At 53.0% G+C, this 139,597-nt stretch overlaps 2 protein-coding genes and 2 long non-coding RNA genes across 4 annotated transcripts; 2 read left to right on the top strand and 2 right to left on the bottom strand.

Annotated features, from left to right (window-relative positions):
* Positions 1 to 18,095: 18,095 nt before the first annotated feature.
* KIRREL1 (kirre like nephrin family adhesion molecule 1) lies at positions 18,096 to 93,333 on the bottom strand. Its single transcript, XM_063146325.1, has 15 exons — positions 93,183 to 93,333; positions 32,957 to 33,106; positions 30,701 to 30,850; positions 27,156 to 27,313; positions 26,368 to 26,518; positions 25,753 to 25,858; positions 25,440 to 25,588; positions 24,839 to 24,966; positions 24,354 to 24,480; positions 22,888 to 22,988; positions 22,448 to 22,646; positions 21,557 to 21,664; positions 20,630 to 20,769; positions 19,607 to 19,684; positions 18,096 to 19,388 (listed from the first exon to the last, which is right to left on the bottom strand). The coding sequence occupies exons 1-15, from the start codon at positions 93,238 to 93,240 to the stop codon at positions 18,921 to 18,923; spliced, it is 2,271 nt and encodes a 756-aa protein (XP_063002395.1). The 5' UTR covers positions 93,241 to 93,333; the 3' UTR covers positions 18,096 to 18,920.
* A 24,336-nt stretch (positions 93,334 to 117,669) lies between these two features.
* Positions 117,670 to 122,310, bottom strand: LOC134412093 (uncharacterized). The gene is made up of 4 exons (XM_063145871.1): positions 122,244 to 122,310; positions 120,333 to 120,650; positions 119,746 to 120,015; positions 117,670 to 118,326 (listed from the first exon to the last, which is right to left on the bottom strand). Exons 1-4 carry the CDS (start codon positions 122,299 to 122,301, stop codon positions 118,238 to 118,240), a joined length of 735 nt encoding a protein of 244 aa, XP_063001941.1. The 5' UTR covers positions 122,302 to 122,310; the 3' UTR covers positions 117,670 to 118,237.
* A 3,406-nt stretch (positions 122,311 to 125,716) lies between these two features.
* On the top strand, positions 125,717 to 126,799 carry LOC134412182 (uncharacterized). Its single transcript, XR_010026393.1, has 3 exons — positions 125,717 to 125,759; positions 126,156 to 126,201; positions 126,716 to 126,799. It is a non-coding gene; the product is annotated as an uncharacterized LOC134412182 (long non-coding RNA).
* A 9,298-nt stretch (positions 126,800 to 136,097) lies between these two features.
* Positions 136,098 to 137,278, top strand: LOC134412140 (uncharacterized). Its single transcript, XR_010026389.1, has 2 exons — positions 136,098 to 136,159; positions 136,876 to 137,278. It is a non-coding gene; the product is annotated as an uncharacterized LOC134412140 (long non-coding RNA).
* Positions 137,279 to 139,597: the final 2,319 nt, after the last annotated feature.

The following is a 139,597-nucleotide window of genomic DNA, read 5'->3' on the forward strand; positions in this document are numbered from 1 at the left end:
CTGGCTCCTTGGACATCCCTTGCCGTTTAGCACACAAACCCTTGCGTTTGATTTCTAAAGGCATTACTAGGCTGCCTTGCAGGACAATGAGGCCCATGGTGGCAAACCGCTCAGAACCAGTGCCATGGTTTGTAATAACTCTGAGCCTATAACAAGGCGGGACAGTTTACGCATCCTGGATCCACAGGCAAGGTAACCACCCTGACAGTGTTTTGCTGCATAGACCAGTAAAGGTGTGTTCTCTTTCTGACATCTAAGTCACCCTTCCTCAACCTTGAGCCCTCCAGATGTGTGGGACAGTGGACTACTGCCACTACCACCATCCCCAGTACTCCAACACATCTGGAGGACACCAGGCGGACCAAGACTGATGTAAGCACGGCTTTTTCCTGGAGCAGAACAAGTTGCTTGCAAGAGGGGGAAAGGATGGGACATGGATTGAATGAATGATAAAAACAAAACAAATCTGTCCTTTGTCTTGGGTTCGCCTTTTCCACCCACCCACCCACCACCCAAACAAATGCATTGTCTGTGGCATCGACCTGTAGTTAAGAAGGAGAAAGTGCTGTTCAAAACTGTGAAGGCATCTTCTATTTTTGTGTTAGGAGGAGTCAGAAAAAGTGATTAAGGCTCGGTTAAAAACAGAGGGGCGAGGAATAGAGAGAACATAATGGCTTGTTTGGTTTGAACAAGGGATAGCATCCCCGAGCAGGGAGTGTCAGTGCAGCTGCTGGGTGCGTTTCGCCCCGGAGAGCGAAGGAAGGTGATTCACGAAGGATAATAGCAATGTGACATTTTCCCCTTTGCGAAGATATGTTTTTAGGCAGGGTGATGCACCGAATAAAAGGCTACCTCAAAACACGAATGCTCTTTGACACTGCAGGACAAACGCATGAGCAAAACCATCCTGTCCCTGCCTGCTTCTCTGAGAAGATTCAGTGCCCCACTGAAATCGGAGCCACCGACCTCCGCTGGCAGGGGACACGATCCAGCACTTATTTAAGCCCACAGAGGCCTACGGAGAGATATATGGGAAGGGAGAAGAGAGAGAAGGAAAGGGGGGGGGGGGAGTCGAACAACAGAAGAATGTGGGCACTTGTTTTATATCAGAGAGGGTATTAACACAACTGCAGCTCAAAATCACATTCAGGCAGGATCTACACTACTGCTTATAAGGGTTTATAATGGTTATAACAACTGTTCAGGCCCAGGACACATTACATATAACATTTTCATACTGTTTTTAAAGTGTTATGTCCTGCTTGGTGTAGATTGGGCCTCGGTTAAACCGCAGGGATGGGTTAGGGTGAGGCAGCACATCCCCATCAGCCTTCTGCTCCAGGGATTTATCCAACCCCCTTTTAAAGCTACGGGAATTAATGGCCATTGTGACATCTTGTGGTAACAAATGCCACGCTCCGGCTCCGTGCTGTGTGCAGGAGCCCTTCCTTTTGTCTGTCCTGAATCTCCACCAATGAGCTTCATGGGATATGGCCCCCGTTATGGGAGAGGGAGAAAAATGTCTCCCTTTCCAGTTTCTCCACGCCAGGCATAATTTTGAACACCTTTTGTAAACTCCTTTTCGTATACTGTTTTGTGAACATAGCCCTACAAACCACTTGTTAAATACAGCATTTTTAAAAAAGTATTCTTCGTGTTACTTGGTTCTACTTGTCTTATAGCTTCCTTCATTCGAAAACATTTAAAACTTACAAAAGAACCAAATAACAGAACTGCGAATTTCTCTGTGTCTCTCCTCCCCCGGCCTGAACATTATGTGAAATTCTGTTTCCTCCTTCATGACAAGTCATTTTTTTCAATGTGTTCAATGTTTGTTTTTTTAGCACGTTTTGGAGGACATACTAAGAACACAACAGATGAATGCTCCCAGGAGCAGGCGTTTGCTGGTGCGGTTCACAACCATTTCTGCCTTTCCACATGGAGACTCTCTTCTAAGCAAGTGCAAAACTTTGAGCACTACTTCATGCAGTGGAGGTATTTGGAGCTCCGTTAAATAAAAGCGGCTGTTCTCAGGACACAAATCAGTGTGTGTTGGTGAGAGCAGGAAACGGGAAGACATCAAGACTGCCTTTTTCTAGTGCCATCGAGAACGTTCGAAGTTCAGTGGGTGGGACATGAACAGGAATTGTGCAAGAGCCACAGCAGAGATGATTTATGGCCAATAAAAACTCAGCGAGAATTCAGATCAGGAATGGCCACTTATAAGAATCTTGAAGCTACGAAGTGATACCTGAGTTCTCTTTTTCATCCTCCCTCCCAATCCTTTTTTCCTTTTGTGTCATGTCTTTTAGATTATAAGCCTGACGGAAGGGACATTATGAATCTTTGTAAGCTGCTCTAAGAGCCTTTTGAGGGTTTTAGATGAAGTGGACTAAAAATATTGTGCAAAAAACCCACACACAACCCACTGCAAAGGGAAAGGACTGGTTCATGAGTTAGTTTCTGCTAGTTTAGGGGGGAGGGGTAGTTGATATCAGTACCCAGAGGCTACGTAAGGTTCTTTTTAACACACAGTCTGCCTTCCCCTCCTCTTTGATCTTTGCCTTGATCCCCACATTTTAAAAACACTTTCCCAAAGAGTTTCTCGGGGCTGTCCAGATCCTCCCAAGTGGATTGATGGCTCCCAGATCCGGGAATTGGGGCATCTGCCTGTCCTGGATGGGGTTGCACTCCCTCTGAAGGAGCAGGGTCATTCTGAGAAGCTCTCCAATTTAAAGGGCACTGCATCAAGGGCTGGAAAATTAAAATGGCAGCTCCCATTTTAAGGGGACGGGGAGGAAGCAGTGTGGGAGCTGCCATTTGGATTTCCCATCATGTCCCCGACAACATTGTAGCAGAGCATTGTGGGGAATTTAAAGGGCTTCTGGGACCAGGAGGCCCCACTGCCATGGATCAAGGCAGGAGCCCGGGGGGGGGAAGTATTTTGCACTTCAATTCCCATCAGCCTCAGGTCAGGAATGCTGGGAGTTATAGTCCAAACCATCTGGAGGTCTTCAGGTTGGAGAAAGCTGGTCTAATCCTTATACACACAGCCCCAGTCCAGAGCTCAACCACAAACATACACACACCACTATTAGCCATGGAGGAAAAAATGTATTTATTTATTAAGAATATTTTTATATTGCTCCTCATCCAAAAAGCCTCACAGAGCATTGGTGCTTGGTAGGTACACCAGGGGAAATCAGTAGAAGAAGATAGTCCCTTTCTGCAGACTTACAATCTAAAAAGTCACAACAGTGGAGGAAAAACAGATGAGGAGGGATGAGGAAAAAATAACAGGGGGGAAATTAGGTCTTTTGGTAGGGCTGGTGGGATGGCCCACTTTCCCCTCACATCTCCCTTGGAACAGCCTGGTGATGAAACTTGTGGATGAGGAGATTTAAATGAATTTCTCAAACAACCTGGTAGACAATCCACCATCGTTACGGCACAGCAACTGGCCAACTGATGGGAATTGTAGGTCAGGCATCCCCATTGACTGGTATGGGAGAACTTTCTACGTTCTCAAGGACCCCGTGGCTTTCAGTAATATCAAGGGACATGGCATGCAGGGGTATCTGGATTTCCTGCCTCCCATCACCCAACAAGACCAATTTATACTTATTTTACTACTTCCAACATTTCTAGATAACGGATTTCTGGGACTGGGTCCTGAGGATAACCAGGTGGCTGTGCTGTGCTATTCATGTACCCAGTCTTGGGATCTCTCAAATCCTCCTAACAGCTGTTGAAACTGAGTCGTTGCTCAGAGGACCAAAATCACCCTCCAAGATGCATCCGTGTACCAAATCTGAAAGAAAAACTACAAAAGCCTGCAAATCATTCGTAGAGTGTCCCAAATCTTAGAGATAATAAAATAGCTTATTTGAAGAACACACTTCCCATGAAATTCCACCCTCCCTCGGAGGAGACCGCACCAGCATGAATTCACTCTTCCAATCCTATTTTCAATTTTCATTGTATCACATCTTATAATTGCATTGCCAAAGTTTATGTGGCTATATTGCATAACTGCAGTCTACAAAGTATTGTGTAAAGTTTCAGCTTCAATAAAACGGCTGGAAATATCTATATAGTGAAAGATGCAACGCACCATTTCATTGAAGCTGAAACTTCATGCAGTACATTGTAGACTATATTATAGAATCATAGAATAGCAGAGCTGGAAGGGACCTACAAGGCCATCGAGTCCAACTCCCTGCTCACTGCAGGAATCCACCCTAAAGCATCCCTGACAGAGGGTTGTCCAGCTGCCCCTTGAATGCCTCTGGTGTGGGAGAGCCCACAACCTCCCTAGGTAACTGGTTCCACTGTCATACTACTCTAGCAGTCAGGAAGTTTTGCCTGATGTCCAGCTGGAATCCGGCTTCCTTTAACTTGAGCCCGTTATTCCGTGTCCTGCACTCTGGGAGGATTGAGAAGAGATCCTGGCCCTCCTCTGTGTGACAACCTTTTAAGTATTTGAAGAGTGCTCTCATGTCTCCCCTCAAACTTCTCTTCTCCAGGCTAAACATGCCCAGTTCTTTCAGTCTCTCCTCATAGGGCTTTGTTTCCAGACCTCTGATCATCCTGGTTGCCCTCCTCTGAACACACTCCAGCTTGTCTGCGTCCCTCTTGAATTGTGGAGCCCAGAACTGGATGCAATACTCTTAATGAGGCCTAACCAGGGCCGTATAGAGAGGAACCAGTATTGGAGTACTTTGTTTTAATGCTTTTATAAATATTTTCTACAAACATTTTTGTATTTGTTATGATGCATTTTAGGGGATTTTAATCTACTTAGAGATATTTTGTAAATACCGTAAGTGAAATATACATCTATTAAATCATCTTCATCCAGGATCAATTCTTACTTACGTTGCACTGGGGATTTTTCCCCCTCTTCGCACTTATCCAAGTTTTCCCAATAAATTGTAAAATAAATAGCTGAATTTTGGACAAAATCTGGTGCACCCCAGTAATAATGAGGGACGCTTGACTGGCACCGATGCTGTATTCTTTTTAGGGGACAGGTTAAAATTGTTTATATTTATCCAGGCAATTTAAACGTGACTGTAGTGCCATTTTACGTTTCTAGGTTGCCCTAGAATCCTGTTTGGTGGGCAAAAGAGCAACACAGAAAGTGTTATAAAATAAATAAATAAATTCTCCACAGCTTCAATTTGGGAAGCATCCGCTGTAGGAGGGGATTTGGGAGCAATTGGCATATTTCTCAAGATAGATGTGGCAATTCATGTTATCTATTTTGTCGGTCCGAATGTCATTTTCGTCCACTAGGTGGCAGGCCAGGACTAGACATTAGTCTGCAATCCTAGACACTTCCCTGGGAGTAAATCCCACTGAATTAAAATAAAATAAATGACAAAATAATAACGAATCTAACATAAAACAAAAATAAATTCTGAACCACTGAGTTTCTGGACACTTTTTCATATGTTTACAATTCTCTTATAATGAAATAGTAACTTTTCCCCTTGGCTTCAATGCCTCTGTAATATGTGGAACCCTTTCTCACATCCCAACTCTCATCTCACGCTTATTTGCATGTTTAGCAACCAACACATCAAGGGAACGGGCAGGGTATGCCCTCTCAGGCCAAGAAACAAAAGGGAAAGACAGAATATGATGAGCAGCAAACAGCACATCCATTCCAAATACATTTGCCTGCCTTTTCGTAGAAACGGGGGGAGGAAACAGTTGGGTTCGATTCCTTGGCAAACTCACCTTATCTTCATCTTCCAGACTAATGTTCAGATCAGAGTCCATTTTTCTGAGGAATCTGCACTGCAATGAATCGTATGAGTGGTCCGCCTTTTAAACATGTCTGTCTTCTGGAAGACAGAAACAAACTTCAAAGTGATCTTGATAGGCTGGAGTGCTGGGCTGAAAACAACAGAATGAAATGTAATACGGATAAATGCCAAGTTCTACATCTAGGAAATAGAAACCAAATGCACAGTTATAAGTTAAAGGAAGCCAGATTCCAGCTGGACATCAGGAAAAACTTCCTGACTGTTAGAGCAGTGCGACGGTGGAATCAGTGACCTAGGGAGGTTGTGGGCTCTCCCACACTGGAGGCCTTCAAGAGGCAGCTGGACAACCATCCGTCAGGGATGCTTTAGGGTGGATTCCTGCACTGAGCAGGGGGTTGGACTCGATGGCCTTGTAGGCCCCTTCTAACTCTGTTATTCTATGATTCTGATTCTTTTTTAGAACAGGTAAGAGTTTCTGGGAGCAGATAGTGAGCACAGCTCCTGCCTAGGGTGGCCGGGTGGCCCAACTTTACAGAGGACAGTCCTCTATTGGAGGGTGTCCTTTATTTGAAAGGCAAAGCACCCTAATGAGTGAGAGCAGCTATGTCCCAGGGATTAATTCCTGTTTTTAGGCAGGGGGGAGAATTTAGTGCACATTTCTCTTTTAAAAGAATCTGCACCTTGCTGCCGAAATGGGACGGGACAAACTAGCACAAACGGGATTAAATTTAACCATCGACCTCACTAGCTGATTGCGCTAAAGTTTGGTGTTTTAGGTATGAAGGGTGCGTTGGGCTTTTCTACACAAACTGTTTGTATCTCTGAGCTGCGGCTCCATTCATTCTTGCACAGACTCAGCAGGGCTGTGACTGGCAACCTCTCCCTTGGCTCCCAAGGAGCCGAGCGGGAGGCCAGCATGCGTGACCCGTGAATGGGGCCCGGCTCCTAGCTCTGTTGTGGAGGAACACGATCAGCTAGCCCTCCGAGACCTGCACGGGGGCCGGCCGTCCGTCGGTCATCCTGACGGCTGACGTTTTTGCTGTTTCAGAGCAATTTTAGGCCCCTGCAGGCATGGTGATATTGAACAAACAATTCATGCCCGTGCTCTGCAAAATGCCAGCACAAGGGAGGAAAGTTGGAAACCCAGGCCTTGAGGGGGTCAAGCACACAGAGAGGGGTTCTTGCTCTCCGGGGCACCAGGACCCCCCAAACGTCTCTCCATCTGGAGGAATGCTGAAGCCGGTTGGAATTATGCTCCAGAAATCCACTCTGTTCCCCTGGGCCATCCTGCCTGAGAGTAAGATCAATCCCCGAGGGTCTCCTCTCGGCCCCGGTCCCTTCAGACCTTGCATGGGTGGGAGCCAGGGAATGGGCCTTTTCTGTGGTGGTGCAAAAACCGTACAATTTCCCCCCACCCCCGGCAAAGTCCATCACACACCCTTCATTCTTCCAGCATTCAGAGGGGCTGTTTACTTCCAGTGATTTGCCATTTTAGTTAAGTTGCTTTGATGCAATTCTCCCTGTCGTTTCACCGTTTGTAGATTTAAAAGGGTGTCTTTGATACATTTTTAAATTGTTTTACTGGTGATTGCCTGACATTTGTGTTTCATACTCTTTAACGGGCTTTGGGCATCGCTATGAGTAGTAAGCAGGACGTAAAATGACCTGGGTCTTATTTCCCTCGGTTCTCGCTTTCCAAAATTCACAAATTTCTTCTAAAGCAGGACGGAAAGAATTTGAGGTTTTACCATTCTGAATGCAGGAGAAAGCGGAACAGAAAGATCCATCCGGGCAGGCCCAGAGCTTTGAGGACTTAGCAGCATCTGGGTCCAATCCCAGCATGCTCCACCATGTTTGTGGTACTGAGCGAGGGTGCTCAGCTCTTCTTTTTTTCTAACAGGCTCCTCACGTTTAACAGCGATACAGCAGCCGGATACAACACGGTCCTCTCTGTGCTGGCAATAGCCACACTGCCTGAACTTGGCCAGTGCAGAGGAGCGAGAATTAAGTTGGGCTCATTTTTTCTAAGAACTTAAAAGCATCTGCAATTTTCAAGGGAAAAATTTAAAAACGTTTTGGCTGGGCGGGTGCCCAGCTGAAGCCAAGCCAGGGATGCTGGGGGAGGGGCGGTCAGACAGCTCCACGTTCTGACGTCTGGCGCGCGACGCTGGGGTGGGGGGCGGAAGGGCGGCTTCGGAACGACACGCCCGGAAGCTGCCCTCGTTCAGCATGGGAGGGCGGCTTCTGGGTGTGGCGTTCAGCGCCCCTTTTAGCTTGGCACTCTAGGCAGCTGCCTGACTAGCCTCTTTGGCAGCGCTGTCCGTGCAACAATCCCGGGCTAGATGGACCAGAGGCAGCTTCCTACATTCCTATGAATGGGCTCTCCCACCCTAGAGGCCTTCAAGAGGCAGCTGGACAGCCATCTGTCAGGGATGCTTTAGGGTGGATTCCTGCATTGAGCAGGGGGTTGGACTCGATGGCCTTAGAGGCCCCTTCCAACTCTGCTATTCTATGACCTGCAAGGCTTGACTGTGGGGCATCAAGTCAGACACTCATCCTCAGCTGCAAAGCAACCTCTCCATGATCACATCATGGCCATGAAGTGTTGAGTGCTACATACTCTGGAAGCTGCAGAAACAAGAATCTGCACTTAGTACATTCTTCACAACGAGGAGGGGAAAGGCCACGGCCACGCTAGCCAGGAACATACCTCAAGGGCAACCGATTGGGGAAGGCTGGGATGTTACTTGTACCGCTGATGGAACACTGCCGCCTCGCGCTCCGAAGAAGGAGACTTTGAGGTTTGTGCGGAGAACGGATTCTCGCCCTGTGCTTTTCGCTGTCGTCACTGGCCTGATCAGTGAAAGCGACACTCAGCCAATAAAGCTCAAGAGAGCAAAGATACGAAGTGATAATAGAGAAAGAACGAGCATCCATCTCTCAGCGGCTTCCTGGGGGTTGGGGGAGACGAACTTCTAGAAGGCAAAGGGCTTCTGCAGGTGGAGACTTCCTTTGCAAGGAGAAAACAGCACCGAGCATGGAAGAAACCTTCCTGCTGACGCAATTCATTTCCTACATCTAGAGGGGAATTTTTGTTGTTGGCATGGGGGATCATTCCAAAATGGGATTTCCCTTTCCCAAAACATAAACAGTTGCTACCTGAAGGGATACAGTCCACGAAGACCTGTAATTTTGCTGGAGTCCAGGAGGGACTATACCACGTGGACAACGTCTAGCCCAGTTCTATTGACTTTAGGCCATGGTGCAAAGGTGTACAACTCTGCCCAGGCGAAGGGGAAGGAATCTCCCACCACACTGCAGCCAGATTGATGGGAGATGCATATTTATGCAAATGTCATTTGATTTGCCTAATGCCTTCTGATCATATGATTTGTTTTCTCTCTCTCTCTCTCTCTCTCTCTCTCTTTTCAAAAGCGCAAGACACACACCCCTGAGCAAATTCTGCAAATCCAGGCTCCTCACCGTCCATTTTCCTTTTCTGAAATCCCGGATGAGTAGCCCTCTCGAGGTAATTACAGGCACTCTCCTCTCCCATATCCCTGAAATGCATAATTACGCCAGGGATTAAATAAAATAAAATCAAACGTCCTAGCCAGACGGCGGGGAGAGAAAGGGGGAGAAATGGTGCGCGGCGAAGGCTTCGTCAGCCCCGTTCACTCAGAGCATTGCGCTCGGCCCATAAAAGGGATGTGCTGTTGAAGAGCCCAAGGTGTTTATGGCCCAGATCATATCGGCATAAAATGCAATATTGCCAGTTTCCTTCCCTCTGCAAAAGGCGACAGCGATGGCACGATGTGTGAAGGAGATTCAGAATTCGGCAGGAGGGGAAATTCATTCTCAGAATCTGCCGCCGTTCCCCTTCGGCCTTCGCCGCTGCCGGCCCCCAGGAGTTCCATCGCAATAACGACAACCATTTTGCACTATATGAAATAAATGAAACGTTTTACAGACAATTCGTTTTAAGATCATCCCGTTGAGCTGGAATGCGCCGGCAAATTTAATTGGGTTTTTCGAATAAGGATTTCTAGGCACGTGCGTGCAGTGGTCTGCTGTGTGTGTGTGTGGGGGGGGTCTTGCTGTTGCCACCCACACCACACCACACCGCACCCCACAAACTGCTTTACCAATCCTGTCACCCTGGTTCTGATCTCTTGGGACTTCTGGGTAGCTCTGTAGGCAGCAATTTGCCAAGATTGCTAAATCTAACTTCCATACTTCAAGGCAGTCCAGCTTGCAGTACCACGTGCTGGAGACATATAACAGGGCTGAGCCTTTACCTACCTGCAGAAGTGGACCCTCCTCTTTCCAAACTTGTCCTCCTTTGATGGACAGAGGCCTTCTGGGGAAAGGGGGAGGAGACCCGGAGAGGGAAAGGCCCTCCTCTGGCTTTGGATTGGTTCTCTCTTCTGTAGGGCGGGCTTTAAGCAGCATTCCTTGACTGCATTGGAGCAGGGAGGAACAACTGAACTGAGTTATTGGCTAATCTGACTTTGAACAGGTGTCAATAAGGACAGGTAAGCCCAGGTAATGCTCCTGGGGTTTGAAGAAGCACGCCTGCCTTCCTTACTGGTGTAGGGACAGTCTATCCCAATGGTCAGGGTGCTAGAGCGAATGGAGAAGGGTGAGAACAGCTGGCCATGCAGCCAGGCTGGTCTGCTAGACCACAAGTGAGCACCCTGTGGCTCTCCAGATGTTGTCAGGCTGCAAATCCAATCCTCCTCCTCCACCACCACTGACTGTGTTGGCTGGGACTGGTGGGATTTGCAGGATTGTTGCGTTATTTTTTGCCTCACAACAACCCTGCAAGGTAGGTCGGGCTGAGAGTCAGGACTGGCCCAAAGCCACCCAGTGGATTCCAAATGGGGGGACTCGGACCCTGGTCTCCTCTCTCCCAGTCCCACACTCTAACCACTACACCACACCGGCTCTCTGACTGTGCAATCTAACTGGATATGAATTAATGTGAGATGTTTAGTCTATTTGTAGGACTATCTGGTTACGATTAGAAATTGTGAGTGAACCTTTTCGGAAAACGGTGCTGCATTTCATTACATCATCATCATCATCATCATCATCATCATCATCATCATCATCATTATTCTGACGTTGCCACAAGCTGCTTTGACAGGGTCTTACCTTGGGAAAACGGTGAGGATGATGACGCACCAACACCTGGAGGCCCACAAGTCGCCAGTCCCAGGGCTGGGCCAGACTGGCAGATGCGTCTGCCTCCCCCCAACCCCCACTGAACTTGGAGGCAGCAGGATAACTTAGGGCGTGCAGAGTTCGCTCTCTCCTTGAAAGCTTCACACCCTGGCTCATGGTAGGCCAGTCCTGAACAGTCCCTGTGTGATCAAGAGGTGTGAATCCCAATGAAAGGGTTTCAGTTCCCCATGGCCAAAGGCGCCTTCGGCAGAGTTGGGACACTGGACTCTCACTTGAGCCTGACCCACTGCCTCCTTCTGGGTCAGCTGCAAAGATTGCCTGTATCTCTGCAGTGGGGGTGTGTGTGTGTGTGTGACTTCCCAGCGTTGTCACCGCTTAACCAGACCTCACAGCTCTTCCCTTTTCCCCTCCTGTGCTCTCCCCGGGCTGCCTGTCGAATCAAGGCAGGACAAAAATACATTGAAATTGAAGCTTTTTTAAAGAAACGGGGGATCAAAAGCGAACACCCTCCCTGCTTTCTTTTTTAATGGCTGTAGCCTTGTTGAAGTCTGCAGGGGAACATCAGAGAACCAAAGCAGGCGGCAGAGCTGTAACGCAGCGAGCGATTCCCGAACAGCCACGAGGAAGCTTTCTTCTTCTTCTTCCACCCACCCCCTTTCCGTTTCATCCTGGCATAAATTAGAATATATCTCCCAGAATATGTTAACCACCTGGCGTGGAAAACAGAGATTCCCTGCCTATGGAAGCCAGCCTCTCTCATCTGTGGGGCGGGTCAGCGCTTAAAAAGGGGTGCTCTGGGCCGGAGAGTTGGATTCAAAGAGGATGCTGATTTGATTTGATTTATTACATTTATATACCGCCCCATAGCCGAAGCTCTCTGGGCGGTTTACACAGCTGCCTGGGTCATTGCCGCCAGCCTTGCAAGGTTAGCTGATGGGGAAAGCGGCCAAGCGGCCAGGACTTCGCAGCACCTCAGGGTGGGAAAAGACACCTTCCATTCCCATTGCTTCCTTTCCTCTTTAGCAGGACTGCTGGCATCACCCAGTGAAAGAGAGATGTGCTAATAGATGGATCCATTTGTTGATTAAATCTGAGTAAGGAGGAGGAAAAGTGTTTCTTTGGTTTTAGCACCTGCTGCTCCTGAGTTATGCAAGGATTAAACGTGGAATGGGATAAAAGACTGAAAGAACTGGGCATGTTTAGCCTGGAGAAGAGAAGATTGAGGGGAGACATGACAGCACTCTTCAAGTACTAAAAAGGTTGTCACACAGAGGAGGGCCAGGATCTCTTCTGGATCCTCCCAGAGTGCAGGACACGGAATAACGGGCTCAAGATAAAGGAAGCCAGATTCTGGCTGGACATCAGGAAAAACTTCCTGACTGTTAGAGCAGTACGACACTGGAACCAGTTACCTAGGGAAGTGGTGGGCTCTTCCACCCTAGAGGCAGCTGGGCAACCCTCTGTCAGGGATGCTTTAGGGTGGATTCCTGCATTGAGCAGGGGGTTGGACTCAATGGCCTTCTAGGCCCCTTCCAACTCTACTATTCTGATTCTATCTCTAATCCTGCCATCCCAAACTGGTGTCAGTTGGAAAGGTAACAAGGCCCAACATTCACAGCAGCATGGGGAAGGCTGTCAGTCCACAAAAGGCCATGATCCCAGCTGTCTCTGCACCTCTATACGCAGCCTGCCATTGCCACTAGGGCCTCTGGGGTTACCTCCACAATGCTGACTGCCCCCCACCCCCACCCCCACCCCGCCGAGCCCAGAAACTCTAAGCGTGACTTGAAAAGTTCCACAGGCCTGGTAAGCAGGCAAAATGAATATTCTGCCAGGCCCGTTAGAAGCGTTCTGCCTCGGTGGCTTCTTCCAGCAAAAATCTCCACCTGTGTCCCTACTTTGTCATAACCCTCTCCATCTTTGCACTATTAATTCCCTCTCTTCCTTCTTTTTTGTAAAAGGGGGTGCGGGGAGAGCTGTGTGGTCCATTTGTCTTCAGTTCTGATATTAATCCAATATTCTGCCTGCCGCCTTCCATCCAGCCAGCCTGCTGCGTACCCATCCATCATCTCTTTGCTCCCCAATACGCTTTTTCCCTCTGCTTTCTCTCTCCATCCTTTGCCTGCAGCCCTCATTTTTGCTCCTCACCCTCCTCCTCCTCCGCTGCGTTAAGGGTCCCTCTCCATCCATCTCTCCCCGTTTCCGAGATTCTCTCAACCTGCTCATCATCATCACACACAGCTATTTATCTCCTCCTCCGTATTCTCCCTCCCTCCCGTCTCTCCATTCACCTTTCTGCCTCTCCTTCTCTCTCCATCGCTCCCGCCCGTCAACAAAGGCCATTAAAGATTGACAAAACTCCTTTTTTGTTTTCCTGAAGGGTCCCGAGAGCAGCAAGCAAATTACTTGGCTCATGCATAATAAACCAGGCATGCAAACACACAGCGTAATGTGCTACATTTGTAAAGAGACCAAATCATTAAGCCGGCAGCTTGCCTGAGCACAGACGCCTCGGAGCCCAGCGGTTCACAAAAGCTCTTGTGTACGCGAGTGTGCCTGTGTGTTGGTGTTTGTGTGTGTGTCTCGGTCTCCCCACTGGCATCAGCAAATTGCTAAAAGCTTTCATGAACTAGGTCAGTGGAGCGAGGCCGGTGTGTTGGCACACAACGGGACGGAAGATTAGCCTACTACACAACGGTTACGTTGGCTGGGGCGTTGAGGTCCTGGCACGGCTCAATTAAAAGTTTGGTGTTCCAGGAGGCTGCGAAGGCCCCAGAGAAGATCAGGGGTGGATTTGGGGCAGGCAATAGGCACAAAGTCTAGACCAGCCTTCTATAGTTCGGCACCACATATCCCATCATCCCCAGGTTAGGGAAGGCTGGTTTAGAGCTTTTCTCCTGTTCAGGAGCAGGTGAGTGGGTTTCTCTCCCCGCCCCCCATTCCTGGCTTATTGTTATGCAGGAATGCAGAATCCTTGGTTTAAAATAAACTCTAGTCCACGTGTAGGCCAAAACATCTGGAGGGCCACAAATCCCATTGTCCCTAAACCAGCATAGCCAATGGTGATGGATCATGGGAGTTGTAGGCGAAAACTTCTGATCTAGTCAGTTGTTAAACAAGCTAACAACAAATCCCAGCTTGTTTTGCGGACTTGTTTCACCAACTATAGTGTTTGTCTTAAACCATGATTCCTGGACCACACGTAACAAGAAGCCAGGAATCAGAAAATGAAACCAAATCACAGTCTGTTTCTCCTCCAGGCCCTGTGGGGAGGGAACAGGGGCAAGCATAGGGTTATATCCTGGCTTCATGTTACACACCAACATGACCAGTGGCTTGCCATTCCTGGGCCTGTTGAGAGCCCCTGCGATCCCCCACCAGTGCCCTGCCCAGGACTCAGCAGCATGAAGACCAGGCTGGGACACAGATTGCGTGAGATTGGTGGTTGACAGACCCACAGAGGGCCTGGCTGGACTGCAGGAGCCTTTCCCAAGTGGGGCTGGTGGAATGTTTGGTCGGAAAGGAGGGGCTCCAGCCATCCCTCCTGGCTGGACTGCAGGAGCCTTTCCCAAGTGGGGCTGGTGGAATGTTTGGTCGGAAGGAAGGGGCTCCAGCCATCCCTCCTCCTCTGCCCCCCTGCACTGGGATCTCCCAGCCACCTGCTCCCCCCACCCCATAGCTTCACCTCCACAAAAAATAAAGACAAGAGACTCTTCCTCTCTCGTTTTTTTTACATTTAACTTTATATATATAAAAAATTAAATATATATAATATATCGTGTTTAAGACTAAAAATATAGTACATAATATTTTTTTAAAAAGAATGAGAGAGAGAAAAAACTCAAATAAAAAAAAGGAAGGTGGGGGAGTGAGGGACAATTCACAGATATATGTCTCCAAGGGCAAGGGAGGGGGGGTGAAAAACGCAGGGGGTAGGAGGGAGGGAGAAATCACCTGGGCGGAGAGAAGTTGTAAACCCTCCCACATTCTCGCCCTGCGGACTCACGGAGCTGGAAGGGTCCCGATGCGACGGCTCTGACCCATATTTATTGCTCAAGCTCTGGGTTTATGGCAACGCCAACCAGGGAGCTGGCGTGGTTGTGAAGCAGCAGACGTGGCGCCGTTCCTGCCCCCCTCCCGCCCCGGATTCCGTGTGCTATGGAACTCCCGGCAGCAGGGCGCTTTTGCTCCACCGGATGTGCTGAGCTTCTCCAGAGCTCCGAACTGGTGGCCCAAAGGGCAGCGTGACTGTTGCGGATGGCACTGGGAGCCGCGAGGACGGCCCAGCGGAGGAGGGCGATCCCACGCAGGGCAGCCGAGAACGGAACGACGCCAGCTCTGGAAACCTTTCACAACGGCCTGCTGCATACCCCAGCCTTCCCAAACCTGGTGCATCTAGGACTGCAACTCCCATCTTTCCCAGGCTGGGAAGAATGGGAGTTGCAGTCCCAACCCATCCAGGGGGCAGCAGGTTGGGCAACGCCGACATATTCCCACCTTGTAGGTAGAGGGACTCTTCTCCGGACTCATCCCAGGAACAAGGAGTGTGTGGGCCTCCGGATGTCGGTGGACTGCAACTCCTACCATCCCGTGGTGTCTGGGGCCAATAGGAGTGGTAGTTCAGCCACATCTGGGAGCTCCCATTTCTCTTGCCAAGGTTTATCCCTTCGCTTTGCCACGCAATCCTTATCTGTCTTGACTCAGAAGTAATCCCATTGAGCTAAATGGGGCTTACTCACAGGGAAATGGGTAGAGGACAGCAGCCCTCGCGTTTGACCCAGACGCTCAGGGCGGAGAAGGTGGCCGCTGTTTTTGCACCGTATTTTCCCCGTCTTATTTTGTGCTTGTGTTTAAGAGAACGGTGGCAGAATGGAGGACTCGGTGGTGGAGATTCGGGGTTGGAGTAGGCGAGGGAACACGTCAACCCCAAATCTGGACACACACACCCCAGCTTCCTCCAGCCAGGAGGACACGCGGATTGTGCTCATGTATTCAAGGACGGGGCAGTGCTGTGACCGTGCCCTTCCCCAACCCTGGATGTGTTGAGACTACAACCCCTAGCATTCTCCAGCCAACAGCGCTTACTGGGGATACTGGAAGTTGTAGTCCAACAGACTGGAGGGTACCAGACACGGCTAGGCCACTAACGCTTTTGCAGAAAATGGTTAGTGAGCAGGTTTAAACCGTGGTTTCGTAACCACTATGGTAAGGAATGGTTTACACGACGCACTCAGCCATCCTGCTTAGCTCAAAATGCTGAACCGCCCTGGCTCTTAGCATGTCGTCTGAACAGGGCCTGTGACGTCTCCAACGCTCTCTTCCCTCCCAAGGAAGCTGGCCCTGTGTGAGCCCTCTTTTGGGGACTTCCTGCTACTTGGAGAAGGGGGAGTGAAGGGGGCGTAAAATAACAGAGAGACCCCCCCCCATGTTATCTGGAGCTCACAGTCATCACTTGCCAAAATAAAGGTTTTAGAGCAAGGCACGCCCCACCCACCCCAACCCCACACTGCCCCTGTGCGCGTGAGCAGCTCCAAAGGCCATTGCTGCCCCCCTCCCCTCTGAAACGTCAAGGTTTGGCGACCGTACCGGAAACGTGGCAAAAGAGAGGAGGTACCCTTAAAGGCAGGGATGGGGAAAGGTTTCCCCTGGGGATTTCTGGACTACAACTCCCATCCACTCTCATCATTGGCTACGTTGGCTGGGAGTGGAGGTCCATTAGCACCTGGACAGGCCTCCCATCTCCCACGCTTGCAGAGACAGACAGACCGAGAGAGACCGAGAGAGACTGAGAGAGAGAGAGAGAGAGGAAGGGTTTTTTTCGCGTCAGTCCCTAACTTGTGCCTCCTACGCAGCCCACTGTTCCCCTGAGATATGAACTGTGCCAAGAGGGGGTGGCATTGGGGAGGGGAGGGACGGGTGGCCCCCCTCTCCCCTCCCTCCCAAACCACCAGGCGGAGGCGCCCTGTTGCTTCCACGGCGCTCTGCCTATCATCGGACCACGGGCGGCAGCTGCGCTCGGTGGTCTCCGTGGTCACGTCAAGCCGAGAGTTTTAAGGCACAGGAAGAGGGAGAGACCAAGGGCAGGGAAATCGATATAGAGATATACATACACACACTTCGGGGGGTGGGGGGGGAGAATAGCTTTAACCCAACCCTATGCATCCAAACGTGCAAAAGATTGGCGGTCCTGGGGGGTTCTGGGGAGGGAAGACACGCATGAACCGGCTGATCTTTCGGACGGAGAGGAAGTGGACAGAGCGGGCAGGAGCCCTTGACCAGCCCCGTCCTTGCTCTCAGCGCCACGACGTGGGGATGGCCAAGTTCTCCACGGACGCAGGGGGAAAGGGTGCTGCTAGTTTTAGGGAAGTGGCCGAGGAGGAGGAGGAGGAGGAGGAGGAGGAGGAGGAGGAGGAGGAGGAGAGGGGGCGTCTCTGGTTTCTAGCACAAACATTCAAGGCGTCACTCTCCAGCATGACCCTCCCATTAAAAAAGAACCACCTCCAAGGCCCCCAAGCCGTGGCATTCATTCGCCCCCGAACAAAGTTCTTGTTTTCAAGGCCGCCTCCACGAGCAGCATCTCAGCCCCTGGTGCAAGAGGGAAGTGGCGTGGTTGTGGGGTGAGGAATGCCAAATGGGACCGGCTTCCTCCAGGGGTGGGGAGGGAGGGGGGAGGCTGAGTTTGGGTGACCAGCAATGCAGACCCTGCAGCATCCCAAGAGTCTTGGCTTTTGTTGTATTCTTTAAAAGATCCTTAAAGTTTCTAGTCCTCATGGCGAGGGACAAAAAGAGATGCTTGCAGGCTGGCATGGAGGCCTCAGTAGGGCCTTCGGAGAGCCAGCAATGTGAGACCTCTCAGAGCCCCTCCCTGCCCCACTCTGTCTCCCCCCACCAAGCCCCATTCTTCCGCCCTTCCCCTCCCCCTGCTCAACAACAACTCTCTTCTCAGGAGCAGATCAGATGCCGTACAACAAGGCAGCTCACTGCCTTCTCTTTCTCTCTCTCTAGAACCAATCGTGGGCCTCTGGATTTGGGGGAAGGCTGGGGCAGGCCAGTGGCGGGGTGGGTGGGGGGGTGAGAGAGCCTGGAGTTGGTTTCTCTCAGGCCTCGTGCTGCACAGCTGCCCCCCGAGGTGGCCAGAACCTGGACCGGGAGGGCATTCAGGCGCTGTGGGGTGCGGAAACATCCGTGCCCATCCTGGCGCCATGATATGGGCTTGCGTCAAAGGCAGGGAGGCCTGGCTAAGCTGGACCGTGGGGGCTTCTCCAGCAGACCCCCTTGGAGGCCTCAGCCTAACTGGAGACTACAAGGGCAGGTCTTTGTGAGCACGATGGAAGAAGAGTCCCCAAAAGGGGCCCTGTCCATGGTATTTCCCTGCAGGTGGGACAGAAAAACTACTGGGTGGTGGATTCAAGTTCCTAGTCCACAAGATACAGGGTTCCACCTCTCTCTCTCTCTCCTGTGATTGTCCCTCTTTCCTTGGGATCTTCTTGGGGGATTAAACTCTCCAGCACGATTGATCTCTCTCAACCTGATACGTTACCCGGGGCTAAGATGCCCCCGCCCCGCACACACACACATCCGGAAGAGGAGTTGCCCGGGCAAGATCTAGGCAGGGGGGAGAAGAGGTCCAGCCCCACAGAGCCCCTGCTCCGTAATGTCCAATCCTCACCCCCAAACCTGCCTTGCCTCGGGTTAGAGGGAAGGAGGACACACTTCGTACAAGCATGTCGGAAGGAAGAAATCAGGAAGCGGCAGAAAAACGCTCAGAAAAGGAGCAGACAAAGCGGATCAGGGCCGCGTGTACATCGCCTTGGGGGCGAGGGGGCATTTGGTGCCACGGAGCACCCCTGGTGTGTCCGTCCTCCAGCTGGGCAAGGGGGGAGGTTGGAAAAAAGCCCCTGAATATCAGGGGGCAGTCATGAGGTACCTGCACCCCCACCCCAGCGCCCAGGCCGCGGTTCAGACGTGGGTCTGCATCCTCTGCTGGAAACGCTGCCCGTAGTCCGAGGAGGTGTAGGAGAAGCGAGTGGCTGTGGTGTATTTGCCCAGCGGGTCGTAGGTGTCGTAGGTGGCTCTGTCCAGGGCCGGCGGCGGGGGCTGGGTGTAGCCCAGGCGGTAGGTGGCGTAGCCGGCGCTGGCCGAGAAGGGCGTGTGGCCGGCGAAGTTCTCGTAGGAGAGCTGGCTGGCCGTCTCGGCGGTGGCAACGGCGCCCGGGGCGGGTCCGGGGACCGGGTCGCCGCTGTACTCTGAGGCGGGGGCCCGGCCGTAGGTGCTGAGCTGGGCGTAGCCACTGGAGTGGGAGAGGCGGGAGGAGGGCCGGGCGTCGTAGCGGGCTGGGCCAGGGTTGCGGTAGTCGGCGTAGAGCACCGTGCGGGAAGAGGGCCGGTCCTCGTGGGCACGGACGTTGTAGTAGCCGTTGGTCGGGTCCTGGAAGGGAGAAGGAACCCACAGGTCGAGGAACCGCGGAGAGGCAGTGTGGTGCAGTGGTGAGAGTGTTGGACTGGGAACTGTCTTATGACCGTGGTGGCCAACCCACAGCCCAGAACCCACCAAGAAGGGGTGTTTCGGTGAACATGAGCATGCATGCACAACTCTCTGGGCCATGCTCACTCTCCCCCCACCCCACAGACACACACTCATCTTACCTTCAGCTCATACTCTTCCCGCGTGTCAATAGTGTCACAGCGGAGGTCCTGTTTCAGATCCACGTCATCCTTGAATGACTGATGAGGGGTACAAATGATTGGAGCTCAGGTATGTGAGGGTTTGGGGGCTATCATTCGGTGGGGGTTCTTTCGACCAGAAGAGCCCCCACCCCACCCCACCCACACCTATCATTCTTATTGGAACGTTGTGCAGAAGTGGTTCAAGTTTGCGTTTGTACCCAGAAGGACAGTGAGGCTAAGAGTTTGAATTCCTCCTGGTCCCCGTCCTGTGTTCCTGATCCTGCAACGCCCTTCCTAGGGTCTGGTGACTCCTGCCCCTTTCCTCCCTGTATCCTGCAAACCAAGACCCACAGCTAAGCTACATGCCCACACAGGGGCGGATCCGAGGGGACTGGCTCCTTTTCCAATCGACGTGGCTCAGGTGATGGGGTTCCGTCGCCCTCTCAGCTAGTCCAGGCGTCCCGGTAAGCTGAGGGTGTTGAACCTCTTTCCAGCCGAAGGGACCAATTCAGTCCCAGAGAAGCTCCATCTCCAGAGATGGGCATGGCCAAAGGGGGAGAGGCCAAAAACATGAGCTCAAAGTTCTTTCCTTGAGTAACTGAGCCTTAGGAGAGGGGGGCATTTCACACCTTTTAGAGAGGGGCCGGGGGGGGGGGGGTTACTGCACATGTGTGAAATGATTGGTGGTCAGGGGGAAAGGGGCGGGACCGAGGGAAAGAGGCGTGGCCACCTGCCGAAGCCTAGAGGGCAATAAATGCAAAGCAAGGCGATGGTCTGACATCCAGGCTGGTCAAGAGCCCTCAGCAACCCTCAGCCAACGGCCAGGTCAAATACGGAGGGGCCTGACCAATCCTTGGCTCCTGGCAGAGGAAGGATATGAGGCAGCCTTCCTGTCCCCTGTGCTAGAGGAGGCGATGGCCAGCCATGGTCCCTCCTCCTCCATCTCGTGGTCTTCCCAGAGGACACCCAGGTGGGAAAGGGAAGACTCGGGCGGCAGCTCACCGAGTAGATGGCCTTCATGACGCGCGTCGCGGTGGAGACGCTGGCGGTGTCCTCCTCGCGGTCCGTGTGCAGCGTCAGCGGCTCCCGGTTCACCGTCTCCACCTTGATGTCCAGCTTCCGCAACGTCACGTCTTTACGGCCTGGAAAGAGAAGAGCCGAACGGCCGCTGTCATTTTCATCAAGGGGAGGGGTGGTTCCCTGGGTCAAGCGCGGAGTGGAAGTTTGCATTGTTTTTAATTGTGTTTAACGCAGTTGTTTTATTAATGAATAAAATCCAGTTTTATTAGTGATTCTAAGCCGTTTTGGGGGTAGAAAGGCTGGGCACAGGTCAAAAAAATACATAAATAAACCGTGGGGAATTCTTCTTAAAGGCCTGTAGTGTTTCAGCACAATCCCAAATGTTGTTGGTGACCTCTAAAGCCACTGGTGGGTTGGGACCTAAAGGTGCCTCCTGCACGTCCCTGCTTGGTCCCTTAGGTCATCTTCGGAGGCCATCCTCCAATGCCCCTGCCAAAGAAAGCTAGCTGGGAGGCTACAAGAAAGCAGGCCTTCTCGGTGGTGGTTCACCTGGCACTGACGTGGGCACCAAGCAAAGAGCTTTCTTTTCTCCCAGGCATTTCAGAGACCTAATTAGAATCCTAGGATCCTAGAATAGTAGAGTTGGAGGGGGCCTCTAAGGCCATCTAGTCCAACCCCCTGCTCAATGGTTGTGGGCTCTCCCACCCTAGAGGCCTTCAAGAGGCAGCTGGACAACCATACATCAGGGAAGCTTTAGGGTGGATTCCTGCATTGAGCAGGGGGTTGGACTCGATGGCCTTGTAGGCCCCTTCCAACTCTACTACTCTAAGATTCTATGATCTTCCTATGACTCCAAGCAGTCCTGGGTCCCCAGCTCTCCACCCACCCACCCACCCACCCACCACTCACTTCCTTTGCGACGTCGGTACAGGAAGCAGGCCAGCGCGATGAAGCAGAAGATGACCAAAATTCCAGCTCCAATGGTAGCACCAGCGATAATCCCCACCGGCACAACCTCTGCAAAAGGATTGGGGAGGGCGGAGAATGAAGAGACAGAGTGATATTTCGCCAAGTCTTCCACCTTAATTTCTGAGAACTGCCCAGAGAGCTTCAGCTATTGCGGTATAGAAATGCAATAAATAAAACAATCAATAATCAAATAATTTCAGTTATCTTTCTCTTATTTGTTTACTGGGTGGCCAAGGGGTATTGTTAAACTTCCATTTTCAACTCTTAATTTTATTCTTGAGCGCTAAAACACAAGGAAATGGGAGACCAAGGGAAATGCGATACTACTGCTCCAAGAAAAGTGAGCTTTGAAACATCTAGCAAATCTGATGATGAGTCTATTTTATCAATGCTCCTGTAAAAAGTTTGTTGATCATGTCTTGTTTCCTACCGCAAATGAATGCTTAAGTAGAACATCCGTTTCTAAGAGGAGCGGAGACTGTAGGTGAGATAAATTATGTTACGTTTGGAGCCACCTTCAGCCTGACCTTGGGATGTAGAAAGAGAAGCGGATTTTGAGACAACCTGGTACTCCGTAGTTTGGAGTCTGAAATACCGTTCTCCAGTGTGCACACTCACTGATGGTTTGATGGAAGTGTGTGCATCGTGTGCGCGTTTCACTCTTTGTTATGCGTCAAGCAATTCTATTGCGTGTGTACAGTGGGTCTTTGTCCTGCACCCCAGACCTAAATGCACCTTGAGGAACAAACGGAAGAAAACACGGCCCCGTGCCATTTCAGCGCGGTTGCCGTGGCTCACAGGAGCAGTGTAGGAGCTGGGACCTCCCCGTACCTTTCTCTTCCAGCTGGATGATGGCCGTCCGAGGCCCGAAGCTGTTCCAGGCCGTGCAGTTGAAGCGGGTCTGGAAGTCCACCTCCATCACGCTGCTGATGCTCAAGGTAGAAAGCACTCCGTTGCCGGTGTTGCTGCGCTCCACCGTGTACCGTTCCAGAGTTCCCTTCTCCAAAACATTCTCTTTCCAGCCCCAAGCCTTGGAGCGTTGAAGGAGGAGAGCAGAAGCCGGGTGGGAGAAGAAAAAGCTGCTCTTAGAGAGTGGAGAACTAAGGAGCAACAAACCCAAGGGCCAAGCTAAGAGTCCCCATTTGGGATGCGAGGCGTGCAACAGGCCGCAGTCCTCATTTCTCCTTGCGTTCCTAACCCAAAGGGATATTTCCCAACACATCGGACAGCCCGTGTTTACACGCTTCCACAGGCACAAAGGAGAGACTCACGATTTTGTCCGGCAGGGGCGTGCTGCCGATGAAACACTCCACTTTCCCCGGGTTGCCACGCACCGCGTATTGGACGGACTCGCTAGAAATGATGGGGGGCCCTGGTGAAAAGGAGGGAGTTTCAGGAGAGAGAAGGCGACGTTTTATGTCAAAACTCTCCCTGCAGAAACGCTCTGGTATCCCACTGCTGTAGAATTAAGATTTTGGAACATGTGGAGCTTTCATAGCGTTTTGAGATGTTACATTTGAGTATTAGCGATATTAATGACTTGAACCTTTGAATATTTAGGCCATCTAAGACAGAGGTGGGCAACTCTGCAGGCCTCTACGTCCAATTCCCTTTTGCTGGGGAAGTGGTGGGCCATTGTGAGAATCAGGAGGCCGGACTAAACGGTCTAATCCTGCAAGCCGCTTCTTATGTTCTTTCAGCTTCAAGGCCACCTAATAAGCCTTTGAGAAGAGGTAAGATTCAAACTCAGAACCTCCCAATTCACGCTTCAGCCTGTCCAGCCCCGACCCACCTGCCCATCTCGTTGGGGGTCTCAGTTTCCTGGTAACAGACCACGCCCCTACCTGTCTTGTCAAGGTGAGCAGCCGATGACAAGCGATCAGGCACCTGATACGTTCTAAAAAACCGGCTCTGCTAATGAGGAGGATTAGGGAATTGAGCTCTGCTCCGTCAGGAAGAGCTTACAATTCGAAATCCGTAGATCGGCTCCCGCTGCTAACGCACCCTGCAGGGGACCTGGCTTCTTCTTATTCATCACCGTCTTAGTGCTTTTAGCTGTTTAACTGGGTTCCCTCCCCGCCCCCCACTCCACTGCCTCGATCCTCCTTCGACAAACACAAACCTCTCTTTGCATGCAGAGGGGGGAAATGCCAAGCCTCCCTTTGAAGGATGGGTGATTTCAGAGCCCAATGGATACGCAAGACCCGCTAATTGGGCGTCTCGCGCTTCCTGCCCGTAACCACGCCTTAGGAGAAACGGTTCCGCATTTTAGAATGGGGGAAAGGTGGGGAACCAGCCAACGATTGGGGAAAAGAGATGTGGTCATCTGGGAAAACCCAAAAAAAGCTGACGGGGACCCCAACGCACGCCAGATTTGGTGTGAGGTTCAATCCCACCTGGGGTAGACAATACTGAGCCCTTGATTCGGAACCATGAGGACTGGAATCCTGCTTTATGTTTAGGGGGCGGCCCAATGCTTCAGAGCAGAGCCTTGCTTGGCAGGCAATGGTCCCAAGATAAATCCCCGGCAGGCAGCATCTCCAGGCAGGGAGAGGAAAGAATGCTGCTAGTCAGTGTCAGAAATACTGGACTAGACAGATCCTGATGCGCAGGACGGTGGCTGTAGCCCTGCTCTTCTCCTTCTCATCCACGGAGGCACCAGGAGCACATCCCTCACAGCCCCAGAGGACTCTGGGAGAGCCATCGGCCTTCTGCACACCCCAGCCGCCTCACTCACCGTTGACAAAGAGGGTGACTTCTCGCTCTCCCACCCCAATCCGCGGCACGATGGCCTTGCAGACGTACTGCCCTGCGTCTGCCTGCGTGACGGACTTGAGATACAGCTGGTTGCTGTTGCTCAGCACCTGGGGACACAAGCAGAGGGCGATGTGAGGGAGGGAGAGAGAGAAGGGGGGAGGGAGGGCCCCCCCGAAGGCCACGGGAAGCCGGGGAGCGTCTCACTCGGTTCCCGTAGGGAGCCACACACCCCCATGAAAACCCCCTTTCCCCATCAGGCCTTTGGCTTAAGCCCCCCCCCTCTCCCTTAAGCAGCTGTAGAGCCTGGGGAAGGGTCGGGGATCCAGCCTTGGAGAGCCGCCTTCCCCAGGCCAGGAGCTGGCGTGGAGCTCTCCGTGGTGCTGCAAGGGCCAGCAGGCTTCGTCCTGGTCGTGGACAAGGGCAACGCCCCACAATCCACAAAGGAAGGAAGAGAGCCAGACTGACCATGTTGGATTCCTTCTTGGTCCAGGTGAGGGTGAGGGGAGGGTTCCCGGCCCACACGCAGGTCAGCGTCACGTCCGAGCCGATGTCGGTGGTCGTGGGCCTGGGGTCCACCACGATGCGAGGAGCAACTGACAGAGGGGGAGAGCGGGAAGAGAGGGCTGCTGAGAGACGGTGCGGACAGCTAACCGCTCTCTCTCCCCCCACACACATCCTGCCCGAGGGAAACCTGAGCTCCTGACTCAGTGCCTAAAACGGGGGATGGGGGTAAAAATCTGGGATGGGGCGAAGGTGGCTCAGAAGGACAGACCAGCTCTCCAGTGGATCTGCACCACTCCTGCACAAAGTCACACACCAGTGGCAGCGGGGAGGGGGAAATGGCTGTGGGGGCCACCAGGAAGGAGGCATTGCTAACCTGTCCTCAGCCTTCCCTCTACCTGGTGCCCTCCAGATGTGTTGGACTACCACTCTCATGTTATGCTGGCTGGGGCTGATGGGAGTTGAAGTCCAAAACCTGGGGGAGGCTGTTGTCGATTCTTGGCAGAGAGGCACGCCAGAGCGCCAGGGAAGCCCTCCGGCCCCACCACCACCACCAGCCACTCACAATGCACGTCCACCAGGGTGCTGACGTTGGTGCTGCCCACATCGTTGTGCACCTCGCACGAGACGGGCTCCGTGAAGAAGGTGTAATCCACCTGCGTCTCGTATTTGCTCTCCTGGGCATCCTCGATGACCATGCCGCCTTTAGCCCACCTGGGGGGGGGGGTGCCGAGGGGAAGGAAGCGGCGTCAGACCCGTGTCGGGAGGGAAGACGACAGAGGAACAGGGGTGGCAAAAGAGCACCACTGGCCTGGGGCTTCCCTCCCTCCCTCCCGCGCAGATGCCCCTCCCCCACCCCGCCCCTGCACCCAACTCACCTGTAGCCTTTGATCTCCGGGTTGGCGGTGGCCACGCAGGTGAAGGTGACCCGCTCCCCTTCCTGCACGGTCTGCGGCTGGATGGACAGCGTCACCGTGGGAGGGTCTGGCACGTGGGAAGGAAAAAGGGCGGTCACTGGGAGGGAGCCACGGGAGCACAAAGAAGAAGCCGCCACCCCACCTTCCTCATCCCTGGGCCAGGTTCGCCCCAGGGGCGGAGAGGTGACTCAGCCGTGGAGCAGGTAACCCAGCGCCCTCCAGGAGTTTTGGACTACAGCTCACACTGGCTTCAGCCACGGCGGCTGATAGTTGGGGATAATGGGAGTTGTAGTCCAAAACATTGGGAGGGTGCTGCGTTGCCTACACTTTTGAGAAGAAAAATATCCCTACCTTGGGTTGGACAAGTAGGGCGTCTGTGTGTAAAAAAAAACCCTCCCCCCACGTGCACCGCCCCCCTCCTCTTTCTCTGATGGCTCAGGAACAGCCTTCAAAATGGCGCCAGCCCAAGTCCCCTAGGGTGGCGCCATCTTGAACAAGAGCCCCCTTGCAGCGCCTTTGGGCCCCATGCGGAACGGCAAAGCCCGGCAAGAAGAGCGAGGCAAAAGTGCCACTCACGGTGCACGTCCAGCGTGACGGAGGTCTCCTTGCCAGCCGGGACGGCGTCGTTGGTGCAGCGGCAAACGTACACCCGGCCGATGTCCTGGTCGGTGGGATTGATCAGCAGGTGGCTCACGGTGGTCTCCCGCTTCCCATCTGGCAACACTTCCTGGAGGGGCCACAGAAGAGAAGACCCAGCAACGTGAAGACGCGGGACAAGGGACTTTGCCCCCGGTCAGGATGTCTCAGGGCTGCACCAACAGTTTAGATTAAAGGGGTTCAGAATCCTTTAAACGGACTAAAAAGGTGCCCGTTTTTATATTATTAAAGTTTGTGTATTGTTTTTAATACAAGCACTTCCTCCAGTCCTCCCCAATTCGGTGCTGTCCAGATGTGTGGGACTACAAACCTCATTATCCCCAGCCAGCATGGGCAAGGCGGTTCTGGCAGGCAACTCAACGTCACTGTGCGAGCCATCCTTTCCAAATTTGCCTGCTCAGCACCTGACGAGGTCGTCAGAATGAATGCCGCCACCTCATAAACTGCTCAGGAATTGACGAGGGAGGAGCATAAGCGAACGGCGTGAGCAATCAAATGACCAGCGGAAGGGTGCTTCCGCAAAGAGCTTCCGCACTCATCCGAGAGGGCGCCTCGCCGGCCTGAGCCCTGCCTCACGCCAACCATGCCAGGGTGGAGGTCAGAGCCTTCCAAAGAAGGCACAAGGCAGCCCCGGGCCGGCAATAAGGGAAGGTCGGCCAAACCCTCTCCCCACACCCAGGAGCCGAAATGGCTGGACGTGGCCGTACTGTGCTTGTGGCAGCTTCTGACTGCTGCATCCCGTCCCGGAACCAGACAATGGCAGCCGCGGGCTTGGCGTTGCGTGCCCGGCACGTGAGGTTGCGCGGTGTGCCCGCCCGTAGCAGGATCTCAGGGGCTCCATCGATCACGGGGTCTTCGGGGGGAACTGTAAAGAGAGAGGCGGGCCGGGTGAGCGAGGCCTTTGCAGCCCCACTCTTTTGCTGTCCCCCCACCTGCCCAGATGTCTTGGGACTACAACGCCCATCATTCCCAGGACAGACGGGAATAATAGCAGTTGTAGTCCAGCACGCCTGGTGGGGCTTCTTCGCATGCCTCGATCCTTATGTGCGCACCCCAACCATCGCAGAAAACCCAGCTAAGCATCCGCTTTTTATGGGGTCAAAGTAGCGCAAAATGCATAGCAGGGCCTGTTTCAGAGTAGCCCCGATAGGGCAAAACTCCCTCTACTAGCATGCAGGGTTTTGGATGGCAACATATGAGGTTGTTCTTTTTCTTTTCCAGAAACAAAACTAATTATTATTATTATAATTATCATTTATTACATTTATATACCACCTATAGCTGAAGTTAAAAGCTCCCACTCGGTTCCTGGTCGGGTTCTAGTGTTCTTGTTCTTCCATGGCTTGGACTGCCTCAGGACACAAAGGACTCAACATGGCCCAGGTAGTGGGCTCGGAACGGAGGAACCGGCCAGGAGGCTGCCCACCGCTACCCGGTGAAGAGGGCCTGTTCCACAGGCAGCCACGGTCGCTCCAGTCGCTCAGATAAACTGGGCCTCTCCCACCTGCCTGCCTCTCTCGCTCGGGATGAGGACACCTTCGCGCAAGACAGGGAGGGTCCCGGCCTAGAACCCGCGGAGCTGACGGAAGGGAGGGAACCCTGGGCTTCACTTTGTGCTCCTGAGCAGTCTGGTTTATTTTATTTTATTTTTTAAAAAAAGATAAATTGTTCTGCATAACTGAGCAGGGGAAGAGCGAGCCGGGCCCTTCAAACCTTGCACGTCTTTCTAGAAAGGGAGAAAAAAAAATCAAAAAGGAAAAAGAAAACCAGGGCTGTGCAAGTCTGAAATATTGATGATACTTCAATGGAGAGGAAGGCGCTCTGATTAAGATGGCAAGGAAGTGGGAGGGGAGCTTCCCCAAGGTCTGCTTCCCTCTCTCTTTCTCAATATTGTGTGTGTGTGTGTGTGTGTGTCACACACACACACACACTGAGACAGGGTGGACAACTGATTGTCACACGGGAAGATGAAGAGTTTTTTTGAAGGAGTTTTTTTTTGACAAATTCGTCTTTCTTAGACATAGAGAAGGGGGTCATTACTGATTTATTAGCCTTTAATTTAGTAATAATAATAATAATAATAATAATAACAACAACAACAACAACAACAACAACAACAACAACAAGAACAACCAGACTGAGATTTTGTTAGGCGGAGCCACAAAAGCACAGGAAGAAAGGTTGTGGAGCAGCTATGAAGCATCTCACAGGATCCGACCCTTAAATACAAATCCAGAGGTGGCAGCTGGGAGTGGAGGGAAAGAGAGGGGGGCCAGCCTGGCTTAAGGAGGCTCCCCACCCCACCCCGCTCCCTTTGCTATAGACTCAGTTCCCCCAATGTCGTCCCATCCCACGCCAGGAGACAAAAGCTGATGCCAAGCATCTCTTGCATCGCCCGGGCTCCCAGCCCCAGACAGACAGCTGTCCATCATGCTGTGGCAATTCGCCACTCTGAATTCCGGGGGGTGGGATAGCAATGACAGTGACGAGACCCCCACCACCACCTCCTTGCTTCCCTGTTCCCCGTGGCCCTGCCTGCATCAAGCAAAGGGCAGGCAAGAACAGCACAGCTGGGATGGGACGCTGGGATCACGGCTTTTGTGGTGCGCCGTCAAAGGCAGGGGCTGACAGGCCCTGGCCAAAGTGGTGCATTGTGGGGGAGCCGGATAAGGAGAGCCGCTCATGGCAGCAAGGCTTGTGGCAGGCCCACGCAGGATCGGCCAAGGCTGTGGCATGAGAGGTCAACATAAGGAGGCTCCGAGGAGGCCGGGCGACACCATGGCTCTTGGTACGGCCGTGACGAGCCCAGGAGGGCCACACTCGCGCTAGCAAATCTTTCATTCACTCTGAATTTTAAACCTCCGAATCTTGTGGTGCAATTCTCCAGTCCAAACAAAGGTATGCGCAAAGATATTCATGAAAAGGTTCAAGAATGCATTTTCTTAAGACAAAATGGCTTTAGCCAAATTGTGTGCGTTAAACGCTGCAAACTTTGGCGCAGGCTTCTCTTCCTTTCTTTTTTAAAATGCAAATTGATACCGGGGACCAGACGAAATGAGCTCCAGGCCTGGAGAGAAACCTGGATTGAGAGATTCGTCTGTCCCAAGCGGGCAAACGGGAGGTGGTCAGAGCTGTGTGGTGGCGATTTCACCCTACGGCCACACAGTGCCGTTACGGGATCGCTGCTGAATCCACTTGGACAGCGTGATCAGCGGACGGACACTTCTGGAGACAAAAAAAAGTAGTTCTATACGGACAATGCCGTGGGAATAAAAGGAAATGTGTGGGGTGGGTGGGGGCATTGGGGGAGGGGTGGCATCCTTCCTGATCCAGTCAAGCCAGACTGGGCCATCTTTACACCACTCATTCTTGGGGTGGTAGGAATCGGGGCCCATCCGGGCCACATCTCACCCTACAGGAGCAATAATCGCTCAGTGATGGGTTCTCTCTCTTTTTTGCCTATTCATCTTTTATTCATAATTCAGTTGCTGCTGGGGGGAATCTGTGTGGGGGGGGACTGAGCAGAGAACCCCCCTTCTATATAGCATTCTATATAGCAGGCCACATTTCCCTGCAGTTTTTATGAAGCGCTGGAAACTCAGGAAAAGGGGAAATGACGGCCCCGCGGCAGCAGTAACTCAAGCCGGCCGTGAATATATATTAAGGCATTAAAGGGGGGGGGCGCAATCAATAGACCCAATGCTTGGAAAGTGTGGGTGCTGACAGGGAGCAGGGTTGGGAGGCTGCAGAGAGGGGGCCTTCTGCCAGAGTTGCCTGAGCAGCGGTGAGTGGGGAAGCCAACTTTGCGAACTGTACGCGGCGGAGACAGCCATGGCAGGAATCAGGGCCAGCGTGAGCGGTCACAGGCGCCTCCCTGGAAGAAAGATGTTCTTCTGCTCCTCCTGCTCCTCCAAGAGAGGGATCCCAGAGGAGAAAGGGCTCCTGTCCTGGAAATCGTCCTTTTGAACGGAGTCCAGAGCAGGTCATTCGGAGTCAGCCCCGAGCCGTAGCCTGGCCAGCTGCGGAAAATCCTTCTTTTTACAGGCTGGCTGGCTGTAGGGGAAAGTCCCTTCTCGCCGTAATGGCAGAGGCTGAATGGGGAGAGACGTGACCGGCCTCTCCCAGAGAAAAGGGCAAAGCAGGGGAAAGGGAGCACTTTTGACGCCTACGGATTCCTGGGTAAACGGAGCGGACGGTGAAGCAGAGCAGAGGAGGGAAACGGCACAGACCCGCCCCGCCCCGCCCCACTTACTCAGGACAGTCAGCTTGGCGCGCCGCGACCGCAGGGCTGCCTCCGTAGCTTGGCACTCGTACGAGGCGTCGTCGGAGAGCTCAGCCGCACTGATCTCCAAGTTGTACTGTCCGGAGTCGGCGGCCCCAATGATCCTGTACCGCGGCCAGGCTGAGGAAAGAGAGGCGGGGGTCAGGCTGCGGCCAGCAGCAGCACAACAACAAATGCCCCTCATTGGAGCCTGGGCTCAGTGGGCCTTCCCCCCCCCCCCATCTATCTGCATGCTAGGCCTCATCTCTGAGGCTTGTAAAGGGACGGCAGTGAAGACAGAGACTCTGAGCACGCACAGAGTTCCTTCCTCGCCAGAGGAACAGCGCATATGGCCTGACGTACATCCCTTTGCTCGCACTTCACACGGAACCGGCTCTGTGGTGCTGATGTCCACTCGCCACATTTGGCAAAGCCCTTCCTGGACTCTCCCAAATCCACTGGATGTGGAGGGACGTTGGTGAATATCTTGGAGAGCACCAGGAGGCCCACTGCAGATTCCTGCGGGATCCCACGGCCTATCTCTCCCCCCACCCACCGCACATGGGGAGAAGTATCCACAGAACATGGCACTTAGCAACGAATCCAGCATCTTGGGGTGGGGGGTGGGGGGAGAAGGGAAGAGACGCTCAGCTTCCATTTGTAAAAAGCCAACTTTCTAGCCCCTTGGAAGGCTATAAGATAAACTTGGTAATGAATGGGTAATACCTGTGAAATATCTAAAGCCAAGAGGGCAGGGGAGTGTGGGGAAGAGGTTCTGTGGGATTTCCAACAGCCAAGGGGGTGGGTGGGGGGTGGCCCAGCATAGTTTGTAACTCCCCCCCCCTCCGCAGCATCCTATGCTAAAGAATGTAAACCTATGCTAATAAGCCAGGTGTGCAAAATTTACCCTGCTGGCAGAAGGTGGTGTTTCCTGGTGTAAAATTTTGGGTTGCTTCAGTGTGGAGTTAAACTTTTTTAAAACGTCGGGTATAGAATCATAGAATAGCAGAGTTGGAAGGGGCCTCTAAGGCCTTCGAGTCCAACCCCCTGCTCAGTGCAGGAATCCACCCTAAAGCATCCCTGACAGATGCTTGTCCAGCTGCCTCTTGAAGGCCTCCAGTGTGGGAGAGCCCACCACCTCCCTAGGTCACTGGCTCCATTGTCGTACTGCTCTAACAGTCAGGAAGTTTTTCCTGATGTCCAGCCAGAATCTGACGACCTTTTAAGTATTTGAAGAGTGCAATCCTGTCTCCCCTCAATCTTCTCTTCTCCAGGCTAAACATGCCCAGTTGTTTCAGTACCCTCAGCCCTGGGGGTTAGTGAGGGCCCGGAATAGGAAAAGTCCATGCAGAGGCCTGCAGGGTAACAATCCACAGAAAGTCCACCAGGCAGGTCCCAGGAAGGGAGCAGAGGGGTTTGAGGCCTTGTGGGGAAAGGCTCTCCAGCCTCCCCCAGTAGGTGGCACTGTTGGCCCACTAAATGGGGCAGCTGGGTCCGAAAGAGGGGTCATCTGGGGCTCGTGGTCAGGACAGTGGTTCAGGCAACCACCGTGGCTGGGAACCTCGCTGCTCCACCCCCAGAGAGAAGTTGCGTTTCCCCACAGCAGGGCCTCGGTCCCAGGGGCAGGCAGAGAGGGAACCCAATCAGCACCGAGCCTCTTGCACCTGTCTCCGAGTTTCATGCACCCCAGTCTCCTGCCTCCGAGAGCAACGAGCCCTTCCGGGGCAGGAGAAGCCGACCCGAGGGGTGTGAGGGCAGCTGAAGGGCTCTTAAATAAAAGCAGGAGCAGGCAAGTCCACAGTCCCAGAGAGAAGGAATTTAGGTGCAAGGAGATGCTTTCACAGCAGGGGTGCAGAATCCGGAGACCAAATCCAGTCAACGCGAGGCCCTGATCCAGCCCCCCAGGGCTCCCCAGGCAGCCACAGACCGTTCCCTTTTCCTGCTGACCAAAGGCTTCCTAACATTTGTGCAAATCCTTCCCCCCCCCCCCGTCCCCCGGCATTCTAAAGAGATGAAATGCCTCCCCCAAGGTTGAGTTTTATGTGCCACAAGAGCGAGATGCTCGAATAGGCTGATGCCCTACTCCCCTTGGCCCCTCCCACCCCTGGAATGCACACCTCCCCCCTCCCCCCCCCCCCCAGCGCTTCTGTGGAATGGAATCTGGCCCTCGGGCTGCGCAACACCCTTGTTTAGGGGAAGAGTAGAACAGCCTCCCCTCCCCCATCAGCCCCGGAAGGAAGCTGCTACCTTTAAGGCCCTGCCCCATCCCCAGGGCAAGGCCATCCTTGGTCCACTGCACGATCCCGGAGTAGTTCAGCACCACGCAGGAGAGCACGATCCGCTGCCCGGCCACCACCGTCTGGTCCTCGGGCTCTTCGACGAACCGGGTCTGTAGAACTAAGGAGCCAAAAGGGAGGGGGGGAGACGGGTTCAAGGCTCCTTCTTTACTTATCCACCAGATTCACGGGGAGAGAACTGCCGTGTCCAGAGGCAGTCTATCCCAGAGCAGCAGAGGCTGAGAACAAAGAGAAGGGGCTAGCCATCTCCTCAGGACGGGCCCCTGGTCTCCGGCTCCTAAACGGCCTCTGGCCCCACGGCCGAACCCAACAGGCCGGTTCTGATGCAGGCTGGTGCTCCTCTCCTGAGAAATAGGAACACCCTGTCCCTCCACCACTGGCTTCTATGGTGTGCAAATAACTGGAGTTATCTATACAACAATGAAGTGCCCTGAAGTGCATTCTGTAACTGATTTCTGCATCGATCAGCAAGTGGTGCTATTCCTTCAGTGTGCTGGACGGAATCTCCTGGGCAAAGGCATTGCAGCGCTGCCTGCAAAACACCATTAACTCACTTGCCAGCCCTCCAAAGCAGGCATTAAGGGGGGGCCCAACGCACATGAGCTTCTCGCTAACCGTGCCGTGCGCCTCGCAACAGCAACGATCCGTTCTCTGCTCATGCTCCCTGCCCAGAGGATCAGGGGCACAAAGTGCAGCCCTCCCAGGCCTCTCCCTGCTCAGAAGGGGAGATTGGGTCGATCGTCACAGAGCAGCGGCGGCAATCACACGGCACCAAGCCCCTGGGTCATGGGCGGATCGATTGATCGGCCAGCCGCAGCACATGCCAGCAGCTGCTTCCAAATGCCTGGCTCCGTGTGGGGCCAGAAAGAAATTGGGGCGCTCCAGGAAGAGAGACCACCTCCATTTTTCACCCCGTTTTAGCTACTTCATCAAGCAGGAGCCGATAGATTCTCCCAGAGACGTCAAACGTGCCTTCCCCAACCTGGTGCCCTGCAGGTGTGTGTCTGGTTGCAAGTCCCATGATCCCCAGCCATTGGGAGCGGCAGTCTGACACATCTGGAAGGGGGTTAAATGGAGGCCAACGCCATGAATAGGGGCCTCCATCGGTCGGGGGAGAGAGAGAGAGAGAGAGAGACAGAGAGACAGAGAGACAGAGAGAGACGCTGGGCTCGTCCCTTCCGAAATCAATAAGTCAAACTCAGCCCGCAGCCATCCTGCCTCCGTCGTGCGCTGGGATCCTCTCCAACCTTTTGCCAACGGAATTAGGGTCATTCAGGCCCCGCCTCTCATGACACAGCTTCGCCCAGCCACCCTCGACTCAGCTCCGCAAGCCAGGATCCTTTTACACACACACACACACACACACACACACACACACACACACACACACAGCCATGGACGGATTTCAAAGCCACTCCAGTTAAAGAGATATACTGGGGCACCTTCACCCAGTCCCAGTACCCCCTCCCCTGATGCTGCGGACTACAACCCCTGGCACCCCTGACCAGACTGGCTGGAGCTGATGGGAGCTGGAGTTCAAAACATCCCAACTACAGCAGGGGTGCCCAACCACAGGCCAGTGGGCCATATGCACACACACCCTGGAGTCCCCCAGAGTGCTGGGGTTCCCCTTCCACAAGCCCCGCCTCCTCTCCACCCACCCACCATTGCCATCTTTTGCCTTTGGCTCCGCCCACCACTGGAACGCCCCGCCCCTGAGAGCTTCTTGGAAACCGAATCTGCCCGTTGGGCAGAAAGAGGTTGCAGCCCCCCCCCCAAATGAGCAAAAGAGAACCGTCCTACCTAAAATAGGTGATCAGCTGATCAAAAGAAAAATGCAAAAGCTGTTTATGGGTACGTTTATGGAATGATCACTTTGATTTGTGAGTTTTATTTATTTTGATGCCATTATTATATTTATATCCTCTTAAAAGGAACCCAAAGCGGCGTACATAATCCTCCTCCTTCTCTCCATTTTTATCCTCACAACAACAACCCTGTGAGGTGGGTTGGGCTGAGAGTTTGTGACTGGCTACAAGCCACCCAGATCTCCAGGGCCCCAGTCCAACTCTCTAGCCCCTGTGCCACGCCGGCTCCCTGGTTTGTACCTGCCTTTCTGCGAAGAAAAATGGCCCTGAAGACAGCCTTTGTGCAAGAGGGAAGACGCAGCCCACCCCTCTGCCCCCTGTTCGAAGGTGTAACTTCTATGGACCTTGGAAGGGGTTGAATCCCAGCCAGCACGGCCCAGAATGCTAGGAACTGTAGTCCTAGACGGTCCCCTTGGTGCAGGCCAACGTCGCTCTTACAGCCTAAAAGCACAGAGTCAATTCTCTGACTTCGCAGAACGCTAAAAATTAGTAAGATTTGTTTCACCTGATTTTTATCTGTACGTGTTTCTTCTACGCTGGTTGTAACCATTGGTTGAAACGATAAGAACTTTATCTGTCGATCTAGCCCAAAACATCTGGAGGGCACTGCTTTGGGGGAGGCTGGTATAAAGGGAGATCAACACAGCTGGCTGCAGGGAACAGAAACTGGGCACCCAAACAGTAACGGGGAACTGCAGAGAGATTTGGGGGAGCAGCGGGTGTGTGTGCGTGTGAGAGAGCGCAAACGCAGACTAGAAAGGTGAGTACGAGGGCTATCGTCCAATTAAAGAAACCTTAATCAAATGGGGCTTTGTCAATTAATGAACTCGTTAGATCTGCATACATTTGCATAGGGCTTAGACCATTGCTGTGAAGGCAGGTGGGGGGGCGCGTTCCCAGGTTTAAATGGTGCAGGTATCCGTTACAGCACGGATGCCCCTAAAAGCGGTGTCCGCCTTTCTCCTCACATGCTGGCGGAACAGCCTCTTCTAAAGTGCCCTCTGCACTCGCCATCTGCAGGGCTTCTCCTTTAATAAATATCTGCGTTAAAAATAATAATTAACCTTTAAAAAATGCCTGGCTCCATTGAGCAGGGGATGCGCCTTCTGAGTCGATTCAAAAGGGGCTCAAGCCAGGCACGCGTCAGAGGCCATCGATGCATGAACCGGGGCGGGGGGCAGCCCCTACTGACCAGGCGATGACTTATCACAGTGTGAACCCGAGGAAGAAGCCCAGAGGAGCGCATTCTCTATGGAAAGGGTGGGAGAGACTGGGGGGTGGGGAGGGGGAGGAGACAAAGATTCCCCTTTCATGGAGACGTGTCCTTGGTGCGGGAGAACGTTCCTCTGCCTCCCCTCTCTCCTCCTCAAGGCCCAGGGAGAACAACGCCAAGAGCAACAACAAAGATGATTCCTCCGAAACAGGAGGAGGAGGAGGAGGAGGAGGCCCCCTGCCCTGGGAATCTCCCCCCCCCCCCCGGGGCCTGCGGGACCAAAACTGTTCTGCAGGAAGCCAAAAGCGGCTCATGGCCGGGGCTCAAGCTTCAAATCGAGCCATGGCAGGGGCAAGATGCTTGTGGCCCTCCGGGGGTTTGGGCCAACAACTCCCATCGTCCCTCACCACTGGCTGATGGGAGGGCTGTAAGCCAACACATCTGGAGGACACAACTGGCCCACACTTGTGTTAGGTCCATCAGTTGTTGATTGACTAAAATGGCAGCTCTGATTAAAACTCAGCAATGCATTACTATTATTATTATTACCATCATCATCATCATCATCATCATCATCAACCACCGCAACGAATTGTTTTTAACGCGAGCGCTGATAAAGACAGGAGAGCCATTCACCCCCCTGCACGCACACCCGGGGTGGAGAAGGGCCCTTTCCTGGACAGCGCCTGCTTTGATGCCCGACCTAAAAGCACCAAGGTCTGCTTTTCTCCACCCCTTTCAAACAGCATCATCTCTGCAACACTTGCACAGATTTCAGTCAAAGGGAGCAATCGCTTTAAACTCCTTTGATCCATCTCCCAAACTCTATGGCATAGGAGGGGGCAGCCATTTGGGGGTGGGGGGCTCTGGGGGTGGAGACAGGAGTGTGATGCCCAAGGCTGACAGCGCCAGACATGTCGGGGGAGGGGAAATGTGATCGTCCTCCCCCCCCCCCCCATGATGCTGGTTTTGGAGTTCTGCCATCATCTGTGGCCCTCAGTCTTCCCTTCCGCCTTAGCCCAGCCCAGCTCGGAAGTGGGTAGGTGGGCCTGCTTCCAAGGAGACCCTGCCCCATCTCTGCTCCTGAGGGATCCCAGGATGTTGCACACCGCAGCGCCCACGCCCCCACACACACCCTCACCCCGTTAATCTCATCCCAGCTCACCCTAGCAAGAAGAGGCTGGGAGGAATCTTCAAGCCAGGCAGGGAATTCAAGAGGATTTCACACAGCGCTTTGATCTTGGCATGTGCCCCCCCCCCACTCGGACAGCCCTTCAAGGACATATTTTGAAGTGGGGGGAGAGGAAGGGGAAAGGTGTGCAAAGAGAGAGAGAGAGAGAGAGAGAGAGAGAGAGAGAGAGAGAGAGAGAGAGAGAGAGAACGAACGAAAGAACGAAAGAACGAAAGAAAGAAAGAAAGAAAGAAAGAAAGAAAGAAAGACAAGCAGAGAGGAGGGGAACATGAGCAGAAGCAGAGATCAAAGTGTTGAAGCCAAGAGACCAGGTGGGGAGTGTAAAGCAGAGAGAAAAGATCAGAGTGAGGAAAAGGTGGAGGGGGGGATAGACAGTGGGGGGAGGAGTGGCAGATCAGAGAGGAAGCCGATCCCAGAAGGTCTGCTCTTACCAAGGTGGGGGGCAGACCATGCCAGGGAAAGGCATCCCCCCAGTGAAGGCTAGAGAAGACACCTAAAGCCACCACAAGACCCCCCCCCCAAAAAATTGTCCTCCAGTGAGCGGCAAGACACTCGGGTGGAGGTGGAGCATCTGAACACGCCATCCGCCAAGGGACCGTCTGGACCGACAGCTGCCCCGGATGTTTGGAAGGGTGCCAGGGGGGTGACTGAGCCCTTTGCAGCCCAGAAGCAGCCCAGGACAAAGCCCCCAGTATGCTTTATAAGTATGCTTTAGGGTGGATTCCTGCATTGAGCAGGGGGTTGGACACGATGGCCTTAGAGGCCCCTTCCAACTCTACTGTTCTATGATTCTATGATAGGCAGGAATCCAGTTTCCTCTGCTGGATGGAGGCATGGCAGGATCACGCCCTTTCAGCCCAGGTTGGGAAAAGCTGGCCTAGGCCAGGGGCCTACAACTCCCATCAGCTCTAGGCAGTATAGCCAATGATAAAGGATCGTGGGAGTTGTGGGCTAAAATATCCAAAGAGCCCTGCACTGGGCCTACAGAGAGCTCAGTGCCCCAATGTGACACCATCCCCACCTATAAACGCAGCCTCTCTCTCCCCCGGGAAAGCAAAACGCTGTCCGTCCCACTTCTCCCCTCGGATGGCCAATGCTGCACGTTCGGGACACTTTCCGGCAAAAGCCGACGTGCCGTTTGCACAACACAGAACCAAATCGCCACTGTGGGTCACGTGCGCCCTTTGCTATTTGCAGGAAGCGTAATTCTGCGCCATTTTGCATCGTCAGTTCTCAATCGCCCAACCCCAGACCTGGACCACGATCAGCTCAAACCTGCCTCCTCTTCAGGACACTTCTCTGCAACGCCATTGTCTTCTGCACCAAAGACAGAAAAAGTCACGGACATTATTCTCAGCGCCGGCAGAATCCCGCAAGGAATTCCTTAGGCTCGAGCTCTGGGGGAGCATTGCCCCAATGTGGCATTCTCCAATGGTTTCAGACTACTGCTCTCACTAACCCCGACCATTGGCCACGTTGGGAGGGGATGATGGGAGCTGGAGTCCAAAGTATCTGGAAGGCCCCACACTGCTGAGCCAAGCTGACTGGGAGGAGCGGGGAGGAGGGGATGGTGAGGATCCGACAGCCTTTTTTGCCGGCCAAAACTCCCCAGCGCCGCGGAGAGCCGACCAGCATTTCTCCCTCGCCTTGCATGGTGGGAGCACCATTTCGATCCAGGCCCTTTCATGAAATGCTCCGTGTGCGCCCGCGTCGGAAGGCAGAGGAGACATTGTCGGCTCGCCTTAATTACTCCACGTACCGATGACATTTCAAGCAGATTAAAATGATAAACCACACTGTAATCATGGCTAAAGAGCAGGCGGAAAGAAGACGGCAGGCGAGGCAGGGGGAGAAAAGACTCACCGCCGGTGCCTTCCCTCCCTCTCCCAGCCTTAATAATGCATCCACTTTCCACAAAAAAACTGCTAGATGAAAAGATGTACACGCAGCCTCGTCTTGGCAAGGGGAGACAGGGTCCACGCGACGGGAGCGCTCAGCCTCCCGAGGTGTGCACCCAATGAGGGTTCTTCCTTTCTTCTGGTACATTCCCTTCCCACCTTAAAAAGTATGCCTAGCATCTTCTCAAGACCGAACGTCACACGGGACTGCGTCTTTCAGGGCAGAATGCAATGCTCACTGCCGGCGTTCGTCAGAATGCCGGATCAAGGGTCCACCTGGCACCCTGCAGATGTGCTCATCGCATCAGCCCAAGCCAGCGGGCTGGAACTCAGGGGTGATGGGAGTTGGCCGACGGCAGTTTTAGTGGCCAGAGGCACAGGTAGAAGTGAACAGGTAAAGCATGTCCCAGCGAAAGGGCAGTCCTGATGAGGAAAGCTTCACCTGTGGAAATCTGGCTGAGAAAGAGGCAGAACCTGCATCGAAGGACTTTCAGGGTCTTGCAGAATCACAGAAGGAGAGCCGCGTGGGATGGAGATGTTTAGGCCTAGTTAAAAAAAAGAAAACCTGCAGGGGAAAATGGAAATGTAATGGCTGGTGGGAAGAGGGAGGCAGGGACACGTTCCTTTCCAAGAACCGCAACACCCCTGGAAAAAGTGGGGTTTAAAAAATCCTGGGGTTCATTTCTGGGCTTCACAACTCCAGCGCTGGCTCCAAGGTGGGTCCACTTAGATCCGGAGAGGCCATGGGGCACCGGCAGTCACAACTGCAGCCTGAGTTCTCCGTACTGGTGCCTGCCAAGGTGCCTGGGCGGATTTTTAAACGCCAACGTTTCTTCAAAGCAAGGGCCTCCAGCTGCCCCATCTTCTTGCCCATGGATGCAGGAGGGGGGCATATGGGAGGGGCGTCTCCTTCCCTCCCTCCCTCCCTCCCTCCCTCCCTCCCTCCCACACACGCACTGTTCAGGCAACCCACAATCCAGGCCCTCTACAAACCATGCAGGGTGGCAGACATGAGAAGTAGCGCAATGCAGAGGGAGTTCGCGGAGGCAGGTTGTTGCTTCAGACCAGATTAGAGAAAACGCTGCAGCTGTATCGATTATCGAGCCACAGAAGAAATAACGGCGAGGACAGATCGCAAGAAATCACTGACGTTCGGGGAGGGGGGAGGGGGAATAGGGGCTCGGGCGGCAAGAGCCTGCGAGGCACGTGAAAGGAGGAAGGAGCGGGAGAAGCCGCGCTGAAGGCGGGAGAGTCCGCGGCTGGCGGCCTCTGGGCCAAGGTCTGCCCTAAAGCCACAGGAGCAGCTGACCCACCAGCAGGAGGAAGACCCCCTCCTCCAAGCGCCCCTCAAAATACTGCCACCGCCCCCAAACCAAACATCACGCTTCTGTTTCTGGTCAGGGGCCATACTGGCTGGGGTGACGGGAGCTGAAGTCCAAAAGATCCAGAGAGCTGTTTGAATCACGACAGACGCAAGGAATGCTGCAGAAAAACAAACGGGCCATCTGGCCATGATGCAGCCCAAAGGCAAGGGCCCCGGCATCGCTAGCCAGGTGTCCTGGGATCCATTCCTGGCAGCGTCTCCAGACAGAGCTGGGGAAACACCTGCCTGAAATGTGGCTGAGCCCTCGCTGCCAGGCGGAGGGAACGTGGATTGGACTGGGCAGAAGGTGGGTTCCTATGTCCCTCTGTCCCAATGGCCCCTGGTGCTGAAACGGGCTCCTGTTTTCCTTCCAAGCCATCACCGTCACGAGGCCTCGAGGAACCAGGGGACCAGGCCGCCCTGGCGGTCCTCAACTGCCTCTTGATCCCGAGCTGCCAAGCTATCCAGAATGTATGCAAATGACATGCAGCCTGGACTCCTGCTCGGCTGGGAGAGGTCGGGCCATGGCCCAGCGGCCCGTCTGAAGGTTACCAGAGAGGCCCCGGCGTCACACCCCGGGCACGACACGGCTGCGTGAGCACATCGGGGCCACGGCAGCTGCTCTGCAACGACAGGCCGTGGCCGGCCAGCAGGCCTGAGGGGAGCCCTGATGCAGCGAGAGACATTTAGAAGTAGGCTGAGCAACGCCTTGGAGCCCAGCAGCAGGAGGTGGTGGCAGAGGAAGAGGAGGAGGAAAAGGGGGGAAGCTACGTCTCACACACACACCCGGAAGAAGAACGGACTTGCTCTGACCTAATCATAGAATAGCAGAGTTGGAAGGGGCCTACAAGGCCATCGAGTCCAACCCCCTGCTCAATGCAGGAATCCACCCTCAAGCATCCCTGACAGAGGGTTGTCCAGCTGCCTCTTGAAGGCCTCCAGTGTGGGAGAGCCCACAACCTCCCTAGGTAACTGGTTCCATTGTCGTACTGCTCTAACAGTCAGGAAGTTTTTCCTGATGTCCAGCTGGAATCTGGCTTCCTGTCACTTGAGCCTGTTATTCCGTGTCCTGCACTCTGGGAGGATCGAGAAGAGATCCTGGCCCTCCTCTGTGTGACAACCTTTCAAGTATTTGAAGAGTGCTATCATGTGTCTCCTCAATCTTCTCTTCTCCAGGCTAAACCTGCCCAGTTCTTTCAGTCTCTCCTCATAGGGCTTTGTGCCCTCCTCTGAACACGCTCCAGCTTGTCTGCATCCTTCTTGAGGAGGCTGTTCATGGGATGACCCCACTGGGTTCTCGTATTAGGAGGCAGGAAGAAAAATGTCTCCCTCTCCACTGTTTCCACGCCGGGCATAATTTTGTACACCCCTCACCTGCCTCCCCACACCAAGCTAAACAGTCCCCGGTATTGCAAGCTTTCCTCACAGGGGAGTTGCCCCCGCCCCTCGGTCATTAGGGTGGCCGTTTTCTGGAACTCTACAAGATCCTTCTTGAGGTGTGATGAGAACTACACCCAGGATTCCATGAAGGACAGGATAATCTTGGCACGACCACACTTGGAACACCGGGTCGCGTCAAAACACTCCCCTCACCACACACACACACACACACACACAGCACATGCAACTCTTCTCCACCACAGCGTGAAATATACACCCAGTTCAGCGTCCAGGTCTCCAGCCGCTCAAACACAGTCAGGCCTCAGGACCAAAGAGAGCCTGAGAGCCCCGAACCAAACTGCCAGGCACCTCAGCACCGGCCAGCTCCAGAGACTGGCTCAGAGGAAGCACTGCTGAAATGGAGCTGAAGACCTCGATTCTCCACCGCAGGCCTTTTGCCAGCCTACGGATCGCCCTTGGAGATGCCTCTCACCTAGCCAAGGTGGCTCCAGACTGTCAGTTATTTCGAGGGCAGCTTTACAGCGCGATTTGCTGAGTTCAACAAGGTCCACGTACCTTGCCTAGCAGACTGGCAGTGGCTTGCCGGGGTCTGTAACAGAGAAAAGGGTTCCCCGTCATGGGTGGTGACAGGGCCTGAAATCGGTGCGGGGCCAATCCTGCCTTAAGGCTCGCATATCTACGGTTCCGTTCAGCGTACAACGGATTTGGCCTCTGCAGCCCTGAAAAACACCCAGATCAGGTAGGCCAGACTCAGAGAGGGCAGCGTCAACGAATGCAGAAGTTCAGGGTGTGGGGACGCTGCTTCATGCTTCCGTGAGCCAGGAGGAAGCTGCACGTGTCGGATGCGGGGCCGTTTTGGCCCGGGCAACGGCCAGCCGACCCTCTTGGCCATTGCCGGTGTGTCTGAAGAGGGTTTCCCGGCCTTCGAGCCGTGACGTTACATTAAAGAGGGAGCGACATCCGTCTTCCAAAAACAGTTGCTGCTTAAAAGGCATGTCGTGTTCGGCCTCACCTCGGACCCGTGTGCGTCACAGAGCACTTCGCCAGCAGTGGCGGTGAGATAAATTATTCACACCTTCCGCGCTGGGCTCCCCTCGCCCGCCCTGTCCTCTCCACCCTCCCCGCAGCGTCTGCCAGCTCTTTCTGCAATTTGTGGGCACGGAGAAGTCCACCCCCACCCACCCCATTTACTGGCTCAGCCCCAGACACACGCCCTGCTCCCGCCTTGGGGCCCCAAGATTTCACATCGCATTCTCAAACATCTCTTCGCTGTCGTAAGGTCTTAGAGCATGCTAAATTTCTCAGAATGCAAAATTTCACACTTGTGGAACAATTTATTTATTTGCTGGTTTCTAGAATGCGTTATTTCAATGCCGCCCCGTAACGAGAGTTCTCTGGGTGGCGCGTATTGGGGATAAGGGGGGGGGGAACTATGCCCCCCAGATGTTCCTGGACTCAAACTCCCATCATTTCCAACCACTGGCCTTGATGGAACTTCCTGTCCAATGACACCGGTTCCCTCCCTTCCCCTGAGATCCATTTTTTTAAAAAAAAAAAAAATAAGCAATAAATAATATAACGAAGATTGAGCAATACAAATTAAGCACAGCTGGGTCTTTAAAAGTCTTTAAAAGCTGAAATCTCAGCACTTGTTTTCACACAAGAGGTAGTGATGGACACCCACTGTGGTGCCTTTAACAGGGGGCAAAGCAAACTGGGGGGTGGGTGGAGGAGGAAGCTAATAGTCATGGTGGCTCAAGGGAGCCTCCAACTTCCGTGATCACACAGTGGTTCCGATTGGCTGAAGGCTCAAGACAAGAGAAAAACTCCTCCTTCAGACAGCATGTCAATAGCCAATGGAACTCACTGCCACAAGATATTTGGGACGACTTCAATGTTGGCTTTTAAGAAAGCCCAGAGAATGTTCGACCTTGCTCTGGCCTTCCCCTGGTGATGTGTTATCAGACTGCATTGTAGCTGCAATCGTCTGCCGTGTTACTTTCTCTGGTGTTTATTGCTGTTTTGGAAATACTTGCTGCCGCTGTTTTTACTGTGTTTCTAATGTTTTTATCAACACATCATTTTTTTTAATGTGTGTTATATTGTTTTACTCCGCCTTGGGAGGGCTCCTGCCCCGAAAGGCAGCAAAGATTAATATTTGAAATAAATTTGGAAATTTGCACAAATCGAACGGGGAATTGGGAACGAGACGGACACAAGCGTGCGTTTGACAATTTGCAAATATTTTGACATGTGTGCCGCTGCTTGGGTTCAGAGTTCCGAACACGGTTTGTTAGCCTGTTTTGCGAGCAGAAACGAAAGTCTCAGACATCCCTATCTGGGAGAGTTTCTTATTCACGCACGTCTGTCTATCTCCACATATTTATTTATTTATTACATTTATATACCGCCCCATAGCTCAAGCTCTCTGGGCGGTTTACAAAAGTTAAAAACAGTGACCATTAAAAAGTATACAAAATTTAAAACCATCAAAAACATAAACAGTATAAAAACAACGGTATCCATTTAAAAACAACACTTCTGGGGACCGTTTAAAAATGCTGTTAAATGCCTGGGAGAAGAGAAAAGTCTTGACCTGGCGCCGAAAAGATAACAATGTTGGCGCCAGGCAAGCCTCATTGGGGAGATCATTCCACAGTCGGGGGGCCACCACTGAAAAGGCCCTCTGCCTTGTTGCCATCCTCTGAGCTTCCCTGGGAGTAGGCACTCGGAGAAGGACCTTCGATGTTGAGCACAGTGTACGGGTAGGTTCATGTCGGGAGAGGCGTTCCGTCAGGTATTGTGGTCCCAAGCCGTGTAGGACGTTTCTTCTTTGGTCTGCTAGCCAAAGGAAGCAAACCATTCTGTGCCTGTGTGCATGGAAACCCATCCCTTTTCTCATGCCAGATCGTGCGTGTGCATGTGTGTGCGTCTCAGCATCCAATCCAGCAAATTTGCCCGCAGGGATGGCATGTGTTACCATATGTGCATCCGTGTGGGCGACCATCTCTCCCAGTGCACGCCCGTTCCCTTCTTTGCCCACGAGCGTGGCATTTGTGGCACGGCGAACGCGAGCCAGGGAGGAAAGGGCTGCGGAGAACCTCCCGGCCAAAAGACGAGAGCCTGGTGGAAGTGAGAAGACCAAAGCACAGGACGGGAGCGAAGCGAGGAGGAGGAGAGCCCAGCCGAGGTTACGTGGGGAGGGGGGGACGAGCGATAGAGAGCCGGCGAGAGGCGGGGGGGGGCCCTCACTCCAGGCCCTGTCTCCCTCTATTTATCAAATGAAGGCCTGATTAAACCCCCGGGCTCCCAGCTCCAATCTCTCTCTCTCTCCTCTCGCTATTAAACTCAGGGTTCAAAGAAAAGCTTTTTATTCACACCGACAGCTTTCAGATGGAACTAAATCTCCCTACGCTAGACTTTTTTTTTATCCTCTCTCTTTCTCTCTCTCTCTCTCTCTCTCTCTCTCTCTCTCTCCCCCCTTCCTCTTTCCCTCTCAGTGCTTTTAAATTTAAGCTTTTTTCCCAAGCCATTCGCGCATATATGGCTTGGGATATATAAATAAAATACACATCGTCTCAAAAAAAATTAAAAATAAACCACAGCAATAAAAACAGCAATGGTGCAACTTCCTGACTTGTTATATTTGTGTCCAAGTAGAAGGAGGGAAGGACAGAAAGAAAGAGTGAATAAGACACGGAGAGAGACCACAGGAAGGGCGAAAATATAATCTCAGCCACAGGCTTACTAGACCAGCTGCAGAGAGACGCTCTTCTCAGTCTGCCAATCTGGAAAATGGGGACAATCAATTACTACATTTGCTTTCAAACGCAACCAAGAACCTTGTGTAACAGGGTGAGTTTCTTTATGGCATTAATAGATTTCCACCCTGAACAGCTAAATCTGGGTCCTTCATTCTTTTAAAATCATTTAAAAGCATCATATAAAGCCACCCGGCAAGAGGCAATGACGAACAGCAGGAAATCAGATTCCCCTGATAAACAAACTGACCTTGTCTACCTTTCAGGGCTGTTGTTAAGGTATATCCAAGTGTTTTGGACACCACCGAAGTGCTGAGAATTATTGGTCCTAAACACACGTCCATTATCTCTTAACTACCCTGACTGTGTTCCCAATAAAGGCTTTTAGCAAGAGGTTAAATGGCTGAGTTTCCCCGGCCTTCCAGGTCCAGACGAAAGCGCGCCTCGTCAGCATGATCTGCAAGCATGAAGGAGATGCTCTTAGCGCAGATTAATTAATGGATAAACTTAATTAAAAGCAGGGTGCAATTGGGAAGTGCAAAGAAGACAGAGCACTACGGTTCCCATTTTGGCAAAAGCACGAGAGATTTTCAGGGAGTGCCTCTGTTCAGAGACTGAGCTCCGATGCACAGGGAGGAGCAATGGCCCAGAGGTTGGGGGCAAGGAGAAATGCCCAGCCTTTGGGCTCTGAGCCGTTCTGATGGTGCCCCCCCCCGCTTCTAACGCCACGCGGGGACCAGGGGGTGCAACCGACGGCTCCTCCCTCCGCCCGGCGGCTCTGAAGCCTTGGAAAGCCTATTAAGATTCCACAGCTTGCCTGCTCCGTCTCTCTCTTCTCCGCCAGTACGCTCCGTCCCTCGCTGTCCCATCCACATGCCCCCTCCTCCTCCTCCCTCCTCCTCTCCTCTTCCTTATCTCGCTTCATTCTCCCTCTCTCAGTCAGCACACACCATTTCTGCAATACAGGCGGGCTGAGGGGTGGCGGAGAGGGGAGAGAAAGGGGGAAAAATCACTTTGGTTAAAAACAACCGCAGGGATGGGAATAAAAGCCTGCCCACTAAGTGGCTATTAAAGAATTGAGGTTCTGAAATTGGAAAGAAAGGACAGAAAGGACAAAAAGGAAGGAAGGAAGGAAGGAAAGGAAGGAAGGGGAGGGAGGGAGGGAGAGGAGGGGATTGTTGTTGTTTTGAGATGCCAGACATGCAGCGGGAAGAGCCGAGAACGCAAACCTCCGAGTTGCAACCCCTTCAGGCCAGGAAGGGCTGCCACTTCTGGAAATATCCGGCCAATTGACCGGAGATGTAACCATCAAAACCACTTCGCACAGGGCCATGGGCGCCGGTGCTCCCTGGGCGTAGGGTCTGGGCGTGTGCGTCTCGCACAGTGGCCCCAGCAGCCCGGCCTAAGCACATGAGCACCTGCCAACACCAGGTCTTTCCCCCCTGCGGGCAAGCACAGCTCTGGTGCTCCAGGTAGCCACCTAAGCAGCCTCACCGGCCAGCCTGGCCATGCAGTGAGCTGGCCGCCTCCCAAGGGCTAACGGTGGCCCACCAGGCCCTATGAAGCCCTAGCCACATTGCTTGCAGCCCGGCCCGAACAACTGGGGTTTCACCCGGCCTAAGCTACAGCTGCCTTTCTCCGACTGCAGCCTCCGATTGTGATCCTGGCCTGTTTCTAACTTCACAGCAGCTTCTGGAACAACTGCTAGCCTTCTGCCCAGGACCTGAACCCCAAGTAGCTGGAGCCCAACCCTGGCCGAGGCCTGATGCTGAGGCTCACACAAAATGTAACGGAGAGACGCCTGCTCTCTCTCAAGCAGCCCTGCCCACAAGCCAAGGACCTAAGACTGGCACGTCCGTCTCATTCCATTACCCTAATGAACACTGTCCGGATATGATGTTTATTGGGGAAGGTCAAGCCTTGCACGGGCAGGGATTCGGGGTCCCGGGGGGCATAAATTAAACCAGAAGTCCAATGAGGTGGAAGCACAAAAGTCCCAAGAGACTGCAAGGCAGGGCCAGCCAGGATATGTTGCCGCCTGAGGCCAAGGAGAACACGGGGTGCCTTCCCCTTCCACGCTCAAAAGGCAACGAGGCTTTCAGTGGAACCTTCCTTCAAGACCCAAGGCAGGACCAGCACCCTCTACCTCCCCTGAGGGCGGCAGGCTCACCTAGGGGCTGTAGCTTAGGCCACGTGGCCCCCAGAGCTCCATCCTCGAGCGAAGCACTGCAGCTGACCGTCCCGCTGCCTCCGCCTCCCTCTGTCTCATGGTAGGGCCGGCCCTGCTGCAGGACCAGAAGTGAGGCAGGGCCACTGTGTGCGCTTGCAGGTTGTTTAGTGGCCAGCGAGGAACCCCAAAGCATCAAGAGTGGGGTGGACAAGAGGAAGGAGCGAGCACAGAGCTTGAGGAAGACGGCAGAGCTCAGGTCCCCAAGCGCTGCCCCCGGGGCTATCGGCACACCTGACCCAAACCTCCCCAAAGGCCGCGGCCCGGGCAGGAGGGAGCCTCCGAAGCTAGGAGCCGCTCCGTAGAGCCATGAGTAATTTGTTGCCGAAAGCAGCTCAATTAAAAAGGAGGGCTTGGGAACAGGAGGGAGAGAGGGGGGAATAGAAGGGAAAACCAAGCATTAAAAAAACATTGCTAGAAAATAAGCCCCAAAGGAGGCAAGAGGAAAACAAGACGAGAGGCAGAAGGAAGCTGGGAGAAAACGGAAGGCAGAGCAGTTGTGCTCAATTAGCCACCCGGCTCAAACTCCCAGCTTCACTTCAGCACACCAGGGCAACGGAAGGACATCAGAAGAGCCCTGAGGCTGGATCGGACCCAGGGGTCCATCCAGTCCAGCACTCTGGTTCACACAGGGGCCCACCGTCTGTCGACCAGGCACCCACGAAGCAGAGCATGGTGCAACAGCACCCTCCCACCCATGTTCCCCAGCAACTGGTGCACACAGGCTTGGTGTCTCGGATACTGGAGGTGGCACAGAGCCATCAGGGCTTGTAGGGGTTTCCCTGATCCTCCAAAAAAACAGATCAGGGGCTAGTCCCAGTTTTAGGTCCAGCCAGTAAGGAGTACACTTCCCAGATGTGTTGGACTACAACTCACATTATCTCCAGCCAGCATGGGGGTCGCAGAGCGGGGGAGTTGACTTACAATCCAGTGTGCCATCGTTCACACACGAAGGCCAAACATCCCTGTTTCGTGTCTTTTCCCCAGCCCACCTCCTCGAAATACAGAGGTCTGAGCAGCATTAATACTGGATGGCACCATTTTACTTTTAAAAGGACATCCCTGGAGCACAGAACATAAGAACCAAAGAAGAGACCTGAGGCTGGATGAGACCAGGGGTCCATCCAGTCCAGCACTCAGTTCACACAGCCAACCAGCTGTCGCCCTGGGACCCACACGCACCCATGCTCCCCAGCAACTGGAGTACATAGGTTTACTGCCTCTGATCCTGGAGGTGGCTCAAAGCCCTCAGGACTACTAGCCAGGCCTTGGAACCAATATTCCAAGCAGGGCTGCACCAGAAACGTGCAGAACGACATGACAATACTGAACCCTTGATGATGGAAGGATCGGCGTCCCTCGTCCGACTTGCCCGGGTCCATTCAGGCAGGGAGGAAGCGAGGCCGAAGGGAGAGGAGAAACCCTCTGAGCCGCCTTCCACCTTCTGGCGCTTCCCGGGATAATAGTTTATGATTGTTGATGGCTCATGGGATCTTCACGAGCAATTGCCAACTGATATTGGCAGGCTCTGCGCCAGCAAGGGAGCTCAGGGCAGGCTGCGGGCTCCCTCCTTCTCCTCCTGGTCCTCGCCTGCGCAGCTCTTACATCCCACAGGGAGGTCAACGACCACATCAGCCGCTCAGGGACCCCCGTAAACCTGAGTTACCGCCGGCCTCCGGATGGCGAGGGAAGCGTTTACTTCTGCTGCAAGGCCGGCAGAGATGCAGGGCTGGGACGGACAATGTCACACGCACACCTCTGATGTCTGCACTTGAAACCGACAGGCGCCTGCAGATAAATAGCCACTCACCCCATCACCTGTGGTGAGTATGGTGGGGCAGTCCACCTAGGAAGCAGAAGGTGCCCCAGTAACCCAAGGGGAGTGAGATCATCCCGGGTCAGCCTGTTGGCTCGCCAAGTGCAGCAGCATCTACTGACTGGCTCTCTCAGGCAGATTAGCTCATCCCTGCCTCTCCCCCCCCCATTACCCAACCCTTCTTTTCACTGGAGGTGCCAAGGATCAAACCCAGAAGTAGGGGCACACAAGGCATGCGCTACACCGCCAAGGCCCCGCCATTTCTCCAGCTGAAGTGCGAGCTTCCAAAAGGCTCCAGGGTCCTTTCGATTAAAAGCTTAACAAGACTGGAGGGTCATTAAATGAAGGAGGGAGTGAGCACGGACCTGCATGCGAGAAGTCGGCTGCTAGAAAGCCCCCTGGAGGTTCCAGCCCTTGGCCCCCTCTTCCTGTGAAGATGGAAGGAGGAGAGCCCTCTTGGACCAGATCAGTGGCAGTGCAGGACGGTCGACGCAGGTTCAGTCGCTCCCTGGCATCTTCAATTACGGCTGGGGAAAGACGCCCTGCCAGGCTGCTAGTGTTCCATGCAACCAGGGGCCAGGTTCAATTTCAGAGAAACTCTTGAGGGGGGGGGCATTCTGGTGTTGGCCAAAGGCATACCAGCGGAGCCCCAAAAGGCAGCACAGCGTAGGTTATCCCAATGACTGCAAGCAACTAAGCATTTAAAACCTTCGGAACGTGTGGAATGGTCAACGGAGACCAGTCCTCCCCAACCTGGTGGCCTCCAGATGTGTCAGACTACATGATGGCTGGCGGAGATGGGAGTTGCAGTCCCACACATCTGGAGGCCACCGGGTTGGGGGAAGGCTGCATAGACAGTCCCAACCGTGGCAGGGCAGGTGGGGGGAAGCAAGTTCCGACTTGATACGTCCCAAGGCAGCCTGCTAGGCTCAAAAAACGCACCACAGCCCGTCCCGGCAGACGCACATTCAGAGGTCGGACCTGAACGCTCCAGGGTGAAGCCTCTCGACTCTTTTTCCACTTTCTCTGCCCTCATGGTAGTTTTTAAAACCTATTATCCCCCACCCCACCCCAATATTTCCCGCCCCCTACACTAAAAATGCATCCACTCTCCCTTGCAGGAGCGATGCTCCAGCCTCTGGATAATTTTGGTTGTCCTTTTCCTCCTGCATCACACCAAGTTGGGGCCCCTACCTGGGGACAACAGAGGCTGCACCAGCGCGGTGTGTGTGTGTGCTGCGTGTAGGCGGGGAAGAAGACTCCTCTAATGCAATTATTATAGTCCGCTAGACTGGAATTCCCAGGAATCTGATTTCAGCTGTATGAGCATGGCCAAAGGAGAAGAAAGAAGAAGAAAAAACCCAGTCTAATGCAAAGTTATTACAGCCTCCCCCATCCTCACTTAATTATCCCAGCATTCAAAAAACAAAGCAAGCGGAGGGGGAGGGATTAGAATGAGCCAGCCGAAAAACAGGGCCTTGTGAGCAACATGAGAAGTGACACGGAGAGGCAAATATCTTGTGGTCATGCTAAGCGCTGCGTTTCTCTCTCTCTCTCTCTCTCTCTCTCTCTCTCTCTCTCTCTCTCTCCCACCCCCTTCCTCCTTCTCCTCCTCCCATCTCTTCCTTTCAGAAACAGCAACACACGTTCCACTGGAATCAGGGGTGACCACAGGAAGATTCGGCTCAGGGAGCGGTCCTCAGCCATTCTGCGGTGCTCTGCCACACCGTGGGGCAAGGGGAAGTGGCCGGGTCTCTTTCCAGGTCAGAAGAAGCAAACCACATGGAGCCCAGGAGGAACACCAGAGCAAACCCAAAGTCTTCCTAAGAGGTACTTCTGGATCACGTAGGCCTCCGCTTGCTATAAGGCTGGCGTCTCCAATGGGGTGCGGACTCCAGAACGCTCCGGGTGACCTTGAGATGGAAAACGGAATCACGGAGGCGGCCTCCAAATGAGGGAGTGTTGGAATAATGGGGGACCTCAATTCCCCCCCCCACATTGACGGGATCGTAATCATTTTAGTTGTCTGTTTCTGCACCTTTTCCAACTCTAAATACCCATAGCTTCCATAGTTCAACAGCGCCATGCGTGAAGAGGTCCTTCCTTCGATCTGTCCTGAAAGTTGCATTGGACAAGCGATCCAGGCGCCCAACACCTACGTCATTCTGACTCCTTTGAAGGGGAGAAAGACATGACAGGCTGGGAGTTGGAGCGGAGAGGCTGCCCTTTAGGAAGCCCTTTTGCATTTCGGAATGAAGAGCCGATCACGCACCGGGGCATGAGGTGTGGAGTTATAGCTACCTATCTGCCCACGGAGAGCACCCAAAATGCACCCTATTATTTTGCTAGCTGTGTATTTTTTTAAAAAACGAATTCCTAGAGGGGTGTACGTGGGTGTTAGGAGGAAAAAGCCTGAGCTTTGCTACTTGTGCTACGTTAAAGACCACAGGTTAAAATTGTGTCCCCAGGAGACACTGGAAAACATTTTGGAAGGCAGAGAGCATTCCGCCATCCCCCCCCTCTCCCCCTTCTAAGCAGGCAAGCTGCAATTGGGACGGGGGCGGGGAGAAGGCTGAGAAGAGAAGCGAGAGGGATTATCGATGACCATTTTAAGGACTTGAGCACTTAGGCCAAAAGGGAAGAAGCAAAATCCCTAGGAAATGGAAGATATTTGTAGGCGGATTAGTCTGGGACTGTACAATTTCTCTCCCATCAGAGTCTCCGAATGTAATTGCAGTGTGTGTGTGCGTGTGTGTACACACTTTGGGGGAATGAAGTGTGAAGAGTATGTACAATCATGCTACCCACATCCTCAAAAACACATGCGATAATCTTGCCGCGTGGGCCAGGATCATCATCGCCAGTTTGCAGAGGAGTTGCGGGAGAGACTGAGAGGCAAGTTGCTTGGCTAATGAGGCCAGGATTCGAATCAGAGGCTTCCAATTATTAGCTTGGTCTTAGGCCGAGACCAAATGTCCACACCCACCCCAGCACACTTTATGCCTACACTGCACTCTGCAACCTGCCTCAGTCAGGCAGAGTAACACACGTACACGTATGTTCGAATTCTGCTCAGCTTTCCGGCCTTATTTCTGCACCTGGACCTGGGCGGAAACATTCCCGAGCAAAGGGTCATCCCATGAAGCTGAATGCAGGACCGAGAAAAGGAAGGACTTCTTCACACAGCAAATCATCAAACTACAGACTTTGCTACATGCAAGAGACACTTTTGGAGTTCGCATTCCATGTGTGGCGGAGATAAAAGATGATTCCTTTCAGAGACACACGGCAGTTTCTCCAGAGTGCTCTCACCCGTCCTCTCGTGGTAGCGCAACAGTGGTGGAAACACCACACCAGGTTCTGCATGGTCCATTTGCCATGCAACTGGGTTAAATGCCTTAATTTCTCTGTGAAAACTATGGGTTTGGGCCCTCCAGTATCTCAGAGAGTCACTGGACAGAGAAACAAAAATTACCACCACCTCAAGCAAGCCCTCATTTTGGCTTCAGACACATCAACCCCTTTTGCAGGGCCCTCACACTTTTGCATCTTGGAATCCTTCATGAAGATTTTCAGCTTCCAACCCAACGAAGACTCAGAAACCTACCCAGAATGCCTTTCACCCAGAGGTGCCAAACCAAAACCTTGGTGCAAGGAAACTACCGCAGCAGCTTCTGATACCCTTTAATCCAACAGGGCGAAGATTATTGTGCCAACGATTTACACAGCAGTTCACAGAGCATCATGAGGGGTGGGGAAATCAGGGCTCTGCCCCATGGAGCTTCCAATTTACATTTTGACTATAGGGAGGAAGGGATAGGGCCCAGCAGGCCAAAAGACGGATGCTAGAAACACAGCTGTACTCGAACTGTCTGCGAAATGCGGCCGGCCGTAAATGTGGAGGCGAATTTGGACTGCCGTAACTCCAACCAGGCTTCAGAGCAAATTCAAAGAATGGGGGGGGGGAGCTCACCCCATTTTTCAGAGGAGATTCTCTATGTCTTAAGTTACACACCCCTCTGCCTTGTTTCTGGAGGGGGGGGGAGATGAAGCCTCAGCGTTTGTGTGAAATGCAACGGAGATTCTGCAGCGGAGAAAGTGTCCAGGTGGCCGCTCCCAAATGCTATGAACTATCCCTGTGACCCTGAGGCCTTGGGGAGGAAATATATCCAACTCTATTTTAATCACAACAACAACAGCAGCAACAACGATGCGTGATTTGCAAGACTGTTTGGAGACAGGGCCAAAGATATCCACCCCCCAGTTTCCCCATTGGGAAAGGAAGGAAAGATGTAGAGTTCATTTTCTCAAGTCTGCCTCAGAGAGGCAAATCTCTTAAGGCAATGGATGCTCCAATTGCCTGCATTTTATTTTATTTTTAATAAAGGCAGCAATTAAAAAAAAGCTAATTTAGAATGAGGTCACTAGTAATGTTCTTCCCACCCAGCACCTTTTAAAAAACGATTACACTTTATGGTACACAGCCGGCGTTGTCGTCCTTAAGAGATTTCCACCCACCCACCAATAGTCTTATGGATGTTGTCACTGAAGCTCATGGTGCTACGCAAAGTGCAAGAGGCCAGATCCCCTGCCCCAAGGAACATGCAAATTAAACAAGGGGGAGACAATAGAGGGCGGGAGAGAAAAGAGAGGGGGGGGCAGACAGGGGAACCATACGCATTTGCTTCCGCATTTGCTTCCGTTGTGGATCTGTGCCAGTCTACTTTCTATGAGGCTCAAAATGTGGTGAGGAAGGGCAGAGCCCGGAGGAGAATCTGGGAAACCAGATGGGGGGAGGCTGGTGGGTCATAGCTGGCCCTTGGGGCTGGAAGCTGCCCGTCCCTGCTCTGAGCTCTTGGGGCCTTGCAGCCCCGTCCTAAGCGCTCTGCTCAGGAGCACACCAGCAGCCCCGTCGTGCTCAGCGAAGGCGTTCAAGTTCTCAGGTTGTTTCAGGATGGTGGAACCTTAAAGGTTGCAATGGTGACCCATTCCTGAGCACTACTTAAGAGCCGGAGAGCTGTGCTGGAGTAGCCTCAAGGGGAGGGGCTCCCTGTTCCATTATTTTGGGCCCCCACTGGCCAACCAGATGCCCCCATGAGAAGCCCACAACAGGATATGAGGGCAAGAGCGCCCCCTCTGCCCATGGACCCCAGGAACTGGTGTACAGAGGCCCGCTGCCTTCAATACCAAAAGGACTGTACAGCCATCACGACTGATAACCCTGACGTCCGACAAACTGCAAAGCTGTACTTTACGGCCTCTGCCATTTTCACAGGCCTCCAGCAGGCCAAATTCCCCTGAATTTCCATCCTAACCAGCATGTACGCAATGTCCAATGGGGAAGTGTAATAGCTGCTTTATTATACCAGGTTGGCTACCAAGAAGAGGCCCTCTTCTGTTGTAGCACCCCAGTTGTGGAATGAGTTTCCCAGAGAGACTTGCCCGGCACATATGTTGAGCCAAGCCAACCCTAGACGCAGCCGTGAAAACAATCGCAAGCTCCTAGCCCTCATGGCTCCAAAGGTATGGTAGAAATCTCAGGAAAGAATAAGATTGTGAGCAATCAGTTGGAGGGACTTTAGGGCCCCTGCCCCTCCCTGGACCAGCAAAACCAGAACAAATTATGCAGAACAATCAACGGGACAAGAGAAGCCAGATTCCGGCTGGACATCAGGAAAAGCTTCCTGACTGTTAGAGCAGTACGACAATGGAACCAGTTACCTAGGGAGTTGTGGGCTCTCCCACATTAGAGGCATTCAAGAGGCAGCTGGACAACCCTCTGTCAGGGATGCTTTAGGGTGGATTCCTGCATTGAGCAGGGGGTTGGACTCGATGGCCTTGTAGGCCCCTTCCAACTCTGCTGTTCTATGATTCTATGATTCTAACCATGCCAGCTTAAAAGGCCTTCTGCAAGATTTGATACAGATTTTCAGCTTCTGTTGGCACACCGATTTGGATCACCCACTTGGTGCAGAATGTTCTCTCTTGCTCCTTTTAGCACCAAATGTGGCTGCTGCTGCTGCTGCTACCAAGTCAGCCCTTTGGAGCGCCAGCCCCCAATCTTGCTGTCTCTTGTCTGCTCTGGTTTGCAAGGGCTCCCCAGGGGCTCAAGAGAGACTGTGTGTGTCTGTGTCATCTCACCCACTCTTGCTATCCAAGATCCTTTTCGCTGGAGATGCTGGGTGGCATGGCGGTGGAATCGGGACCTTCTGCAGGCAATTCAGTTGCAAAGCCAGGACATTTCACCTGAAGCCTCATCACACCTCCACACGGAGCCCTCTCTTCCCATGTATACCAGCCCAAATCCTAAAAGCATCTTCAGAGGCCAAATGAGGTGAGGCAAATGGTTAGAAAGGACAGGACCTTCTCAGTGGTGGCACCCCGGGTGCGGAAGTCCATTCCTTTTTCAGTGCCACGCAAAGACCTTTTTCTTCTCCCAGGCTTTTGACTCTGTCCATTTTTATTTATAAAAAATACATTGGCACTTCTTCTTCTTCTTCTTCTTCTTCTTCTTCTTCTTCTTCTTCTTCTTCTTCTTGAGTTTGCTGTTCTGTTGTTTTTTACTCTGGTTTTACTTTGGTTTTCTTCTCCTTTAAACATACGGGTCTTACATTAAATTTTATAACGCTACTATATTTGATGGTTTTGTTCTGTTTTGTGAACCCTCTGTTCAGTGGTAGAGAACTGCAATCAAATAAATAAACAAATCCATCGGCCGTAAAACCCCTGCAGCGCACGGACAATTCTGGGACCCAGAACATAACAATGTGCATTGCTGCTTCCAGATTGACTTTTTACTTCTTTGGACTAACAGAGCTTCTCTCTCTCTCTCTCTCTCTCTCTCTCCAGGAAGCTAGCTCTTTCTCTCCTCGCCAGTTTTCAGGGAGACGTGTCTGTGCAGATTTCGGGCCCTTCAGCCACTGTGGTCCTCCAAGAAACATGGCAGGGAGTACAAAAATGAAAGGAGATAGAAAGCCTTGCTGGCCATGGTCTTGGGGAGGTTGAGGCAGCATCACCCCCTGGAAAGACAGGCCTGGATCTGGCAAATGGATGCATCTTAAGGCCGTTAATTCTCGCCCGGGGAAAAGAAGGGCAGTAAATGTTAATTTAAAGGCAAGGCAACAAGGCCGCCTGGATATTAAGAGTAAATAATTAAAGGGCGCTGGGATCAAGGTTGTAAACGTGTGCCGATTAAATATGTAGGAACAGGCGGCCATGCTGTGAGAAGGCTGCCAACTCAAAAATAGCCAGGGGAGCCAGTTTGAGAGGGATGAAAAATAGACCCTTCCTTTCCTAATTGTGCCTGATGGGGAGCCTGGTGTAGCTTTAAAAGCTGACATATTCAGGCATGGAGAGAAATATTGCCTGACCCTCTTTACCAAGCAATCACACTCTTGACATAAACGGAGGGGACCCTATAGGGAAAGGTCAGGATCTCTCTACCCTCGGCCAATTCTGTTTCAAATGCATCAAATTTTCTATAGGGAAAACAATCTTGTGAAAAAACCAGGTTTCTATTACATGGTTAAACGTCTCCTGAACCTGTAGATCAACGCACACATCTATTTCACTTGTAGGTGTCTATTGCATCAGTAAATCACTGCACAAAGAATCATAGAATAGTAGAGTTGGAAGGGGCCCACAAGGCCATCCAGTCCAACCCCCTGCTCAATGCAGGAATCCACCCTGAAGCATCCCTGACGGATGGTTGTCCAGCTGCCTCTTGAAGGCCTCTAGGGTGGGAGAGCCCACCACCTCCCTAGCTCACTGGTTCCATTGTCGTACTGCTCAAACAGTCAGGAAGTTTTTCCTGATGTCCAGCCGGAATCTGGCTTCCTATAACTTGAGCCCGTTATTCCTTGACCTGCACTCTGGGAGGATCGAGAAAAGGTCCTGGCTCTCCTCTGTGTGACAACCTTTCAAGTATTTGAAGAGAGTTAGGGTTGTCCTGACAGATGGTTGTCCAGCTGCCTCTTGAATGAATGTCGATTTCCATTGTAGTTAAGGCCTGTGGAGCACCAGACATGTCTATTTCAGATATAGATGTCTATTACATATGTAGGTCACCATATATGTCTATTTCAGTTGTCAATGTCTATTGCATTTGTTGATCACTGCACAGTCTATTGCACGGCATTATATAGATAGAGAATTCCCCCTTCCCCAAATACTGACCTCCTTCCCTCCTGCCAACGTAACCCTAATGATTTCTCATTTAGCTGGCCATCCCTGACAAGAGCAAAGCGCCTTGATTGGTTTTGACACCAATCTCACAACAAATTTAGCACCTCATTTCCCGGCTCGATCAAATATTCCACCTCGATTATCTCCCAGCCACCGAGACGGGGCGTTTCGCATTCAAACGAGCGGAAAACACCTTCGCTGGACGTCAGACTCAATCAATTTCACTTTCCGATCTCTCGGCAAGAAGACGGGGAAGGAAAGGGTGGAAGGCAGAGCCCAGGGAGGCGTGAGACGGCACGGGAGAGCGGAGGTGAGAGGCAAGAAGGGATCAGAGGCAGACACAGGAGCAGGCAGAGAGGGCCGTTTCAAACCACAGCAGGCCTTCCTAGGGGTGTGTGTGTGTGTGTGTGTGTGTGTGTGCAGGAGAGAGTTGGATTGGGGGTTTATTTATTTATTTAGCACAGCTGTGCTTTGGAAAGAAAATGCCACCTGCCCGATGGTGTCAAGTTCTATCCCTTTTGCTTTGAGCAGGTAAGATACGCACCCCGGTGCCAAAAAGAAAAGGTAGGTAGAAAAGCGTAGCTTTGAACCACGGCAGCAAGGAGAGGGGAGGGGAGGGGAGGGGAGGGGCTAGGGAGAAATAAAAGAGATTTGGAGCCTGTTCAGACGACACGCTAAGCCACGGCTCGGCCACTCACTCTTTTGCAGCAAATGGTTAGTGAGCGCGTTTGAACTGTGTTATGTAGCAACCATAGTTAGGAATGGTTCGCACAACACGCTAAGCCATCATGTTTAGCTCAAAATGCTTAGCGTGTCGTCTGAACAGGGTCTTAGAAAACGAGGCCTGGTGCGAAGAGAGCGGGTGGTGAGAAATTGTTTTTCTCCTTTTTTTAAAGAAAGACTTAACGGTCAGCCGGTGGTAGATTCAGGGCGGGTGAAAGGAAATTGTGCTTTGCACGGTTAACTTGCGGGACTCCCTGCAACAAGGTGTGGTCATGACCCCTGGCTGAGATGGCTTTAACAGGGCTGTGGACGAAGTCACAGAGGAGGAAACCCATAGTGATTTGTCATCGTGACTGTGTCGAAGCTGAATGAGTACAGCCAACCTAGCTCGGAGTACCAGCTGTCGCCTTCATGAGTTGCTTGCAGGCTTCCTAGAGCGCTCTGGCCAGCCACTGTTGGGAAGACCGCACTGAAACACAGGGGTTTTGGTCGGATCTTGCAGGGCAATTCTTAAGGCCTTAAATTAACCCTAACCCTAACTGTTGCAAACAAGACCCTGGCTGGCAATACGGAAGCTAATGCCACATTAGCCGTCCAACCTCGGGGCCCGCCTGCAAACACCTCTTTCTGCCTGGTGGGGCCTCAAACAGACCCCTCCTCAATCCCCATCCCAGGTCCTAGTGCCCAGTTTCCAGAGCCCATGTGACAAACCCAATCTCCCCTCCACCACCACCCTGCCACCAGCTCCACTGCCAATTTCCTAGAAATGTGCCTGAAATAAGCACATGCCCTGACTTGCTCAGGCAACCAGAGGCCCCCCCAAACTGCATCACGGCACCCTGGATCTCCACCGCACCAGCGGTGCAAACCCAGGCAGCCAGACAGTGCAGCCTCCGTGCCCGGCCAGCTTCACAAGCAACCCAAACATTTTGGCCAATCCTGCTCACTCCTTGAATGTCCCATCCGGCCGGAAGGAAGAAGCTTCAGCCGCTTGTCCCTAGTTCCGCCCCCTCAATCTGCTTTCGCAATCCCAGCCGACGGCAGCCAGGAGTGACGGGCCCCTTCCCCACGATATCCAGGCGCAAAGAGAGCTCCGGCGATCTGATTATCTGCCCGTCGCGGCTTGAAGAGGCGTCTGGCGAGCGGCATACATCAAGCTCCTGCCATATTCATCACCCAAATCAATTAAAACACGAAAGGAAGAAACCCACGCCTCCACTCCCCCCTCTTCTCCGCAGCTAATATCCTAAGATGGAGGGGAGGGGGGGGACGTTTCCAGCCCCTGCTGCAAGTGCGCGGGGGAGCCGTAATGAGCCCAGCCAAAACATATGAAGAATTTTCAATTAAAATGGTGTCGAGAGGAGGCATAAATAAATACCGGAATGGGTTGACACAATGAAATTGGCTGCTGTTATTCCTTCTCAGACGGTCCTGAATATCTCCCACCTAATAAATAATGTATTATTATTATTATTATTATTATTATTATTATTATTATTATTATCTCATCCAAACACAGGCTCAGAAAACCAATATGCTCTGACTACCCCCAAATTAGGTTATTTTCAACGCCACTAAGACACCAATAAAACAGAGTCCAAAGAACAGGAAGTGAAGAAGGAAGGAGAGGAGAGAAAAGGTTCTAAAATGAATGAATAGCTTTGCTGCATTATAGCAAGCAGCTCAATTTGTCTGGAGGGGGGGGGGGGGGCTTGAAGGGAAAGGAGGGGCAGGATGGCACCGTGAAAGCATCCCCAGGGTGAGGCGTCTGCCTTGGGTCTGTGGCTGGGGGACTGGATGGGACCAACGCTCTAGTATAAGTTTTCTGCAGGCATTTGGAAATGCTGGCCATGAAAACGTCATGATCTCGGGGAGAAGGAGGAGTCACCAGCCTCAATATGAGAGGCTCCAGGGCCCATACAAGGAACTGTACATCTAGAGATGCTTTAACCTATAAAACGTCATCACACATCTTGAGGCCACAAGACCTGACAGAGCGCCTCTCCTGACATGAACCTACTCATGACGCTACAATCAACCTCGGAGGCCTTCCTCCAAATGTCTCCTCCAAGGAAGGCCTGGGAAGTGGCAACAAGGGAGAGGGCCTTCTCAGGGGTGGCTACCTCACTGTGGAAAAAGCTCCCCATGGAGGCCCACCCGGGGCCAACCCAGCCACCTTTTCAGCACCAGGTTAAGACGGCCCTCCGCTCCTTGGCATTTAATGGCAAATGATGGGGCATTTACGTCAGCACCCCCTGCCTGCCCTACAGCAAACTCCAGAGTAGCTACCAGCCTCCACCTCGCTGCTCTGGAGCTGAAGGGTGGCCACGGTTACAGCCTGCTGCTCAGTGCTGGATGCATCCCACGCAGCTCACCAGCTCACCCCGGCAATGTACGCTTAGCCCCAGCCAATCTCCCCTTGTGAAATTAATCCTTCCAGCCCCTTAATCGGTTTGGGCTGCTCTTCGTGCTCAACGCCTCCCGGGCTTCCAGCCGGCCTCTCGCTGCTTCTGTCTTAATGGCAACAAGGTGCCCACCTTTGACGACACCTTCCCAGGTCCAGCCAAGAAGAGAGCAAGCAGCTTCTAAGGGTGCGGCCAAGCAAGGCCGCCCAATCGTGAGGGCCAAGTGGGCGGACGGAGGGGCCTCGGGCAACGAGCAGCATCCCAAATATGTCGCTTTGGGGAACCAATTCAGCACTCCGTACAAGTCCGTGACCTTTTCCTGCTTCATTAGCCAAAGCTCCGAAAGACATAAACACACACACTCAAGTCACGTCCCGTTTCAGGTAAAACACACCTTTGCCTTCCACCTGGCTGCCGTGGCAGACTACAGCCTTGTAACTTAAGCAGGCTACTCGAGCGGTTTATTTGCTTTTACCAGGCAACAACCAGTTTCAAGCTCAGATGGCTGCAATGAAAATCTGGGAAAGAGGGACAAGCCCAGGCATTTTCCCGCTCGGTACGTCAACAGGAAATTCACAGGTGGCTGCGGCAGTGCTGGAGCTTACAGGAGAATTATGGGGTGGGGGACGTTAATGAAACGCAGCCCCTGCCCCCCGACCCACATTTTAGTCCCTGGTAACCTCAAAAGCCCAACGTTAAACCTACTCCCCCGTCATAATTTAAGCACTGGGACATTTCTCCCCAGCCCCAGTTATTTTAATCACAGCCGTATCCAACCCGAGGTCAAACGCAGGCGAATCCCCTTCCGCCTCCTTCAACAACAACGCCATCTGGGTTACACCTTAGCCCGAGAAAGCGCAATTCGGCAAAGGATCCCTCCAGTGAATTTTGGACCCAGGAGTCCCCAATCCCACAATCCCGCTGGCCCGCCAGCTCCTAGGATGGCTGACTCTCTTGTTCCCATCCCTGAACAGAAATTCTCAAGGCGAAGCCTTCTGGGGAGTGTCAGGTTGCAGCCTCAGCAGCACCACAAGAAACCACACCATGAGCAAGGGCCCAGTTCCATCAACCACTAGGCCAGATGTAGACCACTTGTGGGGCTCCAGCAGTTGGCCTGCAACTCCCATGAGCCCTTGCTGGCATAGCCAATGGAGAGGGATTGTGGGAGTTGTAGGAGCAAACACCTGGGGCCCCGCCCGGTCCCAGGTGAACAGCGCTGCAGGAAGAAATGGGGCCCGGGGCCTTTCTGAGAAATTGCTGGGGTGTTCCACCCAGGCCAGGGCCTCTGTTTCACGGCGGAGGGATCTTAGCTTAGATGAAACAGAACGGCTGGGTTCAGAAGTGACAGAAGGCTGTCTCCGGACGGACAGCTCCGAGCACGGCCTGTCAAAAGGCCTCCGGCAGCTCGGCCGCCTGTTCTTCCTAAATGGACCTTTTCATGGAAAGAAAAGAGGAGAAACACGGGAGAGTGGACAAGTGAAAGACGAAATGCCAGGCGGGGCATTGGCAGGACAAAAGTCTCACCAAGAAGCCCCCCCTCCCACTTACTAAGGAGCCACAGCTGAGGGGGCTCTTCAGAAAAAGTGGGGAGGGCTGCGCTGGGCTGCTCCTCGGGCCCTGTGAAGGAGGCCTGGGGCACGTGAGGTTCGTGAAGAATGCCTGGGTCAAGAGAGCTCCCTGCCTGTCTCTTTGTGCGTTCCATCTCCCCCCGGAGAATCATACCCAGAAGATTCCCAGATAGCCGACTTCCTGTTGCCGGCTGATAAGACAAAAGCAAGGCAAGAGAGTCACCTGGCGGGCAGCGGAGGGCCCCTCTCAAAGGCAGAGGGCCTGAGATACAGTGCAGCAGCAGCAGCAGAGGGCTCCCTCGCTGTACATGCACGGGCCGTAGCGCTCCTCCTCCAGCGGAGACCTTTCCCAGGCACACTGCACACATTTCAGCGCGCTGTGACGTCACCCTTCGTGTGCAAGCAGCACCGGAGTCAACGGCGGCATCAGATACGGGTTCAAGCAACTGGTAGCCGTCTTCGAATTGAGCTTTTCCGCCTTCTATTGTTACAAGGAGCAACGCCATCCTGCAGAGCTCAGAGAGGCAACGGCCTTAGCGGAACGGCCTCACGGCACTGGCTGACCAGGCTCCGGAGTCCTTTCTCAAAGATGCAAGCGGAGCAAAGCCACAGCGGCTCTGGGACCTTCCCCCCCCCCCCCGGCCCAAAAAAGCATAGGAACGTAGGAAGCTGCCTTGAGCCAGACCCTTGGTCCATTTAGCCCAGGACTGTTGACACGGGCCGGCAGCAGCGGCTCGCCAGGGTTTCAGGAAGGATTCCCCCCCCCCTTGCCCCATCTGAAGAAGCCGGGGAGCAAACCGGGGACCTTCTGCATGCAAAAAGGTGCTCTGTCACAGTCCTTCCACACCGCTAGTTAACTCCCAAGTGTTAACTGGTTGCACTTACACAGTGGAGAAGAAAGGACACTCCGCACATGCTTAAAGGCACTCTTCCTGACGCTTACTTCACATATTCCAAAGGAGAGTCCAGCTCAGAGACGTTCCACGCCTTTCAGTCCAAGGGTCAAATTCATTTTCGGAGAAGCTACTGGGGGGGGGGGGGGGCACATTCCAGTAGTGGGAGGAGTCGATAGCAAAAAGGGGAGGGGCCAAAATAGCCGCTGATGTCTGCTTAAGGCTCTTCCTGCCCACCATCCAGCCTTCAGGGAACCATCTCCACCTTGTAGGATTGCAGGGGAAGTGGCACAAAAGCAGTGAAACCACCCAACCATTGCAGGGGAGGGGGATACACCATGGGGAAGGGGGGCAGCCCACACGGCTGGACTGGGACCCAAAGCAGGCCAGATTTAGTCTGGAGATTCAACACGCTCAAATGCACACACCGGTCCAGATATCGAAAAACGCATCTAGGGCTGGGCGGGCAGCTGTGGCTGTGGATAGTGGGGGCAGGAACAGGCCTCCTCGTCTCAGAGGGGGAAGGGTCCACTCAGGCCAGCATGTGGGAGTTCACCGCCACCTCCAAGAACTCCAGCGCTGGAATCCGCCCTCCCTCCCTCCCTCTCTCCCTCCTGGTTACTCCTTAACTCCGGAGAGATTCCTTTTGCGGCCCTCAATCTCGCCTCCCGCTTCACCCCCTTTTATAAATCTGAGGCCAGAGGAATCCAATTATCTTGCCTGCCCAACAGCAGCCTCCCTGCAACAGCCACCGCCTCCCCCTGGCTGGCAATGCCTGCTGATTTAGTGCAGCAATGAACTCCACACCCCCATACACACACACACACACACACACACACACACACACACACAGACGCGGAACCCCAAGTTAAGCTGCGTGCAAATGCAACGGAGAGCCCCCGATTCAGGGCTCCGTTCCCTGCTCCCGCAGGGCCAGGGTGCTCACGGGACGGAGACCGGGGAACCAACTTTTCCCTTCTCGGGCTCGTTATTGTAATGCCGCTTCCACCTGCCTGGCTCTGTCACTTTGGGGGAGAAGGACCCGTTTGACGCCGGGGAGAAAGCACGCGCACATGCGCACAAACACACACACAGACTTTTCTTTCTTCTTTTTGGCAGTTTAATCCCCCTGAAAGGGCTCAGCCAGGCAGAAAGACAAAAGGAGTCGGAGGCTGGCTGGGAAGAATTGGAAGGAAAGGAAGAGAGGCGGGCGCTTGGGCACGTCTGCAAACGCCGGCGTAAGGATGGCAGGTTCAACACGATAAGGGAGTTATTAGATGCTCCCATGAAGCAAATTTCTCAGCTGTTCTTACAAACAGCCCTGTGAGGCAAGCCAATAGTATCATGCCCATTTCGCAGCTGGGAAGACTGAGGCAGACAGAGGGTTGCCAACAGGAGTGGGGGGGGGGTGGACCTAAGGACAAATACTCCGCCCAGCAGCCAGCATTTTGAATGTCAAGCGTGGGCTTGCTCAAGAAGAAGGAAAATCTCCAGGAGGGAAAGAGATTCTGAGTTTGTGGCTCCGTCGCGCCAGAGGCACAAGCCACGATCCCCCAGGCTGAGCACATGCCGCTGGGTGTGGTTCATGGCCAGCCAGACGTTGGAGACCCCCACTCCTGTTCCCGCAGTTCCGGGAAGGCAGAAAAACCAGGCCTACTAAACCCCTTTGAGGGCTGCATTTGTCATTAACAGTTGACACACTCCGCCCCAAGGAACCATCAACGATGCCCGGCTCCCCTCCCAGCCCCTCCCTGGGGGGGGGGGGCGCCTCATCCCAAAATGTGCCCAGGCTACTGGCGGACCCACTTCTGCCCACAGCAGGAATGCAGCACGCTAGGAAGCACTCCACCAGTGCCAGGGGCGTGGAGGTCTCAAGGTTTGGGAGAGCACTGGGCACAAAGGCGGGCTGGGAGCTGCCTGCATCGATTCAGGGTGAGTCAGTGCTTCAAGGTGTGCATGAGCCCTGGCAAGACCCCCCCGCGCCCCTGGCAAGAGAGCCCCCCCCCCCGCCACAGCTCCCTCCGGTCCACCCTCGTTGTGGGGATTGCTGCGAACGGGCGATCGCAGGCACAAAGCGTTGGCAGGCAGCTTGGCACTGTGCCCTCAGGGTGGTTTTGCGGCAGAAGCGCCGTGGCCGGGCCGGTGCGCTCCTGCGCATGCAAATTGCCAAGAGGAGCTGCCCATTTGCCCCGGCTCTCCCGCTCTTGCCTCCGGAGCCTGGAAAAGGGACCTCTCCCCTCTCTCCCCTCTGACAAAAAAGAAAGAAAAAGGAAGGATCCCTGTTATCTCCTCGTCCTCCGCCGCCTCGTCCACCCACTCGGCAGGCAGTGCGCTCCTAGGTGGCTGTTTTCCTGCCGCGGCCTCAGAGCTCAGTTTGAAAAGTAGGTCACCAGAAATCCACTCTCTCCCCCCTACACACCCACACAAAGGACAGAAAGTACAACAAAGACGGGAAACTAAAGTCACTTGCGGAGGAGAACGCCAACGCCGCCAACGCCCCACGCGCAAAGGCCCGATCCCCTCCCTCCGATGTGCTGCCCTGGCCCTAGAACCCATCCTCCTCACGACTCGTGACGTCACGGCAGATGGCACGGCAACTGACTGGGGCAGGATGGGGCCCGCAGGTGCAAGAGTCAGGCGGAGAGGGAGGGGGGGCTGGGCCTCATTCCCAAACAAAAGGAGGACATGCCGGAGCCAGACCAGCGGAGATCCCGGCCAACCTTCGGGGCAGCTGCGGCGCTCGCAGCCGGGTGATGGACGGGCCCCACAACGCGCCATCGCATTGACAGGGAACAAAACCGCCGTCCCTGAACCTGTCATGGCCATTAGCGGCCCCTTGGTGAGGCTTCAGAGTCAAAGCAGGTGAGCGAGGGGAGAGGAAAACCAGACCCCTTCGAACGCATGGGCCTGGCCCTGCCCGCTTGGGCAACAGCGGCAATGAGTGGGGGGCTCATTCCACCCACAGCACAGAGGGGTAGGAAGGGGGCAGAGGGAGAATGAAAGCATCCTTGACCCCTCTCTCTCCTCGGAGCCTCAAACCCTCCCTCAGAATCCGGCTTCTGGTCGTTTGCTGATGCTTCTAAGGCTGAATTACCGGCAGACAGAGCCTTTTAGCTGCAATAGGATGGCATGCCCCGCCCCTTTCGGCTTCAGCCCCGCCCACTGCTGGAATGTGCGCCACCCCCCCCCCCCAGCTTTCCTGAAGCAGGATTGGGCCCCTGGTCTGAAAGAGGCTTCCCCACATCAGGACTACCTTCACCTCCCAAGTTTCCTTCCAGCTCTTACAATTTATATGTTGTCCACCTGTTCTTTACTAGCCTGCTAACGAAGACAATATACAGGGGAAGGCGGACCAAGCTCCTCTTTGTGGTCCCCAGACCTTCAAAAGAAGTGTGGGGGGAGGAAAGGGAGTTGCCAGAAGAGTTGGCCTTTCATCCACTTACTTCTAGGAAAAAATGAAAACTCCCGAGCTCCCTTCACGGTATTCCCAAAGGAGCACCCAAAACGCTTCCCCCCCCACGTCCCCCCCACCCGCCCCGACCTGCAACCCCCTGCCCCCCCCACGCACACGCACACTTTTTGCCTGCAGGACCTGACACCCTGCTTCTTCAGCAGCCTCGGATTTGTTGCAGGATGAAGATGCTATATAAATGCAAAGCATCTCCGACTCTATTAAAAAGGTAGGATATTATTCCCACTCAGCCCTCGCCTCTCGGCGCAACGCCCCGGCCCTAATTGTTTGGTGCCGGCTAATAGCTCTCGCAAGAGCAGTGCGGCGGAGAAAGGAGGCCCAGGCCCACGACGGCTCCAAGCAATTCCATCATCTACACAGGTGGGGGCAGGGGGAGAGGAAGAGTCAACACGGCAAGTTAATTTCCAAATGATTCTCTCGCCCCCAACCCCCCCTTCCCCCCCTCCCCACCCCTCTCTCTTTTCCAGCTCCCCGCTTTATTTTCCGCCACGTGGGGAACGTAAACGCCGCGGACATCTTTCCAGGCGAAAGCTGGCGGAACATGACGCTCCCAGGCCTGGCTTCAAATGTAAACCGCGGCCGTTTGCAAGGCAGCGGAGGCACGGGAATGCCGGAGTTGGCTTGGGGGGAAAGCGCAGAGCCGTCCGCTTGAGCAGCATCCAAGATGACAGGGGAGGCATCGCCCGAGCTGCCGCCCTGGTGCTGCCGGCAGCCTGGATGTGAGCCAGGATGGAGCTGGCAGGAGAAGGCCCCTCGGAAGGAAACCGTCTTCAGAATGGTGGTTTAAAAGCCACCCCTGCAGACGCTGGGCTGGTGCCGCCTGGGAGCCAGGCTCTTGCCGGCCTGCCCCTCCGCTGCGTCAGCACTTGTGGTACGGGTGGAAGCTGCCTTCACAACAGGCCCAGAGCTCAAGGGGGTCCTCCTGCCCCACCCCACCCACCAAAGCAGCCCTGGGGGGAAGGAGGCGCGTTGCTGTCCTGAAATACTCAGCTGGCCCGCTTTGGGAAGCGCACAGCATCCTGGGTCATTGTGAGCCAACGAATCTGTCAGGGGTGGGATGCTGGATATGTGGGCAGCCCCACGTCACAAGATCATGCGGAGAACCATGTTGGAGCAGACCACAGGTCCATCCAGCCTCGCCTCCTAAGGACGCAGACAAGCTGGAGCGTGTTCAGAGGAGGGCAACCAGGATGATCAGGGGTCTGGAAACAAAGCCCGATGAGGAGAGACTGAAACAACTGGGCATGTTTAGCCTGGAGAAGAGAAGATTGAGGGGAGACATGAGAGCACTCTTCAAATACTTGAAAGGTCGTCACACAGAGGAGGGCCAGGATCTCTTCTCGATCCTCCCAGAGTGCAGGACACGGAATAACAGGCTCAAGTTAAAGGAAGCCAGATTCCGGCTGGACATCAGGAAAAACTTCCTGACTGTTAGAGCAGTACGACAATGGAACCAGTGACCTAGGGAGGTGGTGGGCTCTCCCACATGAGAGGCCTTCAAGAGGCAGCTGGACAACCATCTGTCAGGGATGCTTTAGGGTGGTTTCCTGTGTTGAGCAGGGGGTTGGACTGGATGGCCTCATGGACCCCTTCCAACTCTACTATTCTATGCTTCTATGATTCCTGCCGTGGCTGGCCAGATGCCTCCAGAAAAGCCCCCCAAAGACAACAGCCCTGTCCTGTGGACCCCCGGCATCTGGCATTCAGAGGTAGACTGCCTCATTTCATGGAGGCTCTGCCGAAGTATCACCACTAATGCTCATTGCTAGACTTTTCCTCCTTCTCCGTGGGTTTAACTAACACACACAGCCTCCTTCACCAATGGAGGCTTTCTAGAAAGGAGATCCCGCAACTGAACAGCCACATGCCACAGACCTCAGCCAGCGCAGAGAGAATGCAGAGGCAAAACGTCAGAAGTCCTCTTGCTGTTCTTACACAGAATCTAAGCTGTTGCCACACAGGCAGAATTGGGCCGGAGCTGTTCTGGTGTTCAGAACATCCTGACAGCCCCGGATTGCTGAAGATGCTTTCGGGTGAGGAGGAATTCCAGCCCAGTTCAGATGTGTTGGGGCTACTGCTCCCATCATCCCCCAGCCAGCATGGGAGTTATAGTGTAACGCATCTGAAGACACGAGTCCGGGGAATGCTGCTCTACAGAGATGGATATATGATTTATGAATATAAAAAGAGCAGAGACGGGATTCACCCCGAAAGCGCTCCACGACACACACACCCCTTTCCCCACAAATCCCAACCTCCTCAGCAGCATTATTAATAAAATACATTGCCTAAAAGTTAGTATTTCATAGAATAGTAGAGTTGGTAGGAGCCTACAAGACAATTCCATTCCTCCATTCTGCGCATTTAAATGTTTAATACCTGCCTTTTCATTGTCACGGCGCATCTCACTCCAGAACTAACTCAAAAAGCTTTCAAGGTTTGCACTTTTGGCAGACGAGGGGCTGGGGCCATGATCCCCCCCCCTCGGTGGGGGTGCAACTAAGCTGGGCCCTGCTCCACTGTGACACAAAACCACTGGATTCTGAAAACCGTGGCTGTCCCCGAGACCACAAGCGCAACACAACAGGAGGGAATCTCTGAGGAGCGGGACGCCTCTTTCCAGTTTCCGCCATCTGCTAAAGATGCACGCCTCCACCGCCCTTCGCAGTCCGTGCAGCCTGGGCTTCCTTGCTGAAGAGGCAAGGCAACACAGCGGTCCAGAAAGAACAAGCCAATCAGATTGTGCATTATAGCCATTATAGTGACCGGAGTTAGAAGTGCAAGATTGTCCCCCAATCTCTCTCTCTCTCTCTCTCTCTCTCTCTGATCAAGCCCTGACACATCCCTTCACTCACTTCCTTTCCCCAACGTCTCCATCCTCCTCCTTTCTCCCTTGCCGCCCTTTACGCCTGGAACTGCTTCCCAGAACACCTCCAAATAGTTCCTCAAAAAGCCACCTTTTCCACAAAGAGCCCTCCCTATCCTATAGTAGCAAACCCAAATCACACAGAGTTATAATAAGTGCACAGTCTTCCTCTATCACCAGCCCTTTCCTCTGTTACCTTCTTTCTGTCAAAGTAAAGACTGTACACTCTGGGGGCTCTTGTACTTTGTTAAGCAACCTGCCTGTGCGGATGGCACTATATAAACAACAAAACAAAAGCCCCCTGGTCCCCTTATTCGAGCCAATCTGCACCTACACTACATTTTAACCAGCTTTAAACAGGGTGGTTTGTTGTTTTTAAGGATCCCAGTGGACAAGCCAACTAGGGAGCAGGGCGGGAGGGGGGGATGAAAAGATGTAGCCCCAAGGAGGAGCAAAATATTCTCAGCATCCGGAAGGCGTGGCAGTTACACTTTCATCCAGCTTTTTTTTCCCCCGTCCTGAATTAACAATACTGTTAACATGGGATGTAGCATTCCCATCCGACCAATGGGAATTGCTTCGCTTTGCCTTCTTTGTGAAATATAAATACATACTAGTAATTAGTTCTAAATCTGAATATATAGATATAAATTAGCATACACAGGCTCTGTGCAGGCTTGCCTCCTGTGGGCCTGGGCCCCTGAATCTTTTAAGTGCCTAGCAACACCCCTGCTAAAGGAAGCTCTCTTTTACCCTGTCTTTAATCTCTCTGATTGCAAAGCTATTAGGGGTGTTCAGTAGGGTCAGCCCTGCAATAAGCGGCAACAATTATTCAGTTCAGGAGCCGGGCAGAATTAAAGCAACAGTTCTAACTTCCACCCACCCAGATTGGCTTGCTGGAAATTACAGACAGCCCCCAGCCCCGAGAACTGCCTTCTGCTGCTTTAACCATTCACCCATACTGCCCACTCCTTGCCACGTGCAGATACAAAGCAACCACACTGATTTGTGTCTTGCTAAGAGTCTTTATCCTCATTACTTCCCCTTGTTTCTATCTTGTTCACAAGAATCTTAATTTCTGCGGCTGTCAGGAACACCAAGCAATGCTGCTTATTGGCTCAAGTTTAATTAATTTGTATTATATCCCTGTTAGGAACAATGGCTAATTAAGATTCTCCCTTTTCCTTTTAAAAGAAAAAAAAATCTGTAATCATTAATGGAAGAGAAATCTTCAAGAATTGGTTGGCATCCGTCCATCAAGCGGCTTCTGGGCTTTTTTTCATCTCTTTTCTCTCTCTCTCTCTCTCTCTCTCTCTTTTAACAAACACAGAAGTCTTAATGAGATGCCTTTTAATAATGGAATCATCTTTCAGATCTAAAGCAGGGCAAGCAGATGTGAGCAGAGATCTGTGCCGTTTCTTGGGGCAGCTGAGCATATGTGAAATGGTGTCAGCACCTCCTCTGGCTGATCAATAAGGCCTTCCCACCCACCCCGTATCAGGGCTGCCTCTCTGCCTGTTCAATATCTCGAAACAGAGGATAATCCATATTTTTGTACCAAGATCAGCCAAGATCTTCCAACCTGCATGCACCCTGTGAAGGAAACATGTTTGCAGACCACACATGTCAGTTATTCTGGCCATCAAAGTGGGACGGCCCGGAAACCCACACACTGTACTGCGGGAGACGAGAAGGGGAAGGATGCAGGGCCATTTGACCAGCCCTGCTGAATGACTAGATTTTTCCTCTTCCCCCCACATGTGTTTTTCCTTGTGTGTTGTGTCTTTTTATATTGTAAGCCTTCTAGGCAGGGACTAGCTTGTTGTACAGATTACATGTAAGCCATTCTGAGGAGCAAGAGAGAAGTACATACATACATACATAATAAAGCATGTCTCTTCCTGAAGAGTGCCAACTTCAGATATGAAGGAGAACGGTTTTAAAGGGTTCCAGAGCAGAGGCAGAACGTTGCTTGCCAGTGACTACAGGAGTGCCCTGAGGATTCCTGGTTCAGGCAGAGTCAACATTTCTCCCCTACCTCAGTTCCAGGACCGATCAACCTCAGCTGCTTTCACACGCAGGGCTTTAAAAACACTAACCACTTAGACTTTGCGAAGATGGAATTGATTGTCCCTTACGAAGCTGCCAATCTTAATATCCGCCCCAGAGCCCTTGTTCTCTCACCTGTCACTCTTACAGGCACCAAGGCCAGGTACAGGAGACAGGGCCTTATTGGTGGTAGCCCTCCAAACTCTGGAATGCGCTCTCCAGAGATTCCCTTTCTGTCCACATTTAGGTGGGGATGAAAAACTCAGACTCTTCACTCATTTCCAAGCCTACTGTTTTAAAAAGTGATTGTTTCCCGGGGTTGCTTATTACTATAAAGTTATTGCTATATACTCACTACTATAAAAGAGCATTTTGCTATGTTTTATACTTTTAAAACCTGTAATAATTGATTGTAGGTTGGTGGTTGTTTTGGTAAACTGCTTTGAATATACTTGTGCAGGGAAAAGCAAGCTATAAATTGAAAAGGCAAGGAGGAAGAGGAAGAGGAGGAGGAGGAGGAGGAGGTTTGCTACACAAAGAAGCATCCCGGCCAATGTGGGTTTTGCACAGGCATCACAAACCCGATATTCGAACCAGGAGCAGCTAAGGCGGGAAAACCTGGGCCACGGGCCATGCTGCCAGACCACGTCGTGGCTCTCTGACGAACAGGATTTCTTGAGCCGTGGCGGGGGGGGGGGCTCAGAGGAATCCAGAGCAAGGACATAATGATTTCTTGGAGCTCTTTTTGGGGGGGAGGCAAAACTAAAGTCAGAGCCGCCTCTGCCGCCCACCCACCCCCCTGCATTTACTTCCACCACCACCACCACCTCTCTCTCTCTCTCTCTCTCTCTCTCTCTCTCTCTCTCTTTGCAAGCATTCCTCCAGTGGCAGCGGGTGTTTTGCGGGAAGGTTTCTTCCCGATATTATTTGCAAATCCTGTAAAGAAAATGCTGGAGAGATGAGAAACAGCCTGTGCTTTGCGCTCCGCTCTTCTCCCCCCCCCCCCCACGCTGGCTCTTGTGGTTGCAACCCTGCAATGATCCTACAAGCCTGGAATTTGAGGAATTTCCTGTCAAGACTCACTGAAAGACCAGAGAGAGAGAGAGAGAGAGAGAGAAAGAGAGGAGTTGGGGGAGGGAGCCTCTAGCCTTTCACCCTCCTCTTTCCAAAGCTCCCCTCGCCAGCCCCGTCTGCGTTTGCAAACTCTCCTTAACTTCACCAGGGAAACTGGAGGCAAGATTTGCAACCAAGACAAGACCCTTGGCTTGCAAGACTGAAAAACCACACAGGCAGGCAGGCAGCTGGTGTTGCTGTTGTCCGCCTCACTTTGACATTCTCTCTCTCTCTCACTCCTGAAAAGTTCTGCACATCCACCAAACCCACTGGGGAGGCCAGATCTAGAATCCCAGAGTGGGGGTAGGGAATCTGGAGGACTGAGAAGGAAAACAGGCTCGGGGAGGCAACCGGCCGTTTTCTTGACATGGCATCATGGAAACGCTGTGTGGAAGAGCGCTGCTTGAAATCTCCCACGCTTCAGAGGCTCAAGGCAGGGGCTGCCTCAATGTCATGGACACGGCAGGACCTTCCCCGATGTGGGACTCCCCAAAACACGTTCAACTACAGCTCCGGTCGCTAACAGACCCCCCACCACCACCACCCGGCATGTACTGGCTGGAGGATGCGCGGAGTTGCAGTCCGACTCCCGGGGAGGATAAAGCTTCTCCAATCCTTTAAAAAGCCACCTACACCGGCAACCGGCGCCCCTCGGAGACTGCGCTGCTCCAAGAGTGCCACCCCATCATGTGAGGGGCAAGGGCCGGACCAGAGGTGGACTTGGGTCTGACCCAGCAGGGCTCTCCTACCACGCATGTACATGCTTATAGAGGATGAGCCAATGATAATTGTCAGCTGGGATCCCCGGAGCCTCCGCGTACAGAGGCTGTCTACCCATGAGTACCCCTTGCTGGTGAGAGCAAACATGGGCTGGCAGCCTCTGCCATTCCCAGCTTGTAGGGCTTCTCAGAGGATGCTCAACGTGGCAACACCCACCTTAGTCCAGCCCAGCCTTCCCTGGCCTGGTGCGCTCCAGAAATTTTGGACTACAACCCCCAGCATTCCAAACTGCAGGCCACACTGGTCAGAGCTGATGAGAACTGAAGTCCAAAGCATCCAGAAGGCACCAGGTGGGGAAGGTTGGGCTGGTCTAACGAGGTCCGTTTTATGGAGACGTCTATCAAGAGTCATGATAGCTACATAGAACCACCACACACAGGGGCAGTCTACCTGGAAATCCTAGTGATAGTGCAGTGAATGGCAAGGTGAGCCATCAGCTCAGCGTCCTTCTTGGGAGCTTGCTGGAGGCACCTACTTAACTTTTTCCTCTTCCCTCTCCATCGCTTTTTCTTTGTGAGTCGTGTCTTTTTAGAAGGTACGTGTCTAGGCAGGGGCTGCCTCGTTTTTACTGACCTCATGTATGGTGCTCTGGGACCCTTTCCGGCTGAGGAGCAAGATCAAAACGATACACAACGTGCACGCTACAGCCCCACGTGGGCAGAACTCCCGGGAGAGCAGGGATGCACTCAACCTGCTTCCTCGTGGAATCATGGCCAGAATAAGTTAGGTAAAAGGGTGGCAGGAAACACATCAGGAAGAACAAAGGGAAGGAAAAATGCCAGCAGCAGCAACGCCCCTCCTCCTACTGCCAGCCCCAAAAACCCTCGGGGTCCCACGCAGCGGCCCAACCACTCGGTACCTAGGAAAGGTGGTGTGCAAACGCAGCCAGTGACAAGCCCGCACTGGCCTCCTCTGCCCAACGTTTCCCGACACGGGCAAGTTTTATGAGTCAACGTGAAGAACAGTTAAGAGGGGAAACCCCAGGAGAGCCACCGAATTGCTCTCTCCTGCTTCCCCCCACGGAGACACGCACACTCTGGGTTTCAACAGAGTTTGCCTCTCGGGGCAAAACAACGGGACAAATGCCTCCCTGTGCCGCAGGCGGCAGAGCTGAAGACAAGCTGTCGAGAACGTCTGCGGCACGAGCCCAATTTGGGGCGGGGGGAGAATTTCAGGAAGAACGCCGAGGAGCAGACGACAGGCCTGGTGGGTTGTGCAACGGGTCCCCGGCCTCACGGCTACAGGCGGGTTTGCGCAAGGCCTGCCTGCCAACGTCAAGTGAGGACTTGCATGTGTGAATGGAACTTTCCAGGCCGCTTTGCACAGTGCCTCGGAAAGGAGCAGCTCCCTTTAGACGGCGCGGAGCGGAGCCGTCAAACGCAGCTCCTTTACGTCCAGAAAAGCTGTAGATAGACCTGGAGGGGGGAGGAGGAGGGAATTCCAAAGAGGCACCCTCACTCCTGCCCTGTTTGTGGATTTCGCCACCACATCCGGCTGACCCCTGATTTGAGATGCAACGGGACATTTGGAGTCCGGTGCAGCAGGCTTCTCCACCACCCAAAGACGCCCAAAGCCCACGAAAAGGAAGCCAAATCCGGACAACAGACCGGCCAGGATAAACATCAGTCCCCAGGTGAAGCTGAGCAGGGCACGAGGGACCACGGGTCTCAGGAGAGGAGTTAACCAGGCCCTAAAGTCATGCTTTTCCATCCCTGTTTAGGATGTGCAGTGCGGAAAGAGCAGGGCAGCGTTCCTGGGCTGTTGTGGGTCATGCAGCTGGAGAAAGCTGCTGTGGAGGGCAGGCGGTAAGGGTATCCTTTCTGTGGCCCTCCTCCAAAATTTACCCGTTCCGATTCCGCCATCCGGAAAAGCACACGAGCCGGTCCCCCAAAACACTACAGCACCAGAGCCCACGATTCTTTCGTTGCTCCCGGGGAAGCCGCGTTACCAAAGGCGGAAGACGAGATGCCGATGTGAGGACAGGAGGACGTTGAGGGAGCGGGACGGACCCCGGAAGAACCACCCCAGAGGGGACAGAACCGTCACGCCGGGGCCTTTCGTACGCCCGTTAGGATCGCCACAACTGGGATGGCAAAACAACCACCACAAAAGCACCACAAATGACGAACGGAGCAAACAAACGAAGCAGCAGTGCTCTCAAGAAGCGTGCAAGGGAAACCCCGGGTTATTTCTTGAGATGCTCAGGCTTCCTTGGCCCAAAATGCTTGGAAGGGCTTTCTGGGCAAGGCAGGATCATACCTTAGCAATGGGGGGCCTGTTTTGCACCCAGAAGGGCCCGGATTCAATCCCTGGTGTCTCCAGTTTCAAAGGTCTCTGGCAAAAAACAACAACAACACAACAACCCTGCAGGGAGGCTGCTATTGGTATCTGAGCCTGGTTGCTTCTAGCAGCACGGGGGGGGGGGGCAGAGGTGAAGGCGGAAATTGGGTGTCTGAAGGGTGAGACCGGACTTTTTAAAGTTGGGAGGCACTGAGGCGTCGCCCACCCTACCCCCAAGCCCCTTGGACTGCAAAGAGGCTGGCTCCCTCCCAACTCTGTAAGGAGAGCAATCAACCTGGGTGCCCTGAGGCAATGCTTCCTAAGACAGGACAAAGGACGGTGATATTCCGGGGTGGGGTGTCAATGGGAGCCAGGGTGGCCCAAGGAGGCAGAGGTGATAGGCGGAGATGCCTCCCCTGGCTTCCCCCGGCCCCAGCCGACAAAGCAGGTCAGTCTGTGTTGGAACTGGGCCAGGGAGGCGACCTGGCTACTTTGCGCTCTGCAGGAACTCCGGATGAGGAACAGGAATCTAAGGGGGTGGGTGGGTGGGGTACAATAGAGGGACCCCCTTCCTTCCTTCCACTGCCCCTGGAGAGGAGGGTGGACCAAGAAGGAGAGGTTTTACTGGAGTCACTTTGTTATTTGGGATGTGTGTGAGGAGGAGGGATGTGTGTGTGTGTGAGAGAGAGAGAGAGAGAGATAGTAGACTGAAGGAGGTTGGAATTCAGGAGCAGCTCCCTCGATAATGGCAGAGACCATCCAAGCCGCTGTCTGTTACTTAATTATCTCTGAATGGGTTTTTTGTTCAAGCCTTTAAACATTTACTCTGATTGGGTTGTAGCCTCCAACACGTCTCACACACACACACACACACACACACACACACACACACACACACACAAAGCTGATCTTCCTTTCTTTGGTGTTTCTATGGAAACACCTCCAGGCATACAACTGTTCTCCAATTTTGCAATAAAAGTTGGATCGTGATATTTCACCGCTCCGCTCCTCTTTCCTCCTCCTCCTCCTCCTCCACCGCCTTCTCCCCCCCCCCCTCCGCTCCCCAGAACCAGAACCTCCTGGCATCCTCTACCTTGCACACACCTTGATCTGGATTACCAAGAGACTCCAAATGCTTCACGTGGAGACATCCCCGCTAATTTGGAAAAAGGGGTCACCTTTCCACAAGCACAGGAATGATGGCCACCAAATCTGGATGGCTTTAAAAGGGGATTTGACAAATTCATAAAGATAAAACTATCAGTGGGTACTAGGCCTGATGGCTATATATTACCTCCCGCTGCATCAAAGGCAGTATACTGGGGAACACAAGCGAAAGGCTGACCATCACACTCACAACCTCCTTGTGGGATTTCCATGGGGGCATCTCGTTGACCTCTATGGGAGCCAGAATGCTGGGCTAGAGAGACCTTTGGTGTGATCCAACATGCTTAATTTTTCTCCCACACCAACTGTTCAGGGCTGGTATGTTCTTAAGCATCCCTCCCCTGCCACTTTGGGTACCATTCCTTGGTAGAAAGGCAGGGCAAAATCATAGAATACACACACACACACACACACTTTCATCTGAGCAAAAGCCAGACACACAAGGAGAAGGAGAGAGAGAGAGAGAGACCTCACTGGTATAAGAGGCGAGGAGAAAAGGCTTTTTGCAAAAGCGTTCAGCAGTGACACGAACCCCACGCCCCTCCGGCTGGTTTCGCAGGAGTCGCTCCAAAAGCAAGCCAAGAAGCCCAGCCTTCACTCGCAATTGGCTTTGCAGTATTGTCACACAGCCAGACCTGATCAGCTACATAGCACCATTCCCTCATCGCGTTCAGTACGTGAAGCCCAACTGGATGGGGTTGGTGGTGGTAGTGGTGGTGGGGCTATATCGAAGAAGCAGCTCGGAGGCAGTGAGGGGGGGAATGGAAAGTATTTCAGCCCCCCAAAGGAGCATGCCTTTCACAGCCCCGTAGAAGGCAGGGTTGACGCAGAGGCTGTAGGGTCTTCCACGGGCCCGTTACTCACAAAGGGGCTCCAGTCATAGGTCTCTATGGGCCCTGGGACCAGGCAGGTTGAAAGGAGCCAATACATGCAGGGCCCCCTGCCAGCCAAGGCGTCCAAAGGCAGCCTTTTCAGCCTTACAACTGCATCAGCAGCCTGCAGTCCTATCCAGGTAGTGAAGACGGAGGTCCAGCTCCGTCGCCGTTTACTCCCATATGCTGGGAAACTCAAGTGCGCAATGGATTCAGAACTTCCTCTTTGCAGTGCAAGGAGTCCACCTACATGAAAAATTAAAAGACTTCTGCCAGCTGCACTGCCATGGTTCTCCTCCAAAGAATCTTGGGAATTGTAGTGTGATGAGGGTGCAGTGAATGGGGTGCTAGGGATCCCCAGCGCGCACGCACACACCCTTCCCAGAACTGCACTTCCCAGTGCAAAGCGAATGACTGCACTACACCAACTTAGATCTCTGGAGTAGATCTACGAAGTCTCTGGTAATGTGCGTCCACCACCCCCACCACCCACAAGTTGGCTCAACTCTACAGCATCCATTCTTTGCCTCCCTAATCATCATCATCTTCACTTCTTCAGCTAAATGTCAAGAACGAGCACGTGTTGTCATCTCAAAGTTGTCACGCACAAAAACACTCTCACAAAAAAGCCCTTGCATTTTCAATGGTCGCCCCCAAAGTGGAGCTGGCGTGGAACAGCCCAAAGGCAGCATTCAAGAAACCCAAAGGGATGGAAAACATGTCCGCTACCAGTCCATTGTGGAGAGGCCAGGAGCGACCTGGAACGACCCCCTTCCAACACCCAACAAACGTAAGACCCAGGATTCCGTGGGTCGCTCCCCTCCCACCCAGCGCATGCTGGGAATGAACGTTTCCTGTCCACCCCAGTCTGGTTTCAGTCTGTACCGCAGGAACACCCTGAAGAAGAAGAAAGAGGAGGAGGAAGAGGAGGAGGCTTCCTGGCCAGCCTTGAACGAGGAGAAGCAACATGGCTCCACCTCCTGAGCGGAGGAAAGGATCCTGCCGCACCGACCACAGAGCCGTGCGGCTTCTTCCCCAAACCTAGCTGGGGGAAACTGTCCAGAAGGTACCAGCCAGTTTGGGGAAGCCCTGCCCTTTCTTTGCCCCCCACCCCAACACCGGCCAGGGGCTCGTGTTACCTTGGCCTCTCCTTCCCCCCCCCACCCCCACCCCACTTTTGCCGCTCAGAGCAAGAGGTTATGAAAATGAGCTGCCGGTCTCCGGGGACTCTAATTATCTGCTAAGTGTGAAAGCCGGAGTGATTAATTAAGAGATAATAAAAAGCAAAGGAGTCTGGAGAGGGAATAACGGGTGCTTTGATGATAAAACCTGAGGTAAGCCAAGCAATTAGGGGAATCTTTATGAAGAGTTAGCAATAATCCCCCAGTAACCATTGCCAAGGAGGGGGGGGGACAAGAAGGGAGGGGGAGCGGGGGGGGAGGAAGAGGAGAGGGGAATGTTAGGGGCCAGGAGGCGAAGGGGGAAGGAGGCAACCAAGTGCGCACCAGGTGCCCAGAAGGTGCTGGAGAACCTGTGCGAAGCCGTGGACGGACGTAAGGCTGGATCAGATGAACGGTCCATGCAGTCTTCCCATGGTGGCATGTGGCAGCCAGCTCCCTCCAGGAATAAACCTCAGGCCTGCGGGTGAGATCTGGCCCTCTAGGGCTGCCCCACTTCGCCCGGCTCCTGCTTCCCAGTTCTTGCACAGCCTCTAAAACCCCTTTCCTCCCACGGCTTCCTTATTGGCTATGAGAGCTGATGCTAAAACTGGGGGCCATGTTTTGGGGGCAATTGTTGCCCCGCCCCTTCCCCTGAAGCCCCGCCCACCAAGTGACCCTTGAGAGCGTCTCCAAGATTGGATTGGGCCCTTGGGGCGGAAAGATGGACAGGCAGAGAAGGTAGCTCCAACTCCCACCCAGACCCAGAAAAGCCCGTCCCTTGTCATCGCAAGGCTGCGCTTCCAGAAAAGTAAGGCACTCACTCTCCTATATTCCCTCCCACCCACCTCCTGAAATAATTTATCATTCATAGCATATTTTCCTATGCCAGCTCAGGCTTATAAAGGCACTTGCTTGATCCCCTGGGGTGAGTACGCATTGCCGCCAGGCGATTACGCAGCTTCCACAAACTGGCAGACTTTGGGCTTCCCCCACCCCGTTTCCTTTCAAGACGTTGCTGCATCAGAAATCGCTAACAGGTGTATGGGGTGGGAGGTAGCAAATGTTGTGGGTGGGCGAGTCCCGTCTGGAGGCTGCGGCTTTGAGCGGCCTGTGTTAGGTTGTCCCCGTTTCTTTGCTGCACCAGCTGCACCGAGCTGCTTGCGCACAGCCCAAGACAAGCCGGCTTGCAGGTGGCTACAAATGTGATCAATTGAGGTAGGGGGGAACCTTTCGCTCCCCAAAAGAATGGAGGAGGAAACTATTTCCCTGTACTGTTCAGTTTTAAAGTACTGGGCTGTCCCTCACGTAAGGCACTTGACAGCGTACAGGAAAACAGGTCCCAGCCTCCAGGAGCTTACAGTCTTAGCACAGACATGGAACCAAGAGAGCAAAGTGGCATGAACGTGGCTTCTGCATTTATAAGAAACCCTATTTTGAGCTCAGACTTGGTGGAGCTCCCCTGGCATAAACCGCGGCTTTCCTTGGTTCAGAGCAAGCCCTGCTAAGCAGTGCAAGGGCAGCCCCCTTCCTCTCCCCCACCCACCCCCACCCCGTTAAAACACACACGCACGCACAATCATTGCGCTGGTTCCAACTTGCACTTCTCCACATCCAACATTGTTTTCCGTCCTTCAGCAAGGAAAGAAGCGAATTTCCCCGCTAGTGAATTATCTCCAACTTCTCCCGCTCCATTCGTGTGATCACAGCCACAAGCACCCTTTCCGGCTGAGAAACAGTCAACCTCTCCCTCCTCAGGGGGAAACAGAGGCACCACCAAGGTATCCTTACATGATATGGGAGGGAGGAGAACCGCCCACCCAGGGTCCTCGACTACAACAACACAGGCTCCTGACTTCCTGGACCATGAGAAGCATCTCTTCTTTACAGCTGACACAGGCACACGAAGGACGCAAAACACGTGTGTGTGGAAGGACCAGGAGATACTCTCTTGCAGCCTTCGCCAACGGGGGCCCCTCCAAAGGTGTTCTACTACAACTCCCATCAGCATAGCTGGGGGTGGGGGTGGGAAGGCCCCAGATTGGAGAAGGTGGTCCTATGACAATGGAACCCGTGACCTAGGGAGGTGGTGGGCTTTCCCACACTAGAGGCCTTCAAGAGGCAGCTGGACAACCACCTGTCAGGGATGCTTTAGGGTGGATTCCTGCCTTGAGCAGGGGGTTGGACTCCATGGCCTTGTGGGCCCCTTCCAACTCTGCTGTTCTATGATTCTATGGCCAGAAGAGCCTCTACGGGCTAAGAAGAAGCCCCAGAAGCTCGGGGAAATTGACTGGGCTTCTGGAGAGAAGCATCTGCTCACCCCGGACTGCTGGCTGTGACCAGAAAGCACCCGGTTAAGCACTATAATCCTGAGGCCAGCAGGGAGCCTGTTTGCAGCAGCCTCCCAATTTTGTTAAGTGGCTTTTAGAGCATGGAAGGATTGCGCTTGGAGAACCAAAACCGGAGGAGGAAGAGGGTGGTGGTGGCCAGGAGGAAGGTGGCCAGGCGTGTCCAACCCCTGAGATGATGCGCCTTACAGAGAACAGGGGCAGGCTTAGCCCCCCTCAGGTGGGGGATCCTCCCCTCTGGGTCTGCGAGGAGGCCCCTGCAGATACCGACTGCATCTATTCACCCTGCTCCTTGCCTCCGTTGGGGAAGGGGTGTCTCCCAGCCACGGAGCACGAAAGAGCTCCCCAGGGAGATTGTGCAAACTTTTCTGGCTCGCCCCCAAAGCTTCCACGCTCAGCGACGCAGGGGCAGACTTGGAAGCGCAGGCGCTCATCATGACCTGCCCCCATAGCCACGCCCTCATGGAGACGCAAAGACGTCAGGCAGCTGTGTGGATCCACACCCTCTGCGCCAGGAGCAGGGCTTCTGGAATGATCACGGGTCTGAACTGTCTGTTCAACACCAGGCCGCCCCAAAACACTTTAACGCTCTATTGCTATTGGGGAAATCCATTCTCTCTCCCCCCGCCCCCAAGCCCCTGTGACGACTGCAGCTCAGCTCAGAAGGAAGCCTTGGGTGGGGTGGGCAGATGGCGTCAGCATCCCTGCTAACCAAACAGTGCTGGCACTGCATTCCTGCCTGCGAGCCCGGATTCCACTACACCCTTGCTCATAGAATCGTAGAATAGCAGAGTTGGAAGGGGCCTACAAGGCCATCGAGTCCAACCCCTGCTCAAGGCAGGAGTCCACTGGAGGAGTGTGCCCGCGGATCTTTAAAGGGAGCCCGCAGCAAGAGCGGATTAAAGGTCCACCTAGCTGAGCATCTGGGAGCAGCCAGCCCAGCGCCCCCAGGAGACCCCTCCTCACCATTTCCTGCAGCACCCAGGGACAGAGCTGAATCCAGGGGCCGCCCCGCCTGAGGTGGGCTGCATTGTCCCCTCGCAGAAATCAGCCCTGCTCAACTCCTGGCTCCCTCCCTAGCAACAGCCCATTGCATCAGATATCACTCACACACGCTCACAGTCACACTCCGAATTCGAGCGGGCAGGAGGTCTCCGCCCCATGACCTCAGCCACGCAAAATTCATTCGAAGGTCTAATCGTCTCATTCTTGAGTGAACTTTGCTGGAAATGCCTGTTGGAAGCCATTAAGGCTGCAATTCCATGCACCTTTACCTGGGAGTAGGGCCCATTGGAACGCAATGGGCCTTACTTCTGAGTAGACATGCTGAGGATTGCACTCTAAACGGGTAACAATCCAACTTAAATAAAGGAGAAATGATGCCCCCGTGTTGAATTTGGGGTTTCTTGATTGAGGCGACATTTTAGATTCAGGCCTCTCCGGGTACGTTCAGCACCCACAATGGATCTCCCCTGCCAAAGTTCTTCCGCTCGGTGTGTCCTGCTGCTGCCAGGCCGCTTTGTCTGGGCCGAGGGAGGGTGCCCTGCTGCACTTCAGCCGCACCCCAAGCATGGAGGCCTTTTCAATCCCTGCCTACAAACGGATTCACACCATCGCCAAATGTACACCCAGGCTTGCTCCACTTCTCCCTTTTGCGGAGTGAACACAAAGGAACCCCACCAGCGCCCCCCTCTCCCTTTTGGCAAGCCCCCACCCCCGCCTCCACCGGTGCGGCGACAACCATTCCGCAAGGCCGCCCGGTCCTGCAACCCCAGCTAACCTCTCTCAGCTGCCTCCGTGGCTGGGCTGCTTCCTGCCACGGGTGGCTGGGCCCCAACAATGGCTCCACTCAGCCGGGAAGGAAGGCATTTCAAGGGGCTGGCTGGGAGGCCCTCGGGTGCCCATCAGGGCTCAGGCGGGGATGCTGCTTGGGAGAGAGAGGCTCAGCTCCTCGGCCCCAGCAAAGGCCACAGGAGCCCCCGAAACTCAACTTTTGCTGTGCAGAATTTGGTAAGGCCTCCCTTTCAGCTCCAAGTCTAAAATGAGAACCCACAGCAGCCTATTTGGAGATGTGGGGCCTTGTGTGGAAAGCAGGGATGTGGGGGAAGAGACAGAAAAACATTGGGGGGATTTTTTGGCCTCCAAATATCCCAAAAAGGAGGGTGTTTTTCCTAGTATTTCCACCGCCACCCTTTTCTCATAGCATTTTCCAGGGCCGCCACATCTCTATCGCACAGGGCTGGAGTGAGAACAAATCCAAAACAAACAGGCCCTTTGTAACTTTGATAGAAAACAGCATTGCGATCCTGTGTTGGTCATTCCAACAACACAGACAAGCCATGAACTCTCTCAAGCTACAGCCTATCACAGCTTGGGACCGCAACACCTGATGGAACGCCTCTCCCGACATGAACCTACCCATACACTGCGCTCAACATCTGAAGTCCTCCTCCAAGTACCTACTCCCAGGGAAGCTCGGAGGATGGCAACAAGGGAGAGGGCCTTTTCAGTGGTGGCCCCCCGGCTGTGGAATGATCTCCCTGATGAGGCTCGCCTGGCACCAACACTGTTATCTTTCAGGCGCCAGGTCAAGACTTTTCTCTTCTCCCAGGCATTTAACAGCATTTAACAACGCTAAGTTTGTTTTTTAACGGACCCCAGAACTGTTGTTTTTAAATGGATACTGTTGTTTTTAAACTGTTGTTTTTATGTTTTTGATGGTTTTAAATTTTGTATACTTTTTTTAACGTTTACTGTTTTTAACTTTTGTAAACCGCCCAGAGAGCTTCGGCTATGGGGCAGTATATAAATGTAATAAATAAATAAATAAATAAATAAATTCCAGTTGAGCCCGCAAGCAGGGGTCCAGCTCAGACATGCTCCTCTGGCAAGCGAAGGAATAGCACCTCTGCACATGTACAGAGTTCCATTACATTGCAACTTGAAGAGAGCCCTGTCGCCTTAATGTGGGGAGATGGAGATCAAGCCCCAGTGACTCACAAAGGCCGCTGGAGCCCCAAGGAAATGTGCCCCTTCCCCTTTGTCCCAGCCTCAGCACAGCACTCAGCCAGCCAGGAAAGGGCCACGTAAGCCGCCGTCTCCCTGTTGAAGGAGCTGGATGACTCAGGAGTCCGGGCTGGAAGGGAAGGCAGGTTTGGACTCCCTCCAAACAACCATCCTATCTTCGCGGATCTCTGCCCTCTCAGCGCTTACTCACCAGCCAGTCTGAATCTCAGGTGTCGCTGTGCAGAGCCCCAGGGCGAAAGCAACGGAAGCCCAGTCAACACAGCTGGCTTGGGGATGGAACAGGAGGGTTAAGAACTACGCAAGGCAGAGGCGATCGAAAACCAATCAATGTCCCATGAAAATGCTGCAAAAACAGATAACGCCAATAAAACCTACAGTCCAAAGATGATGGGAAGGCCAGCAAAAATGGGGATAGGGGGTGTCTTCAGAGCCTTCCCAGAGACCTGCGAAGAAGGAGACCCATGAACTCCCAAGGGAAGCCAATTCCAGGGATGTGGGGTCACCACTGAAAAGGCCTTCTCCCTTGAACCACACCTTGGGGCAACAGTGAGTTCCACAGATATCTTTAGTGTCATGAGAAGGTCTTCCTTTTGGAAGCTGGAAGAGGCTTACAAGTCCAGAACTGGTTGGGCACCATCTGTTTCTTTTTATCGCTGTGCCGGCAAGGAATTCATTTCTACGTTTTAATCGAGATTCATTTCCGTCTGCATTTCACTGCCGCCCGCTGCTTTGAGTGCCGTTTTTGGTGGGAAGTTGGGATAGAAAGTTAATAAATAAATAATAAAAGGATGAATAATAAATACATCTCCTAGGAACAGAGGAGGCGGACTCATCCTGAGTCCGTCTAGCTCATGATGGTCTATTCTGACAGGCAGAAGCTCTCTGGGGATTTAGGCTGCTTCTTTCTTTGCCCTACCTGAAGACTGAACCTTGGATCTTCTGTATGCAATGCAGGAGCCCTGCCCATGGACTTGCGGCCACCTCTATGGGCTGCCCTACATTTCTTTGAGAAGAGAGGGCTACAAGGAGGCCCGGAAGACAGAGAGGTTTTCCTTTCGCTACCTCTGAGCGTCTGCAACAATTCCAGAAATTCTGGCATGGGAAAAGTGGAGGATTGGGGCTTCTCTTTCTCCACCCCCACCCCCAGGAGCAAAGATGGCCTTGGAAGCACATAGGCAAGGCCTGTTGACATCTCTCCCGCTAACCAGACCAAATGGCTTCATTGTGAGCGTCGTTGATGCAAGTTACAGAATCGAGCCCTTTCCATTGTAGGATGGGAATCCTCTGGGCACGGAAGAAATGTGGGGAAGCCCACAGCTTTCCTTTCCTTTTAAAACCTGCACTCTTGCATGGAACATCCAAGAAGGCTATGGAACACTCTTCCTTGTGAGGAGGGGGAGGGGGGCTATAGTGCTGCTGAACTAGCTCAAAAAGTTCTGGGGGGTGGGGTGGGGAACCCCACCACACGCAACTCCAAATCCCACCATGAGCTTTTCATGAAGAACGGCTTCCCCTCTGCCCTGCGTCCATGCCAAGGTGTGGACGGCTCAGCCGTTCCCCAGTACTTCCCAAGAGCGATCTGGAGAGTTTGGGAAGCTCCTTCATCGGCCTCCTGGGCAGGGTCCTTCTCGCTGCTACCACCCAGGAAACCGCCGGGTGACCACACCGAATGGCAACAGCCAGAAGAGTGGAGGGCCCCCCTCTGTGCCCCTCACCCCCAGCCTGCTGGCTCAGAGGGCTCCCCGCCAAGCCAGGCCTTCCCCCCCCTCCTCCTCCTCCATCATCCCTCCTAACGACCCCGGCAGGTAAGCGGCAGAGCGGCGGCTTCCGCGTGGGCAGCTTCTGCCTGACAGTTTCCACACAGCGCTAATCAATCTGCCGTCAAGCTGCCATTATCTCCGGCGCGACACTCACAATATTTACGCAGCTCTACTGGGGGAGAGCATAAGTCAGGGAATGGGGGGCTTCCTGGGAGTTGCATGTTGGTGAGGGGGGGAGAACAGGTGGGTGGATGCCTCCCGCCCCCACAATCAACCGCTCCAAAGAGATTTCCTTTAGGGGTGGGAACTCCATCGGGAGAACGGGGCTGAAGAACAACGCGAGAATTCCATCGCTGGACCGGATCCAGGTGGGTCCCTGAGCCCAGCTGCCCAGGCCCAAATCCACAAGCGTGAAGGGCTCGTCTTCTTTATGTCAGCAACCAGTATTCAGTGCTAGGGTGCTGCGCCTCCACACGGAGGTTCTATTGACTCAAACAGATCCACCATTTCCATCTCTCACGGCGAGAAACCAGAGAAGAGCCCTGAAGCTGCATCGGGGCGAGGCGGGTCTGTCAGGTCTCTCGAATCCGGCTTTGTGCTCCCTACAGGGCCAACCAGACACGCAAGGGAGGCTCTTCAGCCGGGCCCCTTCCCTGCTGCTCCTCCCCCACCACCAGGAGAGGCTCAAGATACGTTGCTGCCTACTGCGAAGGACAAGATGGTGTCCCCTTCCCATTCCATGGACAAATGCCAACCGGGCTGGCAGTTGAGCCTTCCTGCAACTCTGGTGCTGGGACAGCATCCTCCACTCCACCTGAAGGCACCTGGCTATCTTTGGGTGTACACAGCAGGGCACCTCCAACACCTGGCTGCCACCTCCCAGCATCTGCTGCCTGAGGCAACTCCTTCACTCTGGCCAATGATAGGGCCAGCCCTATTCCTCAGCTCCTGGTTCTCAGAGGAAGCCCCGCCCCTGAAAAAGAGAGGTCCCGTGTGTGTACCTCTCTGGGCTTACGGGTGAGACAGGATCCTGGACTGCGTGACTCCTTGTCTGTGCTGATGCAGCATTTCCTGGGTCCACAAAATATATTTCCCTGCCTTTTTGTTGTTGTTTATTCGTTCAGTCGTCGTCAACTCACACACCTACGTCTGTTTGGAGCACATCAATGACCCCAAAGAGCCAACTCTTTCTAATGAACAAGGCCATCGCTGGCTGGTCACCTAAAGGCGATTCTGACTCATTATGGGCGACCAGCCGCATCGCCCATGTGTCAGAGCAGAACATTAATCGCCATGAGGTCTGGAGGATGCAATCTACTGCCAACATTTCCCCCCCAGCCTTGCAGCCCAGCCCACAGAAACATAGCAAGTTGACACTTTTCTCGCCACAGATGGCGAGCGGCGATGGGAAAAGCAGCCACCCACTAAATCCCTGAGTGCCAGGCTGCCAAGGAAGGTCTAGGCGCCAGGCCACGTCAAGAAAGGGGGCAACTCTGCCGCCCAACCAACCCATCTTCAAAATCCAGCAATGCATCATGAACCTCAATGGGACGGGCAACTCTTTGGGCCTCCTCCTTTTGCCAAATTCTCAATCGCCCCCCCTCCCCCCTCTTCATTCCCAACAATTAGCTTTAATCTTTTCCGTTTTAAATTTCCCCCATCCTTCCCTTGCAAAAGGAGATGAAAAATAATCCACACACACAGAGAAAGAGGGAGAGAGAGGCTCAGAAAATGAATGAATATTTCAATTTGTGACACGCCGTCATGGAAAGAACCCTGGCGGGTGATTGAGAGAGGGCGGGGTGGGGGGGTGAGCGGCGGAGGGAGAAGAGGGAAGAAGAATGACTTTCATTTAGATAAAATACAGAAAATTATTTAGCGAAAAATGAAGAGTGATGAAGCTCAGCCAGTGGTAGCGCTCGCACACGCACACGCACACCAGTCCCTGATGCAGCCTTCACCAGAGCTGAGCAGCAGCAGCAGCAGCAGCCCTGCCCCAAACCTCAGTTTACACCCCCTCATCTATATCCTCCCTCAATAAACACAATCTCCCCCCACTCCTTCCACAAGCAAAATTATATACACCTCCTGGGGTGTGTGTGTGTGTGTGTGTGTGTGTGTGTGTGTCTCACACACACACTGATGTGCTTGGCTTCTAGTTTTTGATCTCCCCTTAACAAAAACAAAACAGAGAATCACCACCAGTCCAAATACTGTCTTAACCTGAGGGGGGGAGGGGGGGCGTGGGAAAATATTGAAATTTTCAAGATGACCCCTCTAACCCGTAAGAGGACATCCCACGGGCAGCCTTCATCACGGAGGAGGGTTGGATGCGAAGATGCTAATTTCCTGGCTTCACGCACAGATGATTTTTGCAATAATGGGGATTTGTTTATTTATTTTATTTTATTTTTACTAATAGCCCAGGTAGGCCATCACCCCCACCTTGACAGGTGTAAGCTGGTTCCAGGTTTTCTGTTGGTGTGAGAGCAGAGGCTGTGTGGATCAGGCATCGTCCCCATAGAGCAAGCGGGCTTAAAATTAGCTTTACTCCTTAGGTATCAAAGGAGAGGGGGGCACCCTCTGAAGCTGGCACAAACAACCCCCCCCCCAGGAGCCAGGGGAGGCTGTTTCCAATTAAATCTCTCTCTCTCTTTCTCGTTTGCCTTTTCAACAATATAATTTCCCCCACCTCTCCCCGTTTCATTACATCATTACATCAACACTTTGCAGCTTAAAAGGAAAGCTCTTTCCTGCACTGTGTTGCCCCCCCCCTCCTCACCAAAATAATTCAAAAGATTTCCACAATGGGGAGAAGGGAGGGAATTCATTGCGCACACACACACACACACACACACACACACCTCCTCGCGATGCAAAGAGGGTCCCTCCCTTCCCCTCCCCTTTCACCTTTTAATTAAAAGGAATGTGGCCGCCAAGGTAGGCCTTGGCTTCACAGATCACACATCCTCACCCCTCTTGCACCCTCCTTAGCCATGCAGCTTCCAGGCACTTTCTCTCCCCCACCCAAATCATGTGTCCTCTCCCCACGGCTTTCCGAAGGGAGGCGTTTTCACGACAAGAAGTGCCACAGAAAGATGCAGAGTCTCACAACCAAAGCCACGCTGGGACTGAAATGTTTGCAACCATCGTCCCAGGACACTGTTTCTGGTGATGTTAGCAAGTGGCGTGACGTACTGCAATGCTTGCTCCGGGCTCCACCAGCCCTCTCACATCAAGTGGGTGGATCAGCCTGGAACCGTCAGGCCTGCGGAGCAAATCTGGCCAGCCTGGGCACCCCAACTTCCCTCTGCACCCCGTTTCCTTGGCAGCCCCCCCCCCCACCTTCTCCAGGCTTTCGTGCAGTTTCTCTCCCATTCCAGAAGGCTGAGATGCCTCCCCGAAGGCTTGAGAGAGAGGCACTGGTGGCTGTAAGTTGCAAGATGCTGGCATTTGGGCTCCTCCCCTATTTCCTTTCACCCCGCCCACTGCTGGAACTCTGGGGCTGAAAGCGGTGCCCTAAGGGAACCCCCTCCGTGTACCCACCCCACTTGGCATGCATGGGCCCTTTCCGCACTGCACTGGTGTGCACCCCACAGGGGGAGCAGCTGTTCACCCAGAGCAACCCCCACCTCCTCGTTCCTGGAGCCAGACTCTCCCTCTTGGGACCTATGCGCACAAAACGCTGCGCCCCATAAGCACGTGGGAGAAATGCACCCCCTTTGCTGCCCACATTCCTGTGGTCACAGATGCGCCCCCAGGGACAGACAAAGTTCCCCTGATTATCCCAATCGGGATCAGGCCAAAATCCATTATGCCCAGTCTTCTGTTTCCAACCATGGTCAGCCAGATATCCCAAAGGGAGTCTCCCGAAACAGGACCTGGAGGCAATGACTGTTTGTGGTCTGTTCCGGGCATCAGGCCTTCAGAAGAAGAGCGCCGAGGAGGAGGAGGAGGAGCTATTTAGCTCACAGGGTTGCACAGATGCTCTCCTCGTGCCACGGCCTCGCAGCAGTGCCAGGGCCAGCCTCCTCTTCTCTCTCCTTCAGCGGAAGTGGCCCAAGACAGCAGCCGGGCCACCATCCATTGCAAAGGAGACCCCTCCTCAGCCACCTAGAGCTCCAGCACTCTCTGGAAGGGAGAAGCCCCTCCCTCCCTCTCTTCAGGCTGCCTTTCATTGAGTGATGCTCTTACAAAGGTCCCATCCTAGCAGACTCCACAACGGCGCACAAGCGTGAGGACTGGGCTCTGCATTTATCTGACACACAAGTCAAATTTACCAAGGGCAGAGAAGCAACCCCCCCTCCCTGCCACACGCACACACACAAACATCTTTGGAGAGCCATCATCATGTCAAAGAATGTGCCAAGTCACAAGTCTCCTCTGCAAATCCCTCAGTCGTGTATCCTAGACATCTGGTAGCCAAATCAGGCACTTTCTAGGGCAATCATGAGAATTCTCAGTATTACGCAAGTTTCTGGTCCTCATGGATTAAAAACACACACATTCCGAACTCAAAGGTTTCAATTAAAAAGCTACTAATAATGGGGTTTGGGGGGAGGAGAGATTGTGTTCAGAACAATTGCTTGTCCCTCTACTCGAACAATCCCAAACAAGTTTTCTGGATCCACGTCTTTCTTGAAAGACAACCAACACTTAAAAAAACCAAAATGCTTTGCAAGCAGGAAACAGAAGACTCACACAGGCCCCAAATTCTGGACCTGCTGCAAAATGGGCCTAGCTGTGGCTGAAAGCGCGATTTAGAACTATTAGTAACATGAAGCTGTTTGTGACATATGGGAGGTGGTGGTGGTGGTGGGGGCATTAATTATGATGTCATATTTCTCTCCAGGGGTGCCCAGGCTGGTGCAAACAAAGTGGCACACACTCACACCTTGCTAGCAAGCAAAGGTCCTGCTAGCAAGATGGAAACAGAGACCCCCCCTCCTCACGTTCACTCCCCCCCCCGCACGGTGTTTAAGAACATCAGAAGGGCCCTGAGGCTGGATCAGACCAAGGGTCCACCCAGTCCAGCACTCTGTTCACACAGGGGCCAACCAGCCATCAGTCAGGGACCCACAACGCATGACATGGTGCAGCAGCACTCTCCTGCCCATGTTCCCCAGCAACTGGTGCACACAGGCTTACTGCCCCTGATGCTGCAGGTAGCACAGAGCGGATAAAGCCATCCAAATTGGTGGCCATCACTTCCGTGGCTTGCCACTCCCCCCCCCTTGAAGGTTCATCCTGAAGCACAACCCCCAACCTTGTGTGGGAAACCACTGGAGTTCCATACCCCCCACCATCTCTCCCCCGCCCCCGCCCCTTTTATGGCCCTGCTGCAACAGCATCCCAGCAGGCTGCCCGGGGGCGGGAGCACTCAAGAATTCGACTTAGCCCCCCTATCTGCAGACGTGGGGGAGAGAGAAAGCGAGGCCCTCCGCCCATCGCTGATGCAACCCACCCCCTCTCCTTTCCCAAAAATCGTCACCCGCCACAATCTCGCCTCTCCCCCCCCTCACCATCCTTCCTCCCACATCCCCCCCCCCCGCTCGCCCCGCTCCAGCTCTGGATGTGACCGGAGTTTAATTTCCAGGCATTTGCAGCAGACACATTTCTGGGTTCACAAACAGCGCCTCCCCCCACCCATCCCCGGAGCACCACATCACACCCCACAGACAATTCTGCCCTAGAGGCACATCTTTTGTGCCCCTTGGATTTGGGCGGGGGGGAGGCCTGGATGCTTTGGAAATTCCACATCCACACATCCAGGGGGCTCTCCCTCCACCGCCCCCCGCCCCAATCTCCCCCATGACATGTTTTAACTTTACTCCGGACGGCAAGAAAAAGAAAACGCACAGCAGCTATTTTTCCAGAGCTGCTCCCCCCCCCCCCGCGCGCCATGGTCAGTTTTACCCTCGCCCCCCTCACCCCCCCTCAATCCCTTTCGGATCCCTTCGGCTTCAACTCCCCCCCCCATCCCAGACACACACACGCACACTTTCCATCTCCGCGAGTAAAACAAAGCAGGCATCTGGGTTTGCAAACCACAAATGTTTGGGGAGGGATGGAAGAATGGAGGCGGGGAGGGGGCGGCCGGGGGGCTGTTTTTTGGGGGGGCTGCCTCCTTCAGGCTGCCTCCCTTCCCGCTCGACACCGCGATCCTACCCGAGTTGACTCGGGAGCAAGCCTCCCGCCCGCCCGCGTTCTCCGCGCCTTACTCTCAAGGAAGCGCAACCGCACGCCCTCCTCCTCCTCCTCCTCCTCCTCCTCAGAATAAGTCCCGCGGAACACATCGGGGCAATCTTCCTCGGAGGCAAGGGAGGGGAGCGAGGAGCCCCGATCCGCCGTGGGACCCTTCGGCATCCAGGCCGAGAACTTCGTTCTCACTTGTGTTGGGGGGCGAAGACAAACGCGGTGGAAAAGAAAGCCCTAGGATCGGGGCCCGCAGGAAGCGCGACGCCCGAGGAAGCGCCCTCCGAGTTACACAAACTGCACTTGGCAACGAAGCCAGAGAGAAATATACGCGCGCCCCCCCCCCCAACCCTCCGCGACCTTCCTCCCCAAACTCTCCTCTTGGAAGCAAAGAGAGAGAGAAAACCACAAATCGGGGGGGGGGGCTCGCCGATCCCTTCTCCCAAAGTTCCCCCTTCCAAGTTTCCCCCCCCGGGAGGAGGAACCGGAGTGCGCCCCCCACCCCCCCGCGCGCGCGCCCCGCCACCCGCCAGCGCGGCTCCCTCCCGGGCTCGGGCTCCGGGGCCGTCGAGGCTCACCTTGCGCGAACGCGGCGTCGGCTCCCGTGAAGACCCACAGCACGGCCCAGGCCAGCATCGCTCCCGGCTGGCCGCGCTCGCCCCGGGCCTCCTACACCATGCCCGGCGGGGACCGCAGCGGACCGGGCCAGCTCCCCGCGACGCCGACGCCGACGCCGGCTTCTTCGGCTTCTTCGCCTCCTCTTGCCGCTGCTGCCGCCGCCGCTGCTTCGGCTGCTTCCAACTCGCTCCTCGCAGCACAAAAAAGGAGGAGGAGAAAGAAAGAAAGAAAAAGGAAGGGGGAGAAACTCTGGGATTGAGAAGGCAGGAGGAGGAGGAGGAGGAGGAGGCGGCATCGCCAGGGGAGGGGAGAGGCGGGGGGGCGGGCGAGGCGCTCCGGATTGGCCTCCTCCTCGTCGTCGTCCTCGGCTTCCCCCGGCCCCCGCAGGACACGCAGCGCCTGCCCGGCCGGCCCGCGCTCCCCTGCCAACTTGGGCAAAGTTCTAGCATGTGTGGACGCGGCTCGGCCGCAACCCGGCGCGTTTCCCCGTGGCGCGGCCCCTATCCTTGCCTCTCCGCCCGGGGCCGGGGCGCTTGCCCGCGAGGAAGCGCAGTCGGCGGCAGCCCAACGGTCTCCCCCAGCCCGGGGCTGAGCGAGGGTCTATTCGAGAGGAGAAGGGGCGTGCAGCGCAGCGGCACGTACTCCTGAGTAAACCTGTGCCAGGGCGAACACTGCGCAGCTCTCTCCCGCTTCAGATCAAGGGGACTCAAATAGTCGTCGCGATCCGAGGCCTGCTTACTTGGGCGTAAGGCTTCGCGGGGCTTTCCCCTGAGCACGTGCACGCAGTTTGGGGGGGGGGGTGGAGAGGCGTGGCCGCATCCCTTGGGAGCGCGGCTCCGCTTAAACAGGCCTGGGATTGCGTCGGATCAGGACCTGCGGAGCACCCCCCCCCCCCGCCCGTCACCAGATCATTTCGGGACAGGCGCCATCTGGGTTGTCAAAGTCTGTCTGAGAAGCTCCGTGAAAAAGGGCCCTAGAGAGCAAAACACCCAAGCTAGGCTGGAAGGGGAGGCGAGAGGATTTTGGACACGTAGGTGCACATTTCATCCCCCCCACCTCCTCTTCCCAGGGGGCCATCCTAGATTCCCCCCCCCCCGCAATTCAAAGTTCTCCCCTTTCTTTGCAAGCATCTCTCTCTCTCTCTCTGTGCCCCACAAATGAGAGCTCCCAGGTCCCCCTGTGGGTGGAAACACCACCAGTTCACTCCCAGGTCCCCCTGTGGGTGGAAACACCACCAGTTCGCACCTAGGGGCCCACAGCCAACCCACACCTGGATCCGTCCAACATCCTCTGGAACCCAGGTCCCTCCACATCAGGTCTTCCTGATGTCCACCTGCACAGGGCTGATTACACACTGGGAAAAGGGTAGCGGAGAGCATGTGCAGAGTATCTGAGATAAGAAAGGAAGTGACTTCCAAGCGGCCTTAAGACCCAGCAATTCTCTCCCTGCAAAATGAAGCGCACTTGGCCATCTGACTGCCTTCCCTGTCCTGGTGCCCTCCATGTGGTTTGGACTACAGCACCCATCATCCTCGACTGGCCTGATGGAAGTTGTAGTCTGGAACATCTGGAGGGCACCAGGATGGGGATAAACCTGTGCCAAATAAAGAGAGCATGTTTTCAGAGTCCCATTTATTTACCACCATCGCTTAGGGCAGCCTGATGGGAATTGAAGTCCAACCCATCAGGTCTGGGGCGGCTGCTTTTGGGCATTCAGGGCACATGGAGTCACCCCACCTTATCCTTACAACAGCCCTGCGAGGTAGATTAGGCTGAGACACGGGGACATGCTGGTGAGTGAACTCCGTATTGACTAGGGGTTTTGAACCCAGGTCTCTGCAGGTCAACCCTTTCTTAATTTTAAGGGCGTTCCAGGCCCCCTTGTGAAGCTCTGCCCTCCTCGCTTGGTGGCGTCCAATATCTAACCCACAATGCATTTACTGAAGTCCAAAACAGGTCGAAATACCCTAACCGTAAAAACCACAGCAGGGCCCAGCTGAAAGAAAATGATGGATAGCAGCAAGTCAGCGTAAATCACTTTACAAGTGGTTAAATCCCACACAGAGCGCAATGGGGCTTACTTCTGAGTAGACCTGCCTAGGATTCTGCTGTGAAACTAAAGCTGTTTTCAGCATTCGCGGAACCGTCACGGAACAATACCTGTCTGATACCTGCCTAAGACGCGTGTTGGAGGGCGCAGAGTGTGGGGAGACGGAGGCGCACGGGTGAGTCCGCTGGGCCACCTTGCTCTTGCCTGTGGCTCTGGCAAGGCTCTCGCAAAGGATGCCGGATCAACGAGAGCGCGAATTCAGGATTAACACAGATCAGTTAGGCCTTAAGTATTAAGACAGCCCGGACTGGCCCTTCTGCTGGGTAAATTTAAAAGAGATCACCGGGCCATGGGAATTCTAGATCATCTGTTTGTTTTTTTAAGCGTGAATATAGGCTGCGCAAGAGTAGAGCCGGCATGGAGCTAAGTCACACCGGAGTCTGCGGTGGGCTTCTGGCTGTCCACTGCTGGAAACAGGACGCCCAGCTTAATTGGCCCAATGGTCCGATTCAGACTCCAGGCTCTTCCCCTCTTTATTGTTTTATTATGATTTTATTAGAATGTAAGCCTATGCGGCAGGGTCTTGCTATTTTATTGTTTTACTGTACAGCACCATGTACACTGATGGTGCTATATAAATAAATAATAATAATAATACTTGCATTCAGCAGGGACGCACAGCCCCACAAGGGACGGCCCCCAAAGTAGACTAGGAGTGAGGAGAATGGGATGAGAAAATTGAAGTGGGCCATGCTTACCCTCCTGGGCCGGGCCTTTGAGTTTGGAGGTGCCACGTTCCATCGTGGCAGTCCTTGAGGACTCCTCCCACGTGGCAGGCTGCCGTAGATGCCGTGGTCTCGCCATACGGGGTCCCAGACAGCACCGGTGGCAGGCTGGCTCCCATACTCCCAGTGGGAAGGCCACGTCCATGCCACCGTCTGCACACACTCTGTGCCACGGAAACGCCGTGGTCCACTTCCTGTGGTTCCTCTTTGGTCCTTGTCACAAACAGACCGGGCTCTCTGTTCTACACACACACACACACACACACACACACACACACACACACACACGTGAGACTTCAAAGGGCTGTCTCCTCTGAAGCCCCCCTCCCCGACCTTCTCCTGCCCCCTTTCCCCCACTCTCAACCCCCAGAGATTCCTGGGGGGGGGGGGCAGGAATCCAGATTTCTTTCTAGCCGGCTTCGCCCCAGGCAACTCAGGCGGTGGTCTCCATGGCAACGCAGCAGCTCCCCTTTCCTCTTCCACAGCCCCAGCACTGAGTGAGGTGCTGGGAAGAGACAAGACGTGGGTGGGTGGATGGGGGGATACCCAGCCGTGGCCCCCACAAGGCCTGTCTCCCCCCCTCCACTCCTGTTCATATGAAGGACCCCCTGGAGAGTGGAGAAACTTCCACCTTCGCCTGAAGTCCCCACAAACTTGGCAAGGAGGAAGAGGAGACACTTCTGCAGAAGCTCACGGCCGCCCTCTGGTGATGGCAACTCGACATGGCCGGCCCCTCTGAGGAGCCCTTTGCCGCCCCCCAAGCCCACTTGCTCTCCCCGGGGTGGGGTGGTGGGCCTTGCAGTGTGTGGGGGGGCTGCAGTCTAGGGAGCCGACCCAAGCAGCCCTCCCTCTGCAAAGACATTCCTTGCTATCGAATCGTAACATTTCAAACGTCGGTAGCACTTTGCAGACGTGGGCCCTGGGCTGTAAACCTTGTGACGAGGCGGGCAGTCGCTATTATTGTCCCAGTACAGCAGCCTCTGAGGAACGGCTGAGAGGGTTGGGGGTGCTGAGCCTGGAGAAGAGAAGACCAAGGGGAGGTGCGAGAGCAGGCTTCAAAGCGCTGAAACGCCGTCATGCAGAAGATGGGGCAGAATTGTCCTCTGTTGCTCCAGAGGGCAGGACTTGAACTAACGGAGGCCGCAGCGAGACAGATTTCGGCTAAACATTGGAGCTTTCCTAGCAGCCAGGGTTGTTGGGCAGGGGAGCAGGCTGCCTGGGGAGAAGCTGGGCTCTCCTTCGCTGGAGGGACTGCAGCAGAGGCTGGCTAGACATCCAAGCTTATGCCTAGGGGCTCCATGAGCGGTTGTCTTGTCACAAACAGCTCTGCCCTCCCACAGTTGGGGTCAGGGAGAGGATTCATGAGAACAGCCCCCCCCCTGCTGCCCCCCCCCATCTGCCACCTGAGGCAATGGCTGCTCTCCGCCAGCCCAGGAGAAGAGCTCCTGGGAGGAGTTTATCTGCTCAATGCCGGCACTTGCATTCTGCAGCTGACCACTAAGTGTAATTAAAATTTTAATGAATTGATTGATTTATCAATTAACAGTAAAGCAAGGAGCTTGCCTGTCTCCAGTTACTCTCTTAATAAGCCTAACTAATCCACCCGGAGTCCAGAGTTTTCCAGGCGGGTGGGGCACCTTACGAAATGCCGGTTGCCCCCCCACCCTTCCAGTCAATAGCTGTCAGTGTGGTTGAGACGATGACAGGTTTGTTGCTCACCGTTGGGGTAGGGGATAGAAGAGCAGCGCGCGCGCCCCTTCCACGCAGAGATGGGGGACTTAGCGTCAGCAGCAGATGGACCAGGCAGTCTGTTGGCAAAGGAGCATTCCAAGAAAGCCACGAGCATCGTGAATCCCATTCGCTCATCAGCTCCTCCAGGGAGGAAGCTCAAGCTCAAGCCTTGGATCGCGACGGGCCGTATCACGCCCTGCACACCTTGCACAGGCACGCGCCCCTCGCGTTTCTTGCACGTTTCTCCCGGGCTCCTTCGTCTTTCCCCTTTCGTCTCATCCTTCGCGCAAGGGCCTCCAACCAGCCGAGGTTTATTTTTAGACAATTAGCGGTGGCGGTTGAACCAATTAACAAGGGAGCCGAGAACAATTCGCTCCAGGGGAAGGATGTAGAGAGAAGGAGGTCAGGAAGATGCACCCTGGGACAAACCACACGGTGGAGAAGGGCTGGTGGGGCACCCGGGCACCTCCGAGGCTGGTTGACCACACCTCCAGGGACTGCTAGCATGTGTGAATGCGGTGGCTCAGCAGGGACAAAACTTTTCAATCACCTCACACACAAACCGATGTTCGACGGAGTCTCCCTTCAATGAGAATGTGGATCACCCAGGCTGGTCCCGTTTAATTTCAGAACCCAGGGTTCCTTGGTATTTGAGAACAGGCAGCTAAATGTGTGCACTGATGCTCTCAGTGTCTTTATCGAATTGTTACACTTCTGTCCTGCACAGACACACACGAAGATGGAGCTCTGGATAGCGTCCGTGGACGTCCCCAGGCCACCTTTCAAACTGGACGTGAAAAGGACCCAGCCCTGGCTTCATTTCCACCCGAGGGCTGCTACACAAGACGGTGTTACATTTGCAAGACGCCGTTCACACATGCAAACATCGTTGCTTGGCTTTAGCCGTCATCAAACAATGGGAACGTGTGGGCGCATGGCCCGTCTGCAAGTTGCTGGAGCGGGCCCACTGGCTGGCCTTAAGAGATCAAACCGTTGGCCACTTCAGGTGCTGCTGCTGCTATTGCTGTGTGGTTTTGATCCCTTATTCTAAGCTATCATCATCATCATCATCATCATCATCATCATCATCATCATCATTATTATTCCAGTTCAGACTCAACAAAGACCTGTACGTACCGGCTCAGGACCAAAGTGCTGAGTTTATCCATCCTTCCCGGGGACTGTTGTCGCGGGAGCTGTCCAGCTGCTTTGCTTGCCGCCCCAGGGCAATTCCAACAAATATTCCTCGATGTCACAGAGCCGTAAGGTAAGGAACAAGTAAGACTAATGAACGCAATAACAGCAGCTTAAAATAAAGTATATTTTATTAAAAGCAATAACGTCTCCTCTCCTCGGGGGACGCATCTGGTGGTTGCTGTCAGACCGGCAATGACAAATCGAAGGGCAGAGCCGGCTGCCCTTTAGAGCTATCTGATGATAAGAGCAGGGCCCTGCTCTGCGTCGCGGGTTTGTTGAGCTGTGCGTGACCGTTTCGAGACTGTGTGCGTCCCCACCCCACTGGCCTGCTCCTGTGCCGGTGTGCACAGCTACCCAAATTTAGGAAGGAGGGTGGGCAGGAAAGTGGAAACATGGCCACCCCCTCCCTCCAACTATCCTATGGGTAGGGCATTGTCATTTAGAAAGGAACCTGCAGAAATAGAACAAGAAATGTTTTAAATTGCAGGTGGAGGGTGCTTTGACGGCAGGGAACGACCTGGAGTCCGAGTCTTGCGGTCCAAAGCTGAGCAACCCCCACTGCCATCCTGCAGAGGGCAGTAATGGCTTACTGTTACGTAGCCAATAGGAATGGGCCACCAATTCCATGTGCAAAACCTGGCAGCAGGGCCGGTGCCAGACTGTTTTGCGCCCTAGGCAAGGCAAACAGATGTGGGGGTGCCATCCACTCCAGGGCCTCATCCTGCTACTGGGCCCAGGCCGCTCACAGCCAAGAGCTTTCGAACAACTCTGCATTTACCTTAAGGCATGGTGGTGGACTCAATGGCCTTGTAGGCCCCTTCCAACTCTACTATTCTATGACTTTTGCCCGCTGCGCTTGTCATGTTGATCTGAATTTGAGAGCAACCACGGGACTTTTTGGCAAAGCCTAGATCTTTCTGTGCTTTAATCAGCCACCTCGCCTGTCCCTATACAGCAGGGGTGGGCAACCTGATAACATTTCAGACGCTTGCTGAATGCCCCACCCCACCCCTTTGGCTGCTGCAAGCACCCCCCACCCCTCTGCAGGTTGGAGACAGAGACGGAGCCTTTGGCTGCTTCACAAGAAAGCAAAGGGCACTGGCTGACGAAGAAAGGGATCTCGCCTCTCTCTTCCCTCCGTCCTTCCTTCCTTCTTTTCTTTCTGGAGGCTGGCATCAGAGTTTCCTTTCTCTCCCACTCTCAAAGTGCCGCCGGCATTACCGGCCCTCCCGCTGCGTGCCGCGTCTCCTGCAGGCCCATCTGTGACAATCATAATAGCAATCATAATGATATTTATACAGAGCCGAACGTCTCCCAGCAGCCGAGAGAGAAACCCATTTCGACGCAGCCGCGTGCCCTCGGCTCATTATGGGCTGCGCCTCGCCGCTCCGAGCATCGCGGCCTGCGCAGCTGCGGAGCAGTGGAGAGATGCTAACGAACGTGCTCATTAGCCCTCCTGGCCTCGGCGTGGAAGGAGCGTCTCCCGCCGCTGGTGGGGCTATTCTCAGAGGGTGGAAGGGGTAGGAAGAGAGGTGAAGGCCAAATGGCCCACCGGCCCCACCTCTGGTCACCACTCAGCACCAGGGGGAGGCCTATGCACAAGGCCAAGCAAAGAGGCAGCATGATGTGGCGGTTTCCATGGCAAGCTCCTCACACGGTTGACCCATCGGCCCAATCCGCTGCTCGCAGGTTTCACTGAAATGAACGAGAGTGAGTGACGCAATCGGTGGCGTCACGGGCGTTGGCCACCTGGTGCTCTCCTACAGCACCTTTAGCCCTTCTCCCTTCCCTCCTCCTTCGACTGGGCCCAGTCCCTTGCTTTCCATCTCTAGGTGTGCCTGCCTAATGGTCCCTTGCGCTTCTGCCTTCCCTGGCTCCTTTTGCCTCCTGGCTCCTCTGTGCAGCGTTGCTCCACATTACACTTCGTAATAAATTACAAGGTGGATTTCAACATGGGCAGGTTGGCTTGTCCTCCATCCCCTCCCCCTCCCCCATCACATTTTTGGGCTGACTTCCAAAACTCTCCCTCCCTACCCAGCCAGGGAAGAGCTGCGATTCCCTCAGAACGCTCCTTGGGATGCTCTGGAAGGCGACAATAGCAGGGAATATCAACCCTAATTAAACAGAGTGTGTGTGTGTGTGCGTGTGTGTGTGTGTGCGTGTGCGTGTGTGTGTGTGTGTGGCCTGCCTGGTGTGAGTCTTCAGTCATCAGCATTTGTATTCCGCACTCCTTCTCTCGAGCCACAATGAGCTTCGCCACCGTAACCAACGCGCAATGGATGGATGCAGGCCGGGAACAAAACCGGTGCCTTCTGACGTCGAGCGGCGGGGAGCAGAGAAATCATCTGCAGGCTTACGAGAGAGAGAGAGAGAGAGAGAGAGAGGAGCGGGAAGGAGGGCCTCCCGATGAATAATTGGGAGGGCTGGAGGCCTCCCAGGCTGCCCGCTGCCCCATCCACTCCCTTCTCCTTTTTCCTTCCTTCCCTAGGCAATTACCGGCCGCCACCCCCACAGCACTTCTGCGTTCCCGCAGGGGTGACCTCCATTCTCTGGTAATTAACCGTTCGCCAAGAGGGAAGCTTGGAGGTACGTTTCTCAGCCGAGGGAGGCTCATTAGGCGTGGCAGGTAATTGGGCGGATGGCTGGCCCAGGCCCTACGGGGTGGGGGAACTGCCTCTGGGGGTGCACGTGCCCAGGATGGAGCCTCGGAGAAGGGAAGCAGGTGAGGAGGGAGGCAGCAGTGGGATTCTTCTGGGCCAGGCCTCCTGGGGGGGGGGCAGTGCAGGGGCAGCTCCCCCACCCTACAGAGGTGGCTGCATTTGGGTTCAGCCCTCCTGAGCCCTGGTTCAGACATCTCCCCTGCCCCACAAGGCCTTGTGCGGCCATCCTGTTTGGGCGATGCCTGCTGGGCGCATAGGCTTCTGTGGATCAGCCGCAGCTGTGCCAGCTGTCATGCCTCATTGTGTGACTCTCCAGGATTCGGCTTCCTCCTCAAGGGCTTGAGGCCAACCTCAGCTCCAGGCACGATGATCAGGCATCCTGGGAGTGGAACCCCCAAACATCTGGAGAGTTCCAGGTTGCAGGAGGCTGCTGTAGTCATACATTTCTGTGTGTGTGTGTGTGTGTGTGTGTGTGTGTGTGTGTGTATGTGCATTTCACATCTCTTGTACGTGTGTGTGCAAAATGTGTGCGCGTGCATTTGTGCCATGCACAGCCTGCTATTTCACAACCTGCAGCTACTGAGGAATCTCTGGAGCTGTTGACCATGTAGTGCAGGACAAAGATGTGATTCTTGAATCCAAAGACCCTCTTAAGTTGGGAGGGGGGGAAGTAGCAAACTAAAAACACAGAGCAGGCAGAGTGCAGCAATGGGTGATGGGGAGGATCTCTCAGTGCTCCTCGCGGGGGGGGGGCATTTGGGGTCCAGCCCTGCCTGTCCTTGCCGTGACCCGCAAAGAGCTCCATCACTGGCCAAGCCTCGGACTCCTTCCATGTGCCAGGACGGAATTGTGATCGGCCTGCCAGAGAATCCAGGCATCACGGTCCTCTCTTTCAAGGAAATTGCAGGGTGGGGTGAGGGTGGAGCCGAAGGAGTCCCTACAGCACTTAGAGGGCGCTTCCAGGCGGACTGCTCCTAGTGCTGCCAGTTGGAAAGCATCATTTTCCGCCCTTTCCTCTTGGAGGGATTTGTAATAAGTGTTGGGAAAGCACAAGAGGGTAAGAGTGGGAGTCGCCCCGTCGTCGGAGACCCCTGCAGAATGTCGTAAATGAGGCAGGTTGATTGCAGGGCAGAAGCCTCGCCTGGAAGCCAGCGACGACCTTTCTGCATCGGAGGAGGCTTGAGCCCTCTTTCCTGCTATCCAAGGCAATGGAGAAGGCACTCTGCATAAGCCTTGAGGCACTCTCTTCTCACACAGTCTAGGGCCAAAGAAACGGAAATGGATCCTGTCACCACTGAGCACTATATTAAGGAGATCAGTGCAAATGAACTGCCTTGTGGGATCAGACCCTGTGGCCCTGCATCCCGTTCCCAAGAGGGGACAGTCGGGAGTGTCCAGGAAGCCCACAAGCAAGGCATAAAAGCAGCAGCCGCCCTCTTTTGCTGCATTGTCATCAAGCATTTAGAGGTAGACTGCTACTGCTCAAGGAGGATCCCTCTGAATCATGATGGCTTGCACACCCCTCCATGAGAAAGGGCCATCAATGGCCTTGCAGCAGTGAGTTCCATCAGTTACTATGCCCCATTGCTTGAAGAATTCCCCACTTCCTACCACCTGCTGCAAAGCACCTAGAAACTCCAGGGTCTCTTCCCCTCGTCTTCAGGGCACAGCAATTCATTTTTACTGGCAGAACCGCACCAGTATTCTAAATCTCCCGCTGCCCTCCTCTTCTGCTCAACGTTCTTGTGACCGTCAGGGGAGGCTGGCAGTCGAAAAATGCGGCAACGCTCCACTTCCCCGCTCATATTTCTAGCCAGTACTTTCCCCGAGAGCTCAGAGTGGATTACAGTACTCCTACTCCCGCCTTGTGCGTCCTCGCACACACACACACAGAAACACACACACACACACACACACACACACACACACTTAAAAAACAGAGCATGAAAATCAAGCCAGTGGAACGTCATTGTGGCATTTGAAATCCGGCATCTGCTGAAATGGCACAGAGCTGTGCAAGAAGGTCCGTGGCACTGGGGAGGCAAAGACAGGGGCAGAAGACATCTCCAGTGGGGCACGAGGAAGAACCGACCCCATAAAAGACACTCCGCTGGTTCAAAGATAACTGGGGGAGGCTCCAGAAGAAAAGCCCGAGTCACGCATACTGCTACTGACACCACGATCCAAACCACATGCAGAACTCTCTGCACAGTTACCTGCTTGTATTTATAGTGCCCTGGAAGCCAGCTGTGACCACGCCTGTTTAAAAACCATCCATATCCCCATAGCATAGAGACCGGGCCCACAGCTCCATTGGTGGCCAGTTGCACTGCACCAGCCTGGCCACGTGAAGGCCGCCCACTGACCCTCTCAACACAAGGCTCGAACCAGGCAAGGTTCCACCCCTTCAAACAGGGATCGCCTTGCTGCCATGGCTGGATTCTCAGGGCCAACGTTACAGGCGGCATTCGGAGTTCCACGGTGGATTTACAAAAAGACGCGTGTCCACGGAGAAGGCGGAGAGGGAGACGTCCTCCCTCCCTCTCTCATCAAACCCAGCCGGGTCATCCAACAAAGCTGACTGGAGGAAGGCTCTGGATTTCTTTACACCGTGGGGTAAAGAATTCACTACCCCGAGACGTAGCGATAGCCACCAATGGCAGTACGACAATGGAACCCATGACCGAGGGAGGTCGTGGACTCTCCCACACTCGAGGCCTTCAAGAGGCAGCTGGACAAGCATCTGTCAGGGCTGCTTTAGGGTGGATTCCTGCATTGAGCAGGGGGTTGGACTCGATGGCCTTGTAGGCCCCTTCCAGCTCTACTATTCTATGTTTCTAACCTGGACAGTTTGAAAAGGGGTTTGGACTAACTCATGGAAGAGGAGAAGACTACCAAGGACTACTAGTCCAGATAGATATGTTCTACCCTCCAGCGTCTGTTGCTGGGGAACATGGGCAGGAGGGTGCTGTTGTCCTCCTGTCCTGCTTGTGGGTGGGCAGCTGGACAGCCCTGGTGTGAACAGAATGCTGGACTAGATGGACCCTTGGGGTTCTTCTCCTGTAGCTGCCTTCGGCCTGTCAACATCTGACATGCTGGATGCAACGGTGTAATAGCCAGGCTGAACTCCGAAGGGCAGGGAGACACGCGGATGGATGGGCTGGAAGCTCCCCTCACGTTTCCCACCTGCCACCGCCTGTCTGCCCTCCTCGGTTCTTCAGAAGTGGGGTGGGGTGGGGGGAGTGCTGAGGCACGGATGCTGAACCTCGCCGTGCGCCGCTGCCATTTCCTCCGCAGCTAAGCCGCCTGCCCCGAGGACCAGCGCTGTCTTGCGGAGGCGCCATCCTCCATCGCTTCCCACACGCTAATTCATGGGACGCGTTTACATCTGCGTCGCGCCCGGCCAATTCATCGCGGATGTTTGTTTGCCTTGCCTCGCAGGCTCGGCTCTCGGACGGAGGTGCTAATAAAGCAAACGCGCCGTCGCGGAGGATTAGGCCCGTGTCCTTGTTAACACGCTGTTTCCTCTAAATAAATGATTTGTCCCCCAAACTTGCGTTCAATTATTCAACGGAACACGGGCCTAATTTGGCTGTTCCAGTGATGGAACGCTGCACAGGGCTCCAGAGGCCGCTTCTCTGCTCCCGCGGGCTTCGGCGGGACTCTGCAACCTGCCATGGAGTGAGGCGGTGGAGATTGGGCACCGCCCCGACGAGGGGCGGGCAAGAGGGCATTCCCCCACCCCGTGTGCAGCTGCACCACACAACCCAGCCCCGGGGGAAGGGGCATCTCAGGATTCCTTGCCACCTGAGACTCTGGCCGCCTCTTCCCAGCCCTCCATGGGGGAGCTCCGTTCCGATCGCACGGCCCTTTGCAGCTGCCCCAACGAATATTTCTGCTCTGACCAATATTTCTGCCCAAGTAGCCACAGAAGGTGCTCGCACAGTCAGCGTGGCCCTGAGTTTGTCGTGCCTTACAAGAAGCCAATCCCACCCCACCCACCCCCCTCACTAAAATGACCACTCACGGCTTTACAAGTATCCCTATTAAAATGGGCAAAGCACCGGGCAGGTTGAGGGCAGAATCAGAAATGGCCAGCAGCATCCCGGAAGACGTGAGGGCTGGGCTGGGTGGGGCTGAGGAGGACTACAAGCGTGGAGGTTCCATTGACTCCATCCTGGCTAATGGGCACTGATGGATTCCTCCTCCATGGATGTGTCTTGGAAAGGCAGCACATCTTGTGGCAGTGAGTTCCATGCGCCCATTGTGCAGGGTGTGAAGAAGGACCTCCTTTGGGCCCATCAGCTTCACTGAAAGGTTCTAGTGGGATGAGACTTCCTGACTGTTAGAGCAGTACGACAATGGAACCAGTGACCTAGGGAGGTGGTGGGCTCTCCCACACTAGAGGCCTTCAAGAGGCAGCTGGACAACCATCTGTCAGGGATGCTTTAGGGTGGATTCCTGCATTGAGCAGGGGGTTGGACTCGATGGCCTTATGGGACCCTTCCAACTCTGCTATTCTATGATTCTATGAGACGGAAATTAAGGGTGCTTCTCTCTACATGCTTCCTCCCCACCAAGCACAATTTCATAAGCCCCTATATCGTGTCTGCCCTCCCTCCCTCCCTCCCTCCCTCTGGCTTAGTCAACGTTTTTCAAAACAGAAAAGCCCCAAATGGGCTTCTCCTTTCCTCATAGGGAAATTGCCTCATGGGCAAAATTCTGAAGCAAAAGGCTCAGCTGTACAAGGCGTCCCGTGGCTGAGCGGGGGAACTTTCCTGTCCTCCAATAATCGGTGCCGTTGTTCAATTTGCATCATGTTTGCAGGCCGTGCAATTTGGGGGCTACGTTGGTAAGGAATTGGGGGTGGGGGTGGGGTGTTCCAAGGATTTCATACTGGCATCTTCACTTCTGGCCCAGTTTCTCTTCTTCCTTTATTCTCTGTTACCTTGAAAATCTGAAATCGGCTTAATATCTGCTAACTGTTTTCAGCCTGGTGAAAGTAAAACATAAAATCCATAAACTGTCAAGCACCACCCTAAAATCCTTTACACCATTGCATGTCACCCATTATATAGTATACACCATTGCATGACAACTGCCAGTTTCCATTGAACTGAGAGGCCCATAGTTCCATGATAATACGAATGCTTTCCTGGCACTCCAATTGAAAGGATCTAAGATAGCAGAATGGGAAAAGTCTCCCGCCAGCGACGACATCTGAGAACGACTGGCTATGGAAGTAGGCAATGTTGGGTTGAATGGACCAATAGGCGGTTCCATAGGTCCTCCACACTAAATGCCATCATCCACAGGGGAGCAAATGCGTTCCGGCTCTACCTTTTACGCTGCTTGGGATGATGCACCTCGTAACTCTCTAGAGCGGAGGAGAGAGATGGAGAAAACCCACGTCCGCCCCTCCCGCCTCGCTGTTTTGAAATAGAGGGCCATTCCCACATCATTCCGCTGCCATCTCCCCCCTAACTCCGATTTGCCGGTGAAATACGAGAGGGCATAAAACCCCAAACTAGCTTCCTCCTGGGACTGTGTGCCATCTTTACGAGCCCAGAGCATGGAGAGAGCGCAGCCCTGCTATCGCGCAAGCCCTGCTATTTACTGCCACGCACGTTCAGCCTGCCACAGGTTTAATTAACGTCGGTAAAAAAAATAAAAAAATATCCCCGCACGGTGGAGGGCGATGAATGCAAAAGACTTCGGGCAATAAAGGTAGAGACACCTGTGTGGGTCGGGGTGTGGCTAAGGGAACGGCGTATTGGCCAGGCAGTCATTACAGGTTCGATAAAACATATGGCACGCTCCAGGAAGAGTATTATATATGAGGCTCGATAAAATATGATAATGAGCTTGAGGCCACCGAGGGCCTGTGTGGTACAGCTGCCAGAAGGTCTGGATGCCAGCAACAGCAGAACGTACCTTCCGACAAATCAGCATATTCCTTTGCATGCCTTGTGTGTGCCGCAAACTTGGAATCATAGAATCATAGAATAGCAGAGTTGGAAGGGGCCTACAAGGCCATCAAGTCCAACCCCCTGCTCAACGCAGGAATCCACCCTAAAGCATCCCTGACAGATGCTTGCCCAGCTGCCTCTTGAAGGCCTCCAGTGTGGGAGAGCCCACAACCTCCCTAGGTCACTGGTTCCATTGTCGTACTGCTCTATCAGTCAGGAAGTTTTTCCTGATGTCCAGCCGGAATCTGGCTTCCTTTAACTTGAGCCCGTTATTCCGTGTCCTGCACTCTGGGAGGATCGAGAAGAGATCCTGGCCCTCCTCTGTGTGACAACCTTTCAAGTATTTGAAGAGTGCTATCATGTCTCCCCTCAATCTTCTCTTCTCCAGGCTAAACATGCCCAGTTCTTTCAGTCTCTCTTCATGGGGCTTTGTTTCCAGACCCCTGATCATCCTGGTTGCCCTCCTCTGAACAGGCTTCTTATTGTGGCCAACTTTTGGAAGTATTTTTAGCATCCATCCACATAGGGGGATGTTCCAGGAAATTACTGCCTGAACTGTGGCTTTAGCCAGAATCAAGCATATAGAAGGACAAGCCTTGCTGTGGAAGAACCAGCAATGCTTCTGCTGAGGGAAGTAATGCTTGATAGCTGATAGTTTGGAATGAACCTCCATGCTTAGACGCAGCCTACCACTGGGCAGGAGGGGAAACAATGGGAGAAGGCTCTTGCCCTTACATCTTGCTTGTGAGTTTCCCGGAGGCATCTGTTTGGTCGGTACCGGCTCTAGGTTTGTGACGGGTGAGAGGGCACCAGAAGCAAACTCCCTGTTATTCCTGTTGCTGCCTGTGCTCCGGATACTCCTTGTTTTTAATCAGGTTTGGCAAACGGTGGTTGAACCCATATTTGCATGTTGAGGAATAACCTTTGGGCCAGAAGTAGGCACCCTGGTGCCCTCCAGATATTTTGCACAACGACGCCCATAATCCCCACCTATTGACCGTGATGGTTGGTACTCATGGGAGTTGTAGTCCCAGGCATTTGGAGGCACCAAGTTGCCGGCCCCTGTGTTGGGAAGCTGGGAAACAAGAGACTGAGACCCAGGCACCTCAAAACGGAAGTAACTGTTGCATCGGCTTGATGGCTTTTGAGCACGCGCAAAAAAAGTGATCTATAAATAATAATAATAATAATAAATAGCTAAGCCTAGTTTTCAATCACGAAGTCCTGCTGCTCTATAAGCCAATATGATGGCGGATGACTGATTTATGGTTTGTGCTTCAGTGCTGTTTTTCTAGCCACGGTTTATCATTTGGAAACGTGCCCATATTTTGGAGACCCCTAGTCAACCCATTCCTAGAAAAATGATAATTTGTTGACCCCAAATCATTACAGTTTTACAGTGCAATTTATGCTGTCTATTCAGAAGTAAGCCCCGCTGACTTCAATGTGACTTACTCACAGACAAGCAAGTAGGTAGGAATCACAGCCCTTGTTCTGTGCATTATTATTATTATTATTATTATTATTATTATTATTTATTTATATAGCACCATCAATGTACATGGTGCTGTACAGAGTAAAACAGTAAATAGCAAGACCCTGCCGCATAGGCTTACAATCTAATAAAATCATAGTAAAACAATAAGGAGGGGAAGAGAATGCAAACAGGTACAGGGTAGGGTAAGCAGGCACAGGGTAGGGAAAAACTAACAGTAGAAAGTAACAGTAGAAGTCTGCACAACATCATACATCTGCACAACATCATACATCATACAGCATACATCTGGAGCGTCTGACCCCTCTACCAATGCATCTTCCCGGTGGCCGCTGGGGGCAGGAGGGTGAGAAGTGGAGGGGAGGGTCCCCAGGAGACCCCCGGTGCACCACAGGGGCCCCTCGCTGAAAGTTTGGCCTGCTTTCCCCAGTCCTAATTCATAAACCGGCTGGCGTGAGTAATATCCCCAAGAGAGCATTTAGACGGGAGCCGGAGTGAGTAATTTAGTGGGAACATTAAGACGGCACCGGATTACTTATTTATGGGAACTTCTTGACAGATCTGTCGCTCAATAATTTATACCACTCAGCATTTAGCCAGGGTCGCCAGTAAATAATTCACTTATTATAAACTAAGGGATGTTTTATGATATGCTGAGTTATGGCCTCCCTCCTGATTCGGAGCCATAAATATGAAAAGTGATGGCGGGCTGTGGAATAGTGAGAGCTCCCGTCCTCCCATTGTCTGAGCCTCAGGCAGGAGAGCCGCCACAGAACCCTCCCGGATCCCTTTTGTAACCGTGCCGTTACCGTGGCATGCAGGGAGCAGCCAAGCCCAACCTTTTGAGGAGCTGCTGATAAACGTCACGCTGTTATGCAAAACCTCAGGATGTACCATGAAGGTATATCATTCATATCCCCTTATCCCAGGCCCTCGGTTACAGGGGGCATCTAAAAGGCCCACTTTTTCCTCCTGCAGATTTCTCTGGGCTTGGAAGATGGGGCCTCTTGCACTGGGGAGACACATTCACACCGCCAGGAGTCATCCCCGTTCCTTGTCCGGGTTTCGAACCCGTGTATGGATTGAGCCTTCCCTTGGGTTCAGAACCGTGGAGGCGGCAACGGGGAAACCACGTTGATGGGGATCTCGTCACAGCAGTAGTGATTAGATTGTCTTGAGGCTCCCAGCTACTGACTATCAGCTCTATGATCTCTGAAGCCTGAAGCCATCAAGCTTTTGCCGTGGGATTTCCTGCAATGAAGAAGTCTCCCTGATTTGGGTGTCGTCCTGTGTCAGTTTGCCAAAATATGGGCTTGCATGAGGGACAGGGAAACCTCACACATCAATCACCATTGGCTGAGCAAGGGGAAACTGTAGGGCTTGCAAAGATCTTCCCAGGTGACTATTCTTTTTACCATTTTCAGTGTTTGAATGCAAGGGTGTCAAACCTTTGTCGGAGCTCAGCCTAAGACTCCCTGCTTTGCATGCCAAAGGTCTCAGGTTCCAGCCCTGGCAACTCCAGGCTGGAAAAAGTCCTGCCTGGAAACCCAGCATGCCATTGCTGCCAGTCACTGTCGACAATATTGGGAGAGGTGGATCAAAGATCTGGCTCAGTGTAACAGAACTTCCCATGGTTCAGAGGAGGGCAGCCAGGATGATCAGGGGTCTGGAAACAAAGCCCTATGAAGAGAGACTGAAAGAACTGGGCAGGTTTAGCCTGGAGAAGAGAAGATGGAGGGGAGACATGAGAGCACTCTTCAAATACTTGAAAGGTTGTCACACAGAGGAGGGCCAGGATCTCTTCTCAATCCTCCCAGAGTGCAGGACACAGAATAACGCTCAAGTTAAAGGCAGCCAGATTCCGGCTGGACATCAGGAAAAACTTCCTGACTGTTAGAGCAGTATGACAATGGAATCAGTTTCCTAGGGAGGTGGTGGGCTCTCCCACACTCGAAGCCTTCAAGAGGCAGCTGGACATCCATCTGTCAGGGATGCTTTAGGGTGGATTCCTGCATTGAGCAGGGGGTTGGACTCGATGGCCTTATAGGCCCCTTCCAACTCTACTATTCTAGGATTCTATGTCCCCTATGTGTCCTTCTTTGAGCCTTGTGCGTTGCAGTGTTGAGCAGAGCCAATGGAAAAAGAAGGAGGGGCCAAAATATCCACCTCTTTTAGCTTAACGACATTACTGCCAGTAACTAAGTTTGCTGGGAGCAGTGGGAGTTGCTAGCCATCATACCTGGAGGGCCCTGGATTGAGGGGTGCACACTCACAGCCCCCTGCCAATTGGAGATGAACTTCCATGCACCTGACGGAGAGCGGACGTGAGTCCACCAAAGCTTCTGCCATCATAAAGGTCTTGCTCTCAAAGATGCCATAAGATGTCTTGGGTGATTCTGAACATTGATGCAGCTAAAGAAATAAAACTCACCGTTCGTAGTGTCGCAAGCATCGCTTGATGGGGGCTTGCACATTCACACCCTAAACTGTGGCACTAATGTATCCCGGGTTGGTTTCCTCTGCCCCATGGTTGGATGGCATGCAAACCTGACCACTCCCCCTGGGGCGCCCCGTAAGGAAGCGCGTGCAAAGCTGAGGCTGATCCTGCCGCTTGCACATGCCAGGCTCTTGCGTTCCCAGGACTGGAATCCGTGAGGGTACAGAGATGTCGCACTGTAGGTTATTCTGTGCTCATGCGCACGCGCCCCCCGCCCAGCCCCCACGGGCCTTCTCCACTTTACTGAAGCTCAAACGGGTTCATTATCTCATTGCCTCACTGAGACCAAATTGATCAATGTTTCACGCAGCTGGAAAAGCAGCAGGCAAAGAATCGGAGATTAAACAAGGAAGAAACGTCTGATTTTGCTAAGCTTCCCTCACGCCCCTGCGCTCTGCTGCTTTCCCCAGTCAAAGGTTGCTCTGCCTACCCGTCTGAACGCTCCTGAGATCATAGAAACGGCTGCCGGGTTGCACAAGCTGCTCTTCCCATGCGCAGGATTGGCGTGGGCTGGATTTTGGCATTGGAAAATTAGCTCCATGGAGGCTTGCCTGGAAGAAAAGCCGTATCGCGTTCCCTCAGGAAGGGGCTGAGGATCAAGCCCTGGAAAAGAGTTCCAGAATGGAGGAGCCACCACCAGGCAGGTCTCTATGCATACTTTTGTTTTCTAAATGTGGTCCATCACCATAGGCTGCCTTCAGCATTCATGATAGGAGGCAGAGAAGGAAGTTGATGCTCTGAACAACATGTGTCAGATTCTCCGTTCTGGAAGCTTCACGTGCTGCCCTGTTTGTAGACAAAACGTCCAGAAATGTCAGCAAAGGAATGTCACTTCTTCTGCTGTTTGACCTGAGTGAGCTGGTCCTGGGCCAGCATCAAGGGCTGGCCTAGTTGGGCACGTGAAAGGGCCCACACCTGAGCAGGGGCCCATGCGCAAAAGGCCCTGCCACCTGATGGTTCGACTGCCTCTCTGGCCCAGACAATGGAGGAGATAAGGAGGAGGAGGAGGAGGCGATGCCATGGCCTGCTTGCCCCTGGGCTCTTGCCCTGTCAAACAGACAAATGGTAGCCATCAGGAGAAAGAGGGGGAAAGGAGGAGCTGGTGACAACAGCGGTGAGAAGATCGACTCATGGAGGGAGGGGGCCATGGGGGGGTCTTGCCCAACCCCAACCCCCCAAACCTGGAGCTGACACTGATCCAGACCAACTGACTGGCAGGGAACTACTGACGAGTGCTGAGTGTGTGTGTGTGTGTTTCAAAAAGAACATTCGGTTTACTTCAGTTTTATTTTTATTTTCAAGTAAAGAGGCACCAAGAGAGACGGGAACCCGAGAACTCTTGGCTGTAGCCCGGGCAGCTTCTAGTTCAGCAAAATGCCCAGAAGGAAGATATTAGAAGAGGACGGTGGCTCATGAAGCTGATGGATTGGGGAAGGGAGCCTGGAGTGCAATCACAGGAAAAATTGCAGCCATGAAATATGAATGCATCTTGGCACGCCGGGCTACGGGAGCGCGGCGTTCCTCCGCCCCACGGGCGCCCCTGGTCTCCGCTGCGCAAAGGGAGGGAGGGGACGGGGCGGCGTGAAGGGGAGGCTACCGCAAGGCACGTGGGGTGGTCTGGGACGGGCGGGGAGAGGCTCCACCACCACCACCTGCAAGCACCAAAACGGGGGTTGAGACGTGCAGTTCGCACTGGGCACGATCCCACGGAAAGCCACCGATTCCGACTTCGTATTTCAGTCTTTGGAGCATTCCGAAAAGGAGCCGGGGCCAAGCAACGGCTGACCAAGACTCCTGCTCCCATCCTCCCCCTCCAGATGTTTTGGACTTTGACTCCCATCAGCCCCAGTCAGGGTGGCCAATGGCCAGGAATGCTGGGAGTTGTAGTCCCCAACATCTGGAGGGCACTGGGATGGGGAGAGGCTGCGCTCGCCCATCATGGCCTTCAGGCGGTCCTGGCCCCTTCCACATCCCGACCTAACGGAGCCCCCTTGCCTGGTTGTGCTGTGCGAGTAGGACACGCCTTCCCCTCTTCTGCCCAGGTGCTGACATGGATGAGGGAATGGGTTGGGGGGGGAGGCGCCACGTTGCTCACAGGTCCCACCATCAGAATGCCTGAAGTGACCTGCACACTTCTCTCCCCCCCCTGCCCCCAGGCACACATCCCACCCACCCACCCCCAGGTTAGGCTGACGGAAAAAGCCCTCCGGCCACAATGTGGGGCCGACCTGATGCAGCTCCAGGCATAAATATTTAAGGCCTGGAATATTTTTAGATGCCCCCCTCTGCCCGCCCCCCTCAGAGCCAGCCCAGCGCTAAAATCAAAATCCCTTCCCCACTTTGGGCCCGTCACTTTCCATGTCCATCTCTGCAAGGGCCCCTCCCTTGGAATTCAGCCCTGCCAGCAGAAGTAGCCATCAGCTCCACGGAGGGGCGGGGGGGGGGGGGAGGGACAGAATCAGCAAATGGATTTGCTAAGTGGAGAGGCTTTAAGAGCAAGAGTGACCCTTAAGAATAATCCCGCCCTGCCCCGCATCCAGTCCTGCGGTGTGGTGTGTTTTAAGAACAATGCAGACAAATCAGGATGAGTTCAGAGGGCAATGAAGATCATCCAAGATATGAAAGACAAAGACCTATAAGGAAACGTGGTAGGAACAGGAAACCCTTAGCCTGGGGGAGAGGAGGAGGAGGGGAGGCAAGATTGCTGCTGTCACACAGAAGGTGGACCAGGGTTGTTCTCTCCTGCCCCAGAGGTGAGGACTAGATGTGACAGGCTTAAGTTACAGGAGGGTGGATTTGGAGAAATACCTTGATGCTAAGAAGCATTTGACTTTGGGACCTGTTACTCTATGTGTGTGTGTGTGTGTGTGTGTGTGTGTGTAGTGTCTTCAAGCAGACCCAACATTCATCTGTCATGGTTGCTCTAGGTATGGTTTTCCTGCATCTTGCTTTGGGGTGGGCTGGATGACCTCCAAGTCCCCTCCAACTCTAGGATCCTATGTTCTTGGGCAAGCAACAGATGAAGGGCCAAGACCAATGCTGCACAGCAGCCCAGATGCTGCTGAACATCGCTTCTGTGTGGTCCACAGCTTTGCACATGGGGATGGTTAACTGGAGGATTCTGACAGTTGTAGTCCAAACCTCTGGGGGGCACCAGGTGTGCATGTGTGTGGGGGGGGGGAAGCTGCAGCAGACAGGCCTTTGAGCAGATCCAGCGGGGATTTTCTTAGGAGCCACTGAACCATGTGTCGAGGCCCTCCTCGCCCAGGCTGGTTTCTGCAACGTCACACCGCCACTTAACACTTCCTTTCAGCTCATCCAGTCTCACAGGCGAGAGAAAGTGCCGGAGGCCTGTCCAGGAGCAGCTGTCAAATGCGTCACGGCCTACGTTCCTGTACCTCCCACACAACCCGGGCCTCCGATATCTGCAAGGCAGGGAGGAGCCAAACCTTTCACTAGCCTCCCTCACCTGACCCCCACTGATCCCCACACAGCCCAAGGATGCCCTAAGCCTCTCACAAAGCCGCTGGTGCAGCTGATGAGTCTCCATTGCAACATCTCCACCTTGGAGAGTCAGCAACAACCAGCCAGAAAAGTCCCGGAGCTGAGCTGGCTCACAGGAGCTTGATTAAACTAGCCTTGGGTAAGAGCTGTGGAACACATGACTCTCTCCAAAAGAGGGTAGTGAAAGTTCTCTTGCTGCCTAGATCATCACAGCCAGGACAGGGTGCATTGTGAGCTGCGGCCGCCACTAAGACCACCAGACTACCCCCACTGTTAACCCCACACTCAGCCCCCCCCCCCCCCCGTAGGCCTCACTCGCCCCTTCCCCTGCCTTAGAGGGGGGGGCAGCTGAGTCATCTCTGCCATCACCTTTGCCTTCTTGGGTCCTCCTATCTCCCTTTGAAACCCATCACCAGGATGTTAGCTGGCTATCAGCTGCCCTTTGACATGTCTGAAGAGGTATTGCCCTTCAGGCATGCAGGCTGATAACAGCTCTACTCACAGAAATCATAGCACCAGAGAGCTGAAAGGGGTCCGGAAGCACTTGGCTGCCCAGGCCCCCTGGAAGGTCATTCAAAACCCCCAAACCATACAATGTTTCCACTGATTTTTCCTACTGGTCTTAAGAATGTTAAGTAAGCCCCTCTGGGATATGGCTTTAGTAGGAAGGGCGGATAGGCATGCTGAAACATCAGGAGAAGCTTCCTAATGGTCACAGCAGACAGACCATGGAAGGAACTGCCTTGGGAGGTGGTGGGCTCTTGGTCCCTGGCGGCATTCAAGGAAAGACTGGGCAGCCATCAGTCAGGGGCCCTTTAAACTGGACTCCTGCACCGAGCAGGGGAGGGGGATGGAACTGAAGCCAAAAGAACCAACCGAGGAAAGGTTCTCAGGTGCCAGACAAAAAGCTTTAATGGGCTTGACGCATTTCAGCAACTGTTTCCTTCCGCAATGGCTGCTCGCCTTTCCCCCTGTATATCTTGAGAAGTCTTGCTGACACTTCCTCTGTTCCAAACTACTCGCGGTTGGACTTGATGAACCCTAAAGCTTTCCGTCGCTTTTCTCCGGAAGGCCAAAACCTCTGTCAATGGCTACTCATCCTTGTGGTCGCGCAGAAGCTCCACGTGCCGCCTTCTTGGGAAGCCCCAGCAGGAGAGGCCTGCTGCCTTCACGTCCTGCTCGCTTGCCTCTGGGGGAAGCATGACTGGAAACAGGATACTGGGTGAGATGCACCCACCTTACTCTGATCCATGAGCAGGTCACACGTGCAATGCAGGCACTCGAATTTAGAGGAAATGGTTTTAGATGCTGGGAGCGAAGCCACCGACCATGGCTTTGAGGTTGGCCTTTTGTAGACCAGGAACAGGTTGGCGGTTCCCTCCCATTCCTCTCTGCGCAGAAGCGCTGGAAAACGACTCTCCAACGAGCAGGAACAGAGCAAATGCCTTCTTCCCAATCAAGAAGAGGCCATTTCTTAGCACTGTCATCTACTTACTTGGAAGTAAATCCCATTAGAATCAATGGGACTGTGGGACATGAGCTGCACCCACCCATCCCCACTCATCCCCATTCATCTATCAAACCCCCCCAACTACAGGAAGGAACCAAAGAGGAAAATCTCATTTTAAAACGAACACAGTTTATTACTGCCATCTGCTGGGGCAGCTCAGAGCTCCTTATTCGTTGCAGAATTGCTAGTTGCATCAACAGAAAGTCTCCTGGCTACCCACAGGAAGCACCGCAGGTAGTTGTGCGTGGATGCACTTTGCAACTTGGCTGACAATCTTATCAGGGTCACAACTTAATCCATTCGTGACCCCAGAGGGCCCCCACAAGATCCCGCGCTGCGCCCTATCCATAGACCCTCCCCAGTCCTCCGCAGAGGAGAACGGGGCCGTGCAAACCAGGCCCACTTGGAACGCCCTGCTCCCATCTTCACACGGGGCTGAAGGTTCGAGGGCTGTCTGGTTCTTTCCCGTTGCCTCCCTTCTGTGGATTTAAAAGCCAAGGAGTTGTTGATTCTTTCAATGAACGACGTGTTAGAAAAACAGAATCATCTTGCAAGGGGTTCAAAATATACCCCATCAGCTGTAGTGCGTGAAACAGCCCCATGTTCTGCGGTGTTCATGCACACGCAGTGATCTCTAATATAAGTTTTCCCTACAAACAAGAGGCATCTACTTTCTCATGCCCTCGTTTAACTTCTACAACAAAGAGTCTTGTGGCAGCTTACAGACTATCCCATTTATTCTGGCAGAAGCTTTCGTGGACAGGATCCACTTCTTCAGATGCATAAAGTGTTAACCTCAAATTTGCAGATTTATATACACATGCTGGGGGGGGGGGCGAGGGGGGTTGAAATGCAAAACAGCTGGGCAGCGCTCATTGCCTTAACAGCTGCCATTCACAAAACAGTGGGTTGGGTGATCAGAGCTTCATCGGTGCAATGCTGAGCCAACTGACATATGTAGTGTGATTTTGATGTTTTTGTTATTCAAAACACAGGGAACAGAGTTGAATCTCTTGGTGAACTACTGAACTGCTTAAGACCCCAGGAAGCTGCCCAGGCACCTAGAGAGACCTTTAATCTCTCAGGCTCCAGGCTGTCTATTGTGACGGGCAAGAGAGCTCTCCTCGGTTTTCAGGCAGGATCTCTCCCTCCCTGCCCAGAAGGTGGGCAGCATTGAATCTGGGACCTTCTGCAAGCACAGCCGGGCTCCTCCCATTGAGTAGCAAATCCTGGGAAATGACAACCGGCCCAACAATGCACATTCTCGCATGGTACCACCCTGCCCTAAGGGGGCAAAAGAGAGGCAGGGACCAGAAAATAGGAAGTAGAGAACCTCAAAGCCTGTGTGGCATCTCCAAGAACAGACACGTGCAATGAGCCGTTGTGCTCCACCGGAAGACCCTGAGAAAGGCCCCTGGCCCTGCAGTGCAGCCACATGGAGCTTTCTGCCTCAGGCACATCCTTAATCCAGCTGTTCTGTCTTTTGTTTTGTGATAAGGGAAACAAGGAGGTTTTAGAGGCCGCATGGCGAAGGGGAAGCAGAAACACACGGGCAAAAGGGCTGGAACGCCACAGCAACATTCCCCCATCTCTTTCTCGAGAGAGAGAGAGTGGACATCACAGCATCACCAGGAGGGCAACAGCAGCAGGCACAAGGATGGCTTTGGCCATGAGGTAGAGGGACGGCAGTCCGGGGGCACCTCCTCCTGCAAAGGGAAAGTGAAGAGAGGTTTCAAAGGGATGCTCCTCACGCAGCACCGCCAACATATTTGGGGAGCGAGAGAGGATTCATCCAGAGGGAGGCCAGCTGGGGAATGAGCCTGAGACAGCCAGAAAGGGTTATAGAATCGTAGAATAGTAGAGTTGGAAGGGCCCTACAAGGCCATCGAGTCCAACCCCCTGCTCAATGTAGGAATCCACCCTAAAGCATCCCTGACGGATGGTTGTCCAGCTGCCTCTTGAAGGCCTCTAGGGTGGGAGAGCCCCCTCCCAGTTGCTCCCTCCCAGTCAATTGGTTGAGCTGAGTAGTGGGGCAGGGGTGGCATTCCCCTACAGCCCCCCACCCCCCCAAATATCCTTGGAAACACATTCAATCGGCACAACAGCCTTCCTTCTGCTCTGCCTGGATCTTGTCCATTAAAATAACTCTGTGGATTAGAACCCTGTTTTGCTCCTTTGTTGTTCCGGCTGCACCTCCCCCTCCCATTTTTATCCTTCGCCTCCGATTTTCGGCCACGCTCCCCGTTTGAACCTGGAGAAGTGCAGCACAGACACGGCTGCCGCTGCGTAAATAATTAGCCTTTTTTTTCTTCATCAGCATCACCATGTGGCACGGGTTAGCCAAATAATGACTTAAAGATCTTCAAAAAGAATTGCTGAATACCGAATAATGAAGCAAATGAATAATGCAAAGAACAACTAAAAAGCTGCTAAAGAGAGAACATTTGCTTCTGCAAACTTCAGAAATGGAGCTATTCTAAAAAGCCAGCTGACAAAGTCGCTTAGATCTCAAAAAATGTTAATTTGGCAAGCTATGTTATTTGTTCCACTGTTTGGAGTTTGTGTACCCCAGTGGAATGGAGACAGCATAACTTTCTTTCGCCCTTTTGCTCTCTTACTCAACTTTAAAACAGCCTCTAAAATATTTCTGTCCGTTGAAATTGCTGAGCTCTTATCTTCAGTCTGTCTGTATATTTGCCCATCTGGAAGCACAGGGCAATTTGTGAACAGCCCTCTTCTACTTGAACTATAACCCTTGCGCATGCAGGACAGAGAATTAGACCTTGCAAAACTCCAGCTGATGGGATGCTTTGCAAGGCCTTAGCTCCTCTGCAAAGAGAGCTGAAGCCTGAGAGGGTCTTCGCAGGCACCTGAGGCTTAAAGAGAAGAAGCAAATTGCAGGCTGCTGTTAATGCTCCCCCACCCCATGGAGGATCACAGCGCTGCCAAGCCTGCCAACTGGCACAGGGACCCCTTAAAGGTGCCTGTGCCCAGGTGCCAGAAGCATTTCACTGCCTTGGACCAGGAGCTACGGAACCATGAGGCACCGGCTCAGGACATCCGGGGAACTGCTAGAAATGGTGTGTCGGCAAAACACTTCCACTCCTTTCCCTGTGGAGATTTACCTGCAGTCTCAGAGTGTGGTTTGCTGCAGAACTTATAAGGCGCGAAGTCCAAAGCACTCTGGATCCTGTGAGCCTCCACGGCACAGGTGTAGACAGTCTTCTCCCCAGGGTTCAAGACGACATGGAGCCGGGAGTTTTGAGAAAGGGTGACCCCTGACTCTTTCTGCTTCCAGCTGTACGTCACCTGGGTTGGCGTCCCCGTTCTTGCATCACAGAGCAAGTTGACGTTGCAGGAATTGTTGGTCAACTGCTCTACAGTGGTGCTGATGTCTGGGGTGGGGAAGAGAGAAGATGGACAAGATTCAGAGCGGGGAAAGGATCGGGATTAACATGGGCTGCATGATGGGAGTTGTAATCCAACACACATGCAATCTCACTTGCAGCTGCTCTTCAGAGCTGAGAGGGAGGGAGGGGGAGGCGTTCCCCACCTGAAACTATTCGTTAGAGATTGAACTTGGGACCTTCTCTCTCTCTCTCCCTCCAAACAAACACACACACACACACACACACACACACACACACACGTACGTTATTCAAGGCAGCCCTAAGCTCTGACAAATTAATCACGGCTCTCAGATCTTACTTACTGAATACAAACAGTGTGTATGTCTTAATCTGAACAGGCTTTGCTACGATCTGCGCCTCAATTTCGTAGGTCCCTCCATCTCTCAGGGTCAAGTTGTGGATTCGGATGGTATTGGAGCTCTTCTGCAAGGCAATTCTTCCAGAATACCTTGGGATTATTATCGAGAGATATTTATCCGGCTGCCAGAGAGCCAGGGCCAATCCCTGCGTCTTAGACCGCAGGATGAAATTTGTGTAATTGTCCTCTTTTGAATTCATGATGGGGAAATCGACAAAGCTTCCTACCATCCTTGCGAAATTCTTGTTGGGGTCCACCGCGCCTGGGGAGCAGAGCAAGAGTGAGGATGGGGGAAGGTATGTGGGGAGACGCATTCCACCTTCCACCTGCCAAGCCCAGACTTTGAGAATGACAACGCTTGTCGACAATACCTTTCCGCACCCAAAGAGTTTGTCTTTGGTTAGTTTTTACCAATATGTTAAAAAAAATGCTTACATCTACTGATTTAAAAAACAACAACACAGAATGAATATACTGCACGTGCTTATCCATGGGAAGGAAGTACAAGGTAGGCAAAACTACGCCAGGAAAGCATGCAGAAATTGATAAGAATGGTCAGTGCACCTCTGACTTCAGGGGGGAAATTATTCCACATAGTAGGGGCCACCACGCTAAATGCCCTGCTCGCTTGAGCAACCCACCAGGAGGGCCCCCCAGATGACCTCAAGGACTGGCTGGATCTAGAGGGAAAAGGCGGTCTCTCTGGGGCTGCGATGCATCCTCATAGCTGGCTCTGGCAGTGTTCACAGGATGCTTGTTTCCCACAGCTGGACGGGGGAGGAGGACATTCAGTAGAACCATCGACCAAGCAAAGCACAAACTGGCCATTTTGGAAGGGAACCATTGCCAAAACAATAATGAAGGGGGAGCACACAGGATGGTTCCTTTTTGACCATATCCCTAGAGTAAGTGGACCTCCGTGGTGCTACACTCTCCCCCCAGATGTGCCAGCAGCCCCTCTCAGCACACACACCTCCTCAGGCCACAAAAGAGCCCTGCTCTCTGCCCTCCGGCATCGCTAGATGCAAGATTCTCTCCCCGACACCAGAACTCCAGAATGGGTCTGCTGCATGAGGCGGATTGTGAAACCAAGGCAGATGGCTGCCGTTCCCTTGTTCGCCCCCACCCAGCCTGCAGCCTCTTGCTAAACCAGGCGCTCTCACACCTGAAGCAATAACGTTAACTTCTTCAGGGTGTTTTGCCCCAAGTCCGGTATGACTGCACCAGCAGGAACTGGGAGCTGATGAGGTGGGGCCCTCCGGCCAAGCTGCGGAGTGGCTTGGGAAGACCCAGGCCTCTCAACACTCAGCCCTCCACTTCGATCAACCCTTGTGGCATGGATTGTTGGAATGAGGAGGAGCACGTGGGGCAAAGATTCCTGAGCAGTGAGCAGTAAAGAAAACACACACATAAAAACTGAAAAGAATAAACCGACTTAAAATCCAGTTATACCAATAAACCAATGGCTGGTGATTGAGGAAAAGCTGGTTTAAACGCAAATTTCTTGAGGAGGTGCCGAAAACAAAGCAATGTATATCAAGAGGCAGGGAATTACACGGAGAGGGAGCCAGTAGGCTAAAGGCTCTGCTCAGAGAGGACTCCAAGCAGACCGCAGGTCCATGCAGAACCACCAAAGACCTCAGGCTGGTGAGGCAGGAGGCCTGACTTTCACGTATCCTGCTGCCAAGTCGTTTAGGGCTTTATGCATCGATGGCAAAACCTTACAGTCTGTTCTGAGCACCCGAGAGGCAGGGTGGGGAAAGGACTATGATTCCTCCACTTCTGTGAACTACAAGCTTTTCTTAAGGTTAAGGAAGCACTGAGAGAGTAACCCCAGATACCTCATTGTACTTACTTGCAGCTTGGAGGAGGAAAAGGAAGGAGAGAAAGGTGATGGGAGCCGAGGAGCCCATGCCAGTGTCCTCACAGAATGACTGGGCAGCACCTTGACCGACTCAGAGGGCAGCAGCCTCTTCCTTCTGTGGTTCGGCAGAAGCAGGGATGTCATGTCAGAAAGCTTCCCCGTTCCTGCCTTCTTATAGCTCAGAAGCCAGCCCATATCATACAGGATGGGTGTTGATGCACGTGATCTGGCTAGTGTGTTTATAGTGGCCAAAGTCCTTCTTTTCTGCTCAGTGGCTGCAGCCACAGCAAAGTTTGGGGCACCCCAAAATGTGGAATGGAAGTCTCTTCAATTTCTGCTGAATGAAAGAGGAATTAAGTGTTGGAGGGGGTGGCCTGTAGCCACAGAAACGTATGCCAGAATAAATTCGTTAGTCTTTCTGGTTCCCCAAAGTTCTTTGTTGGTTTTGCTGCAACAGACTAGCCTGGCTATCCCCCTGGAAAATGTCTGGAGAAAATGGAGGAGATTCTTGCCACGTTTTTATTTAATTCCAACACTACATTGTAGAACTTGGCATAATTAGTTGTTAGGTTAACTTTGGGCTGTTCAACCCACAGCTCACTTGAGGGAATGGTATTAAAGGCAAAACTGAAGTACTTTGGCCACATAAGGAGAAGACAGGACACCCTGGAGAAGAGGCTGATGCTAGGGAAAGTGGGAGGCAAAAGGAAGAGGGGCCGACCGAGGGCAAGATGGAGGGGTGATATTCTGGAGGTGACAGACTTGACCTTGGGGGAGCTGGGGGTGGCGACGGCCGACAGAAAGCTCTGGGCTGGGCTGGTCCATGAAGTCACGAAGAGTCGGAAGCGACTGAACGAATAAACAAGACTACAGCGAAGACAAGATGGTGTCCCCTTCCCATTCCATGGACAAATGCCAACCGGGCCGGCAGCTGAGCCTTCCTGCAACTCTGGTGCTGGGACAGCATCCTCCACTCCACCTGAAGGCACCTGGCTATCTTTGGGTGTACACAGCAGGGCGCCTCCAACACCTGGCTGCCACCTCCCAGCATCTGCTGCCTGAGGCAACTCCTTCACTCTGGCCAATGATAGGGCCAGCCCTATTCCTCAGCTCCTGGTTCTCAGAGGCAGCCCCGCCCCTGAAAAAGAGAGGTCCCGTGTGTGTGTGTGTGTGTGTGTGTGTGTGTGTGTACCTCTCTGGGCTTACGGCCATCGACTGGGTGAGACAGGATCCTGGACTGCGTGACTCCTTGTCTGTGCTGATGCAGCATTTCCTGGGTCCGCAAAATAGATTTCCCTGCCTTTTTGTTGTTGTTGTTTATTCGTTCAGTCATCAACTCACACACCGATGTCTGCTTGGAGCACATCAATGACCCCAAAGAGCCAACTCTTTCTAATAAATAAGGCCATCGCTGGCTAGTCACCTAAAGGCGATTCTGACTCATTATGGGCGACCAGTCGCATCGCCCATGTGTCAGAGCAGAACATTAATCGCCGTGAGGTCTGGAGGATGCAATCTACTGCCAACATTTCCCCCCTAGCCTTGCAGCCCAGCCCACAGAAACATAGCAAGTTGACACTTTTCTCGCCACAGATGGCGAGCGGCGATGGGAAAAGCAGCCACCCACTAAATCCCTGAGTGCCAGGCTGCCAAGGAAGGTCTAGGCGCCAGGCCACGTCAAGAAAGGGGGCAACTCTGCCGCCCAACCGACCCATCTTCAAAATCCAGCATTGCATCATGAACCTCAATGGGACGGGCAACTCTTTGGGCCTCCTCCTTTTGCCAAATTCTCAATCGCCCCCCCTCCCCCCTCTTCATTCCCAACAATTAGCTTTAATCTTTTCCGTTTTAAATTTCCCCCATCCTTCCCTTGCAAAAGGAGATGAAAAATAATCCACACACAGAGAGAAAGAGGGAGAGAGAGGCTCAGAAAATGAATGAATATTTCAATTTGTGACACGCCGTCATGGAAAGAACCCTGGCGGGTGATTGAGAGAGGGCGGGGTGGGGGGGTGAGCGGCGGAGGGAGAAGAGGGAAGAAGAATTACTTTCATTTAGATAAAATACAGAAAATTATTTAGCGAAAAATGAAGAGTGATGAAGCTCAGCCAGTGGTAGCGCTCGCACACGCACACGCACACCAGTCCCTGATGCAGCCTTCACCAGAGCTGAGCAGCAGCAGCAGCAGCAGCCCTGCCCCAAACCTCATTTTACACCCCCTCATCTATATCCTCCCCCAATAAACACAATCTCCCCCCCCCCCCCGTCCTTCCACAAGCAAAATTGAGGAATCTGTATAACGAACAAGTAGCAACGGTAAGAACAGACCACGGAACAACGGACTGGTTTAAGATTGGGAAAGGAGTACGGCAGGGTTGCATACTCTCACCTTATCTATTCAACTTGTATGCAGAACACATCATGCGACGTGCTGGGCTTGACGAATCCAAGGCTGGAGTTAAAATTGCAGGAAGAAACATTAACAATCTCAGATATGCAGATGACACCACTTTGATGGCTGAAAGCGAGGAGGAGCTGAGGATCCTTATGACAAAGGTGAAAGAAGAAAGTGCAAAAGCCGGATTGCAGTTAAACCTCAAAAAAACCAAGATTATGGCAACTAGCTTGATTGATAACTGGCAAATAGAGGGAGAAAACGTGGAGGCAGTGACAGACTTTGTATTTCTGGGCGCAAAGATTACTGCAGACGCTGACTGCAGCCAGGAAATCAGAAGACGTTTACTTCTTGGGAGGAGAGCAATGACAAATCTTGATAAAATAGTTAAGAGCAGAGACACCACACTGACAACAAAGGTCCGCATAGTTAAAGCAATGGTATTCCCCGTAGTAACCTATGGCTGCGAGAGCTGGACCACAAGGAAAGCTGAGCGAAGGAAGATAGACGCTTTTGAACTGTGGTGCTGGAGGAAAATTCTGAGAGTGCCTTGGACTGCAAGAAGATCAAACCAGTCCATACTCCAGGAAATAAAGCCAGACTGCTCACTTGAGGGAATGGTATTAAAGGCAAAACTGAAGTACTTTGGCCACATAATGAGAAGACAGGATACCCTGGAGAAGAGGCTGATGCTAGGGAAAGTGGAAGGCAAAAGGAAGAGGGGCCGACCAAGGGCAAGATGGATGGACGATATTCTGGAGGTGACAGACTTGACCTTGGGGGAGCTGGGGGTGGCGACAGCCGACAGAAAGCTCTGGCGTGGGCTGGTCCATGAAGTCACGAAGAGTCGGAAACGACTGAACGAATAAACAACAACCTGGTTATTCTGGTCTGCCCTCTTGTGGCCACAGCTGAGCACTGCAGCCTTGTAATTTCAAGGACGATTTAAAAATCAGGATTTTAACCGGGCTGCCCTCTAGTGGCCACAGCTGAGCACTGCAGCCTGATCATCTCAATAGCGATTTTAAAATTCAGGATTTATACAGGGCTGCCCTCTGCTGGCTACAACTGGCCAAGGACTTCATCCAGCAGCTCCTGGTGAAGGATCCTGGGTAACGTACCACACCCCGTGCCCTTCTCGTGCATCCTGACATTGCTAGGAACGGCTGGGCTGAGGGCTGGATTGCCTCTTCCGCTTGCCCACCTGTGAAATGTTCGCAAGGGCTAGTGAGAGATGGCAGGGCTCGCTCTCGTGCCCGGGAGAGCTGGGGGACCGCTCAGGGCCCGGCACGGTGGGAGCCACGCATGGGTGGGGAACATCGTTGCCTTCTCGTGGCAGGAGGGGCACGCCTGGGCCGGGGAGGACGCTTGGCCTGTGTCACCCACCGCCCCCTCCCCTTCTCCTCCTCAGTGGCCACAGGGACCCGTGCAGAGAGCCCGGGGCAACGATGCCTCTGCCCGCACGGGAGGGCTTGGAGTAAGAGGGGAAACATCCTTCTGTGTTTCAGGAGCCGAATGACTGCAGCAGAGTGCCTCATCCACCCATGGATCAAGGTGGGAGCCTAGGGTGGGACGTGAAGGGGCGGCTGGCCTCCTCCTCCTCCTCCTCCTCTTCCTCCTCCCATGGCTGCGAGGGGAGCATGGCCCGCCCCTCATGCCCACGGATATGACCACGCTGCAGGGGAGGGGGTTTCTGCCTCAGAGAAGCAGCCATTGCCACACACGCTCCACCTGCTCAGCCCATTGCCATGGAGGTGAGGCAGGGGAGGGGGTCAAAGGGGGGCCGGCACCGCTTCTAGAGCCCCCCTCCCCAACCAGGTGCCCTTCGGATGTCAGCATGGCCGATGGTCAGGGGTGATGAGAGTTGTAGTCCCAACCATCTGGAGAACACCAGTTTGGGGAGGGAGCTCTCAAGATATGCGCAGCCCTCCTCCCTCTTGAAGGCCTCCTCGTTCCCACCTTCACCACCACCCCCCCATATCTCGGCATGAGCTGATGAGGGCCGGGAGGGGCAGGCGTGTTTGAGGGCAGGCTTGGACTCGCAGGCATCTCCTTTCTCTTCTTCCAGCCCCTGAACCGGAAGCAAGCCGTGAACCGGAGCCGTTCCTCCATCAACATGAAGAACTTCCGCAAGTTCAACGCCCGCCAGAAGTGGAAGGTAAACGGAGCGGTTGCGCTGAGGCATCGGCCTCCGCTGAGCCGGCTTGAAAGGCTCAGCCTCGGCGGCCAGGGGGAGCGGCTCCTGGACCCAGGCTACAGCTGGGGGGCTGTTCTTCCTGCCAGAAGCTGGGGGGACGTCTCCAGCTGCTGCAGCGTGCCTTTCCTGTCCCCTTCAGCTCTCCTACAACATGGTGTCCGCGTGCAACCGCCTGTGCCGCATGCGCCTCTTGTGCCAGCAGAGGAGAGAGGAGGAGGAGAACCTGGTGGGTGCCGGTGACTGGGTGATGACGGGCATCTCGCCTGCGGGTGGGAGAGGCGACTGTCCCCTTGGCGTGGCTCAGCTGTCTTCCCAAGCATGCAGATGGGCCGCTGCTGGCAGTCCTGCCCCGGCTCTGCCTCCTCCCCGCCCCGCCCCACCCCGCCCCTTCACTTGCCTTTTCTCCCCCAAACAGCGCGATTGTGAGAGTGACCAGGAAGACAGTGCCAGCAGCCCTGTGGCTCTGCTCCGCCGACGAAGAAGCATCTGCTCCTGATCCTTGGAGGCTGAAGATTTTGCTCATCTGAATGGCAAAGGGAAAAGACTCAAGCTGCTCATGAGCCGACGAGTGCATGGCAAGGAGCCGCCCCCCCCCCCCAGACGCTCCGGCCTTCCAGGACCAGCATGTTGGTTGTTGCATGAGAAGGAGGAGGAGGGGAGGCTGCGGACATGGATTATGTGGGCAAAAAGGAGTCCAGTGTTAAATCGGCTCCCCTGTACCATCCAGTATGTTTAGCTATCTCAGAGCTCAGCAGGCTCCACTTCTGAGCCCACCCCCACCTTCACAACCTAGCATGCAATCTCTAGAATCAGCACTCCTTTACTCGTGTTTTAATGAGGGGGGGTTGCAACGCAGCCACTTGTGCCTTTCTGGTGGGGGTGTTCACTGCAGAACTTTCCCAGCCCATTCTGCTTACTAGGGAATAGACACCGCCGCTTCTTCTAGGGGTTCATGACAAGTGAAGCCTTGAGTGTCTGCCTGATTTTAATGTTGTAATATATTTTCAAAGAAATAAACATATAACAATTCCTGTAGCTTTGTTTGTTTTGTATTTTACTAAATACTCTTCAGGTTGAAATACATGAACCCTAAATAATACTGTAGTGAAGTACTCAAGAGTCAACTAATAGATTCTCCAGTATAGTACAAGGCCTTTAAAAAGGCCATTGAAATGAACAGTCCGCAGTTCCCACTTTTGGCCACCAGATGCCAGCAGACTATATGGATTTTAAAATGCCATTTGAAATGAACAGGCCGCTATTCCCAGTGGTGGCCACCGGGTGGCGGCAGAGTATATGGATTTTAAATAGGCCATTGAAATGAACAGTCCGCAGTTCCCACTTTTGGCCACCAGATGCCAGCAGAGTATATGGATTTTAAAATGCCATTTGAAATGAACAGGCTGCTATTCCCAGTGGTGGCCACCGGGTGGCGGCAGAGTATATGGATTTTAAATAGGCCATTGAAATGAACAGGCCGCAGTTCCCACTTTTGGCCACCAGATGCCAGCAGAGTATATGGATTTTAAATAGGCCATTGAAATGAACAGGTCGCAGTTCCCACTTTTGGCCACCAGATGCCAGCAGAGTATATGGATTTTAAAATGCCATTTGAAATGAACAGGCTGCTATTCCCAGTGGTGGCCACCGAGGGGCGGCAGACTATATGGATTTTAAATAGGCCATTGAAATGAACAGACCACAGTTCCCACTTTTGGCCACCAGATGCCAGCAGACTATATGGATTTTCAATAGGCCATTGAAATGAACAGGCCGCAGTTCCCAATTTTGGCCACCAGATGCCAGCAGAGTATATGGATTTTAAATAGGCCATTGAAATGAACAGGCCGCAGTTCCCACTTTTGGCCACCAGATGCCAGCAGACTATATGGATTTTAAATAGGCCATTGAAATGAACAGGCCGCAGTTCCCACTTTTGGCCACCAGATGCCAGCAGACTATATGGATTTTAAAATGCCATTTGAAATGAACAGGCTGCTATTCCCAGTGGTGGCCACCGGGTGGCGGCAGAGTATATGGATTTTAAATAGGCCATTGAAATGAACAGGCCGCAGTTCCCACTTTTGGCCACCAGATGCCAGCAGAGTATATGGATTTTAAATAGGCCATTGAAATGAACAGGTCGCAGTTCCCACTTTTGGCCACCAGATGCCAGCAGACTATATGGATTTTAAAATGCCATTTGAAATGAACAGGCTGCTATTCCCAGTGGTGGCCACCGAGGGGCGGCAGACTATATGGATTTTAAATAGGCCATTGAAATGAACAGACCGCAGTTCCCACTTTTGGCCACCAGATGCCAGCAGACTATATGGATTTTCAATAGGCCATTGAAATGAACAGGCCGCAGTTCCCAATTTTGGCCACCAGATGCCAGCAGAGTATATGGATTTTAAATAGGCCATTGAAATGAACAGGCCGCAGTTCCCACTTTTGGCCACCAGATGCCAGCAGACTATATGGATTTTAAATAGGCCATTGAAATGAACAGTCCGCAGTTCCCACTTTTGGCCACCAGATGCCAGCAGAGTATATGGATTTTAAAATGCCATTTGAAATGAACAGGCTGCTATTCCCAGTGGTGGCCACCGGGTGGCGGCAGAGTATATGGATTTTAAATAGGCCATTGAAATGAACAGGCCGCAGTTCCCACTTTTGGCCACCAGATGCCAGCAGAGTATATGGATTTTAAATAGGCCATTGAAATGAACAGGTCGCAGTTCCCACTTTTGGCCACCAGATGCCAGCAGAGTATATGGATTTTAAAATGCCATTTGAAATGAACAGGCTGCTATTCCCAGTGGTGGCCACCGAGGGGCGGCAGACTATATGGATTTTAAATAGGCCATTGAAATGAACAGACCGCAGTTCCCACTTTTGGCCACCAGATGCCAGCAGACTATATGGATTTTCAATAGGCCATTGAAATGAACAGGCCGCAGTTCCCACTTTTGGCCACCAGATGCCAGCAGACTATATGGATTTTAAATAGGCCATTGAAATGAACAGGCCGCAGTTCCCACTTTTGGCCACCAGATGCCAGCAGACTATATGGATTTTAAAATGCCATTTGAAATGAACAGGCTGCTATTCCCAGTGGTGGCCACCGGGAGGCAGCAGAGTATATGGATTTTAAATAGGCCATTGAAATGAACACTCCGCAGTTCTCACTTTTGGCCACCAGATGCCAGCAGAGTATATGGATTTTAAATAGGCCATTGAAATGAACAGGCCGCAGTTCCCAGTGGTGGCCACCAGATGCCAGCAGACTATATGGATTTTAAAATGCCATTTGAAATGAACGGGCTGCTATTGCCACTTCTCACCACCAGGGGGCAGCACACTACACCCACTTTAAATTGCCATTTGAAATGAACAGGCCGCAGTTCCCACTTTTGGCCACCGGAGAGCAGCAGAGTATACGGATTTTTAATAGGCCATTGAAATGAACAGGCCGCAGTTCCCACTTTTGGCCACCAGATGCCAGCAGACTATATGGATTTTCAATAGGCCATTGAAATGAACAGGCCGCAGTTCCCACTTTTGGCCACCAGATGCCAGCAGAGTATATGGATTTTAAATAGGCCATTGAAATGAACAGGCTGCTATTCCCAGTGGTGGCCACCGAGGGGCGGCAGAGTATATGGATTTTAAATAGGCCATTGAAATGAACAGTCCGCAGTTCCAACTTTTGGCCACCAGATGCCAGCAGAGTATATGGATTTTAAAATGCCATTGAAATGAACAGGCCGCAGTTCCCACTATTAGCCACCAGATGCCAGCAGAGTATACGGATTTTAAATGGGCCATTGAAATGAACAGGCCGCAGTTCCCACTTTTGGCCACCAGATGCCAGCAGAGTATATGGATTTTAAAATGCCATTGAAATGAACAGGCTGCTATTCCCCGTGGTGGCCACCGGGGGGCGGCAGAGTATATGGATTTTCTTTTCTTTTTTTTAATAATTTTTATTCATTTTCAACACTATATGAACATAGATAAACATTACCAAAATATAACTGAAACAAAACACAATAAGAAAAAAAAACATCAAATATCTGCTGCATACATATAAAATTCAAAAGTTATACAGGCCGCTGCTGAGTACTGCAGCCTTATAATTTCAATAGCAGTATTAACATATCCGTGCATATAATGGGGTGCCCTCTTGTGGCCAACATCATAAACTGCAGCCTTGTCATTTCAATAGCAATTTAACAATTAAAAAGTTATTCTGGGCTGCCCTCTTGTGGCCACAGCTGAGTCCTGCTGCCTTGTAATGTTAATATTGATTTAAAAATCAGGATTTATACAAGGCTGCCATCTTGTGGCCACCACTGAACACTGCAGCCTGATCAACTCAACAGCAGCATTAATATAGCAGTGCATATGACAGGGTACCCTTTTGTGGCCACCACTGACTTATACAGGGCTTTCAATATTTATACCACTGAGCCTTGCTGCACACTGCTACCTGCTGATGTGAATAGGTTAATTATGAATTTACTGGTTATTCTAGGGTGCCCTCTTATGGCCACAACTGGTGGTCATTGATTAGCACTGCAGCCTTGTAATTTCAATGGTGATTAAAATTTCAAAAGTTATGCAGGGCTGCCCTCTTGTGGCTGCTACTGCACACTGCTGCCTGCTGATGTGAATAGGTTAATTATGAATTTAGTGGTTATTCTGGGCTGCCCTCTTGTGGCCACGGCTGAGCACTGCAGCCAACTGATGTGAATAGATTTTATGAATTTAGTGGTTATTCTAATATAGCAGGGCATATAATGGGGTGTGGGCACCATGGAGCACTGCAGCCCAATCATCTCTAGAGATTTAAAAATTCAAAACTTAGGCATAGCTGCCCTCTTGTGGCTACAACTGAGCACTGCAGCCTGCTGAATTGGATTGGTTTGTTATGAATTGTTTTTATTCTGGGCTCTCCTCTTGTGGCCACTGTTGAGCACTGCAGTGAGATAACCCAAATCACGGTTTAAAACTTCAGGATTTATACAGGGATGCTGTTTTACGGCCACCACTGAGTGCTGCAGCCTGCTGATCTGAGTAGCTTAATTAAGAGGTAAGCAGTTACTCTGGGGTGCCCTCTTGTGGCCAACTCAGCATTGCAGCATTGCAGCCTGCATTGCCCTTTTAAGAGCTCAGCCCCTCCCTACTTCCTCACCCTCATCAGCTGCAGCTGATCTTCTTTTGCCTTCTCATTGCTGCCACTTTTATTTCTTGTCCTGCATCGATCCAGGCGCTTGTGGCATCTCCTGCTCCTTCTGGGCCAGAGCAACAGGTAGGTGAATGAGCAGATTGTAGGGGTGAAAAGGGGTGACTTGTTCATGGGCCCTTGCTGGGGTGTGGGCCCTTGGCAGCTGCCTGGCCCCATCTGCTCTTGGATCCAGCCCTGATAACACCCAAGGCTGGCCAGGTGGTCCTGGCAGCTGAGACGGAGAAACAAGCCTGTAGCTCTCCCTGGGAACAGAACCTAACTATAATTTTAAAGAGTAAGTAAACATTTGCTGCCTTTTCATGGGAAATTCACATTTCCTTCCTCTGGAGGCTTGAGTGGCCCCCTTGGCATGGAACACTTTTAACCAGTTATGTCCCATGGGTAGCATGACACCATGAGGACTAGTAACCACTGATAGCCTTCTCCCCCATGAATTTGTCTAATGTTCTTTTAAAGCCATCTCTTGGGCTGAGGGACAACACCATTCTCTCCCTGCTGCCATTCCACTTAGAGAAGCCACCCAGCTTGGCAGTTGAATCTTAGTTCACCACCGGTAATGGGACAGATTCCTTCGCTGCACCTGAGGGCAGCAGGCTAGGTATGGGGGGGCAGGCCCCATGGCGTCATCGCCTCTGTCCTCCCAACTCCCTGTCCCCTTAGTGCCTGCCACCTGAGATGGCTGCTTCAGTCTGCCTTCATGGTAGGGTCAGTCCCAAAATGATTTTGCAAAATTATTATTCCTCACAGCACTTTTAATTTATTTGCTGTTTCTTCCCCAGGGGACCCCCCACCCAGCATCCCTAAAGCCGTGCCAGGGATGGGAATAACCCCTAGGAAAAACCCTTCAATCATCGCAACCAAATCCTGTCAGTGCTGGTGGGCCTAGAGGCCAGGGTTGGCTACGCGCTCATCGCGGGCATCGTCTGCATCCAGAAGCCGGTGCCTAGCCACGTGGGGCCTCGCGCCATTGCAGTCAAGGAGGAATAAGAATAAGAGTGGGGCACCTGGCTGAGTGACAATGTGCTCCGTGTTCTTCAAATGGACTGTGGTTCTTGTACTACGTTAGGCCTGGCAAAGCCACCTCCCCTCAGACGCTTCTCTCTCTTTCCTCTTGTTCATTCCAGAATTCAGGGCATGGGACGGGGTGGGGGGCAGCCGAGGCCAATAAATCTGTGTCACCCACGCTTTGCAGTTCCACTCGTGTGCATCTAGCCTCTCAGTCCTCGCATGTTGTGGGTTGAACTGGAACTAGTTGGTAGGCAGATCATATGCAGCGGCGGACCTCTGGCTCCGATACCTACATTCCTTTACTTATTTACTTGTTCTCTTCAGCCAAAAATAGCTCCCAAGGTATTTGTTTTGGGGTGGGGTACTGGGGTAGGGAAGAAGGTGGACGTGGTTGGCTTTACACCAGTCGCTGTCTCTCAAGACTGCTTGGGTTCCATCAGTGTTTCCCCTATTTCCGATGTCTGGGCTGTGAATGCTGTTGCGTACGCAGCCAAAACAGCACCACCCCTGGAACGAGACAGAGGGATCAGCAGGCAACATTTGCAGAAATACCCCCTCCCCAAATTGGGGTGGGGGAGATCTCAAAAACAGCCCAATGATGGCTACGTGTGCTCAGTGAGCCCAGAATGCTACCTGTCATTCTGTGCCCACTGAGCATGCTTATCCATCATTATTGGGGTAGGGGGATGGAAATGGAGGGGGGCATAGAATGGGGTTTGCAGGAATCCTGAATTACAGCATCTCACCCTGCTACACTTGTGTCCTCTAAACTGGAACCTCTGGACTGCTCATCCCAGTTTGGGGCGGTGGGAGTGAGCTGGCATTACCTTGTAGTAGGAGATTTGCACTCTCTACATGCTCAAGGGCATGGTATTGCCTAAGGCTGAGTTATTACAGATGGGATCTAGGGAGAACCCCTTGCTTGCCCCAAATTAATGTTTTAAATTCTGCTGTCCCGCTGCAGCTAACAGAAGCAGCGACTTAAGTCCTTCAGAGCAAGTTAGTCACGGCTTTCCTAAGAAGTGAGTAAGAGCAAACGTCCATCTAGTCAGACATAAGTTTCCATCAAATGGATGCTGCTAGGAAGCCCACAAGGCAAACTTTCCTGTTAGGAAAAGATAGACTCTTTCTGAACACGGCAGTTCCATTTTGCTGTGATCCAGACCTCTTCTCTATGAGTTGGCCTAATCCTGTGTAGTCTTCCATTTATTCTGTATATCGGTTGCCAAATAAAAGCAGTTCTCTGGTCAATGTACCAACGGGAGGGCGGGAAGAAAAATGAGAAATCAGGACAAGCAAACAAACATTAGGAAGTAAATTGATCAACTGTAAAATTGAAACACGAGTACAATGGAGATCAAGACATCCAAACTTTGCATTAAGAGCAGGGAGATAATACCATATTTTGGAAACCAAAAAGGAGGACAACATGGTCGCCCCCAAGGGGGGGTGTCCAGTACCAAGGGGGCGTGCCCATCCAAACATAGCCTTGGTCACATGTCTGATTTTACAGCACACGTTTAAGACAAATCTGTTCTACATAACATCTTAATGTTAAAATCACTGAAATAAAGAACAAGTGAGAGATTCAATGTATCTGAAATTAACTTCACTAACTCCTACTTTTGTAGGTTTTGCTGTACTTTGAAGCTTTTGCTATACTCTGTGTGTTACATTCTCCCCTTCCCTCAAATATCTTTTCTGACTGTATCTTCACTCATTGCAAGCTGCTGTTGTTGTTAACAGGGTTTGCTACTGCTCCCAGATCTGTTTCAAATTTGGTATGGCTAAAGCTCTACCTAAAAGCTATCATGGTGCCAACTTTCAGCTCTTTATCTTTAAAAATGACAGTTTAAAAATAATAATTTTAAAACCTCATTTTTTAAAAAATTCCTAAAAAATCAATGGATGAACAGATCTTATTCAAATTTGGTGTGGCTAAAGCTCTACCTAAATCTTATCATGGTACAAAGTTTCATCTCTTTATCTTTAAAAATGACGATTTAAAAAATAATAATGTTAAAACCTCAATTTTTAAAAAATTCCTAAAAAAAAAATGGATGAAAGGATCTGTTTCAAATTTGGTGTGGCTAAAGGTCTACCTAAATCCTTTCATGGTACAAAGTTTCATCTCTTTAACTTTAAAAATGACGATTTAAAAAATAATAATTTTAAAACCTCAATTTTTAAAAAATTCCTAAAAAATCAATGGATAAACGGATTTGTTTCAAATTTGGTATGACTAAAGCCCTTCCTAAGAGCTACCATTGTGCCAAGTTTCATGTCTTTATCTTAAAAAATGACGGAGTTATAAGCATTTGTGTTAATTCCCATTAGAGCTGCTCTTTGCAAAAAACTTTATACAGGGCTGCCCTCTGCTGGCTGCAACTGCACACTGCAGCCTGCTGATGTGAATAGGTAAATTATGAACGTAGTGGTTATTCTGGGCTGCCCTCTTGTGGCCACGGCTGAGCACTGCAGCCAACTGATGTGAATAGGTTTTATGAATTTAGTGGTTATTCTAATATAGCAGGGCATATAATGGGGTGTGGGCACCATGGAGCACTGCAGCCCAATCATCTCTAGAGATTTAAAAATTCAAAACTTAGGCATAGCTGCCCTCTTGTGGCTACAACTGAGCACTGCAGCCTGCTGAATTGGATTGGTTTGTTATGAATTGTTTTTATTCTGGGCTCTCCTCTTGTGGCCACTGTTGAGCACTGCAGTGAGATAACCCAAATCACGGTTTAAAACTTCAGGATTTATACAGGGATGCTGTTTTACGGCCACCACTGAGTGCTGCAGCCTGCTGATCTGAGTAGCTTAATTAAGAGGTAAGCAGTTACTCTGGGGTGCCCTCTTGTGGCCAACTCAGCATTGCAGCATTGCAGCCTGCATTGCCCTTTTAAGAGCTCAGCCCCTCCCTACTTCCTCACCCTCATCAGCTGCAGCTGATCTTCTTTTGCCTTCTCATTGCTGCCACTTTTATTTCTTGTCCTGCATCGATCCAGGCGCTTGTGGCATCTCCTGCTCCTTCTGGGCCAGAGCAACAGGTAGGTGAATGAGCAGATTGTAGGGGTGAAAAGGGGTGACTTGTTCATGGGCCCTTGCTGGGGCGTGGGCCCTTGGCAGCTGCCTGGCCCCATCTGCTCTTGGATCCAGCCCTGATAACACCCAAGGCTGGCCAGGTGGTCCTGGCAGCTGAGATGGAGAAACAAGCCTGTAGCTCTCCCTGGGAACAGAACCTAACTATAATTTTAAAGAGTAAGTAAACATTTGCTGCCTTTTCATGGGAAATTCACATTTCCTTCCTCTGGAGGCTTGAGTGGCCCCCTTGGCATGGAACACTTTTAACCAGTTATGTCCCATGGGTAGCATGACACCATGAGGACTAGTAACCACTGATAGCCTTCTCCCCCATGAATTTGTCTAATGTTCTTTTAAAGCCATCTCTTGGGCTGAGGGACAACACCATTCTCTCCCTGCTGCCATTCCACTTAGAGAAGCCACCCAGCTTGGCAGTTGAATCTTAGTTCACCACCGGTAATGGGACAGATTCCTTCGCTGCACCTGAGGGCAGCAGGCTAGGTATGGGGGGGCAGGCCCCATGGCGTCATCGCCTCTGTCCTCCCAACTCCCTGTCCCCTTAGTGCCTGCCACCTGAGATGGCTGCTTCAGTCTGCCTTCATGGTAGGGTCAGTCCCAAAATGATTTTGCAAAATTATTATTCCTCACAGCACTTTTAATTTATTTGCTGTTTCTTCCCCAGGGGACCCCCCACCCAGCATCCCTAAAGCCGTGCCAGGGATGGGAATAACCCCTAGGAAAAACCCTTCAATCATCGCAACCAAATCCTGTCAGTGCTGGTGGGCCTAGAGGCCAGGGTTGGCTACGCGCTCATCGCGGGCATCGTCTGCATCCAGAAGCCGGTGCCTAGCCACGTGGGGCCTGGCGCCATTGCAGTCAAGGAGGAATAAGAATAAGAGTGGGGCACCTGGCTGAGTGACAATGTGCTCCGTGTTCTTCAAATGGACTGTGGTTCTTGTACTACGTTAGGCCTGGCAAAGCCACCTCCCCTCAGACGCTTCTCTCTCTTTCCTCTTGTTCATTCCAGAATTCAGGGCATGGGACGGGGTGGGGGGCAGCCGAGGCCAATAAATCTGTGTCACCCACGCTTTGCAGTTCCACTCGTGTGCATCTAGCCTCTCAGTCCTCGCATGTTGTGGGTTGAACTGGAACTAGTTGGTAGGCAGATCATATGCAGCGGCGGACCTCTGGCTCCGATACCTACATTCCTTTACTTATTTACTTGTTCTCTTCAGCCAAAAATAGCTCCCAAGGTATTTGTTTTGGGGTGGGGTACTGGGGTAGGGAAGAAGGTGGACGTGGTTGGCTTTACACCAGTCGCTGTCTCTCAAGACTGCTTGGGTTCCATCAGTGTTTCCCCTATTTCCGATGTCTGGGCTGTGAATGCTGTTGCGTACGCAGCCAAAACAGCACCACCCCTGGAACGAGACAGAGGGATCAGCAGGCAACATTTGCAGAAATACCCCCTCCCCAAATTGGGGTGGGGGAGATCTCAAAAACAGCCCAATGATGGCTACGTGTGCTCAGTGAGCCCAGAATGCTACCTGTCATTCTGTGCCCACTGAGCATGCTTATCCATCATTATTGGGGTAGGGGGATGGAAATGGAGGGGGGCATAGAATGGGGTTTGCAGGAATCCTGAATTACAGCATCTCACCCTGCTACACTTGTGTCGTCTAAACTGGAACCTCTGGACTGCTCATCCCAGTTTGGGGCGGTGGGAGTGAGCTGGCATTACCTTGTAGTAGGAGATTTGCACTCTGTACATGCTCAAGGGCATGGTATTGCCTAAGGCTGAGTTATTACAGATGGGATCTAGGGAGAACCCCTTGCTTGCCCCAAATTAATGTTTTAAATTCTGCTGTCCCGCTGCAGCTAACAGAAGCAGTGACTTAAGTCCTTCAGAGCAAGTTAGTCACGGCTTTCCTAAGAAGTGAGTAAGAGCAAACGTCCATCTAGTCAGACATAAGTTTCCATCAAATGGATGCTGCTAGGAAGCCCACAAGGCAAACTTTCCTGTTAGGAAAAGATAGACTCTTTTTGAACACGGCAGTTCCATTTTGCTGTGATCCAGACCTCTTCTCTATGAGTTGGCCTAATCCTGTGTAGTCTTCCATTTATTCTGTATATCGGTTGCCAAATAACAGCAGTTCTCTTGTCAATGTACCAACGGGAGGGCGGGAAGAAAAATGAGAAATCAGGACAAGCAAACAAACATTAGGAAGTAAATTGATCAACTGTAAAATTGAAACACGAGTACAAGACATCCAAACTTTGCATTAAGAGCAGGGAGATACTACAATACCAATTTCACTGAGCCAAATGACCCTATTGAAACCACAGCATAATATATGAGTATAAAAGGTTGAAGGGGAAATAAAAATCTCCTTGCCTGGTGCAAGAAAGGCAGTAAAATAGATGCCAGGGACGCCTTTTTGGGAAGGGCCACTGCTGAAAAGGCTCTGCTCTCGTAGCCCCAGCGCCGGGGGCATGTGGAGAAGGCTCAGCCTGTGTACAAATTAGCTCTAGACATTTTCCACACTGTATTTGAGGGGAAGAAAACTGTGTGTGTTGGGGGGAGGTGGGCAGGGTACCGTGCCTTGCCTTGCCCAAGTACTTACCCCCTTTTTAACTTTGCAACCTGGAATTAAAATGGAGTTCATGGGCATGTTTACCATTCGATTGACACAACATACTTATTGTGGCACAAAAGTCGAATTTACAATAAAAAAATACTTTGCACCTTCAAAGTGTTAAGTATGTTGTGTCAATCGAATGGTAAACATGTCCATGAACTCCGGTTTAATTCTAGGTTGTAACGGAATGAACTGTGGACATGGGATGGTGCTTATGCACGGCTGTCTGTCATTGCTAGTAGTTCAGATTTAAAACCCGAGTCACACTGAGACTGTATAACAGGGGTGGGTAACTTGTGGCCCTCCAGATGTTTTGGTTTACAAATCCCATCAGCCTGAGCCAAGGACATAGTTAATGGTGAGAGATTATGGGACTTGTAGGTCAAAACATCTGGAGGGCCACCAGCTGCCCACCCCTGTTTTATAACGTTAACAAGCCTGCATCCATCACTGCCCTTTTTGTGGACATTGGCTAACGCTGCACTTCTCAAATACAGTGAGCTGCTGAAAGAACAATCCGTTCATTTTATAAAAGTTGTGTGTCTTTAATCCTGTGCATATTGAACTTCTGTCCACTCTAATGGCTGCCCCCAGTGAGGGGCTAAGGAAGCAGTCATTTTTTAAAAAGCGTCAGCAGCCCTTTGAGATTTCCCAGAGTTCCCTGCCCAACCCCACTTCAGAACAAGGCTTTCTGGGAAAGACAAAATGTCAGCCATTCAGATTCTCTTCTCGCCCTGCCAAGATTAGATAAAGGATTCGTCCCTGGAA

Source organism: Elgaria multicarinata, chromosome 21 (genome assembly GCF_023053635.1).
Source record: "Elgaria multicarinata webbii isolate HBS135686 ecotype San Diego chromosome 21, rElgMul1.1.pri, whole genome shotgun sequence".
In the NCBI taxonomy this organism is placed as follows: Eukaryota; Metazoa; Chordata; class Lepidosauria; order Squamata; family Anguidae; genus Elgaria; species Elgaria multicarinata.

Excerpts from the sequence above, each read along its gene's own strand:
- KIRREL1 (XM_063146325.1), bottom strand. The coding sequence starts at position 93,240 with ATGCTGGCCTGGGCCGTGCTGTGGGTCTTCACGGGAGCCGACGCCGCG. Across the intron at positions 25,589-25,752 it reads CCGGAGATCAAAGGCTACAG|GTGGGCTAAAGGCGGCATGG; the intron begins GTGAGTTGGGTG and ends CCCCCCCCCCAG. Across the intron at positions 22,647-22,887 it reads CGCCCCTGCCGGACAAAATC|GCTTGGGGCTGGAAAGAGAA; the intron begins GTGAGTCTCTCC and ends CAACGCTCCAAG.
- LOC134412093 (XM_063145871.1), bottom strand. The coding sequence starts at position 122,301 with ATGGGCTCCTCGGCTCCCATCACCTTTCTCTCCTTCCTTTTCCTCCTC. Across the intron at positions 120,651-122,243 it reads TTTCCTCCTCCAAGCTGCAA|GCGCGGTGGACCCCAACAAG; the intron begins GTAAGTACAATG and ends TCTGCTCCCCAG. Across the intron at positions 118,327-119,745 it reads ACCACACTCTGAGACTGCAG|GAGGAGGTGCCCCCGGACTG; the intron begins GTAAATCTCCAC and ends TTCCCTTTGCAG.